General features: G+C 39.8%; 2 protein-coding genes and 1 non-coding gene across 4 annotated transcripts; 2 read left to right on the plus strand and 1 right to left on the minus strand.

Moving 5' to 3' along the window:
- Positions 1 to 5,817: 5,817 nt before the first annotated feature.
- Positions 5,818 to 13,679, minus strand: pex2 (peroxisomal biogenesis factor 2). Of its 2 annotated transcripts, none has more exons than XM_056364490.1 (2): positions 13,604 to 13,679; positions 5,818 to 7,533 (listed from the first exon to the last, which is right to left on the minus strand). In XM_056364490.1, the coding sequence occupies exons 1-2, from the start codon at positions 13,605 to 13,607 to the stop codon at positions 6,542 to 6,544; spliced, it is 996 nt and encodes a 331-aa protein (XP_056220465.1). In that variant the 5' UTR covers positions 13,608 to 13,679; the 3' UTR covers positions 5,818 to 6,541. The 2 variants fall into 2 exon arrangements, with proteins under 2 accessions (XP_056220465.1, XP_056220466.1); XM_056364491.1 differs by having other exon boundaries at positions 5,818 to 7,530; positions 13,604 to 13,650.
- A 182-nt stretch (positions 13,680 to 13,861) lies between these two features.
- Positions 13,862 to 113,205, plus strand: LOC130160935 (myosin-11-like). Its single transcript, XM_056363742.1, has 24 exons — positions 13,862 to 14,362; positions 18,478 to 18,618; positions 23,134 to 23,250; positions 56,187 to 56,306; positions 63,939 to 64,106; positions 65,710 to 65,889; positions 70,605 to 70,688; positions 71,056 to 71,223; positions 71,411 to 71,494; positions 72,293 to 72,460; positions 74,293 to 74,523; positions 74,712 to 74,942; positions 77,516 to 77,617; positions 77,852 to 77,928; positions 78,232 to 78,376; positions 79,634 to 79,871; positions 85,310 to 85,394; positions 87,912 to 88,023; positions 100,362 to 100,471; positions 100,893 to 100,967; positions 102,077 to 102,170; positions 102,273 to 102,313; positions 107,011 to 107,113; positions 110,385 to 113,205. The coding sequence occupies exons 1-24, from the start codon at positions 14,102 to 14,104 to the stop codon at positions 110,766 to 110,768; spliced, it is 3,519 nt and encodes a 1,172-aa protein (XP_056219717.1). The 5' UTR covers positions 13,862 to 14,101; the 3' UTR covers positions 110,769 to 113,205.
- On the plus strand, positions 14,397 to 14,478 carry trnal-uag (transfer RNA leucine (anticodon UAG)). The gene has a single exon. It is a non-coding gene; the product is annotated as a tRNA-Leu (tRNA).
- Positions 113,206 to 144,179: the final 30,974 nt, after the last annotated feature.

Genomic DNA, 144,179 nt, shown 5'->3' on the forward strand with positions numbered 1-144,179 from the left:
GCCGGATATGAAAAATATGTGGAATTTGCCAACATCTGACAATACTTAGTCGGCAATATATCTCCTGTCTGATAGAAAAATGTGTTCTGAATTGCAGATACAGTCTCTTTTCTGGCATACCTTTTTAATTTGACTTTGAGAGAAAACACGCTGGGCTCCTAGATAGACAATCAGAGATATGACTGCTGAATGTTGTGTAAGCCTTTGTGGATGGGGCAGAGAGGACTCCAGCAGCTTGGCGCAGAAGACAAGCACAAACACTTGAGAACATAATATTTGACAGCGAGCCCAGAGTGTCAGTTAGGGGCCCTACAGAGAAAAGTCTGGCATGTTTGTGAAGAGGATGGAAACAAAGACACTGAAAATGCCAGAGAGCTGATTCTAAATTGGAATTTCAGAAAATCTGGGGCCCCAATTTATGTCCTTTTTTCTTAAATTTCTCCAGTTATTAAACAGTCTACCATTACTTCCCAGAGGAGGGCGTTGCACTGTGGCCAAACCACAAAAATTTTAATCTTGGAAAACTGATCTTTACAAAAATTGGTTTTATTTCTAGGATTTGGTTGAAGTTATGTAAAGAAAAAAAAAAACTATACCCTATAATAATGTGAGACAGGCACAGGCTGTATTTTCTATATTATGCCACACTATACTTGACCCTGCTCTAACAGGGTCAGTTATAGTATGCATATATATTAATTTGGTGGGTGCTGCAGGAATATAAATGCATAATGTAGTTGACATGGTCCCAGATGGAACAATCCTATAACCCTGGCTGAATGCTTTACATGTTAAGCTAAAGCACCACACATGAATTGTCTGAGAGTAAGTAAGAACAAAAAAAAAAAATAGAGCTAAGGGGAAAATTAGGGAACTTGAGCCACCACACCAGAAAAAACAAACTACAACATTTAGAGTAAATATACAGTGTTGTACGGTATAGTATAAGAGGGAGGACTAAACCTCATGAACAAGAACAACATCATAATCAAAGTTTTTTCTCAGGTTACAGCTCCACGTTTACTCAAGAGTATATCAGCTCTGACAATGCGTAGCTCTATTCACAACTATGCATTTGTGTGTTTAGAAGCTGCAGTTCAGTTTGCACTGTACTCTATGTTGACACGAGGAGGTTAATGTGTATGTTTGTGTGTGTTTATTATTCTTTCTTGTGCATGTGTGTCTCAGCGCATCTGTTGGACTGAGCAGGTTAATGTTGGTTGACACATGCGGTTCACTGATCTCCTGGAGGAGTCGAGACTCACAGCAAAACCTTCACAGACAGGTATCCATGGCAACCACAAAAAATATGTTTATTCCTTCCCCGGCAAGCCGTAGATTCCAAGATGCTGAAATGCACAAATACATTGTCATTACCCGGCAGCCTCATACTTAACAGGGTTAGGCTTTTTCCGCCTGCTGTTCTCATTGTTCAGTGTGTTGCCTACACATGTAATTTAGAAATTCCTCTTGTTACATTTTCCAGACAGAAACTATATTATCCTTACATACAGGCTTGATGCTTCTGTCTATACCCATGAGAGGCTGCTTTATTGAAAATTCCATCCATGGCCATTATTACATTTCTGTTTTACATTCTTACATATTTTTGTTCTCAACTTGGCTCTGAGATTTGTAATATTAGATTTTGTCAATGGATGGAAGTAATGGCGGTCAGATTGGCAGGACGTTATCAAATATTCATGACACTTTACATGTGCTCCTGCTTGTATTTGGTTGCTTGTGTGGATTGAGGGCCTTGTAGTAGCACTGATTGACAGATGATGAGGAATAAAGCTCTATTCCACTGTCTTCCTCTGTTGTTGCTGACAACTTTTGCTTGATTGCACAATGATCAGAACCATATTTATAGAAACGAGTCTGTGGCCTCAACTGCAACAATGCACTTGATGATACAAAAAGAGTTAACCAAATAGAGATAGATTTTCAATTTTTTTGAATGGCACATCTAATTTGTGTTATATAAAACTGGATAGAAACCACATTGGAACATTCATCTTTTAGTAACCTTGAATACACAATGACCAAAGTAGAATATGGTCGTGCAACTTTAAAAAAAAAAGTCTATCAGAATAATGTTATTTAAATTTTAATTTCTCAGCTTTTAAACCACATATCAAACATATTTCTCTCACAATCGTCTTAAAAAGTGAATATGACTGTATTGTGCCAATAGGTGCACAAGTACCAGAGAAAGCGCATGCCTCCTTTTTCATCTCTTTGAGGGGAAATAGGAATAAGCGCATTGTGTCCTGCACGACATTCCTGAACAAGCAGAGGTTCAATCACATTTGCAGAAGTTATCAAAACTTTCAAAGAGCTCAGCTGGTGCCTTAAGCCACAGGAAATTCACTGGGACATCTGGAGGGATGTGTGCAGATTATTGCTCATTTAGTCTGTTCTAGACATCGGTACGAAGAGGACTGAGATTGCTAAACACACGCACAGACTGGAAGATGCGCACACACAAACAGGCTTGGCTTTGGTAGATCTTACCCCAGGCACACCAAACACACCTGTCTATAATCCCCTATCATGCCCTCGCTACTCCTGTCCTGGCTCATCCAATCAGAGGACAGGTCAGGTAAAGTTTGCTTCCAACTCTTTAGCCCTGTGTTAGAGTGAGAGAATGTGAAATACAAAATATGCCGAAAAAACACAAAATCAAAAACAACACCACAATTTATTGCTCAGTCAGGGTACATTTTTGGGGATTTTAGAATCTAGAAAAACTGTGTTCCATGGGGCTTCAAGGGAAAAAAACTGTTCAGACCAGATGGATTTATATGTATGCTACAGAAAAATCTGTATGTGAAATATTGAAAAACTGGATTAACTACAGTATGTCCACCACTTCATGAAAAAAAAAAATCCAGCAAATTTTGAAACTGGCTTAAAGGTGAAATATTAAATAGATATGTAGTATAACAAGGTATCTAATATTGAGTGTTGTGAATCTAACCTCCACATTTCTGGTTTTATACAAGGGTTTATCAGGGGTATCTTTGTTTTTGATGTGGTTGAGGAGGATATAGCCTACACTGAAATGTTTTTAGGTTATACAGTACAATAACCTTTATCTACATTAATTATAGGATATAGAACTTTTTAGTGCATTGCCTTGATCTTTGTCTTTGCTCTTCCAAACTACACATATTGAGATACACATATAGATCACATAGATCTCAAATTATTCCGGGTCTTGAGAACAAAAAGGAAAAGGCCAAATATTCCCAAACCAGTGTCGCTTCATCTTTCTCAAATTGTGAAATGCAACCAGACAAAACCTCAACACCATGATAAAATCTCAGGAAATTACTTCCTTATTTTAGGTGTGATTGATTGTCCCCCTGACCTGTTAGACTGAAGAGGTGGTTAAAAAGAGGAGGCAGACTAAGATAATTGGGCCCGGTGGTATCCAAAGCCCGGCAGGTGTTGAAAGAACTCTCATAACGGAGATACCTGCAGAGGCTGCAGCCCTGAACTTGAGCACACCTAGGATTTCACTACCTTGGAGGAATTTTGGTGTTTTGTGTTTGGCACATCTTTTATTGAATAGATGAAATATGAGAGATACTTGTAACTCCTATTGACATATTGGACATGCCACAAGAAAAACATGTACAGGTGTCAAAAATCCTCTGAGGTGTCAACAAATAACTGGTGCATTTTTTGTTTCATGTTTTCTTGGCATGAAAATAATGTCATTCACTCTTTGAAAGTGATGTCAGTTGTTGGAAATATCTCCCATTACAAGAGGGATGCAATTCCCTTACCTGTTGAAAAGTAGGTAAAAGCTGACACCAACAGCAGAAGTACCAGAGATGGAATTTTGTTGAAGTGAAAAAGGGTGTTTTTACTCTTTAATTTCATTAGAGATGCACAGGGCTTCCTGTGTCCTTCTAGCCATTTCAAATGAAGAGGTAAAAGCCAGGCATAAGCTTAAATGATAACATTCTTTCTCAGAGAAAAATATGCATATACGAATCAAAGCTATTGTACTATCCTTATTAGTATCTGCAAGCCAAGGGCTCTGTTCCAATTAAAGAATACTACAGATGGACTATTCAACAAGCATGCACACAAACGAACCTACATAGGTACAGTAAAGTACCCAGTATTACAGAGCCCAGAGAAGAGCTTTTTACTTTAAAAACTATTTAATCAGGAAAATCAATGCCTCACATCAAAGAAATGGAGATGAGGGACAGGCGGATAAAGAGGCTCATCAAAGAAGGAGATCTAGTTAGGGATTCAACGCCCTAATTCCCTTTCTCTTAAAACCTTCGTCAGAGGGGGCACAGGGCCAATTTGCTCCCTAAATGGCTGCGTGTGAATGTGCAGATTGCTTTGCATAGCCGCTGGGAATCTGGGCTTCTTCCTCTTTTTCTTCTCCACACGGAGCCAGTGAATTAGAAAAGATCCAAAGACAGATAGGCTTAACGGAGCCCTAGCTACCTTCCTTAAGTCCAGAGCCCTGTTCCAACTACCAACTAATTCAATCCATGGCCTAACTCAATTAATAGACTTTAATGCACTGTTTCTTCTTTATCTATTCTCTTTCCTGGGGATTTGGGACGGGAGTTGTCGAGTAATATCTGCAAAAAGGTTTGGATTGTAAGTCGTGCTGAATGTTAAGACAATGACATGTCCCAGTGGCATTAGGGTTCATCATGTATGCATCCTTAATCTCAAACATCTCCTTAATCTCGCTTTATGAGACTCACTGTACATTAATGTAATGTAGTGCATAAAATATTGACAACCAGTCTTTCCAGTATCCACGTGATGAGCTGTGTTTTTTACATAATGTCAAACCAATCATCATCTTGAAAACTCCACCTCAAGGTGCGCATTTTGTTTAAATCCAAAGAGGGGTTGTTTCAATATTTCTATATGTGCTTTAAACCATACAATTCATCAATCTTGGACTTGCATTACCTCCAAGGACATATATTCTATCACATATACTCTGCAGAACTGCGGAAGTTGTAAAAGAAATAAAGATAGCAACGGTCAGCCCTGCCACTCCAACTGCACAGTATTCTTCAGGGCATTCATGCACCTAATGAGGACAAATATTTCATGCTTTATCCTCTCTGCTCAACGGAAACATTAACCCCGTCTGAGTGAAAACGTGTGTATGTCTTCCTGAGCCAGTAGATCTGAGACCAGCTCTCCGCAATAGGCTTTCTATCACGCCTGCAGTTCCGATTGATCGTCTCAGCAATCAGCAATTAAACCCTAGTGATGAGAGCGGGAGAGGGGAGGAAGGGGGAGGGAAGGAGAGGTGGGAGGTAGCCCACCCCCCCACCCTACCCCACTCCTCTCATCAGCCCAGGAAAGGCTTCACTCAGCTGGGGTGTGTTTGGCCTGGGGCTGGGCTCACTGGTGGAGGTTAACTCCAGCATAAATAAGCATCTTTGGACTCATTACAGGGATTAGAGAGTAATTCGCCTGCGAGGAAGGAGACGACTGCCAGGGTTTTGGTACAGTTTACTACAGTCTTATAGGGGCGAGGGCCCTAGAGATTACAGAGGGAGAGAGATGGAAAGGCAGCAAAAGAGAGAAAGGCCAAGGGAAAAGAGAGGCTGGCTGTCAAGTCTGTGCGTGTGTGTGTGAGTCAATCCAAGCCCCCGGCTGCCCCCTTGATCTTGAGCATGTTGGGGTGCTGTGAAAATGGATAATGGGAGTTAGAACGACCAGGCCTGTCTAGAGAGAAGTGTGCTGATTGTTATAACTTTCCCTCATCTCTCTCTCCTCCACTTAACTAAATAAACACCCAAGAGGTAGCACTCTATCAATTTTAATGATGTTGAAATACAATTTAGGCACAAAATACACAACAAATGCTAATTTGGCAATGATGAGAGGCATCAGAAATTCCTCCCATTATTTATTCAGCTGACTTTCTGCATTTTTCATCAGAACAAATATTCCCATTTCAACAAACACACACACACACACACACACACACACACACACACACACACACACACACACACACACACACACACACACACACACACACACACACACACACACACAATTTGGAGCATAAATCAACACGTTCACTCATCAAATATATGCTCTGTGTGGTTCTCGGTAGTCTGTCCAGTGCACCAAAGACAAATAGTTCTGTCCAAAGTCCAGCTGGAGAAACAGAAGGGGCAGAGGATTGTCAATATATGCACACATACATTAAACATAGCAGGTCGATGTGTGTTCAGAAAAGACAGACATCATAAAGACTGAAGTCCAGTCATAAACTCACACACACGACTACCCTCAAAAAGGAGGGCTGTTGACAACACAGGGACTGTTAAACCCTTTTCTTCATGTTTTCATATCAAAATATGGTAAACTTTATGATAAATTAGCATAATAACATGAGTGGTTAGTCATGAGCCTGTTCACTCTATGTGTATTCAATCTGTACAGCTATAAAATTATAACACATTTTAATTTCAAAAAGTCCATGTAATTTCAAAATAAATACAGTCATAGCTGCTTCTTCATATCATTGCCTGCCAGTCATCTCCACCTCGATCTTGACTGGCTCAGGCTGTCCTGCTTCTGCACCACATTTGGGACAGGTGAGGCAAGCGTCTGCAATGATGTGGCTTTTGATGCAGTAGTAGCAGAAAACATGTTGGCAACCCACTGTATGAGGCATGGTCGGCCACTCTCCGCATAGCCCGCACTCTTTCCACACCCCGTGCACGTCTCTACCTCCCTCTCCATCAGCACTTCCTCCCCCAAAAACAATCGAATACACTGTCGCCTTCAGTTTCCTTGTATTGATCAGTGGTAACAGGAAGATGAGGAACTCAGCAAAGCCGTGCCACAGCAGCTCCCGGTTCATGTACTGGTAGGTTATGTCCCGGACAACATTTGGCTTGGTGAAAACTGCCTGAGCTCCCACAATCCTTTCAGCCAGGACAGGATGGCAACCTTTCCTTAGGAACACAAGGAAGTTGATGAGACTTGCGAGCTGGGCAATACAAGAAATAAGGTTCAGGCAACTACGGAGACCCTTTTGGAGCAAACCACTGTCTCTTTCAGACACGGGTCCTCCTGTATTCAAACCCAAGCACAGCAGCAGGCTATGGGAACGCTCTTTGAGCCAGCGGGGGCCTGCGGTGAGCAGGGCCAGACCTAACTTCTGCCTGCGGGACAGAGGTCTGTAACGGGGAGAGGAGGAAAAAGTGTTGTGGTAGTGCAGGCTCAGTAAAGACTGGCCCACTGTGGCGCTGCTAGAAAACAGTGTGAACCTCCACAGGAGCAGCTGGAGCAAAGCCCTCAGCTCAGGCTCCAGAGGAGTGAGAAGGCCGGGGCGGCAGTTCTGGAAGCACTGGGAGAACTGGGTCCATACCAGCTGCTCAAGGGCTGAGTCTAGCTCGAGGGCATCCAGCTGGCTGATGCGCAACACCGGGGTCTGCAGCTCATCGCCACTTTCTGGACCAGAGCGTCCGGCTGTCCCTTTTTGGTTTTCCTCGCTTACCAAACCTGCTGGAAAAATACATAGGGATATATGAATTAATCATATTTTTCAAGTGACTCAAATTTTGCAGTTTGTATATCATGCACAAAAACATTCAACAACATTGAGATTATTAGTTTGTTACAGGCTGAATTTTTTTTGAATTTTTCTAGATGCTGATAAAATAAGAAAAAAAAACTCTTTCTGCTGAAGTGTATAAGTGTGCAAAAGAGACAAATGAATACTAGGAATGTTAAATTAAAATATGGGCAACACCATACTTGATCTATAGGAGTTATGAACATGAACAAAATGTAGACAGAGGCCCATATATTTAAAGGACAGCTCGGTTCCTGGAGGAATGAGGCCCCGGAGGTGAAGCCCATCCTGTTAGGAAGGTTATTTTTTCTTTATACATAGGAACGGAAATCACTTTTCACATGTAAAACCCGTCCTTAATGCAACCTTTGAGCTGCGCAATGCAGAGGAGCAGGGGGTCTTAGTCTGCTCTCTCCAGTGTATAAACACACACAACCCAACACACACACACACACACACACACACACACACACACACACACACACACACACACACACACACACACAGAGGAGGCAAAGCCCAGGGGCTCTTGGTGCCTGCTCCCTCTGGAGATAGGGGTGTGTGTACAAATCACATCACTAGGGATTAGGCTAACGGCACAGTCTCTGGTACACCGTAAACATCTGCCAAATGTGGAACAATTTTCTTCCCCCTAGAGTTGACTCCATATGGGATCTCACCATTGCGACGCCTGGACTATTTTGTGCTGCATACGTTTCCAAACTGCTCACAGTTCCCCCAGTTTTATCTGCCCTTTCCTCAAATGAAACGCTTAAGAAGTGGAAGACTAACTAACGCAAGGAGAGACAGAGCAAGAGGGCCACAGAGAGGCCCTATTTTGACAGTGGCTTGAGTGTCTCGCTGAACAGGATTTGTCACAAGGCTTTAAAAGAGATTTCAGCTTGGTAAATATGGCAGTTTTGACATAAAGAGAGAAAGATGATGGTCACTTTAGACGTTTCTCAAGGAGGTAAAAAAAACATTCTAATATATGATGGCAGTGCTTGGGCTTATTGTGGTGCACAGGACCATCTGTGTATTCATGATGTTTCAATAGAGCCAGGGTACACCGTCCAACTAAGTTAGAATTAGCAAATGAATGAAAAAAGAGTGAATTCACGCTGAAGTAAGCAGGTGTGACAAATTCATTGAGCTGCATTTGAAATGCTGCCATGTTTAGTGACTAGAACCTCGCCTGTGATGGAAGTAGAGTTTGGATTAATAAAAAAAAAAAAGAGAGGTAGTCTGAATGTGTATGCTAACCAATAAACAGGCTCCGTTTGTTTAGCTTAATCTGAAAGTTTTTCCTTGATGGGAGAAAATGTGCAGATTATGTGCCTTTGTGTGTGTATGTGCCTGTGTGTGTATGTGTTTATGGGTGCATGTGTGTGTGACTATATGTATGTCAAGGGTAGCCTTGATCTATGCAGAGCTCTAATACAGAGCTAAATTAATCTATCAGTCCATAGTTACACACATACTCTCACACACACACACACAGCCAGGTGGTGGAAATCCCTGTCACAGCAGCAGCCCTCTCGGGAAAGTAAACCCGGCCGGGTCCAATATTCTTTTCAAAGCCTTTTATCGAGCAGTTTACAAGTTATGAATGAATATGTTTTATTTGGGCAAACACGGTATTGACAGCCACCTATCAATAGTAATGTGACTATTGTCAAGGGTCTGTCAATATTAATGTAATTATGATGTAGAGGGATCAGAGGGATGCCGGAGTCGGGGGCCAAGTAACATCTCCTGCCCACTGCCATATCAATAGCTGGGATTGCTATTGACAGCTTCCCTTCAGACTTGCAGCACTTGGCAAATATATAACAAGCAGACACTTCAGTCAATGCTGGGCTGCCTATAAAAATTAAGCATTTGAATTTACAGGGCTTTTACCGTGGACAGCTGGAAATCCATGTTTCTTATGTAATAGTCAAAAGTCACAGTCAGTGCAAGTGTTTACAGAGTACTGACATGGTGTGTGTTAGAGGACAGACAGTACAGCATTTGCACACAAAACGTATACAGATACAGAGATACAAACTGACAGACGCTTTCTGTGATGTATTCTCTCTCTCTCACACACACACACACACACACACACACACACACACACACACACACACACACACACACACACACACACACACACACACACACACACACACACACACACACACACACACACACACACACGATATATTGATAATTCTCTCGTGGGTCAGACAACAAACTGACCCACAGACAAAATGTCCTCTCTTGCCGAATTGGCAACTGACAACTAAAAGCAGGTTAGAGGAGTTCACTGAAAATCAACAGAAAAATCACCTGAAAAGTCTGGGGTCTTGCATTTCTATCAGAGCTGTATAAAATAGTTTAAAAACATTTTCCTTGGAATATTAAAGGGTATTTTGATTCAGGTCAGATGAGAGTTTTTTTCCTCCCCTTGTTCCTTTAGCCTGTGCATCTTGTTCAGACAAAGATAATACTCTGACTCAAGGCTGACTGCCATAGCTTACAGACTACTACAACAACAACAACAACAACAACAACAACAACAACATCCATTCTAACTGGAAACACACCGTTACATCGCTTCAAGGCAAATGGGTGCCTTGACCAGTGTGAGGAAGGAGAGAAGAGGCAACAAAAGTCTACAGAGCATCAGACTGAAGTCTTGCAGCTGTACCGGGTCCTCTAAAAACTAGAAAACGGGCTGTAATGACAACTACTCAACAGAAAGACAGATCGAAAAAGAGACGGAAAAAGAAGACCGACACGTCAGACAACACGTCATGAAACCCCCAGCTGGGAGCTCTGAGCTACTGTCTACTGATACAGTGAAGAAAAGAAACTGGGGGCAAAGATAGCTGAGGAGAAAAAATGCGGGAAGGGAAAAAACAGATAAGCACAAACCTCTCCCTAGGAGCTGACCTTCATACTGATGGTCACAATAAAGGAGGAGGGAACATTCCCGAAGCATACATGTCTCAGCTATACTGAGGTGCGGGCATCCAGGGAATAGCCTATAGACAGAGGAAGGCTGCACTTTCTTCTTGACCTTGGCTTTGGTATCTAGGGATGGTATGAGGGTGTTTAGGGCAGGGGACTAAAGACTGGGGGATTCTAGGAAGGTGGAGTGTCTCCAGGGGATTGCATTTTGCTTTTTCTGCAACAGACAAATGCTCTGAAGCCACTCACAAAGCTACTGAAAGTTGGCAGTTGGAAACTGTGTGGCCAAAAGTCTCGATTTAGCTCCTGGCATGGCGTAGTGCTCAAATTCCTAAGCACTTATCTATGGTTGTTAGCATGATATATTTGCTGAAATAATGCATAAACGTTCACTTGGGTTTCTATGATGCTTGTAGTGAGAAATAGGCGATGTACTGGCAAAGCATGCTGGATTACAACTTTACATTTTCTTCTCTTGCTCATGTAAATTAATTTGTGTAAAAGCTGTGGTGGATAAAACCTATTTCTCAGAGCAGTCCAGTCTCATTTTTTTCTCTCTCCCGCCCCCTCACTTTATTGCCCTTCTTTCGCCTGGAACGAGCGCGAGCCTATTAGCCAAGGCCTGCTAATGTCCTCACCATGAAAACGGATGAGAATGTCAGATTTAGAACTTTTAAGACAGTGATGTCATACAGCAGACCACAGGCATTACAGGGACGCTAAGATTACCCAGGCGGTAACCAGACTAATTGTTATGAGTCTGTTTCATGAAAAATGAATGTGTGCAAATGCACAGAGGGGTCTTCAGGCTGTGTGTGTGTATGTGTGTCACACACTAATGCTTTATCAAGGCTCTCTTCTCTCTCTAATCACCCAAGACTCCTCCGAGCCATGGGGTAAGGGCCAAGTTAATGCCTGAACAAAAAAAAAAAAAAAAAAAAAAAATACACATCAGTTAGAACACCACATCTGACACACAAAAATCTGCTCTGCTTAATCTGGTTTGCTCAGAAGGTAAATTATTTAAGAGAATTAATTGATTTCGTGAGTACGAAGGTTGAGTATGCTAAGGCTGTATGAGTAATAAGTACAGGGGTTTGCAAAAAACAACTTAAAAAGTCATGAAACATTTAGAGCCCAGAGAGGCACAATGAACGTGGAAGAAAAAGCGGAACTAATAAATGAGAGAACTGAAGTTGTGTCTTTCTTAGGAGTCAATGAGAAAGTACCGGGGCCTCACCTCATGCAAATAAAATGTGTTATCCTGAGGAATATTTGATCATCACATTTCTTCGCTTCTCTTTATGCATGAATAACATAGTGTTAATAAAAGAGGAAACATTTTGCCTGCTTTTTTAATCTGTGTAGCAATTAAATTGTGTGTAGAAGTGGAAAATTCTAAACTGAGTGGGAGCTGTTTCTTTGTCTCCTATAAAATCTATGAAAATATGCAGGATGAGAGATTCAAGCAGCTGCTAGAACAGATAAAACCTACTGATACTAGTTTTAGGAATTCTTCTTCGATATGTATCTGTGAATCAATTTGGAGAACTGGACTGCTGCAAAATTATAGCCCTAATGACATTTTGACATGTTATACTTTCATCTCAATTTGGAAGTTTAATGCATTGATTTCCTGCAAAAATAAGAAAATAATGTGCCTTCTGGCAATGTACAGCTAGTGCAATGCAAATATGGAAAAAATACTGTGATACTTAAGAGATAACTGAATATGATGTAGACTTTATCAAAATTAATTTTGCATACTGGATGCTCAGAAAATATCATGCATTGCCTCTTCGTAATAACAGTTTTATATCTGCCAGTTCCTATCAGTATATTACCATATGTAAAGCTGGCAAGTAAAAAACAAAACAATAAAAAAGAAAACAACAACAAAGAAAACAACAAACCAGACAAAACGAAGGGAAAAATTACGATTTGATAACACATTATCCATTAAAATGCATTATAATTGCTGATTACAGCTTCTAAAATGTGAAGATTAGATTGCTTTTCTGTTTCTTATCATTTTAAATTGAATACCTTTGGCATTATTGGTATGAAAATAGAACCCTTAATTGTACCCTGGGGCGAAATTCTTTCCAAGTTTGCAGATAACCCCACTGCCTTTATCACTTGCCTTCATCTGGAAACTGTATTAAATGACCTTATGACCCCAGAGTGACATCACAGCCCAATCTAACTTCAGTGACTCCCTTAAAAACACACTCATTACACTAAGTGTTTCGTTCCAGAGACACATGACTACACTTCACTCTCATGCAATCAGATGGTCTACATTCTCTTCATAATGCATTGTCTCTTAATTTTTTAGCTTGTGCCCATCAGTCTTTAACAAAAACAAAACCCAAATCTGCTCCATTTTGATAATAAGGCAGGAGCATTATGAGATAATCATAGTGGGGATTAGGTTTTGGCAGAGTGTGTGAAAGCAGTGAAGTCAAAGCCACTGGAAAAGAGAGATATAACCAAGAGGCAGATAAGAGTACAGGAGTGATGATTGGGATGAGAGAAATGAAGTGAGTACTCACTTGAAAATCAATAAGATCAACTTTGCCTTGAATCTCAGTGTGGAAAGTTTTGATCTCTGGCACTGATTATTTAGGGGAATAATGGAATTATGTGCAGAGCAGTGGAACATACTCTTGAAGGAATACACAGCCACAAGGTTACCATCCAAAGTTGCAGTTGGTAAATATATCTGGACAAACTCACATTGAATACTAATTCACAGTTGTTGGTCGTTTGAACCATATGCACAATACACATCGATATACATCAGTAATGGAGTTGATTTTAAATGCAAACACAAGGGAAAAAAGGAGCATATAGCGCTTTAAAAACACAACACTGACAGTACACAGAAACACGGAGGTGATAACGAAGGACCACAAGACTTTACACCGTTTAAACGAAGCAGACATGCCGCATTTGAGCTTCCAGTGGAAACACGAGGGTATTGAAGAAAATAGTGTAGACATTAATGTTTTTTAAGCAACATAACGAATATATATTTACCCATTTCTTTTCAGGTGAGGGGTGAAGTCAATGTAACCCAGTCTTCCCTGATACAACGAAAACAAACAGTATTTCCGGGTTGCAAAAATTCATCCCGCCTCTTAAAGAAAACTCACCAATGGTGTGCAGATACGTCACGGTTGCGAATCCCGTGGTCAAAATTAGCCAATCAGATCTTCCAGCGCCAAAGCAGCGGCAAACTGCAGGGGTAAGCGTCTGGAAGTAATGCATTCACAACCTCCGTTGTAGTAACAACACATAGCGACCGAGTTATCGGTGAAGCCACGGTAATTCACATGAAGTAACACAGATAACGTCTTACATGCACTCAAAATGCCAGGCATTGACTTTCTGCGGGTTGGTCTTCAGTGGTCTAATCATGTAAACTACAGGGCTGTTCAAAAGTTTAACCACAGTGAAGAGTCGTGATAATGAGTGTTACTTAACGTTTGTTAGCTTTCTCAAATTCAGCGGTTTGTTTCATAAACAACACGGGTAATGGTGAAAACTTGTTTAAGAATGAGCCAAAAGACAACAACACAAGAGCCAGGGAAAAACTCGAAGCTGTCGGGACAGGGAAGGGATACTTTGAACCTACCATCTCCCTCAGGAGAAGTACAGCTGAAAGTTGCCATCCAAAGTCCTGAGACTGAGACAACCAACGTGAAACAGCTTCTAAACGAGTTCATAGGACTTTACGAACAGAGGTTGAGATGGCTGGAACTAGACCCCACTGTGACCCGGGAGGAGCTGCTTCAGGTGAGTAAATATCCTTTACACAATGCTTTCTCACGGTAGCGTGGCCGAGCGGTCTATGGCGCTGGATTTAGGCTCCAGTCTCTCTGGAGGCGTGGGTTCGAATCCCACCGCTGCCATTATAGCTAATTATGACTTAAAAGTGTGAAAATTTACGTCAGGCAGGGTGACATATCTGCTTGACCCTCTGTCACATGTTTGTTAGTTAGTTCATTGTAACCATGAAGCATCCCGGGACGCTTCTCCTGATTACATCAGTGTTTCCCTTACATATGCTTTGCTTGGGCCAGGGTAGGTAAAATCACTTGCTTTCACCATAGGTAAGTTTTAGATTAGAGCGCCTTATTTTACTCTTTTCAAAGGAACTAATTTTTGGCCACACACCTGTTTGACTTTGGACAAGAGGCTTCTCTTCATGCAGCCATGTGAGGCGTTCAGATAACAGAATAAATAGCCTGTGTTGTACTCCCTCCCCTCCCCCTGCAACTTCCAGGGCTGAAAAATTAAGCCAACATGGAAGTGCAAAAAACAGTTCCTCGAATGGCCACTTGAGGCGGCCCCAAAAGTGAGTAAATCCCCATACACTCACATTAAAATGTCCAACTTTACAGCTTGTTTACAGCCTAGAACAAAGAACGGTTTGGGTCTCCATAGCTAATTTCCCCCTTCATGACCAAGGCACATGGGGTGAATTTTTATACAAGTCACCTGTTTAAATTTTGTTAAGGCTTAAAGTTAAGCATAATTGAGGATGTGGTTGCTTGGGTGACAGGTGAATGCTGACACATTTGGCTTGTTACTCTGTGTCTAGCCACCAGCTGTCTGCTCAGTGTTACCTCAGCTAATTCAAGTCACTTAACGTGACATCTAGGCTATGTATGAAACAGACCCAACAAAAGAGGTGTTGGAGCCTTTTGGAGGATTTTTCATGCAAACATCGGACAAATAATATGGCTTATTGTGTGGTTAATTGACTAGCTAATGTGAGGATGTCTGTGCTCCTGTTTTTTGAGGTGAGTGAAATTCTAGTGATATTGGACTTATATGTTAGCTCTAATTAGCATGTGTTGGTGTCTACGCTCACCATGCTTGGCTCGTTACTGTAGCTTGTTAAGTAGCTAATTAGCAAGCAAATTAATTAGCCTTGGGTTAGCCTTTGAGCCAAAACGCCCAGCTGTGCTAATGATGCTAATGGGAGCATATGCTTACCACAGTTATTAAACTAGCATGAACCGAAGTCTCAGAGTCAGGCACTGCTAAGATGGTGACAGGGGAGCAGCTCAATCTAAGCTTCAAAACTGCTCTTCAGAAACCTATAGGTGATGTCACAGAAGCTACTCCCATCTTTGCATACAGTCTATGGTCTCTGAATCCATATTGGCCATATGCTGCGCTACCCACCAGGACCAGAAAATTCTCACCCTGTCAGAAACATTGCACTTTTGTTGGGTCTGTTTCAGCTAATTCAGGTCACTGAAAGGACAGTGTCTGATCAGACATGATCAAATAAAGATACTGTATCTTGTAAATCACACCGTTGCTCATTTTACTGGGGAAACTTCAGCCTACTCAGGAGGACCCTGGACCCTGGATTGTATTCATGGGCCCAGTCGGGTTTTTTAAAAAAAGCGTTATTGAGCACGGCATTTAGAACCAAAGTCTTTACAGGATGTGTAGTCTTCTGCCGACATCTATTGTCATTAGGTTAACATCCATCCAATACAAATCAAAGAGCATCCTGTCCACTGTGACTCCGGCATCAGAAGATGACCTCTGTCCTGTCAGACAAATGACAGCAGGAAGCACAGGGGTGCTTTCATAAAGCCGCAGCACTTGTAACAGGTGGCAAATTGCATTATGTTTCCATCTGAGCGGCAGAGATCAGGAACATAGATCCACACTCATATTTAAAAAAGAGAGGTTTCTAATCATCAGGATTGTGATGTGACATCATTTAGGTACAGAATGTAGCCTGTGTGAGCTGAGCTTTGCATCAAAGCAAGTGTAACAAGGTTTCAGAGATGGGTTTCAGTTAGCCGGCCCCAGTTGAGGGCCTGCTTAACAAGGTTATGTGTTTAGAACCCAGGAGCTCCCAAGTCCGAAGGTTGATGTGGGCAGTTAATCATAAAGCTTGTCCATTGAAAACACAATGCCCATTCATCCATGAACCCACTCTACGTTTATGATGTTTCCATGTTAAAACACTTGAACAACCTCCCAATTAAAGAATCCATATAAACATTTTTTTTCTTCTGCCTGGGTGCAGTCACCATTAATACGAATTCCTCCTTGTTCCAAAGCTGCAAAACATGAAACCAACATGCCATTGAGTTTTATATAATGGCAACATTTTCAGTTTCACATTTTAAAATATGTTAAAAAAAAATGTTAACTTGGAAATGTTATCTTAGATACTGTCACATCTACCATCTTTGTAAAGTTACTCTCCCTGAAGCTATACAACCCTGTTATATTTTGTGTCAGGGGATGGTATAAACTGCTTGTAGACTTTTTTTGGCTGTAGGGGACAACTGTTTATGCAAACAGATGTACAGGTGCTCCTCCAGGACAAAATGATTCTGAATTTCAATGGCTCTGCAATCATTGTATGTGTTGGGTATCTGGCTAACTGTACAATCCCTTTAAGGGATAGGTGCACATGCAAGTCTTCTAATTGAGATAAAAGAATGACCGGAGAGGCTGTACTGAAGAATTGCGCAGATGTAATATATATATATATATATATATATATATATATATATGTAAACAACACACTTGAACTTAGAAATATGTGCATTCTTTCAGTCACAAAGCAGCAACAGTGAATAGCATATTTCTGAGCCTGACCTAATGCCTGTCAAACTACCTCTTCTTGCCTGCTCATGAAGTGTTCCTTTCTAATAATACAGTTCAGAGGTCATTTGTTGTAAATCCCATGTGCATTGCTACGTGAAAGCCAAGAGTATCTGATCTCCTTGTCTGGCAGGACTAGTCTTGTATAGTGGTTTTCGGAAGTAAAACAATGTTTTCAATATCAAAACCGTTTCATTACTCCTCAATGATTAACACAAGAAATTGAAGTCAAGAATAAACCCATGGTTATAATTCGATATGTAATTAACTAAATGGTGGTAGAGTGAGTGACAGACGGCTGTTAGATGGTATCTTTATAGATCAACAGTGGATTTCAGGATTTCACTACCACCACCACAGTCACAGGTCAGTTGGCTTCAGATGTGTATTTTTGACCCAAAATAAAAGAATCACAACCTGCCCTATGAGACTATTGACTCTCCAACCAGTGTAGCTTCCTTTTAGATAAAACATAAACTATCATATTGTGTTGTCCTGGTTATCTGGGGATCTGTCATGTTTCTCTTGTGAGGCTATCATTGGAAGCATTTAGTTCCCTGTTTTTTCTGTTTATTAATTCACAGATTTTGCCAGTAGGAGAACTACATTAAGTTAATTTGCAATTTGCAATCGTGACTTGTTATCCCTAGCAACCTTTTGTCCTGATACAGGAAAGTGTGTGATATTGTTATTGCATTGTAAAAAGTTGCAAGGAGGAAGTTAGGGGGCAATGGGAGGGTGTATTGCTGTAGACTGTAGGTTGGTGTCCCTACCCATGCTGTAATTCAGCTTTTTGACTATTTAATATTACACCATGACCATATATTTTAGTTGCCTAAACATAACTATAAATTGGTGATCATGATCTAGTTGCCATGAAAAACAAATGGAAAAACTTTGTCAGCGAGCATTTTGCAGATATGTTTCCTATTAATATTCTGTTGATACGTTAATAGAGAATGCAATTATGTTTCCCCCAAAGCATATCAAACTAATGCAAAACAGTTGTATATAAATGTAATCATTAAGGAAAACAACTGTTTTTTGTCAGTCAGTGGCCCATATGATTGAACATAATTTGTGGTGCACAAATTATGTTTTTACTGCTCTTTTGCTTTAAACATGGATTTTGTTTTTCATTTATTTGACTGATTTAACAAAGTAAAACAATTTGTATCGTAGAAAAACACTGCATGGTTCTACTGTCGTCTTGTTACACAACAAATAAACCACAGTTTGATCCTGCTGTGCTATTATTCTTTCAGAAGAAAGAGGATTTCCTGCGATCTTATGTGAATGACCTCACAGACCAGACCCATGTGCTGGTTCAGACCATTGAGGATCTTCAGATGGAAGCTTCCAATAAGCTGGGAATGAAGCTACACACCTCTGATTGTATCTTGGATGTAAGGTTTTCTAAATGCTTTTATACCATTTTGTTGTAATGACCTAGTCAGTAAATAGTAACGCGACAAAGGGTTTCAATACATGTAGAATAAATACATTTCTAAAAGAAATGTAGAATATTTTTAGAGACATATTTCCCAGTATACCCACATCAACTTGAAATACATGAGAACATCTGACTGGTGTATAAAAGACAAGTTTGGAAATTTAGATTTTATACCTACAGAATATTTTGGAGCTCACCCCATGGCCCGTTGTGTGTGCACAACATAAAGAACATAAGAAAAAGTAAAAGAAAAACCAAGCTATACTATACAGGTGACGCTTTTCAAAGATTTGCAACATAAATGTTGGTTGCAAACCCAACTTATTTCCTTTTGAATACATACAAATAAATGTACATACCTTCATATAACCTTGCTGTATAACCAGGGTTAGGGTTAGTTAACCATGAACACAAGTGGTAATCAGTTTTTCAAAAGTGAGAACAGGCGAGAGAGAAAAAGACAGAGAATAACAGCTCCTGGCTTTTTCTATTCTGCAGTACCATTGTCTCCAGGAACCCTTATTTGCGAACATTACTCGAGTCCAAGGTCTTGTCAACTTTATAAAATCCAATCAGTTGAGATCACACTGAATGCAGTTAACAGTTATGCAATGAAAAACAATTCTTTGTTTAGACAGAATAATATCACTTTATTGAATAGTTTCTTTCGTGAGACGTGGTGTTAAAGATACAGTGAACTCTTCAGGATAGTAAACTGAAAAGAAGTAGGGCAGGGAAGGTCCTCTATAATTATCTTTTAAGTTTGTGGCACCAACCATTTTCTAGAGGAAACTACAAATTAGGATTCATTCATAGTGGACTGGAGGTGGAAAGCTGTGTGCAAAAAAAGTTTTTTTTTCCTTTTTTTCCCCAAGTTTGTCAGTGCAAGGCAGGGTAATAAAGACATCATCACCACTTGATGCAGTGACCTTAAGGTATTGTTCAATTTCAGTTCCAGCCAGGCTTCTATCAATATGCTCTCTTCTGAGTAGATTTTTAACACAGAAAAGTAATTATGGCAAATTATACATCAAAGTATCTGCTGTTATGGAGAAGGTCAGAGGGCTAGTTTTGTGTGCGCTCTACACTGGTCAATACAATACTTTGCACGGGAGTGGACCGTCACCTCACCACATGGATCCTTGACTACTTCACCAACCAACCGCAGAATGTGAGGATCCAGGACTGGGTGTCTGACGGAGTCATCTGCAGTACAGGAGTCCCACAGCGAACAGTTCTGGCTCCGTTCCTTTTCACCCTCTATACTTCAGACTTCTCCTACAACTCCACTCACTGCCACCTGCAAAAGTTCTCTGATGACTCCTCCATTTTCAGCCTCATACCTGATGGGGATGACAGGGAGCACAGAGAACTGACCCAGGACTTTGTGGACTTGTGCCAGCAGAACCCCCTCCAGAACAACGCTGGGAAGACCAAAGAGCTGGTGGTGGACTTCCGCAGACAGAAACACGCTCCTCCCACACTGGTGAACATCCAGGGAATGGACATTGAGATAGTGGACTCTTACCTGGGTGTTCATCTGAACAATAAACTGGACTGGACTGAAAAAAGAACAGAGCAGGCTGTATCTGCTACAGAGACCCTGGTCTGTTGGAGTGCAGGGGGCACTCCTGAGGACCTTCTATGACTCCGTGGTGGCATCAGCCATCTTCTAATGTGTGATCTGCTGGGGCAGCAGCATCTCCCCTGCTGACAGGAAAAGGCTCACCAGACTGATCGAGAAGGCCAGCTCTGTTCTGGGATGCCCCCTCTACCCAGTGAAGGTAGTGGGTGACAGGAGGATGATGGCTTAGCTATCATCCCTGTTGGACAACATCTCCCACCCCATGCAAGACACTCTGACAGCACTGAGCAGCTCCTTCAGTGACACGCTGCTGCACCCATGGTGTGTGAAGGAGAGATACCGCAGGTCTTTCCTTCCTGCTGCTGTCAGACTTTACAACAAACACTGCACTCAGTGACCTCACACACCAAAGACTGACAATCCACCATGCGCAATACAAGTTACCTGCTGCTACGTTTTGTATTTTGTATCTTGTATATTTAGTATTTAATGTCAATATTATATTATATTTTATTATATTATTTATCATCTCTTAAGTGTTTGGTTCTTATCATTTGACAATCTTTTTTTCTTTGTGTACACTTTGCTGCTGTGATGCTGCAAATTTCCCCACTGTGAGACTAATAAAGGAATATCTTATCTTATCTTATCTTATCTTATCTTATCTTATCATCCTATCTTATCTTATCTCATATTGTGGCATTGCTTAGGAACAAAAAAATACCAGCATCTCTGTAGCTTCTCTTCCACAGGGCTTTCTCAGATTCCTTTATTGACTAGGCTGTGCATTATGTTTTTTTGCAAACTATAGCATAATATATGTTCACAGAATGGTGAAAATGGCTAAGACCTGTATTAGTTTTCAGATGTATTATTATAAGTAGAGGATTTTAGACTCTGGATCAATTTATTTTGCTCTTTCTTGTAGACTAAAAAAATGACTACTTAAGGGAAATAGGTGAAGAAGAATTTGTTGAGGAACAATTTGAACTGATTGTTCCTGACAGTAACAGCTTCTCTTGGCAGCCAAAGAGACACAACTTGAGGGAACATAATAGTTTGTTGCTGTGCTATTGACCCATCTACCAAGCTTTTGAATCTCCATTTTCACCCTTCTTGAATGATGCTCTCAATATCTGTTTATGTTACTTTGTATGTTTTCAAGGTCTAGATTGGTAAACAAATACAAACAAATGGACTGCCTCACTCAACAGTCTATTAGGGTAGTCAGGGGACAATAGTGTGTTTCTGCTCTGATGTCCATAATGTGAAATCCAATCAAATGAAGAGCATTTAGAGCTACTTATGGACCGTTCCACCATGTAAACGATGCAGTGAGCTCTGTAATGGGAGCTTGGCTAACGTCTGATTGAATCGTAGTGTATGGCCTTGTTGATGCACAATAGGGTTGAACTGTAATGGACACTAAACAGAGTTAGTTTTGTGGTCATAATGTCATGAAATCCAAGGCTTGTTTTCTCTGTTGTAGACTGCTGCAATTAGTCTGTTGTCTATTTGTCATCCAGATGTCATATCATCAAACAGTACTCTGTGAATAAGACTGAACATCTGTCTTAACCTGTAGTACCCTATAAGTCAGTTATAGGACAAGTCCTTTAGCATGTGAAGGTTTAGACACATATATGAGAAAAATGTATAAATCCATTTACCTTCTGCACTATTAATAACCCATGTGACATCATTGTCCTTACTTGGTCAACCTTAGTGAATTGATGCTCCAGCCACTCCAGCCAGGTTAAAACTTACACAAATAATTCTGTGTACCTTCTTCATGACCAAAGTCTTTATATTGACCTTCAATAAGGTGCAGCATCAAGCTCTATTTCTTCCTCTCTAATAGTGTAGTGTCCACTGACACAGATTATTATGGATATTGAAGTACATAGATGTATATTTAGTTGTCGCAGTGGAAGCTGGCAGTATTGAGAATCTGTATTTACATGTAGACTCCCAGTCCTTGTGATGCTATTGCCAGTATGAGTTTCTATGGTTAGCTAGATTTCCAGTGAGGGAAAAAAATGTACGGAAAATGCTGAACTTTCTTTGTGTCATTCAGTTATAATAAAAAGCATTATTATTAGGGCTGAGGAGTGTTTGGAAAACTTATGGGGAAACTTCCTATTTAGTCATTTCCTTCAATCATCTGGGTGATACGCTTGTTGGACAGTCGTTTTGGCAGCTTTTGGCAGCATAAGGATTAGTAATCATATAATGCAATAAAACTGGCACTTTATTGATCCCTGTAGAAATGTTTTTTCCTCTAGCTTTATTCCAGGCAGGTCAAAGGCACAAGGGCAGCCATAGAGCAACTTCTCCAGCTGGCAGGAATTCAGTATCTTGCTTAAAAACGCTTTTATTAGGTAGATGGTTGCCAATTTTAGGTTTCAATGACAGTTGGAGGATGGATATAGGACTCACCCTTAATTTTAGATATGTAATTAGGACAACTTAGATGACCAGGGTCAAACCATTGTCAGTTTATCTCACCATATTTTGCCCCACTTATAGGTCTCTCCATGATTTCTCAACTAGAGAATTTTCTGCGCATTATTTTGGCCCCCTGGTGTAAATTCCTATTTTGGTCACTATCTGATCTTTTGTCTATCAGATCAAAAGATCACAGATCAAGATTTCTTTAATCCGACATGGTTGGAAAACACATCTGACAGTGCTGGAAAACATGTTCTGAAAATATGTCATATGAATCAGTTCTTTTCTAGCATAAACCAGCCTTAAGTCTTTTAGCATTATGAAGGCCGAGTGGAGGGTCAAAAGGTTTCATGGATTTTATCTTTTTTTCTCATTGTCTCCTCATTGTCAGTCCTGTGGCTCTAATTTATTATCTCTCAATGACTTCTTCAGGACCTGAATCAACAGAGGACAACCCTAGAGCTTAGACATCATCTTCAACATCTGAGATCAGACATGAGCTCCATTACACAATTCATCCAGAAAACTGGACACACACACAGCCTTGAAGTGAGTCTTATTCCATTTTTTCTGCTGTCTCGACTTTTTCTTTCTTCGGTTGATCTGTCTTAAATTAGCAATTTGGTACACTTTGTTCATACATTATGTGTATACTGTGTAAATCGCAGTGAATGTTTGTCTTTGTGGTACATGGTTTAATTCCCAGAGTTTAGCCCCTGGCCTGCAGGGCAGTACAGGGGACTGTGAAGGCCTGAGGGGGATCAGTGTAGATCAGAACAGATCAGTAGGGATCATTTGGGATCACTGACCCTCTCTTTGATCCACTCAACCTGTCATCTCACCATTCCCACACAGTTTTCAAATTATTACCCTAACAGTCATAGTCAAAGCACCCGCACATTTGTAAACATATTTTTGAGATTCTTTGTCTGCACTGGAGATGTGTTATTCTGTTCTGCTGCACCTTTGAGTGGAAGTTTCCCATTTGCCATGCTTGTTAGCTGTCCTTGTTTAGAAACGACTGGGTTAATGAATAAGACCTAATTTATTTTTGTCTTATTCATATCTGAGAAAAGAACAAATAGCTTAAAACAAGTGTCAACTACAAATTTGCTAACTGAATGCTGGGAGGACTCCAGCTGTGATGAGTGTCTCCATTTCTGTGTGTGATTCCAGTGACTATTTATGACATTCCCCATAAACCACAGAGCAGGGGCTATTAAAATCTCAGAACCAAATGAGAAAATTGGTCTCATGACTTAATTCATGCTAATAAGAACATAATTTCTTTCTGTCATGTGGAGCACCCTCTGTAGTAGCACTCTTAAGACCCATTTTGCTTCCCTGACTGTAGCAAAACAGTACATAAAAGAGGCAGTCTGTAAGTCATGCTGTAGCTGTTGGATAGAAACCTTTCCATCGCTGAAAGACTAAATTTTCTGGAATTGATAAAATATCCCCTTTCAGAATGACTGCAATTTTTTTTATTCATACAGCTAATTAGTTTCACAGCCACACTTACATGAGCATTAAGAGCAGATTTGATTTGTTTCCATGTGACAATAGTGACACAAATCATTGCTGTCAAAATAAGCCAAAAATGATTCCTTCTAAAAAAACACAGGTTTCGAACAATTCAAATATCTATTTATGCGCATTATGTCCATAAGAGTTCAACAAATACAACGAGAGATGTAACTATTTGTTCCCTCACAAGTCCAAATCACTCTCTCTGTGGCCGAGTTGGGTTGTGAACTCTCTGTCATTATTACCACACAGTTGTAGTTGAATTATTTGCCTGTTCTACCTTGATCTACATTTCATTTTCAATCAATGAAAGTGACATTGACTGTCAAGCAGTGTATTCAGTTTAGTGTGCCAGGCTGCAGTTATTATGCTATTTTTTTTCACAATTGAATATTCATTTTCAGAATCAAATGTCAAATTTATTTATTTTTTTGTACAATTTGATTTATTGACAGCCCTAAAATATATGTGTATCAGTTTTGGCAGGAATTCAGTGAAATTAGTTTTAACGCAATATTGATATATTTTGTTTGCTATAACTGATTAAGCCTATACTGTATACAATTCATGTTTTGGACATAGAAAAGTAGTTGCTGTAAACCTCGCTGACCCTCTGTAGTGACTACTCTGTTTGAGTCAGCGAGAGAATGTGTAAACTCACTTCAGGTCTGCATTAAAAACCATCTCTGAACTTTATGACCTTTCTCTCTCTCTCTCTCTCTCTCTCCTTCTCTTGCTCACACTCACATTTGCTTATGTAGCAGCTGCTTTGAGGGAGAGCGGGAGTGTGAGAAAGAGAGAGCAGGGAGGTCAGAGGGTTGCGATGGTTGACTATGCTAATGCTGTTGTTAATGACTTTGCTGTGAGTGATAATTGATCGTCTTCATTACCATATTAACTCCACTGCCCCCACCCTTCCCATATCCCCACCAACCCCCAGTCTCCTTCTATGCAGTAATGGATGCCCCCGTTTGATCCTTGGAATAATGAACTAATTAGCTTAATTAAAATCAATAGAGGTGCCAATACCAGGTTAGACATTTCAGGGACACGTCTCTATCTGCAGGGAAGGGAATTTTCAGGAGAGGGTAAGAGAGGATGGATGGCAGGGGGTTAGAGGAGAGATACATAAACAACAGGAAGGGTGGAAAAAAAAGAGTGAAGAGTAAACAAGGAAAGAAAATAGAGACAGAAAAAGAGGATACTTAAAAAAAAAAAACAGATCAACGGAAATAGAGTGAGATACGTTCGTACAAACAGACAAAGAGGGAGAAAGTTGGGATGCGAAGAGTTGTAGGTTTAAAGATTGTAAAATGTCAGAGGTAAAATATAAAAATGGGTGGACAAGGGCAAAGACAAGAAGGCATGAGACAAAGAGAGAAAAAATATAAGGAAAGGAGGGAGCCAAAGAAACTAAACGAGAGAGAGAGGGCCAAAGAGGTTCCTAATGCTGATTTATGAGTGCTTGACGGTCGTTAGCTGGAATAAATGGCTTGTAGGAGTGGCTGCAGCATTACTCCCTGTGCAGGATACTAAGTGCATTGTAAGGTCAGCCATAAGGCCAAACTTACATATGTAGTGCTCTGCCCTTGTAAACCTTTGTTAATATATCAGCCACAGGATAGAACTGTAACCAGTCCATCTGATATGCTGGGATTACCGGGGCTCACAAACCTGTATGCTAATTAGTTTGTTTCAGTTTTATTTTAAGAACACAAAGGTGAAGTGGACAGAACTTTTACAGGAAAAATCAAATGCACAAACTGTGTTTGCTTTGAATATGATTTGCTACAGTGTAGTGTTGAAACAATAAGTCGATTAAGCAATTAATAGTTTAGCAAAATGACTGAAAATTAATCTACAATTAACCATTTATTCTTTACAGTCACTTATTTTAATCCGGTTCGAGGTTCTCTTGAGGATTTTCAGCATTTTTATGTTTTATATTAGTGTAAAGTGAATATTGGATGTAGACTGTTGATTAGACAAAACAAGATATCACCTTGGGAGCTGTGAAATTGTGATGAGTATTTTCAGTATTTTCTGATGTAAAATGAAACAATCACTCAATAATCAACAATGGAAATTATAAAGTTGTTTGCTAGTCCATGCGAGTGTGATCTTGTGGACTGGACCTGGTAGCTGTGGGGCAATATAAAAACAGTGTAACACACCATTTGCCAATAGACATAGAGCTCATATAAAGTTAATTAAAAAACAGATCATTGTGCAAATGTTTTGCATAATCTCTAAAGCAAGCAACATATGCAACTGTGGGTATGGTATCTCCCCACTGGGTTATAAGTATGGTTTATATACATCCTCACAATCATTCTATGATGAATTGGAGTAGTAGTAAATTTTATATTTTAGAAGTTGCTGCCAATAGAATTTGAAACACATGACCACTTATGTCCCTGTATAATCAAGTCTTGCATTACTGTTGTAAATATGACACTCGTTTTGTAGACTGCTCAGACAGGAAAAATGTATTCTCAGAAGATGTCAAAAGAAACTATTAGATTGCAAAATTAAAAATGGAATGAACTTGTGTGAGTATCTACTGTATATTTGTATATAGGTTAATCCTGAGCATTTGATGCCATATAGTATTCTTTCAATGAGGCGCAGAAAAAAGCCCTGAACGTATGGCAGCAGTTTGTTTTTTTCCTGTAGGCTATCATCATAGTTGCATCACTTTACACTTGCATCAAGCTCACTCTGGACAAAATTAAAGCCCACTTTTTAGAACACATTCACTCTAAACATGTAGGCCTTGACATAGTAGAACAAGACACTGTCATGTCCCTTCCAGTCACCATCTCCATGAGTTGCATTATCCTATTTTTTTTCATCCCTCGCTTACTGTTGTGATCTGGTGACTCACGCACACACATTCCGGCTTTTGTTTTTTCTCCTCTGTTGCTTTCAGTTGACCTAGCTCCAGACAAAAGGAATGGAGGGTAGTGGAAAAATGTAATGATTGCGTAAATGGATGGCTATTTTCAGATAGAAAAGAAACAAGAAAAGGGAAAGTGAGTGGGAAAGAAAAAAAGAGCAGGGAAGAGGGGACGTGGGTGAGGGGCAAATGAATGAGACAGAAGGAGACAAGAGAATGTGATGAGGTTGGAGGCTGGAAACAAAGGAAAAGAAATAGAGGGGAAAGCAAAGAGAGAGAGAGGAGAAGGGACATAGGAGGGGGGAAAGTGAACCAATTCTGTGAATGACTTTTGCTTTAATAAGTTTTTTTTCTTTCTTACAGTGGAGGTTCTTATACTTTTTCTACTTTTAATATTACCAGTCCTGCTATGTCTACAAGTACATCTACTGATATGGCTGCCGCTACAGTATATGTCCTATTACTTCTGTCTTCTCTCCAGTGTCTAATAGTGAACAGAGCCCTAGTGACAGGATTTGTTTGACTGTTTTCCACATCCTTGCCATCTCCACTGGAGATTGAGATTTGATCACTTTGGAAGTATCAGTACTGCTTGTTATAGACAGAGCACCTTCTATAAGAGTGTTCTGCATATGCCTGTTCTGTTTGTCCTAAAACTGTGTGAGAAAACTCATGTGATGCAATATCCATGTAATGTGCTCTCTGTTTTCTCTCACTCTCTTGCTTCTTTTTCTCTCACTCGTGCACTCTGCTGATTTTGACCATTACTTACTTAATACTATATTTCTTCACCACACTTTAATGGTATAATTGTATTACACATAACACACATACAGACAGACAGACACATACACACGTAAGCCCTCCTTCTAACAAATGAGTTTACTGTGGTCATAACCTTCACAGGGCTCATTATCATAGATTGCAGGTCTTTTCATAAAGCTGAGACCACTGGTGACGAATTACTAACAGGTCGGACACATGCACATATCCACATACGTACACACACATTGTGGTCCGTAATGAGACCTTATTCCGGACACCCAACCTAGCTGCCTGTAAATTACAACTGCCACTCTGCCATACATACTTAATCAGCTAATGTTGTTTTATTCCTTATTATTAATTTGCTCCTGTTTCTGATTTATCTAAAGCGCTCTGCAGCACACCAGTATTTTCTCTCCTTTACAGTTCAGAGAGGCAGAGAATGAGAGGAAGCCGTGTGCTTATTCATGTACTTAGGGGATTGCATCTGTAATGAATTGACTGGCTGTTTAGGCATACATAACACGGCCTACTACTCACCTTAATAATGTAAGCAGGTCGTAGCTCCTGCTAACCCAAGGGTATATAAGGCAGGCATACACAGAAACACACACACACACACACACACAGACACTCATACGCTCAAACACACACAGCCTACCTATATTAGCTACTGACCTCTACGTGTGCCAGGTCTTCTCATTGTCACATTGCAGTTGCATTGTTAGACGAATGCTTTATGATTGGGGGAAAAAGCTTTGTTTGTCTTTTGTGTATGTCATTGTGTGTCTTTTGCCTGGTGACCAGAATGATATGTACAGGACACACGACTAGTCCATGCCCACTCTTTGGCTTTTTATATTTTTTTCATATAGACCAGTAATGGTCCACTGAAAGTATACAATACAGTATACTGTACAAATTATTGTTTAAAAAAAGATCTTCATGCTGAAATCAGTTTATTTAATTGAGTTAGTAAATAACTCAATTTGTGAATTACTGATAAAACAAATGATTAAACACTTTTCTCTTATTATTAAAGCTATAAGGTGCTTAAATATAAAGTAGATTAGTTTTCATCAAGTTAATTGTACAGTCACAAGTTAGGTAGTAAGTCTGTCTGTGTTTATTATTTGTTGTTAACTGTATTTTAAAGTATTGTCTTAAAAAGGCAACATGTTCATTTAGCAGACATAAACGTAGCTGCTCCGCCTGTGCATCAAATATTAACTTCACATTTAATGGTTTGAACTTCATCTTTCCATCCACACCATTCCCTCTTTTGGATGCTTTCAAGTGTCCGTGTGAGTATATTTTGGTTCGTATATTTTGGTTCGTATTTCACTATCCTATCCTGCATAGGCACAAACAACCAGTTGCATACATATGCATACATGAGCATATGCATAATTGAAACACACACACACACACAAGCTCATACTTAAAGCACACGCACATAAACTGATGCACATACGGTCACACACAGGGCTATGTGTTGACCTGTGAGTCATTGCTGTCATCATTGATTTCCTTTTCCCAGAGTGACCCCTGTCACCACAGCGATAGAGTGGCCGATATTTCACCAGTACTGCTGGGTCTCCAGCCAGCCCCCTGTCCTTCTCTCCTTCTCTTTCTGTAAATCTTGTCCTTTCTCTCTCTCTCTCTTTAATACATCTCTTTCTGTTTTCAGCTCCTACATCCCTTTTTTCCTTTGTCCCAGTCTGTTAATTTTCTCTTTCTAATAGTCATGTGTAAGAAAAAAGCTGGGCCACTGTTAGTTAAGTGTTACCTCGCTTTTGAGCTCAGTTCATTTGTATTTTTCTTTATGTTCTCTTTTTGTGCATGCAGTGTGAATTGACCTCACAATAACAATGCTGACCCTTATTTCCCACCCGTCCTCACATAGACCAGTGTTCAGTTAGAAAAGGAGACAGGCAGAGGCAGGCAGACAGACCCCCCTAATGGTTGGGGTTATTTGAGTCCAAGGAGTTGTACTGTATCTAAGAATGAACAGAGGACTGTGTCTGTTTGTGTCTTTGTGCACACTTTTATCTATGAATGTACTGTTTCTTCATCTCAATGTCCTCTTTTTAGAGCAAGTGACTTCCTGTGCTACTATTGCGTCAAACACATTTTTTTTTCTTAAACTCCCAAAGAGGAAAGCCAAATTATGAAGGTATTAGAGTAATCATATTTCACATTTCAGCTTCAATTCTTCCCTCTACATTTGATTTTGTCAGCTTTTGTGATTTAATTTGGGTGATTTGTGTGTAGTTGGCCTTGTTTTGAAATGAGCAAATCAGAAAAGAAGAGATTTCTTTTCTTGAATCGCTTATACAGTTACAATTCATTTAATTTTTTCTCCCTTTTTCCCATGACACTATCGTCATGCTGCAATGGTCATCAAGATGCAAATTCTGAGGTGACAGACTTCACATGTCTCTTCCTGTGTTCTGTCAAACTGCATCACAGTTTACAGCATCAGAACTTTCATCAAATTTTTCTTTTTCCATTTTTGAGCTGTGTTTCATTAATAAATAGAAGTCAAAGTTGAATTACATGAAAATGTAACTCTCTTTGAATATGTCAGTCGGTTATTTATGATTATTTGTTGTTTAAGAAAAGCAAGTATAGTAATATTTTTATCCCTTTAAACACCATATAATTATGCAATGTACAATGTAGATTAATATTCATTCACTAGCTGTACATTACACAATCTCCTAATGTCGATAACAAATTATTAATCACTGCTAAATTGTACTTCTCATTGTGACAAAGTAATCAAGATGTCATTTAGTGTCTGAGCTTGTTGGCCACACAGGTATATGTATGCATACATGCTGTATGGCTAATGTATATTGATTATTAGTTACTCAGCTTTCATCTTTATAAACAAGGCAATTTTATCTCAAGAAAAGTTTACTCTTGACTGAGATACCTAATAATTTCTTTGTGATAACAATGAATCGACCACACTCACTCACAGGTCCTCCAGTGTAGGGAAAGGTAACAGAGTTGGCCTCAGGGACTCTGTCTCTCCTTAGGGAGGTTGCACTCCTTAGGGAGTCGTTGCAACACCATTGTCCCCATGGCAATATGTAAATGCCTATATGATATTTCCCACCATGCAGTGCTCCAAGGCCCCTAAAGACTTGTTCTGTTTCTACTGAAGCCCGTTCTGTAAAGACAGGTTTTTTTTATTTCAAGTTTCACACTTTTTGACAAAAACTAATGAAAGTATCATTTTAACATAACATCTTCATGCTCATACATATGCGCCTATTCCAGATTTTTCTATTGCTAGCAAGACACCTGGACTCATCAGGAGAGAGATTTTTACATCAAAGTGAGTTGAGTTTCAGTAATATCCAGCACGTGCTGAAGCCAAAGTCACCTAGTGACAGTTTCCAATATATTTAGCTTTGGCTGTATAGTCAGTGCGTTTAGTAGCTCAGGCAAAGGATCAGGCACATCCTGTATGTTTTTCAGTAAAAAATGTCTTGCAAATAAATGTTTAAAATAAATTGGCCTATTTAAACTACCATGCAGTGTAATACTGCTCCTTCACATCACTTTTCAAATGTCTACTTGTGCTGACAAGAGACACAAATCTGTCAAATACTTTATAGAACTTGACATTGTAATGTTTACTGTGATTTCATTAAACAAACTGATTTCCAAACACAGGGATAATATTCAGTCAATATTTGTTTTTTCCAGAAGTTGTCACATGAAAACTAAGAACACATCCAAATATGGTTGGAAGTAAACAGTCAGTAGTTTGACAGCCTGCAGTGCAGCCAATTAAAGTAGCCAGCCAAGCAGGAATCGGTGGTCTGGCACATTGTGGCACAATTGAGTTTGTGGCTATACAGGGTTTCTTTGCCATTCCTGCGAAACACACAGAGGGGTGTGATGGATCCTCAGTCACAGCGATCTACTGGCTGTCAGAGATGCGGGGATTTGCATCACACCTTGAGCATTTTAAATGGCTGCACATATGATAATAAAAAAATGAAATAAATGAAATGAGTAAATCAGGTCTCATGAAATGAAATGACAGGCAGGTTGAAACAGCGGGTGAGTGTGTGTGTTTCTTGCCACCAGCGTCAACATTAAACACATCAGATTGAAGCCACCCTCCAGGGTAGCATCACTCAGCCAGGTGTGTGTGTGTGTATGTGTGTGTGTGTGTGTGTGTGTGTGTGTGCATGTGCATGGTGAAACCTAAGTCTTTTATCTACTTTTCCATTTCCTCTGGTTTTTTGTTTATCTACAGATTTATTTATATATTTCTGCTGAAATGGTGTACAGAACACACACACACATTGATCTATCGATGTATTGATGTGTGAGAGGGTGTCAGTTTTTTCTATTTTCCATCTCCTTCCAATTTTTTAATTATTTTCCCATGGTATAATCTCCTGCAGAGTTTTTTTACACTTGAGTTACAGTAAGTTTGAGTGCTGTTTTTCTTTGCCAAAAGCAGTCAAATGCTGAAAGTTAGTTAGGTAAAAAAAAGCTTTGACAGAATATCCTGATTCTCATTTGGGAAAGGTAGGAACTTAACTTATTTCACACTGCCACTACCCCTCAGTGTAAGTGTTCTAATTCAAAACTCCAAACTTTTCTTTGTTAACAGAAGTGATAAGACATTTAGGCTTAGGAAACTGGAGCTTCATTATTCTTACATTATTATTTTCCTCATGGCTTTGCTTGTTTTTCTATTGTCCAGCTGTTTTCCTGACAGTCTCCTGACTTTTCCCTTACCATTTCCTTCTGTGCAAGGACAGTAGTAGATGCACATTACTTTCTATCTCTCTCTCTCTATCCCTCCCCTCTCTCCCTCTTTTTCTCCCTCCCTCTCTCTCCCACCTCTCTCTCAGGACCGGAGGAGGATATGTCTCTTTTTCTCCATATTGACTTTCCAGGTCAGGCTCCTCTTCTCCTATTAGGCCAAGCTAACTGATCAATACACAGGTCTGGTGGGCTGCTGTGTGAACATGCAGACAGGCACACGCAGCGGGCCATGCCATGGCCAAGTGCCACACACACACACACACACACACACACACACACACACACACACACACAAAGAGCAGTAAATATACAGTACGCCTATCTACCCAATCACACATGCTCATAAATGTATACTGTATATATAAAATATATGCAACTGACTGTAGAAACAATTTATAACGTTCCTACAATATGTAATAAACAGTCACAAATCATAAACAACTAATCTAATATGTCAATTGTTAATCAATTAGTCAATCAATCAATCATGCATGGATCTATAAATCTTCATCCACTTGGCTGCTTTGCTGTCAAATACAGAGATGCAACAAACTCCACCTCTCCTCTCCAGTCTTCTCCAATCTTCTCCTCCCCTGCTGTTTTCCCAGCTGGTGAGTTGTGACATCTGCAGTACTGCGACATGGATAAGCAGCTGCCAGAGATGGAGGGAGGGAGGGAGGGAAGAGAGAAAGGATAGAGAGCCATAGAGGACAATACAGGAGAGTATTGACAAGGGAGGGGGGTGTCCAAGGGAGGGGTGAGGGGCGCTGTCAACCAGCAACAGTTAGGTGTACAGCATGAGTGCGTGCGTGTACATAAATGTGTATTTGTGCGTGTTTAGGTGTGAGTGTGTGTATCTATGAATGTACTACATATGTGCATACATGCATGTGTGTGTGAATGGCATCATGCCAGGCGGTGCCATCTGGCTGCTTGACAGAGCTCTTCTCATTAACAGGGAGGTTAATTGCTGTGGCAGCACCCAGGCTGTGTCAAACATCACCCTGGGGACACGGAGGCAACAGACGATCTACATGTTTGTGTATGCACATGCACAAATGTGTATGTTTGTGTGTTTAAGCATAAAATGTGGCGGTGCAAACAAGAAAACTTTTTTAGCCATAAAAATGCCTAAAAATTGTCCCTGGTATGTAAAGAGGGCAGAGTAGGGGGCCTGTGTCTTGTGTTTGCATGCATGTGTGTGTGCTTGTGCATGTATGCCACACTACATGCATGTTTATATTATTCTTATGAGTTATGCCTTGTTTCTGTAATGATGTAGAAAGAATTAGGTTTACAGAACCAATGTCTATAGTCCTGAGGGCAAACACACACACACACACACACACACACACACACACGTGCACGCACACAGGGACATGCACACGGGGCAGGGGGAAGGGGTGGCAATTTGCATGTTATTACTGCATATTCATGACTAATTTTGTTAGCCTTGCCTAATAGGCCTGAGTGACAGCTTGAGAAATCGAGAGCCTGTGTTCACGGTGATACACACACACACACACACACACACACACACACACACACACACCAACTTCAGTCAAATTCATTCACCCTGCTCTCTCTGTCCAGACATAATCATAACAACACTTAGGGCTCTAAATAGGAATTCCTTGTTCATCTGTTGGTTTGACATTCTATCATTTGTTTAGCACAATTATTTTATTGTATACAACAGTATAGTAAATCATATAGCCTCATTTGTTATATGCATAATCATGGCCTATAATAACACACCTACACCTACATGTGCACATGTACACACACAATGAATGACATGAATACATCTGCTCGACTTGTTGCAGATCAGAACGTGTTGAATGTTTTCATATTTATCATAATAAAAAGAAGAAAAAAAGTACTAATATCTACTGTATTAAATTTTGTTTCATCCATTAATAGTGCAGAAAATAAAACCTTATGTACCATTAATACAAACTATGCTTATTTTATTTTGTGGTCTTTGTTGAGTACACAGCTTAGTGTGTGTGTGTGTGTGTGTGTGTGTGTGTGTGTGTGTGTGTGTGTGTGTGTGTGCATTTGTGTGATTTTAAAAGGAATCCTTGGCTAAGACAAAATGATATTCCTGGTCAAAGCTAGTGAATGTTTTCTATTGTACACAGATACATGTACACACACACGTGAACACAGAGAGCACTCTAAGCCCACCACCCCACTGTGCAGGTGAAAATAGGGATGAAATTGGCTGCAGTTACTTTTCATTCAAAACCCTCTTTCGATTTTCAACTTGTTCCCATTTCAGGCCATTTGTCTCTAAAGTGTCTCTCCTAAATTTGGGGTTATTTAAGTATTTTTCCACCAAACTGATAGGGAAATAAGTTTTGAAATTGCTAATATTTAGACCAAGCTTTTGCCCTCCATCTAAAAGGTCCTAAAATAAATGGAAAAATCATGTTATAATGCAGCTGTAGAAGGTTTTGTCCTTTGTAAAAGTTGAGGATTGAAATGTGTGCATATCTTTGGGGAAAGACTTTGACTTTGTCCATACATATATACACATAGCCATCAGTGTATGGTTAGGAGTACACACAGTTTTTGTAAGTTATTTTTTTAAACAAATATTAGTTGGGAAATGCTCAGCAAAGTGATAATTCACACCAAAGGAACACTGTGGTTAGGGTGGAATAAAAGAATCAAGTGAATTAATAGAACAGCAGCTCACACATTTTCCCATTTTCTTCTAGAGACAGAAACAGACTGTAATTTAACGTCAGTTTTTCCTCACTCCTCTGTGGCTTTTACTCCACTTGACTGAAAAGTTGTTGTTTTTTTTGTTTTTTTGTGAAGCGAAAGATTTAACTCTGAGCATTCTCTATCCACTCACATGTCACTTTTGTCAAATCTTGCCTTTCCTCCCCTGCTTGGTGTGAATGTGTAGACATGCTTGATCAAATGTGAGTTTAACATTTTTAATCTGCGCAAAGTTTCATCAGAATAACTCATCTCATGAGGATGGTAAATATGAAATTGTGTGTGTGTGTGTGTGTGTGTGTGTGTTAGAATGTACCTATGTGTTTGTGAACAGTACCGCACAATACCGTGTGATCTAATTTTTTTTTCTCTCTCCTTCCATCTTGGGTGTGTGACAGCTGTCACTGGTGACTCAGAAAGGTGTCTGGGCAGAGTTAACGTATTTTCACCGCTGGGAAACAAACACACACACAGACACATATCAGCTCCAGTTGCTGTCACCTAACTCAAATTTCACTAGGCTCAGCAACTCTTTGCTGCTTTTTATGAATCACGTATTACACTTTATACACACATAATGTTCACTTATTGCTTATTTATCCATTTCATATTTTACATTAAAAAGTATTATATAAGTTAATTAACCATTTTAATTAACCATCAAGGTTAATGATTCATTTTTAATACAGTAACCAGTGTAAACCCTTCCTTTAAAAAAAGTGATATACAGTGTTTAGGGGTTTCATGTTATTTGTCCATGCGCATTTGCTGTGTTTAGATCATATGATGATCATCTGTGATTCAGATCACATTTTAACATATTCAACACTCTACTACATACTAGAATTTATACAAGTGAATATATAAACAACTTCTGTAGTATCATATTACAACACCTGAAACAACAGGACATACAACATTAAACCTGACCTGTTGTACACTTTCATTCAACAAGCTTGTTTTACTCTCAGCAGTTTTCACTTGCCAGTCATCTGGCTCCTTTTTCGTTGCTCACTGTCATTCCGTTGTAGCTCTGGTTCCCTGGTCCAGATTACAGCTGAGTTAGAAGGCCTGAAAATCCAGTTGCAAGCCAAAGACGTGTTCATCTGATCATTCATGTTGTCTTGATTTGACAGTATTACAAAAGGATAAAATACAGTAACATGCCAAATGTCTAGATATTATACCCAGTCAAAACTTATTTGTGAGCACATCTGCAATAGTTTAATCTAATTCTGTTTCCCACATTTAATTGAATGCAGTATATTGAATACAATCAACATATATTTAGATTGACATGTATTATTTTTAAGGTGTTGTCAACGTAATTCCTAAAATAAATGAACCTGCAATGTGAAAAAAAAAAAACTGAATGTTATGTTTTCACAACAGCTCTAAGACTACCTACATAATTAAATGTCTTGTTAAGGTGATTTTTTGCAGCGTGCTTGTTATTGTTTAGAAGCCTGTCTGAGAGGTGGAGAAATCTTTTTTTTTTTTTTACGATATTGCTTTGGCAGCTGTGCTAGAAGCTCTCCATGTGCAGCCAGGTTTAACAGGAAGCCGAGGCGTGTGTGATGAATTACCAGCATATCTCAGAGCCCTGGGTAACAAACATGGCGATGCCGGCCGGGATTAAAAGGGAGAGTTTTTTACGGTCTTCCCACACCTCCTTACAGGGTGTCACTAAATTATACCCACTGCTGTTTTACTGTCTTCTGTGGCTTATGGTTAAGAGACACGTAAACACACACAGGCTAGCAGAAAATCACACACACACACACACACACACACACACATATGCACACGCATGCACATACACACACACACACCCAGGCACACACACTCACACACACACACATACATTTGTGCTTGTGGTAAACCCAGGCTTGTTGGTTGTTTATGTGTGTGTTGGCTGGTTACTGTTTGTTTATGCTGCCTGTGAGTTGACTCATTTGCACTGCCACTAATTAGTGGTTTGTGTGATTACAGAGCCTTAGAGAAACAAGTAGAGTAACAGAGCTTGTTCTGTTAATCATATTTTGAACAAATGTTGATATATTTTTTCATTCTTCTTGTGTTCCTGTCGAGCTGGTATGTCTACAATGCAGATGCAGGGATAGATCTGATGACACAAACTCATATACACATGTAGAAAGGTGATTGCCTTACGATTGTTTGGTAGCAATAAGCCAGTTTCTGTACAAACTGAACAAGTTCCCAGAATATGACCATTAAAACAACTGTATATCCTTAACAATGAAATACTCATGTATACATTTAATTCATTTTGAATTTGTTAGTGTAGAAGGTTTCATCTGTAATAGTATGTGAATTACTAACATGGTTGCAGTGTTACATTTACATAATCCATATATCACAGATTCATTTGTCGTGGTTTATGCTTCGCATTCTTCTGCTTGACCCTCCTCTGTACAGTTTGACATCAATTATAAAACATTCAAATATAAGACATAAACTGGTGTTTTACTTGAGAGGGACCAAATATAAATAATATAATATAAATATTTATATAAATATAAAATATTTAATGAATTATACTTATGATAGATGGCAGTCTTCCATAATTACAGAGTTTAATTTTATTAAAATGAGGTATTAACAATCAACATAAAAATTGATATGAAATGCTTAAAATAGCTTAAGATTATTGCATATTTGTGAAGAAGTAATCAGCAACATTTCTGAAACACAGCGTATATACTGTATAACATATAATTAATAATTAATCACATTCACTGAAAATAACTTTTTTTCTTTAATAGAATGTTTCACATTTCATCTCCTCCATGGCCCAGACTGTAACACAGTCGCTGTGAAATAGTGAGAGGCTGTTGCACCTGCAGAGTGAGCTGACTTGTCTACAGCAGATCCACAAAGACAACATGATATGATATGAAACATGGTAATGCTGAGAAAGACATCTGCAAGCTGATGTTCAGCTGGTGCAACAAGAGGGGAAAGACACAAACGCTCAGGTGTGCAGAGACCTGAATTCACACATAGATACAGTAGATATGGCACATGCGAAATAACTGATAATGTAGGCATGAATTTATTCACTTACTGTCAGTCGCTTCAAACATCTTTTCCATAACCTATTTTCTCCTCAGCTGTCTTACAGGATGCAATGGGCCTCTTGCTGTTTCACATTCGCTTTTAGATTAGATGACTGTTATGTCATTTGTTTCATAGAGTGCAGAGATGTCGCCACTTTCACGTGTCTCCTTTCTTCTGTCTGACTTAAGCCCTCCAAGTTGAATGTGAGAGTGAGGGAGTACAGGAGGAGTTGAAGAGAAAGGAGAAGGAATTTGGGCAAAGAAGAGAAACGGAAACTGAAATATGAAAAGGCGCATCAAAAAGCAGAGGAGAGGAGAGGGCAGGTGCAACAGGAGAGAGAGGAGGAGTGAGTGAAGAAAGTGGAAGAGGAGAAGAGGAAGGATGAAGAGTGGAAGAGGGGGATTGAGGAGGAGAGAAAGGACCATGGTCAAGCTATTAAAAAGTGGGTGAATTCTGAGGTTAGTGTATTAATGTACTAAGGAGGTCTATTGTATCTAACCAGATGACTCAACAATGGGTGATTGTGTGTAAACTAGGCTGCTAATAAGAAAATTCATTATCTTCATTATATTCCCTCATTTTAATTATCTTGTATGAAATTATGCTTCTTTTGAAAATTGTAAAAATAAGTAACTGCAATAGAAACTGAAGGAGACATAGCTAATTTCATCCAATTAAAAAACAAACAGAAAAGATTTGTAAAAACCAAGGGAACTCATCATCAAATATCACACACCTTCATTAATTATTCATACAGGTGACATGTTCATTCATTCATCCATTCATTTCATTTATTTCACACACATCAGAAATAAGGAATAGAATACAAGTATACAAACATAATAATAGTAATGGGTGAAAATGGGACACCAATGAAATAATCATTCTTCTTTTCTACTTTATTCTTTGAATACCTTTTTTTCTTTAGGCCCCAACTCAACTTTCAGTCATATTTTTTTTAATTTATAAAGTTTCGAACGGTTTTAGTATGTTTACTTCCAGCAGTGCAGAGTACGACATATTTACATGCATGCATGTACATGCACTTACACAGACTTGTAAAAAAAAACCAACAAAACACTTCACCTTAATTCAGACCTCAGATATCCCCCCCCCCCCCTTCCTTCCATCCTGTCATCTCACCACAACCGCTCCAAATTAATCTGCAAAATATTGATTTGAGGAGCAGGGGGGTGGGGGGTGGGGGCACACGATTGCGGCCGCATATTAATACGAACGGGCCGCTCTTCGTCTCTCCTCTATACTTTAAGATCCTCATATCTTCATAATTGATTAATGTTCCTTTGTGAAGTGGGGATGAATAATACATTAGTGGGCCTGCTGCACCCTCAGGCTGATGAGAAAATGTTTAATTTCAGTAAATGTAGCGCTCCCTCTCTCTTTCTCTCTCTTTCATTTTCCCTCTCTGGTTATTTGTGAGTGTTGGAGTGTGTTTGTGAGTTTTCACTTGTGAGTTGAAGACCAGAGGAGTTTTGTTGATTTGCTTTTTTCGTGTTTACTGTCAGCTTGAAGCGCATGTTAAGCATCACAAACAAAAGGCAGCGATCTGCATTTGCAAACATGAAAGAATAAATTGGTGAAATGAGCTCAGTATTGTTCTATTAACTGATATAACTGCAGGAGCTGTGTCACTTTACAAACTGTCTGCCTTCAAAAAAAAGAAAATCACCTTTTGGACATTTTTGCACATAATGCATCAGAATGCACTGTGAACATCAGCTACTACATTATCAGTCAGCAATCAGTGAAAACATGCAAATGTGCCATAAACCCACCTGATGGGAACAAGTGTCCTCTTCAACAGCTTGGAAAGGTGCCGGGAGGGTGACATATGTCAGCTGTTGTGACTGGCACAGGCTGGCTCGGCTTAGCTCATCTGGTTAACAATGCTAATTATGCTAATGAGAAGCCTAATGATGATGGTGAGGGATTTAAGAGCTACAGCATAGCAAGCTTGTGACTATGTGTGTGTGCGTGTTTGTGCGCGTGTGGATCTCTGTGTGTGTGTGTGTGTGTGTGTGTGTGTGTGTGTTGATGAGGGGTTGGGTGTCTGGTGTGTGTAGAACAGATAAATGATGAAGTGAACACACACACAGACCCCCACAGGTCTCACTTCATGCCTACTTAGCTTTGCTACATTTTCATTTGAACTTGTGCCAATGATGAAGGGGATCTATACACATGCACAGCTTCATATGTACACACGGAGTGCTAATTGCATAAATAATACTTATCCGTTAACAAGCATCCTAATTAGTTATGCTAATCAGCCTAGATAACCCAATTAACCTCGTCGAGAGAGGCGGGGGGGGGGGGGGCTTCCTCTGTGTGTTTATATGTGGGTGTGGATTTTTATGCCTGAGAGCATATCAGAGACACTTAAGAAAACACATTTGCCTAATTAGTTTCCAATGACATAGACAAGCATTTATTTTTTTTCATGTCCTTTTTGTTCTACTTTTGAATGCAAGGTAATAGGCTTTCACAGCAAAGGGAATAAGGGGTATTGAATTCATGTAAACAGTGTTACTTATATGTGAGGATACATACATTTACACGTATTTCTGTCTGCCTTCATCTAGTCTGTGTCTCAGTTAGATCCACATGGACATGTATATTTTTACAACTATTATAGTAGTTTAAACAGAGTGTGTATTTGTTCAGAGAATGTCTGCCTGTTCCATTAGTTTATGTCCTTGGAAATACAATTTGGCCTAAAGTTCTCTCTGTTTATTTAAAGCCTTCAGTCAGCGTTCCCCTCCTAATAGTGAGCCGTGTTTCCTCTCATTTAGCTTCACCACTCATTATCCGGGCCATGTGGAAGAGACAGTGTTTAGAGAAGAGAGAGAAAGAGAGAGACTTTGAGGGACACGGGAGGGTGGGGGAGTAAAAGTGAGAGCAAACCAGAAAGTAAAAGACAGTGGGAATGAATGAGTGACTGAAAGAGAGAGAATGTAGATTGTCTTTGAACCTGACCACAGCTGCTTGTGCTTCTAATGAATGGTGAGGAGAGGAGGGAGGGAGACATCCAGACAAGACTGTCTTTGTTGAGCCTTTGCAACAGAGAGAGCGAGAGAGAGAGAGAGAGAACACAACAGATTTATGTCTTACAGGAAGTCTTCCAGAGTTGTGGTGTTGCTGCATGCTCTGGCTTTTAATTAACAGCCTGTTTAAGTTTCTGTGTGCGTGCTTGAGTGTATATTTGTATGTATTGAGTATTCATTCATTTGTGTATCTGTTTGCCTCTGTGGCATGATCCTGTGTCCCTGTGTTTGCAACATTTAGACATGCAGTTTATCATGCGGAGTTTGTAGATGAGAATTAGTTTTGACATAGAGTACTCATCTGCTCCTCTGGATTGGTCTGCCTGGCTGACAGTGGCTGAGCTTCAGTTAAAACACAATGTTACAATGATTTGACATGATGATAAGAGTTACACTGTATGTTAGAGCTCAGTCACGAGTCCTTAAAAAGCGGCAACTCAGATGTTTTTCTCATCTCAAGGTAAACCATCACCTGCCATTTATCTTCTTTGTTTTTTTTTTAATTTAGAACAATTTAAAGGTCTACCCCTCAAATTGACAAAAAAATTAATAAGGTATAAAATGCTGCACCCAACATTAGCATTAGGTCATGACACCTTTGCTAATGTGCTAATGAAATTCACTGTGTTGAGCTAATCTGTGGGGCTTAACGTCCAAAGCTTGCACTTTTGTAATGGGAAGACTGGATGCTTCTCTATGCAGTGCAGGTCTTGAATGAGTGAGATGCTAATATTAGCTCATGCTCACATCAGCTGAGTCATCTCCTCTGTGTCCTTGGCTTATTAACTGATTTAAGACTGATTAGATCAGTCTTGCACGATCGTGCACTGGCATGCATACACACATACACACCAAATTTGAATATCAAAATGGAATTGCTTGACCAGTGAAAACTGGATTAATTCAAAATGTTTGCATCAAGGTGTAGGTAAAAGAGATGACTGGGCATATTTTTAATGCACCTTACAGCATTTAAAGCCATTTATGACATTAACTAAAGCTCATGTTATTCAAACACATTTTGCAAGTCATAGCCACTTATGTTGAGAATACTTGATGCTCCTTTTTTCTCCTTTGCCTTGTTGACTTCATGAGATCATCAGCATAGGTATTGATTTTGCACTCCATTTGATGGGGTTTTAGTGAGATAAAATGTGTACACCTCGTTCATAATGTAACTTTCTATTACCGCACTACTGTAAGGTGCATGTTGTGTACTTTTCTTCCTAACTTACAGATACACATATGTCATTGATACGTAGGTAAGAGATTAAAAGAATATGAGCATTTTTATGTGAACACACTGTTTATCCATTTACCACATCACTGTTATGCCAGCCTCATACCTGTTAAAGTGTCTCTTCAACTTGCTTTGTCAAGGTTATGTAAACAGATTGGCCATTGCTCTGCTCCCAACAAATGCCACAAATAGCTCCTCTTTTCTCTAGTCTCCAGAAACTGTAACTGTCAAGAGATTACACTGTTGCTACCAGGTCAAATCTCCTGGCAACCTAACAGCATGGTGGGTGATATACATTTGTCCTAAAAACCTCCTACATCCTTATTCTTCCTTTGAAAAATCATTTTTATTATGTCATTGTTGTGGTTGATGTGAGAACCCATTGCACTCTTGTTTCTTCCTCTTTGAATGCGTTGCTCAGTTCTGCTCTGAGATATTTGATCAGCTCAGAACATGATGTTACACTTTCAGATAGTTTTTCTGGTAAACAAGAGAAAGTTGTTTTGCTGTCTGTTGGAGTTTGAAAGTAAAGTGTCAATTTCACTTAGCACTTTTCATGTTAGATGTGAGGTACTGAAGAGTACCCAGCCCATGTAAAATGTGTACATTTGTGTGTGCTCATGCAAAGGATTGAGTGTTTGTACCTATCTCCGTGTGTATCTGTGACAGTTTCCTCTCGAGATGTTAATTCCTCTCCTCCCTGTTGTTGTCATGCTTCCACCAGTAGTGTCTGCACCGGGGAGACGAAGACAGATTGGTGTTAATGAAAAGCCCTCCTAAACTCTCCTCCCCACATGAATGTTTAAACATGCTTGTCATAACATTCATTCGCTCACACATGACAGCTAGCATCTGCAGCTGCCTTGCTCGCCCTCAATATTTTATCATACCATCTCCCCTAACCCCACACTCACACAATGGCTGTGTGTTAGCAAACTGAATTATAATGACTCAAAACAGGCTGTGTTCAGACTCACTGCCAGAACAGACCTACATAATGGATTCAGCAACACCACAGGCCTCATAATGGTACAATTAGTCATCTTAAATATGAAAGAAAGAGTGAAAGGCCAAATGAAGGAAATGTGGTTATACATATTGAGGGAAAGAAAATCAGAAAAAGAAAGAAATAAACAAACATAATAAGAGTAAAATACAAAGAGAGGACAAAAGCAAAACAGAGAGCAAAGGGTAAAGATGTGCAAAGAAAAAAAGAAACAGAAAGAAAAAGGAATAGGACAAAGGAGCAAAAAAGAAAGAGAGAAATCCTCATGTCCATATACAGTTCGTTATTCAGAAGTCTGATAACACTGCAGGTCAGCTGTTGTGACCTTGGTGGTTTTGACAGAAGTGGTTCACCATGGTAACGGTTAGTCGGCAACCCTCAGAACACCCCCACTCCCCTCATCACTCCCCAGCCTTCCTTACTGCCTCTCTGCCAATTTGATTGGACGCACAATTGAAATGTCATGCCTCAGCAACACACATGCACACGCACCAGGTCAACCAGGCTGAAGCTGCAGTGGGATGAAAGAGCAGGGCACATTGTACAAGAATGGGTTTTGATTGACTTTATTTATTTTTTTTATCACTGTACTTTCACTTAAAGAAAGAAAGCAAGAAAATGTTGTTTCAATAAGTATGTGTGTGTTTATCTGAAGTCAAAGTTACAGGGTTATTATTATGTGGTGGACAGTGGGACCTAAGCGCAGAGCATCAAAGCAGAGTGGCTTGTCGTAGCCGTGGAATACAGAATTAGGTGAATATTAATGCAGAACCACTTACCTCAGGGAAATGTTGTGTGTAGGTTAGCTTTCCTAATGCACGTCTCACCTTTGCCAAAGTGGAAGCAGTAGGTCAGTAGGTGGGGGGTCCTGGAGAGTGGATGGCACTGATGTATTCATTTTTGGCGTGACAAGCTTGTCTACCACTGTGGAAATAGAAATGTCCAGTATGCAGCTCCTCCCCTCCCCCACTCCCCTCATTTTACCTAAATGCAATTCTTTAACAATACCTATGGCTAAGTGGGAGTTATTATCATCACCATGCTCGACAATGTTGTGTTTTCTTTTTTTTTTCGGATTTGATGAGCAGCAAAAACATCATTTATAAATGTATTGCTAGAATATTGGCGTAAGGTTTTTTTTTCTATATCAAGCTTGGTTAAATAATAGAACGTTTGAACATAACATAAACAAAAATTGGCTGTTAAAGTCCTTTAGAAACAATTTTTTCATTTCACTTGTCACTCAGCAGTGCCATCAATCATGAGAGTCCCCCATCTTCCGTATATGCAGCAGTTTTCAGGCTATGAAGTGGCGACATGTATACTATCTTGTTGTGTGAGCAGCATTGCAGAGTGTAGCACTGATCTGTTCTGGTCTCCAGCTGCTGCTGATCTGCATAAGTGACTGTGCCACACTTAAAGCCGTTGCCTCCTTAAAGCCCCTTCTAAATCAGTGTTAAAGCCTTGATAATAGACCTCACTGACCAATTGATTGGCCTTCATATGTTTACAGCTCACTTTAATTGCCTCAAAAATACCATTTATCAGCCACGTGTGTCCATGTATGCATGTGTGTGTGTGTGTGTGTGTGCAAGCATGCCTGTCCATCGACAAAAAGGCCTATTGATTTATCAGCATCGGGATTTGTCCCGTTCACTGTACATAAAACCCCTGCATATGTGCTGTTCAAAATGGGAAATGGCCCCATCGATTCCCTTAAGTTGGAGCCCAAATGCTAAAGATTTTTGGATAAGCTTTCTCATTACTTAAGCTGAAATCAATAGGGGAGAGCATGGGTCTAATGAATGAACGGGCCACAGATCAGATGGGGTGTGCTCATCCCTGGCCTGTCCTGGTCGATCTGTGTGGATGCGTGAGTGAGTGAGTGAGTGTGTGTGTGTGTGTGTGTGTGTGTTTCAGAGAGAGAGCGAGAAGACAGAGAAAGAGAAAGAACCTGTCTATTCATAGAAACCTTTTTTTGGCCCAAAAATTCATGCTGCTGTTTAATTAACTACCATTTGTTCTTGCTCTGCACTGTGCCACAGAATATACTTTTTCTAAACCTCAAGTGCCTACAATGTGTGAAAAACATACAGGATATCAAATGTAGAATTGGTAGATGGGGGGCGGGGTAACCTTTCTGCATCTAATTAAGGTTTAAAGTATGTTATATAGAAAATTTTTAAATCTATTATTATTGTTATTATCATTATTACTATAATTGAGCTGTTTCCCTTCACACTCTCTCTGTCTCTGTAGTGGGAGACAGAGCAGGGAGCCGTCAGAGTTTCACCCAAAAGAGGAGATGCTTCTCTCTGAGGTACAGAAAACACAAGAAAAAAGCATTGACTGCATTCCCACCAGACCACATCCAAGGGGGAAATAAATTACAAAATAGAACATATGCACCAGAAATACTAACTGCAAGTGATCATGGAAGTAACCCAAGAGTGGAGATTTAAAAAACAAAATTACCCTCGATACCCAGCACCTACAAATAACATCTACATTAAACATAAATCTGCACGGGAATGTTATATGCAGTGTATGTGTCTGTGTGTCAGCCCGTCAGCTAGTACACACACACACACACACACACACAGACACAGCCAACTACCCTGCCCAACCGCAACCCCTTTGGCTGACTTTTTGGTTTTTCCACTTTCCATTCTTTCCACTCTTTTGAAACATCAAAACGATACAGCGTGGTGTATCTCTAGGAAATTGTCTTTGGCCGAGTGTGCAGCCACTGCCTTTGAGCGTACATTTACCAGACTACTCCTAAGAGTTTCACTTTGTGGTCTGGCCAACTCATGGAATTAACTACATTAATTAGCTACATCTGATATTGCAGACAGTTGTCATTGCAGCTGCGGTAACCAACAGTCGCCAGCTAAAAATGAGAAGCCTGCATTCATTTGAAGTAGATAATAAATTGATGATATCATAGTCAATAAATACCACATTAGAAGAGGTCTAACTATTTGGTGGATTTCTGCCATGTGGCTTCAAATAAGAGGAACAATCAGCAATTTGTGAATATCAACAATATCAACAAAGAATGAGTGCAAATATCAGCCCAATTTTCAAATAGTAAACTCCCTGTCCCTTTCCCTCACACCCCTCTAAGGTGTCCCCCCTTTTCAACTCATAAATATGGAGGGCGACGAATGATGAGATTCATGGACAAGAAAGGAATCAAAATCTATTGTTGCGTGTCCTTTTCCCCGTGTAAAGTTTGGATTAAATGTCACACATTAGCATATGAACTTTTAAATGAGCTTGTTTGCTCTCTGCGGTGTGGGGCATGTAAATACCCATCTTGAGTATGGAATGAGGATTGCTTGGTGGGGGGGGGTTGAGCTTCACAAGAATTGGGAAGTGCAGGACATATTTGAGTGTTGCACCGGCAATTAGATCGCAGCAAGGGACTGGAGCACCAAACAGCTCTATTGACTGGTTGCGTCTGGCCGGTGTTCCACACCTGAAGTGGCAGATAGTGGCAGATGGAAATGCTCCCTGATGGCTGGGGCTTCTGGTGATTTGAGGGAAGGAGGTGACTGACAGGCACCCCCAAAATGAGATGATTGACAGCACAGTCGGAGTGAAATCTACTCATGAGCAAATGCAGGTGTGAGTGGAAAGAAATGTGTGTGCACAAATACGCAGGGATTTGGGTAAAAATTGTGGCCTTGGTTGAACGCAATGCTGAGATACTGACCAGCAAAGATTTCACACCTGCCTAAAGTATTACATACTTTAAATGTTTGTAATATTTCATATACTTAACAATGAGAGGTTAATCTGTAAAAAATACACACATAAAACAAATAATATTTAAATATAAACATTTGTTCAAAGAGAAGCCGGGAAAAACCTAGAGGTATGTTTATTAACTCACAAAATGCAATGGTTGTGCAAGATATTTGATAGTTACCAAACACCATTCTGTATTTGCACGTTTTTTTCATTGACTATGATTCTCTTTGTTTTAAAATGTGAGGCTGCTTATTTATTGACATAATTTCCTTTCAGTGAAGGGCTTGTGTCTGTAAAGCACATTAAAATCATAATGCAATCTTTGCTAACCCAGGAGCAACGTTATTGTTCTATTATACTCACCGAACAACAGCATCCCAGCCTGTTTATCAATCCAATATCTCATAATGTGCACTCTGCCTGGTCATTTTGAATATAAAAAGATCTCACACTGTTATTGTACCATATTTTCTATATTTAGTATTAATCTCTTGTTCTGACATGAATCTGACACTTCCAATATGATATTTGATTAGTTGTTGTTTTTTTCCATAGTCTCCAGGTGATATTGGATACATGTGCAGAGCTGGTATTATGTTGGCTGTTTCATCTGGGTATAAAAATGATTTAGTGTGTGCTCAGCACGCAGTGTCATTGACTAGCTTTAATTTCACTGCAAGGGTGGGCTTTATTACTCTGCTACTCTCTGAATGTGTGTGTGTGTTGTGTGTGAGTGTGTATGTGTGTGGATGAGAGAGGGAGAGAGAGAATTAATGTTTCTGTGCATATATATTTGAGGGTTTTCGTGCTCGCTGGTGTAGCAGCATGCCTCACCTGTGCACACACATGCACTTATGCATATCTCTGTATATCTTTCCATGGCTGCTGTATATCCAAACTCTTCAGCATGTAATTGCCATTCAATGGAAGAATCAACTAAACCAACACGTGGAACACCTCACATCACACTCAGGCCAAACTGGTGGTCCCAGTGCAAGAAACAGAGGGGCTCCACTTTGCCGTGACAAACCTTACTTCTGATCAAATGCTACAGAGCCATAATCATGTTTGTGCCACTGAATTCTTTAACCTTTCCATGACCCCGGTGAATGCCAGCGGCCCAATCACAGAACTTAATTGAATCTGCTCGGCGGCGCCCCCCCGACTGATGAAAAAATAAAATTGGAGGTGAAAAATGAATACAGCAGCAGAGAGAGAGACGGAGGGAGGTAATGCCAGTGATGGTGGAGGGAGGGGGGGTCGCACTGCAGTTTTATAAATACACAGATGTGCTCACAAACACACACCCAGACACGTACACATAGTCACACCTTTTTCAATCCTGCAGTAGAATGGGGAGTGTGAAATGACAGAGAGGGAGAAAAAGAGGAGCAGCGAGAGAGAGAGAGAGGTTGGGCCCAGGTTTCTCATTACCCCCTCAGCCCATTCAGAGGATATTCCTATAAGATAATCTGATTTATTTGCAATTTTCCTTTAAGCGGCTTAGTGTTTACCTCCAAGATTAATATTTTTCTCTGTTATTAATATCAGACTGTAATTAGGAGTGATGTGTCTCGCTCTGCACTGTTCCGTGGCCGCCAGGCAGCTAGCTGGATGAAACTGTTGTTGTGACTCTGGTGTGATCCTGTTTCACAAGAAGAAAAAAAAGGGAAAAGAGAAGGAAGTTTTAAAAAGAGGAAAGAGGCTGCAGGGAATATAGAATTATAATTGCGGCATACCTGCCTCTGTAACTAAGGGTGTGTGCATGTAGGTGTGGGTGCAGGACCGTACAAATATGTGAGTGTGTATTTCTTAAGATTATGTGTATATGTGTGTGTGACAGTGTGATGGTCCCCTCTGATTGATAGGGTGTCTGTGCCGACTGCAGATTGCTCTTGCTGATTGCTTCTGAGAGCTCCAGCTGATTTATAATCAGAGCAGGATGAAGGATTGAGCTGTGGATTGCTTATCTGTTTATCTGTTTAGCCCCCTCACAACATAAACTGACAAATTATCATGTTGAACACACACACATAGACACACAAAAGCACATGTGAACGAATAAAAAAAAGTAATAACATGGTAGTTTTATTAAATACACACAGACACACTGTCATATAAATGTAATTTTACAGACACACACTAGCCACAAAGAACTTAGAGCTTTCCTCATCAGCACAGTCATATTTTCATGATTGCCCAGAAGAGTGCAATCAGTCTCATTTGTTTACATGTTCAATATCAGATATAAGTCAAGTTGCAATTAACTTGCTTTATGAGTTTAGAGTTTTCAATTGCTCCTTGCAGAAAGATAATTTAAAAGTGTACCAGTGATCAGGGATATGGATGATTTTATGTTTGTTTTATTTTTGGACACACACCTGCTTGCTGTTTACTGTGCCTGATATTTTACTATTTTACTGCTTCTATCTACACATAATCACATCCATAATATCTGCACCATGGGAAGAGTGACAGAATAACAACAAACTTTCATTGTACCATGCGACAAGATTGTGATATGTATTGCGATTGAAAATTTTACATTAATACAGTACAACACAATAACCAAAGTAGGTGTTTGTTGTTTTCAATAAAGAGTCTGGCATATTACGTGAGACTAATTCCACTTGGCAAGCCAGAGTACAAGCCAGCAGGTTTAAATGCTGACAGGTTTAGTATGCCCTATGGCACTGTGACACATCTGTGAGTGAGAGTGTGTCTGTGTGTATGTGTGTGCGAGTGTGTGTGTCTGTGTGTATGTGTTTGCGTCTGTCTCTGCATCTTTCTGTCCTTCTGTCTCATACTCTTCCCACTCTTACCTGTCTATCTGATTATTTGTTACTTTCTCTCTCATTTCACCACAGTTGTTTGTAAATGCACAGTGACAGAATCACGAAAGAGGGACAAAAATACAAAGTACAGGAGTGCTTGGCATACAGACACATACACCACGCAGACACACACACACACGCAGACACACACACTGACGAATGGCAGCAATTAGATGGGGAAACCAAGCATGTGAGGACAGAGGAGCGCTGAGGGGCTGCAACCGCTGTATGGAACGTGTGTGTGCGCATGTCGTACGTGTTTGTGTGTAACTGGAAGATTTTTGTCCTTCTAATGCACCATCCATCTGTCTAAATATCAACACTTTTTCATATGTCACTGGACAGTGGCTGTGATGGGGTGCAGTTGGTGGTGGGGCGTTAACATTTAACAATCAAGGACCAAATAAGGAAAGGACTCGATTACAACATTATCACTCCACAAAATTAATTGCTCATTGGACTAAAGCTGGAACATAAATATTTGTGAGTTTGGCAGGAGCCACACTTTTGTAGAAAAACATTAGGAAACTGCACACAACAGAAAAAGAGCAGAAATGCATATGATTTCTGTTCTTTCATGCTTTTTTTCCATATCAGCCTACTGAGTTGTTTAACCCATTGACACTGAGACCTTGACCTTTCTCAGCTCTTCTACTTGCTTCCTATTGGAAGAAATTCAGAGCAGCAGTCACTTTTCATCTTCCCTCTTAATATGAGAATTCATTTTTTCACAGCAGCTTCTTCTATCCAAATCAATCATATCTCTATCTACTCATGTTGCTATGTAATAAACAAAGTTCTCTCCTTACCTGGTTCCGTGACTTTCTTGGGATTTCCCTGCTTTTGTTGAACATTTTACTGGCTTTATGGTTTATGTGCCATCACAGACATAATGTACTATGGTTTTGTCTCTTGATAATTTTCAGGCCATGAGATATACCTTTCTTTTCTTCTTCTTTTATCTACTATTTCATATTTTTTCCAACCCTGCTTTTGTACTCGATGAGATAGCACTCCTGAATTTCCTATTTGGAAGTCACTATTCATAATATACAGTGGTCAAGTAATAAAACAAAGTCAAGTTAAGCCAAATTTATTTATATAAAAAGATATAAAACACATTTTAAAATCACTATAACTTAATCAAGGTGCACCAACAGTTGTGTGACAACATTTAAAACAAATTCATATTGGCAACCATGATTCATTTCCCAGACAGAGCTGAAGTGGGCTACACAGACTCCAACTTTCCAAAAACATTTATCATATATCTATCAGTTTTTTTATTCCAAGTTTTTTTGCAGGATGTGATGTGTGTGGGAGCACATTTGTGTGCGTTTGTGTTATTAACGGTTTTGCCTTCATGCCAACTTTTTGTGCTTCTGATTTATTCTCTCCTCTGTGGGATTGCACAGATTTTACAAGCAGGTGTATGCGTGCGTGTGTGTGTCTGTGTGTGTGTGGATTTGTATTTATGACCAGTGGAGATGTGTGTTAGACACAGCTACTGATGAATTACTTCACTTCTGATTGCTTACATCACAAATCATCCCTATATTATAACCCTTCTCATGCAAATAAGTGGCACCCTGTGTGTGTGTCCTTGTGTGTGAGAAAGAGTGAGAGAGAAAGAGAGAAAGGGCATGAATACATGTGTCTACAAAATAATGCAAGCTGTTATTTACATATAAGCTAAATGTACTCCTTGAGTTCATATATGTAGCCCATGTATAGTACCTATGTGTGTTACGAATGAGTCAGTAAGTATGCGTGTGTGTGTGTGTGTGTGTGTGTGTGTGTGTGTGTGTGTGTGTGGTAACCCTGTATCGCTGGCAAGCTCATTTCTCTCAGAAATCAAAGTTAAATGGGTCATCTATCATGAGAATATGTGACTGGGACGCTTGTCTCTGCCATGCTCAGTGTTAGGTGTGTGTGTGTGTGTGTCTGTGTGTGTGTGTGTGTGTGTGTGTGTGTGTGTGTGTGTGTGTGTGTGTGTGCGCAAATATGCACACAAATGCAAGGTGTGTGGTGCAAGGGCAGCATGTGTGTGGTTCTGCAGCTGTGTGCACACTCTTGCGTGTGTGCCTGTGTGTATGTGGCAGCCACTTGTCTTTGCCTGTGCTATGATTAATGGTTTACATTGGGCTGTTCAGCCATGCATGTTTCTTGGTTTATCGTTTTATGCTGTCTCCAATTAAAGCTCCATAACTTGAGTGATGGCTTCACGCCAGTGTCCATCAACAGAGGCCATCAACAGCCTTATGCATCCAGGATATGGAAGCCACACACTAACTAATATCCTCTTGTGTCAGAGCCATTGGGCCATCTGTGTTTGTGAATATGCAGATGTCTGTGTGTGTGCACGTGTGCAGAGAAGTGAAAAATATCAATTTTAAATGATGTAACCAATAACCCTTTGAAGTAAATCTAGTTTTACTTCTTATCTTAAATCAAATATAAAAAATTGTCAGTGGGGTAAAATAATATCACTTTTTTGTCCAATCAATATCAATCATCAAATAATCAATTGATTAATCCTCTGAAGCAAGTTAAATCTTCCTGTCTTAATGGAATTTTTTTTTTATTTCTTTCTTATTTTATTATAAATGTAGCAAAACTGAAAGTCTTTATACAGGATAAGTAGTGTAATTTTTTGCACTGGTTGCATCTGTGCAGTATTTTGAATCTTTGTCCCATCTTGTGTGTGTGCAGGTCTGCCTGTGCCAGGAAAGTGGTAGGGAATACATACATTTGGACGTATGAGCTTGCTCATGTGTGCACCACACAGGCATGCACGCGCTGCACAATATCATTTCACGCAATATTATTTCTCATATAGCAGTAATGACATTAGGCCGATATGTTGATTATACTGTCGGCAAACAGCAGCCTGCTGATTGGGTTAGCATATTACCTTATATCACATTTCTCCATTCATCCCTGTATTTTTTTTATTGCCCTCATTTTTCCAAATCACTTCCCACTTCCCCAGTTTCCTGGGCGAGGTTCCAGGCTATGCAAGCAGGTGATGTGGAGTAATATGATGATAGGAAGACAACAATGCAAGAGAGGAAAAGCTAAAACCTGAGAGCAGCTGTTGTTGTTACATGTCTGGATACAGGACAAAGCTCAGTGATAGGATAGTGAAGTGTTATCCTGTGTGCAAATGAAGGGACAAATAAATATTTGATCACACTGACAAAAACACAAATGAGTGCACATAGGTCATGTGCATGATGGTTTCTGCTCAGCATGTGTTTTCCATAAATATATTTAACAGTCGTGCAGATTGGTAAAGAAAAAATAGGTGTGATTTAGTGAAGACTAAGAAGAAGGGGGTAGGGAGACAGGAGGGAGAGAGATGTTTTAGAGTGGGCCTCTCAGATTGTTAGAGAGAATGAGATTTCATTTGCAGCTGGGACAGTGAGTGATGACGCCCCTGATGTGTGTCTGTCTGTGTGCTTGTTTCCACGTGTGCACACGTTAATGTTAATAAATATATGTATATAAACAAATACTCTCAACAAAGCTTGCTAGTGCATTTCTTCTGTGTGTCAGTTACCTCTTTAATATTAGTCTCTAAGTGGTATAGAGCTCAGTAAAAAAAATCCAAATCACTAGAAAACAGAACAGAAACAACAATATACCTCTCTTACCGCTTTACACACAAGCATACATATGAACTTAGACACATCCTTCATTATTAACTAGTGGGACACAAACACAGCAGTCAATATTATGCTATGGTGAAAAGACTTTTGGTGTTGGTGTGGTTTTGATTTCACTGCAAATTACTAATGTTGTTATTGGATATTTGTACCACGTGCAGGTAATGATTTAGCCATGCATAGTGTACAGTAGGACACATAGGCAGTAAATGGAAAAACGATAACAATAACAATAACTCACATCAACCATCCCTAATATATAGCTGCTACACCATGTCATGGCTAAATGACACTTGGAGAAAAATGAACTGTGGTTATCTGGAAATTAAAAAAAGGAACTGATTTAATATTCAGCAGTAGTTGAACGGGCTGGGGGAAGGGAAAGAAGGCAGACCTATGGATGGGGAAGGGGTGGGGGCAATAGAGATGGAGGAAATTAATCAGTGGTATCAGCTCCATGGGAGTTTAGCTAACCACCGACCTCAGTGCTTTAGTGGGCTTATGAGGGAGCTGCCACTGTAGCTGCTACCATAACAAACCAAACCCACACTCACACCATGATAACACATGAGACTTACAAGCCCATCATCATTAGAAGTCCCACTCTGCTATGTTTGTGTGTTTGTGTATTAGTGTGCATAATAGTGAAGCATAATTTATGCATGAAGGGTTACGGTTAGGGTTAGAGTTAGGGTTATAATCTGAGCGCATGCTGACCTTCCTTATGTGAATGGGAAGTATCTGTATTATCTATACATCATGAGAAAATCAAATCATGGGAACAATCTTGTGATGTGTTTGTATTTTTTGCCATTTTTGTCATAACCTGCCCCTCTGAGTGACTTTTATTTATTTATTTTATTTTGAAACCATTTTCCTTAGGTCACCATTCATTTTACTTCCTGCCCGTGTTTCCCACCTTTTGCTGATTACCTGCCTCAACCCAATTAGTTGCACCTGTGTCTCGTTATCTGCTCCCCTTGTGTGTATTAGTCTCTGTATTCCTCTCACTCTTTGTCAGATCATCTCTGCAAGTTCCTGGTTATGTTTCCCTCGTGTTACTCGTGTAGAAAATCCTGTTTGTTGTTCCTGCCTGATTCCTGTTCATGTCTCCTAAGTGCCTCTGCCTTCCTGTAAGTTCTGGAGTTTCTTTCTGATTATTTAACTACCTTCACTGCAGAGGTGAACAACAATTCAGGCCGGGAATTTGAGGCCGTTGTCACGTAAACCATCAGAATGCTAATTTTGTTGGCTAACCCTATTTGTTGATGTAATGGGTACCAGATTAGTTATAAATTGGCCACTATGTTCATCTGGGAGGAAAGTTATGCATATTACAAAATACCAAAAATGCGTCCAACCAATATAAAAAAGTATGTCCAATTATAAATATTATGTTTATTAACCATTTTAGCAATTGTAATTAAAGTGGAGGCTGCATGTTTATTATGTAGTCATAGTAGAAACTGGATGCTATAATTATATTATTTCAAAAAGTTAATAAAGGTGAAAGACATTAGTTTTCTACTGTGCTCTCTCTCTGCTTCTCTCTGTCTCTGTCTCTCTATCTTTCTCTCTTGCTCTGAATAAGGGTAAACAAAAATCACATGACTGCTTTCTGGTTACAGCTTTTCTGACCACTCATCAGCGATGGATAATTATTATTATTCATGGCCATTATCAAAGGCAAACTCAATGTAGAAAGATAGGGCTGGCAGCGCTGCAGTGGCAACAGTGTGGACACACACTGCGAGTCACAGCAGTTTGACAGGTAGCCGTCATGTACAGGTGAGGTGATGCAGTCTGTTAACTCATTCCTGCTTTTTATATTATGGCTGGCCAAACTGACTGTTCATGGTGCAAGCCGAAAGGACCCTCAGGCTACCGGGACATGTCCCAGTGCTCCCAATGGCCTGTCCACCACTGATTCACTGCACCAATCAGCCTTTGAGTGTGTTTGCGTTTGGGTCCTGAAAATATTAAAATGTGACAATTTTATTGATATTTTGTAATCCTATGAGGATAATTCCACGCAATATCGTATAATAATATCTTCATCAGTTTTCACGACAATGGATGAATATGAACTGCTGACTGTGTTCCAGACCGAGGCCAAAATGATGACTTTGAGGAGCGAGCTCAGCGCCTTATTTGAGAGAAGGATGGAAGAGAAAGAGGCGAGGATTAACCAACTCACCAAAGAGCTGAATGGCATGAAACAGAAGGTGAGACACAACCAAACGTGTGAACGTAGACTGCCAAGTATTGGGGCCAGAAACTTCAAGACGACCTTTTCACATGCAGCTCAAAGCATTTTGTTGTCAAACACACAAGTACATGAATATATAATATTGAAAAGCTATGGTGCAAATTGAAAATTGCATTGCGCAGCTTTGGCTAACATTATTGGTTGACCCCTGGGATTCTGTTAGTTAATTTAACTATGCTTTCATAGGGCTTCAATCAGTTTTCCATCCACTTATTTTATACCCTTTCAATTATACAGATTACCATTGCTGTTATAGCTTATTGAGCTCTACTTTTGATTCAAAGGCACACCGGCTCATTGAGGCACAAGCACTGACAGAAATACACTCACATACACAGATGGTACACACCACTTGATCTGCATATCATTATGCTTTTGATCGAATGCCAAGGTTTCGCTGAGAAAGACATCAGAGTCAAATGGAGCAAACAAGTACACAACACCTGTAGGATTTTGTGTGTGTGTGTGTGTGTGTGTGTGTGTGTGTGTGTGTGTGTGTGTGTGTGTGTGTGTGTGTGTGTGTGTGTGTGTGTGTGTGTGTGTGTGAGAGAGAGAGAGGCAGCTGTGAAATCTGCACCTGTTTAATTGAATTAGCCTTGTTAATGTATTCATACTCGCTGCCAAAAAAGCGTGGCATTAATGAGCTTGTTAGACCAATTAGTTAATTAATTGCCTGTATAGCAGCAGCTTCCCAAAGAGCTGCGTCTTCATTATCTGATGGCTGCCGCTTGTTGGATCATTGAATGAGAGCTGATAATGCATTGCATTACACACTGCTCTCATGAGTGTGAGTGCTTGTGTGGCTCCTCAAATGTCACTTATTTCTGCATATGTATGTGTGTATACATACTGTATGGGTAATTTTTGGGGATGCAAACCTGCAGAGACGCACGTACATGTATGAATGCTTGTGTATGAGTATTTGTCTGTCTGTGTGGGGCACGCTCAGAATATGGTGGCCAATATCAGTGTGCATATTGCAGTGAAAGGTTATGTGGGGGCTGTCACTCCCACAGGTAAAGACATAGCAGTCCTCCTAGCCACTTTCTAATCTCTCTTTTATTAGAAGTTAATATCTCGCCTGCTCCTTCTCACTCCACACTCCCACCTGCTAGAAATGGCCCCGCTCCATCTTTTTAATTCAATTATATTAGCCACCCTCTCTCTCTGTGCCCATAACTCTGCAACTCACATCTCTCGCTCACACTCAGTCTCTCTCTTTTTTTTTCTCTGTCTCTTCCCCTCCTCACCCCTCCTTACTTTGTCCTCAAATGTTCCACTTCTATTCGTAATCCTAGATGGAGGATAGACTTTGGCCAATCAAGGATTTGTGCAAGCCGCTCTCCCTTTCTCCTCTCCTCAGCCTTCGTAGCAAAAACATATGATGGCTAGGAGAGGAGAAAAGAGGAAAGATGAGGGAAGGAGGAGAAGAAGTAGGCGGAGGGCAGGAGTTGAGAGGAGGACCCCAGGGGCGAAACTTTGATTGCTAAAGTAATGAGACTTGATCAGATTGAGGTTTCTCTCTCAAAAGGGGCTTTACTAATATGAAAGTCCAAGGCTTAAGCACTCATTTGAAATAAAATCGCAAATCTGATATTCTTTCTTCCGGACTTCCAGCTAAGGTCCTATACTCCCCCACTGGAAAATTAAGACTTCCCACAGACCACATGGGAACTTTTAATCATCTCTGATGGTGGCAGATTTGGGGATGAAAAAAATCACTGTAATGTATTAATTATGTAACAATATTATAGAGTTCTGAAAGTCAGTGGCATAAAGACCTTGGGCTATAGGAGAGATTTTGACAGACATTGCGATCTTTAACTAGCTGCCTGGTGCTTAGATATATGGGCCACTGCATGGTTAATTTTGTTTTTAATTTTGTTCATGTTTTGTTGTGGTTGTTTGATGTAGTTTTTCCGTGATTGTCTGGCAAAGACAATGTTAAACTAGCTCACCATATAGGTGTCAGATGTGGGATTTGGGCACTTGGACTGAAAAATGGATAGAGAGAGAGATCCAACAAGTAGAGTAAGCCACTGAGCAGACCCATTGGCACTTGGAAAACCTGGCATGGTCTGGCAGGTATGGTTAGTTTTCGAGCCCACTCTGATGGCTCCAGCACACCATGGACCCACCATCATAAAGAGGCCAATAGTGCCACTACAGAGGAACACTTTTCTTCCTGCTGCCACTGACCACCCCACAGTGACCAGGGGGACTACTGCCTGTGAAACCCTGCTGCATGTTAGATAAATCGAGTCACTGCTATACATTGCTGCCACTGGTGCCAGCGACCACCACCAAGGGCTCCCACTCCCAGACTGTCATGCCACACAACTGCCAGCCAACCTACCGAAGTACTACAGATGATAAAGCTAGAGCTGTACATCTCACAAGTCCAACTAACAGCATGTAGTGTCTGGAGTGACAAAAAAGCTACCACTCACCTGGCCCTGGCATTGGAGGGAAAGGTGTTCCTGGTGCTCCCACCAGAGCAGTGGGACCACCAGGCCCTGACCGTGGCACGGAAGCGACGATTTCGGTTCTCGCTGACCAAAGCAGGGAGCAGCTACGTAACTAAGCAGCCGCACCTTTGCTGCAGATGTCTAAGTGCATGCCTGACATGGTTACCTGCAGTTCCCCACAGCCTCCCAAAAGGAGCTGGGCCTCCAAGCTTTCCTGCAGTGGCTCACAGCTGCATGGTCGTCTTGCTATGCCCCAATTCCTCAGCGAGGCTCTCCGCAAAGTTGCCTTCCTGGGAGAAGGCTAGGAAGGCCACACATCAGGATGACTGACTATAAAGAGTGAGAGGATGCAGAAGTAATCTGCTAAGGTCAGCCTCAATCGAAGAAATCTCAGTGATGGCCTTCATACAGGTGACATCCATCTCGGCTTACCGGTTGCTCTTACAAACTGGAAAAGCCTGGTCACATAGCCCACGATTGCCCAGCACCAGTGCCAAAAGCTGGAGCCATCAAGCTGGAATAAAAGAGCAGTGGAGTGGTCCAGTGAGGGAACCATCATTCTCTACCAGTCCCCAGTCTCCTTTGAAGGTCGATGCAGGCTGGTTGGCTGTCTAGGTCACAGGTTTTTTGTTTTTGATGACGAGACAGTTGCCCAGGAGGTACTGAGCCCCTCTGTCTCACTATCTGAGCCACCACCACCAGTAACCCTGCATCCCCACAGCTTGCCTCAGCCACAACTGCTGAGTCTGCCATCCTTCCCTCTGCTGGGACAACCATCCTTCCCTACCGCCAAGATAACTTATGGCAATGTTCTGATAGCCTCGACCTGTAGCAGTGCCACCAGTTGAAACGCCTCCTCAATAACTATGCAGACAGCAGTGCTGCTAGAGACAAAGACAAAGGCAGAATGGGCTGGCCCAGAATGCCATGAAGACCGGCTCAGCTGGGGTGATCAAGCCCTCCAACAGTCTGTTGGCAGCTACAGTCATCTTGGTGAGGAAGAAAGATGGTTGTCCTGGCAGTTCTGCGTGGACTACTGACCCGAAAAAGGACTCTTTCCTTCTCTCTTTAATCTCCAATGCCCTCAACTGGATTGAAGGATCCAGCTGATTCACCTCCCTCAACCTACGTAGCAGATACTGGAAGGTGGAACTGGCCCTTGATTGAAGAAAAAAGACCACCTTCACCATTGTACGGTGGCTGTGGCAGCTCCATGTCATGGTGTTCAAGCTCTTCAACACACTAGCAACATTCAAGCAGCTGATGGAGAAGGTGCTTTTGGCCAGACAGTTAAACTCAGGTGGTAGGTCTTTGGGACTGGCTAAACCCTGCCAATGTCAGTGAGGTGTGGAAGGCCCTGTGCCTGGCGTCATACTTCTGGCACTTTATCCAGAACTTTGCCACTATCGCCAACCGACTCCATGGCCTAACCCACAAAGGTCGACCATTCAACTGCAACAACACATGTGCTGTTGCCTTTACCTGAATCAAGGCGACTCTCACAAAAGCCCCAGTCTTGGCCTAGTCTTGGAGAGCAGGCTGTGGCCTACTACAGTCACACCCTGAGCCGGGTGGAAAAGAACTACTGCATTACCTGCCGTGAGCTGCTGGCAGTGGTCCTGTAGGTATTGCACTTCCGACCATACTTGCATGGTAGCCACTTCCTCGTCATCACAGACAACGACTCACTTACTAGGCTCCTGAGTTTTAAGCATCCTGAAGATAAGGTGATCTGATGGCTAGAGGCACTTCAAGGATATGACTTTGAAATCCAACATCGAGCAGGGCATCAACATCATGACAATGCTGATGTGCTCTCCCAGCCCGCTGTATAGCACTGGTGGCAGCCACCCAAACCACCAGCAATGAGGATGGTGGCTGCCATTGACCACACTACAACTGAGGCAACAGCAAGAGGCACGTGTGACTCTAGCACTGATAAAAGGCTGGCTGGAGTCAGGGTGGTGCCCTGAGTGGGCAGATGTGTCAGCGTAAGGGCCCGCTGCTCCCATGCACCACTGCAGCAGTACGTGGTGGGGGCCCTGATGGAGCAAATAGGGAAAGATATCCTTGGGCCTTGTTTTGTGTTCTGTTCCAATGCTAAACAAACAGTTGGACCATTCTGAAAATGGTTATGATATTGCACGCATTATACACATGTGCAGATGTGTGTGGAAACTAAATTTTATTATGCATTAGAAAATTCCTAGCTGTTAAGAGGCAGCAGTAGCAAGTGAATGAGCAAATTACTATGTGATTTATCATATCTGTGCAAGATCTGCAGTAAAGTTGAGAAGTTTTAGACAGCATATTGTTACACAGGTAGCCTAGCTCCTTTCAGGAAAAGCTCAGTACATAGCTTTTGTGCATAGCAGGAGAAAGAGGGAGAGAGTGCAGTGAGGCTGGTGACCGGAGCAGAGAGTTAGAAGTTAGTAGTATAGCTGTGAACGTAGCAATGGAATAGCCTATATGTGCACTTTAAGCTATTTGTCAGTAAATAAATGCCAACCCTTCAAGACCTTAGCCAAGTTCCCACGTCTCCCCTATGTTTGCCAGCTACAGTCTGGACGATGAGCCAGAAAAGGTTAACAATATTGAGGCAGGAAAATTAAGGACTCTGCATTGTCACTAGAGTGTTTCATTGTCAGTTAATCGTAAATATATTGAAGATTACTGTGGAAGTGATTTTTTAAATATTTTTCCTCTATACTGCACATTTGATATGTTTGGTCAGTTCAAAAGAATAATACTTTTTCAGTCAGGACGGAGTGCAGAAAGGCAAAGATGTACAGGCAGAGACTCTCAGCACAGGCAGTATAGGCAGCACAAAATCATGAGGCATCATAACAGGCCCTTTAACAAAGATTGAAGATTGAGAACTGATATGAAAAGGTATGTTTTTGTCTGGTCCATATATTTTACTCATTGGTGTTGTAAAGCTACATACAACACAGCTAAATCGCATAATGAGATAGTGGTTTTTGGAATGGGGTTGTAGTTGATTGTTTGGCTCTGCTTGCCTATCTATAAAAGTCATCACACCCCACTGGGTTTCAGTTTAGCAAAATACTATTAATACTTCTATTACAAACCATATTCACATAAAAATGGATTGTGATAGTAGATATAAATCACTCAAACTAAACAAAATTGTATATGGGGCTTTATATTTTATTGTAGTAAATGTTAGTATATGAGTAGTTTAAGAAAGGCTGGGTTTTATCTTAGTTAATTTAATATAATTATTAACAATTAAACATATTCTTTCTAAAAAGGGCTTGGTTATGACAGACTTACCCTTTCTTGTGTCATATTTACACTGAGCTCAGAACTAGCTTTACCTTAGATCCTCCTAGAGCCTTAGACCTTAGACTTAGATAAATAAATAATTTATCTATCTATCTATTAAGCTTATTTTTTAAATGTACTTTCTCAAATATATGCTTTGCACATTTGTTAAGAACATATGGATTGATGGGTAAAAAGTGTTCATGTATTAATTGGATATTCAGTACACAATGTTTATTGCATATGAAATTGTTTCTGTCCAATAGCAGGACTTGTAATCTTAAGTACAGGAAAACAGCTGAAGGAGATCTAGGAGATCTCATTGCTTTAACTTCGTTTAACATTGATGGTAATAATATTTAAAATGTGTAGAAAATGTGCTCTTTTGCTCCATAATCGTTTTTCATCTGAAATCCCTCTTGCACTATAGATGGGTTAACATAAAGAAGATGAACTTTTTCCCACTTACTTAATGTGTTGAACTGTGCTTTTGCAATCCACTTGGCTGGAGCACTGAAATTCACACATTATTGTCTCAGTTTTGTAAAACTTATTTTATTTCCCAATAGTCACACTAATATTGCTGAAGTATCCAGATAAAAGAGTAATTTTAATTCAGTGTTGCAATACTGGCTGCCCCATTGCTTATAATTGTTACCATCCATTAGCCATGCTGTAGATGAGTTAACTGCATAAAAGACCACTTTTAGCTTACCGTCACGATACACTGAATGATATATATGTATATATATTATGATATGATATATATATTTCCCCAGTGGGAAAGTGGTCTCAGACTTTTGGACCTCAGTGTATACTGGATAGTTAGGGAACTCTCTGAAAGGAGCTAGAGGTGGGTTGTGTCAGTGTTAAGACACAAGTACAGAACACAGTCTGCTTTTAGAGGAGATGAGAGAGCTTGAGAAAGTTCTGTAGTTAAGAAAGATGCACAATAGGTAACCACTATGAGTGCATGTTTAAGTGTATATTGTATGTGGTTATATCGGCATGTGGTCTTTCTTTCTCTCAAATCATTCCGACTGACAAAAATGTGTACTTGTGTGTGTATGTGCATATAAAAGTCTACGTGTGTGTATATATAAATGTGTTTGTGAGGGTGCGTTTGGATTTGTGTTGACTGTCTGTGGAGCCTCCTTACTAATCTAACACAGGGCTCATTTAACACAGTGCTAATGAATAGGGGCTTTGATTTGGCAAGGGGTTCTGAACCACAGGCCCACACACACTCATAGTCATGCATGGGGTGAGGAGTTCAACCACTGTCTGCTTCCTTAGAAATAATCAGTCTATTTCCCCCAATAATTACTCAAGCACTAATTTATGTGTAGTAACACAGCAACAGTTATTTTGTTTCAGCTTTGATATACATAGAGCATGTTCTATAGTGTTTCCTGCTTAGTGCATAGATGGTGAGTTTAATTTTTAAAGTTACAGTTTTAAACATATACCATGAGGATTAGACTTTTTTAAACAAAATGCTAATACACTAATAAACATTGACCATGTTGCTCTGCTCAATTGAACTTATCTTTAGTACATCTGCCGACATTATTGCACAGACAATAAAGATGTGGTGTACACAAGAGACTGTCTTTCACAAGATCTTTGGCACACCATATGCTATTGTGTACACCCAGTAGTTTCAGATGCATACGAGGAAAATAAAAATTAAATTTGAAAAACAACTATTGGCTGTACAGTATAAAGACCAAAACCTGAGAAAAGTAAATGTCAGTGGTGTTGGTTTGTACATGTATGGTATATGTGTACATACAGTGCAGACTGTTCTGTTGTCCATGTGTGTGTGTTAGATGAAAGCGAGAGAGGAACATGTGAGGCACCTGAACCAGGATGTGGTTGGTTTGCGAGCCACACAGGACTCTCTGAAGAGAACCTTGGCAGTGAAGGAGAAACACACACAACAGCTGGTCCAAGACAACTCACAACTCAAAGAAAGTCTGACCTCGCTGCAGAGCAAAGTAGGTAACACAAACACACACACGCACACACACACACACACACACACACGAAGGGAGTTTTTCTTAAATAAGGAACAGAATTGGGCAACCTTCTCTATCAAATCCACTCAGGTACATCAGGGAATTCTCCTCACTTTTTACTTCCTTCACAGTTAATCATCCCCCTCCGCCTTTCCTCTCTCACCCTCTCTCCATATTTAATAACTCATCGCCACCATCTTAGCTCCGCAGAGGTTTGGCTCATTGTACAATAAAGAACCATGTTCGTATTAATATCACTTAGCCAAGAGAGAGACCAAGAGTGGAGGAGGGGTTAAATATTATTTTGTTTTTTTTCCCATTCATAATTCTTTCTTTAGATCATTTTTTTTCTTTTACTTTCTTTCTTTCTTATTCTTCTTTCTTTTTCTCTCTCATCTCTCTTGTCCAGTCTTGCCTTCACCCCAAAGAGAACCAATGGTAATGAATGGGAACATTAAAGAGTCATACACATGATGAATGGAATGGCCTTTAGGTTTCTCTTATTGTCCTTTTTCTGCTTTCCTTAAAATTCTCTCTCTCTCTCTCTCTGTCTCTCCCTCTCTCTGTCTCTCCTACTGTATTTCTTTCACTCTCCTTCTGTCCGTCCTCCTCTCGCCCCTTTAGGTATATTAGAGTGGTGCATGGCAGTGATGTGTTTTAGACTTAAATTAACCCATTTACTGTGTCCTTGACCAAACCAAGTCATTCATCTGCTACTAGTGTTTTTTCAGTGCGGGTGCCTGCCAGCCAACTAAATGAAGTACATTCAACATAAAAAAATGTTAGTTACTTGACTTAGCGAATACTCGAAACACCCTCTTATGCCGACATTATGCCCTTAGTTTTCCAACACTAACTTAATTTTCTTACCTTTTTGACATCGACGGCAGCAGTTCAGATGTGATTATTTGAAAATTGTATTTGCATTTCCACGTATAACTGATATTCTGGGGCTCACTTCACATACTTGCAGTGTTACAGGTTTTAGTAACAATTTAATTTTAGCGAATGTTAGCCATTCCAGGACTGTGTGTACATGGAAGTACACAGAATGATTTTCAACATTAGAAAGGTGGGGTGGGTTCAAGCTTATCATCTAGAGTGAGGATTAAAGAAATGCACAGTTTTACAAGGATCCATGTTAATAAAAGCATCTTGTTTCTCATGTCTGATGGGCAGCAGATAGAAAAAGGATCACAACTCTCTGTGAGTGCTGCCCCGAGGTTTAAGAAGCACTAGTCTAAAGCAAGTGTCCTATGACTTTATGATGAGTATAGTCAAGCAATTTTATTGGTCCTGAATCTAAGCAGTAACTGCAGGGTTCCCCAACCTGGCACAATGCCTTTATGATGTTCCCTTTCACTGCTATGGAGACAGAGCAGAGGCAAACATCCTTAAATTCTACTTTCATCTCCTCTTTCTGCTAGACCCCATTCTTCTCCATCTGCTCCTTTCCTCCTCAGCTGTCTCTAAAACTGTCCCCCTCGCAGCCTTTGGAGAAGGTTCAAACCATACAGAACCAGACACGCTGCAATTATTATTCATTTCTCTCCCCTTCTTTTTTTCTCTGCTCACTTCTCAGTTACAAATAAGTGATTGCATGTTGACTGACATCACTGAGACCCCGGATCAGACCAAAAGCAGTTTGAACATGGAAAGACAGCAGAAACAGCAGATCCAGGACCAGTTGCACCATGGCAACAAAGAGGTAGAGCGTCTTCAGCAGGTACTGACGCACGTGCATCGTACCACTGGAAAAAAGGTAATTGGTTCCTCAAGGTCTTCATTCAAATATTTAATTATGAATTCTTGTAAAACCTTGCTTGTCCAGTTTTGCCCTTTTACTGTAACAATTCAAGTGAGACAAGCGCATTTGACTTTCCTGTTGTTGGCCATGTATTGTTGACATTGATACATTATCAGCGACTTTGTTTGCTCACAAGGTCAGAAATGTTTTCCACATAAAGTGGACAGTATCAGGGAAAAAATGGTTAAACTGAAAATATGCAGGTTCTACAGAATGGAGATGAAATATAATATTCACTTTAATGTAATGCATTGTCTTTTCCCACAATGGGGCTGATAAGAGGGGTCATACAGGTGAGGGATTCATTTAAATATTCAATTTTCAAATGTAATATTCACTGTGACAGGCATTGTCTATTTCTACAATGGTGCTGATAATACAGTTTTAGATAATGGGTAATGGGATGTTCTGATATTTAGAGCCTTATTAAAAACACACACTTTTGACAAAGACAGACGACAAAAATTTGGATTATTCTGTTAAAATAGGATTTTTCTTTTCTATTAAGATGGCAGTAAAACTCAAAACTCACATGTTCAAATGCTACATTGCCTTTTAGACCTTTTTATGCTCTGCCCTTTTTTCTGATATACCAAAAGCATACAGTATGTTAATTCTTGCTGGTTTGTGTTTAACCTTCAATTAACCATGTTGGAAAGATACTTTTCACTAAGCCATTGGTGAATTTCAAAGGCTTGGATTTTTTAAAAAGGGAAGCAGCACACGAGGTTCAGTCCTTTTCACTAGCAAGCCTCTTCAGTAACAATACTCATTTTCAGAATATTTTTAGGGTTAGGGTTCGGGTCAGGATTTTGTTGGCTATAACTGAGGCTATTGTTGCACCTGTCACACAATTTATAGAGGGCACATTTAAAAGACTACTTGCTCGATAGCTGTTGTTATTTTATGGCAAATGGGCTTTGTATAATAACATATTTCAATCAAAAATTTTAGAGCATATTTTTGACCTCTTGTAATTCACTCTGGAGGAGTGAAAATAACTCCAGTGTTCATGCTGAAGGATGGAAGCAAACTGTATCGAGACTTCACTCCTTGTCGGATAACTCATTTTCAAAAATCTGAGAACTGTGTAAGATGCATGTGAGTTTTGTATGCATGAATAGTGTATTCAGTAAGCTATACTGTACATCTGCATGCATGTGTGGGAGTGTGTGAGGTTGTGTCTTTCATGTTAAGATTCGTTGAGTCAAGTATTGGACCATTACACTCTGTCCAGGGATCTGGTTTCTGGTCCACATCTGGCCCTGCTTTATGCACCAAAACTGCTTTTTCTCTGATCTATTACAAGCCCTCTCTCACACACCCACACATGGACACACACACACGCGTGCTTCATGCATTCACTCATCCACACTTCATTCCATTGTATGGACAATGGTAGAGGTAGGTGTGTGGAAAAGAGAGTGAGTGTGCCTGCTTCCACTTGAATGTAAGTGAAACCGAGAGAACTTTGTATTAAGTATTTTCCTTTGCAGCTCTAAATGTCCTAACATTAGCACAGCTGAACAAATACTGTCAACACTCTCTCCTTCATCTGAAATGTACTCTGCTGATTCACTCTCCCTCTTACTCTCTCCCCCTCTCACTTTGGCTTCTTTGCTTAGAAGAATAGGGAAGTAGTTTGCCTTTTCTGTAAAGAATAAGTAGTTCTCACTTTTTTCTTTTTCTTAGATCTTATTCACATGAAGTAGACGGGTACATAGGGGACAGCAGATAAAGAGAGGAACTACTGGTCTGTCTTGAGTCCTAGGAGTTATGGAGGGTTGACTTGATCTACTGTATGTGTGGGGTTCAGTCGATATTTCTTTACTCATCAGGTTAATTTTAACAGCAGGGAGAAAAAGGGGGGGTGAGGAGGGATTTGGTGTGAGAAATGTAGAAAATGGAGAGAGGTTGTGGGATGTGGGGAGGAAGGATAGCTGAGAAAAGGAGAGATACATTGTGATCCAATGGGTAGAGTATTCCTTTTAAAACTCTGGGCTTTGGAGGTTCAGTATACTTTGGTACAAAATTCCGTCTTTCCATCTTTGTTTTTTGTGGGGAGGTCACACTGTTTTTTTTATACTAAAAAAGTATTTTGATGTGAAGGTTAGGCCATTTATATCTTGTATCTCCGCACCATCACAATCACGTTTTTACATGTTTGATTCTGAATATACTAGTGGGATCTGGATGATTGACTCACATCTGCATGGAGACTAATCAAAGTAAATAAAATTGTGCCTGAGAAATTGCTGGAAGTATTCAGCAGTTTTGTTCAATTTAGTCGTAGCATGAGAGCTTTTTTTGTTACTCATTTTCATTTCTGTGTGCTTATAGGATGCGACATGAAAACATAAATCTGTGACTGTTAGTTCAATGTGTGATCTTTTTGTTTATTGTTAACACTCCAGCATATTCTGGCTGGAGCCCCCCACTGGGACTTCAGTTTAAAATGTATGTACGCATAGTTATTCTTTCAAGCACATTGGATAACAGATTTGAAATTGCATATTATTTGAAATGGACAAGAGGGACTGGGTGGAGTGAGAAAGCAAACAAGAATAAAAGGAGACAGAGAGCGGTAGAGTGGAAGCAGAATTGTGAAAAGTTGTTCAAGCCTTCAAGGTTGGACTTGGACAAACATTGGTCCTGCTCACAATGCTTTACAACTATCAGAATAGCTTACTGATTTTCTCTCTCCTGCTTTCTCTCTTGATCTCGCTTATTGCTCATTTCTTTTCTTGCCTTGCCACTTCTCCCTTTCATCCCCACCCCCATCACCACCCCCACCCCCAACTGTTCAAATATTATTTCTCCCCCTCCTGTCGCCCCCCCCCCTTTTCTCCCTCTCTTTATCTTGTCATTGCCTGTCAGTAGGGATTCTATCTGCAGTGAGTGTTGTGTGTGTGCGTATGTGTGAACACATAAGACTGAGATACACTTAAGAGCTCATTGATTTAAAAATACCTTCGATATTGGAGGTCCCCTCCTGCAGATTCGTTCAGGAGCTTATCACACACACATAGACGTATCCACGTAGAGATATGCATAAACCAAAGCTCCACTCCAAAGTTTCGTCTTAAACTTTGTGATTGACCTAGTTAGCGTGTCGTTTTGACAAGTTGTCTGTTTTGACACGACATCCTCCGGTGTTTATCAGCATCCATTCTGCCTATCACACGCTCACATTGGGAATTTACACACATGCGCATGCACACACACACTCAAAGATAAATCAAGCTAAGTTTTAAAATTGGCAGGAAGTGAGTGTTGTATTTTCTGTTGGTAAGTTTTTGTAACAAGCATAAATGCTTTGGTCATTTTTTTGTGTGCGCAAATACAAATCTGAGGTCTCAGAGTTTTGGACCCCACTGTACTTTTGCACTATTTTATCTGATGTCTATGGAAGGGAAAATACAACAAACCTGTATTTTTCCTGTCCAGCGTACCTGATATCTGTATGACTTTGTGTGTTTACATGAATGCTCATTTGTGATTTAGCTGCTATGTGCATTGCAGTGCGTACGCAGTTTTTTTATTTCTCTCTCCCCTTGCCGTAGCTCAGGTTTAGTGTGCCTGCAAGCTTGGCCGCTGACAGGAAAAGGTGAGAGGTCAAAGAGCCAAGTTAACTCCATCAATCCCCCTGGACAGTTACAAACGAGCCCTCAACTCTGGTCAAAACAATCCCTGGATCATGCAGGACGGACAGGAGGTAGAGAGGGATAGAGAAAGAGAGAGCGAGTATTTGACTCATTTCACCATGAAGGACTGTTGTGTGTATAAATCAAAAGTGGAAACTATGTCAGCATCAGATGTGTACAGTAATACGTATGCAGTGCAAATTACACTGAAAAGTCAAATTTTTTCATTCTTATTTTTATGTTGTGGAGTAAGACAAGGCTGTTATTCAGTATCTATATACAGTAAATTAACTGACCTAAAGTGGGATCCAAAAGTGTGAGTCTGGGTCCCCAACTCCCAGACATAAATAAAATTCTTATTTTTCAAAGTTGATCTGTTTCTCATTTCAAACTCTAAAAGCTTAAAGGAAAGGCTAAACATCTTAAAAAATTTAGTCAGACATAAGCAGTGACGAAAATATCCCAAAACACATTGGAAATCTATTCGGCTCAAAATGCACAGCACATAACAGCAGATACTTGGCCATCTTGACTGACCTCAAGAAAAGAAAAACCTTGACAAAATTTAGACTCAGTGAACAAAGATAGAAGAAAAAAAAAAAAAAACATTTAAAAACATTTTCCAAAAATCACACTCACTTGAAAGCAAGTGCAGACGTGCACACACACATTTGGCATAGAACTGAAGTTGGTAATTAGGGAGGGTCACCAAGGAAACGGACAAACGCAAGCAATTGTCAGGCATACTGTATACTCAAGAGATGTATTAACAACCATTTCTCTGCATGTAGCGTCATCCACCTACCACCACCAATACCTATTAATATAACACATATTATAACAAGACTAGAAAATTGTATTACTAGTTTTGTAAACAGTGACCTAAGTATTCCTGTTTCCTTAGATACAGTTTGTGTTGCCAGTGAGGAAAGGAGATATGACTTATCATAATGTTACTTTGTAAAAAATAACATCAAAACAAACATCTGTGTTTTGCAGTGTCCGTAAATCATGTTCATCTTCCAGATGCAGAAGAGGGAGATGAAGATATGTGTGCTGCTGAAAGAGCTCACAGAGAGTAAGAAACAGCACTCTGATTGTCAGAAAGAGGTAAAAACAAGAGCTTCATTATTCACCAACCAGATATTTTTTAATGCTCATGATTCCTATTAATGCTAATAGTCTTAAAAGGCAGTCATAAAATTTGATTGTTCATTCCATTATCAAATAAATATAGTTATATTATATTTTTTGATATTTATGTTTATTTGATAATTGAATCAAAAACAGAATCAGTGTAATTACACATTTTGTTTACTGCGCATTACATAATGTTGAGTGATCTGAGAAATTACTATTATTTTATTACTTTTACATCTGAGGGTGTTATTTAAAGACATTTTGTTATGTTGTCATACAGTGGGTGTTCTGGTTTATGGTTAAATTGTAGCACTCAATTTCACTGCATGTTTCCTAGTTGCTCCAAAGAGAAAAGGATTTAGAGACACTTTACCAGGAGAGGGATGAACTGAGAGCCAAGATGGAGGACCAGAGCAAAAAGTGTGTCCATCTAACCCTGACCAAAGAGAGACTGGAGGCTGACTTGGCTCTGAGCTATGAAAAACTCTACAACTCGCACCTGGAGGTCCATCCTTCTCTGTGTCTGTCTGCATGTGTTCATGCATCTGTGTGTGTGCATGTTTAGGTCAAAGATATGCTGCAAAATCTAATAATGTTAACTGAGTCTTTAACTAAAGGAACATAATGGGCTAAAATTTGAACATTTGCATTTTATTGGAATGTAGTTTTAAGTGTATTATCTGTGTGTTTAGGTCAGAAGCAGAGATCAGTTAATTCTGCAGTTAAGAAATGAAATGAAGACAGCTGAACAAAAGTATCAAGGGACACAGGAGCAGGTGAGAAATTCACCTATTTGCTTGTTTTTGTCTGTAATGTGTGTTGATTTGCACTTTTCCTGTAATTTATATCTTTTATGTCCTTTCTGAGTTTATTTTTGATTATCTGTGTAATTCCATCATATTTTCATATTGTTGCAACTTTAATAGATTTTGCTGAACAAATTACAAATGATAAAGAATCATATCCCTTTTAATATGACCAATTTAGCACCTTCCAGCTATGTTGCATGCTGTGTTGGGTTATCTGGATTTGTTTCTGTTTTTTGGGTTTTGTCTCAGGGCTTAAATTCCATTGTAGGTAGTACTACAAGGGTCTTAAACCTGTCTCACTATTTTTTTTCTTCTTTCTTTTTTCATATGCTGAGGCTAGGTTGAGTGAGTGCCCTTGTGTTTTTTTTGCCAACAATGCCCAGCTTTACACCCACAGAGTTGCACACATCCACTCGAGGGAAGTGCCCAAACCAGCTACAGTCTTCTACTGTTGGCTACTGAGCAGCTCCATTAGAACAGTGGGAGGTGTAGCAGCTTGCTCAAAGGCTCCTCGAAAGTTTGAGCTAAGGAAAGGGGAATCGTTACTCATTCATGTCTGCTGTGCCCACATTTTCCCAGCTGGTCCTGAGACTAAACTGGGAAACTCTCTGACTCAAGCCTTATTTGCTCACTTTTAGGCAACTGCCGCCCCCTCGCCGTCTTTTCTGTCTGTGTGTGCTTTGTGTGCCTACATAAAGTTGTTCCATTTCCATCCTTTTCAGTTTTCCTCCCTTTCCTTTTCCCTTTCCCTTTCTTCTTGTTTAGGTCGCTGCACTGGAGGGTGAGGTAAGAAGCCTGAACCACAAAGTCAGAGGACACCAGGAAGAGGCCTGTCAGTTAAGCAAAAAATGTAGAGATACAGAGCACCATAAAGATCAGAAGGAGAAAGAACAGCAGCAGCTACACAATCAGCTCCATATTAGTCAGCAACAGGTAAGGAATTCTCTCCTCTTCACCTTTGCTCATCTCCACCTCCCCCTTCAGGTGAAATCTATAGATCAGTTGAACTCTGACCTGAAAGCTGTGGAACAAGCTCACAAGATTGATGCAGAATGCTGGAGCCAGAGGAGCATCCCGGCTTCACAGCCAATTGAAGCAGAACAAATCTGAGCTCGGCCAAATGCAGAGCAGGCTGAAGGATTGAGAGTCGGAGGTCACAAAGCTCAAGGACAGTTTAAATCAGCAGCACATAGCCACAGAGGAAGCAAGTCTTTTGTGCATTCAGTTGTCAATCAGTTGAGCCACAATCCTGCAGCAAAACAATCTACTGTGTTAATCCAGTGAACAACATAGAAAGAAAAATCAGACGCACTTATGCCTCTGAGTCCGAGTGATCTAAATCACAGTAGACAATCAAATAGTCAGAGTCTTCTGCCAGGAAAGACAAAGTGACCCGTTTACAGCAGACAAGCTTTATTTGGCAGTCAACTTACATATATCCCCATCTACATCATCTGACTTACTAAACAAGACAAGATGACCCCTTTGTTTGTCAACCTCTCACATCCAATTGGACCCACATATGAATGGAGAGAGGGAAAGAGACCAAGAGATTAAAAAAAAAAATAAGTGGAGAATAAAGTTATTATCAACTGAGGGTCGACTTGGGTATTCATGTGACAACCATGAATGCTCAGAAGCCAGGCCAAATGAGGTTCATCAGGTCATGCGGGTCAAAACTATGTGTTTTCCATCATGTTTAATGAGGGCTATTTGTTTCCCCAAAGCACAAGTTCCTGATTATGGAAACAAAAAAGCCATAGTGTTCCTATTTAGCCTTGTTATGAGGCCTTTCATCCTGAGACAGAAAAAAAATGCTAACTCCACTATCAGTGTTTGGACTGTTAAAGGGAAAGACAGAGAGGGAAAAAGTAACATAGAGTGCTATAATAGGTGTAATTGGCATATGACACCTGAATTTATATTACATCCTTCTCTCCTCTCCTCTCCTCTCTTCTGGTTTGTGTCTCTTTCTTCCTTTGCATGAGCAAGTTTTCTACTCAGTCATGCTCCCTTCTACCGAGCGTTAGTCCTAGATGGGCCAATTTAATCCCTGGTTAAACCAAGCCGCAGTGAACCACTGAAATCTAACTAGTTGGCTGTCATTAGTTGTAAACCCACATGTTCAGATCCAGATTACAGCGGGATTAACGTGGATGAACTCAAGCTGAGTGTTGGAGTGGGTTTAACTTTCTCAACCTCTCCCCTTGAAAGGTGAGATACGGTAGGATTCCTAGTGTAACACCTGGATTAAGCTTGGTTTCACTTCCTGGGTTCCCCTTTCATTATGACAGAGGTTACTGTAGAGCAGCGCAGTATATTGCGCCATGTTAGGAAAACTATCATATATCTATTTTTCTATTTTTTCAGGCACATTTAGTCATGATGAAGCATCAAGTATTCTGTTTCACTGATTTTGTAGCATTATGATAATGATGATGGTGGTTCTTGCTGTAATCATTGCAACATTTTTCGATAGGCTTATTTATTCTTATTCTTTTGTACATGCATTGATGCTTCCTACTGATTTAATCATCCATTATTTTCAACACATTCAATCACTCCACACTCTCACAATTTTCAGCTGTTCAGTAAACTTTCTCAAGGGCATCAAAGTCAAATCGCTACTCTCCTTTAAAATGTAACAGTCTTTTGGTCTTTCTACTTAACTTTTAGGCTGTTAAATAAATAAATAAACAGCTGTTAAATAAAGAGAAAGGGTTTATTCTTGTCAACATACATTCTACATTTGTGTTTGCTTTCAGATTGAGACATTTGAGGGGAAGCTAAAGAAACAAGAGGATGAGATGGAACTTCTTCATCAGCAGCTGAAAGGAGCCAATGAGCTGCTAAAAGATGCCAATTTGCAAGCCCAGGAGCAGAGAGAAACAGTTGCAATTTTAAAACAGAAGTACACTGCAGCAATAGAGAAGGTGCATAGGGTGCAAGGTCAGGTGGAACTTTTAGAAGAGGAACTACAATATTCACAGCAACAGGTAGATGGTGCTAACAATACTTGTGTATTGAAGTTTATAGTCGTATCTTAAAATTGCATTCTTGCATGCTTAATGAATTCCATTAGCTCAACACTTATTCTACAAGTTTACTGTGTTTAATGTGTCTTAAGTACTAAGTGAAGCCACAATCGTCTTTCTTTGCCTTCTTCACTGTGATAAACTGGCAGCTGGGAGAGTCTCAGTTAGCAACTCATTCAGTGAAGAGAGAGCAAGCAGAGCTGGAGCAGCGGTACCAGGAAAAGGTTGGCCAATGGGAGAGCTTGCAGGAGGCTCTTGATCAGTTGGCAGATGAGCTCCAGGCCAATCAGAACCTACTCAGGAAGAGTCAGCGAAAACTGGACCACTTCAAAAGCCTGACAGGATCCCTGCAGGAGCATGTGGACACACTTAAGCAACAGGTCAGGACACACATGTACACGTTAGCATAACATAACCACTGTTCCTACGGTGGCAAGTTTACATACATAAGTCAACTATAACTGACCACAGGACCAAATGTTACACAACTGACGTTATGAACGGTTTTATGATGTTTAGAATATTTGGCAGTAACCATGCACAAGACCATTGATGTAGTAGGTTCTAATTAATTAAAATTTTGCAGCATAAGTGCTGAACACAAGTAATTTGTTTTTTGAATGATTTCATTCACTAACCTGTGCCAAGCAAATTAAGTCACATCCAAAACATCAATTCTGAGGAAAAACTGCAGGAGGTCAAGCTCATCTGTGGAAATGTAGTAGCAAGTTTTCATCTTCATCAGGTATTGTGGATGCAGCTCAAGCTGTCCAAGTTTAGTAGGCTGGCCTTGTAATATTTCTTTGCAGATGCATCACAAATAAAGAAACTATCAGAACAGTGATTAATGGATGAAAGGATGTTTTGCTGCCTTTTCATGTTTATTAATTAACAATAGCTAGGTAGAAAAAATAATTCAATTCACTGTGCTGCTCAAAGGCTACCGGCAGCTACTTTTAGGGTGGAATGTTTTCTTGCGTGTTACTCAATGCATGAGTTGTGAATCAATCAATACAACTTAAATGTCAATATAACAACTTTGACCATTTCATTTGTTTTATTGGTTTTCTTGCATGATATATGCTGTAGTGATGATTGGATTTTCAATCACGAAAAAAATGTAGATGAAGTTCATGCCAGCTTTGAATATTCTGTTCCCTCACTTGCTGAAAAAAGTGGTGCAACACCACACCTGAGTCTGTGAAGTGAGCCCAGTCCTGGTGCACTCACGCTGCATACTCTTATGTGTACCCAGAATGACAGACACACTGAGAGAGTCGGTAGAGAGACTTACACAGCGGGGGCAGTGAAAACTTTATGTATGTTTTTGACAGTCCACCGGCCCAGATTTGTCCTGGTATGCCCAATGGCCAGTCCAACTATGAAGGTTTTTGTTGTACCTGGGTGGTGCGCAGTCAGAGTGTATATCAGTTTGTAATAAAAATCAATCTAACTTAATGTTAGCTAGAGAAATCTACCCTTCTCTTTCTTCCTGTACTCTGCTTACTTTCTCTCACCCTCTTGCATCGACCAGGTGTTGCCATGTGTCTCCTTTGTATCTGTTGTTTCAAATTAAAAGCCCTATAAGGGAAACATTACATAAATTGAGATGCAAACATACATACAGTGAAGTGGTTGTCATTTATCCCTCTGGGCAGAGGTGCACCCAGGTGCTTGCCTGCTCCATTAATGTTGTGTGAGTGCATCCATGGGTGCATCCATCCCTTTGTGTGTGCGTGTGTCATTGTGCACATGCATAAGTGTATGTACAAGTGTGCTTTTGTGCATGTGTGCAGTTGTGTGTGTCACTTAATCTTTCTCCCTTTTCTTTCTGTTTTATATTTACTACGTCAGGCAACAAATGAATCATCTTTATTACGGAGAAATTTAATTTGGATGAACTTAACTGCTGCCACCAAGGTCAGACGGGCAGAATGTCATTTTAATCCAATCAACTTTAATCTGTTGGTTATAAAAGAGTTAGGCTGTTGAAGAATGGCTGTATCTCAGGCCCTTTATTACACTGGCTAATGACTTTGATTGTGAGGCGCCTATCAAGAGGTTAGGAGCTCTTATGGAGCTTCACGTCCTGCTAATTCTCTACCTCATGCCAGTGCTGGGCTCAACTAACCCTAAAGTCACTAATGCCTTAATTCCCTGTTTACAAGAAGATATAAATCGAAGAAAAAGTACAATACATTTAAAAAAAAAAGAAAAATAAATAACATAAAAATTAGTGTTATAGCTTTTCATGTTGAGCACAAATGGAAAAATAAGCTGAATTTTCTACAGTAGCTTAAGTATTGTATCTTAATGGTATCTCTGTTCTCGTCCATTTGTATTCTGACTGGAATATTTCACTATAATGTTAAAATGAATTCTGGAAGACAAGCAAAATTTTCTTCCTTTCATACAAAGATGTCTACTTTAGAATTAGTTGCTTAAATTTACCTATATAAAGGGCAGCAGCTAATAGACTAGGACTGAGGGTAGTAATACATTAAGCAATTTATTGCATAATGAACATAGGCAATGTTCTCAGTTTTTTGCATGGAGATATTGCTAAGATTCTTTTTTATTATTAGGTATTATTAGTGTTGAGCTTGTTTTGTTGGGGTCTGGAACACCAAGGCCATGTGTCTCTCTGCTCTGTGATGCAACAAATCAATACACAAATGAGTGTCATACATAATGATGTGTTTCCTTAATGGCACATCAGTGTCATTTGTTATTTATTAGTAAACCAAACTGCATATAATCTGTTGAAATGCCATTCATTACAAATCCACTCATTTGTGACTTTGGTTTGTTAAGAGTCATTTTGGTTTCAGTCAGTGTGTGATTGACTAAAATCAGCCTACCAAAAAACAAGAATTTTTGAATATGTTTTTTGAAATATTAACAGTTTTTCTTCTTTCGTTTTACCTGTTTCACTTGCTCTCTGTACTCATAGGAACTGATGTTGGAATGTGACCTACGGCTTTATCAACAGAGTCATTCTCATTCTGATGAGGAGTACCTTAGCCTGTTAAGAGACAGACAGCAGCTACAGAAGGTAAGGCCATATTTGTAGTTCCTACACATTAAGATTATCATTACAGATTACACCTTGTGCATAATTTCATCACACTAAACCATTAGAATATACAGTATATTTACAGTTATATTCAGAGATAAGAGAGAGATGAAATTTTGTTACATTCTAGTTTAATTCAAAAATAGCACAGATATAACTGAATTCAGTTAGATATGTTTCTGGGTGTTTTGTATCTGCGTGTGTGTGTTTCAGTGCCGTGCTGAGCAGGATGAGCGCATTGTAGAGTTTGAGAAGGCTATTCTTCAGATGAAGTCAGACCTGGAGAGACAGTAATAACGGAGTCTATAAAACTCTCATTCTCCTCTGCTGATCTTGGTTCCTGTCCTTGTCTCTCCTCTCATGCCCTTCCCTTCTGCATCCACCCGCCACTCTTTCATTCTCTTTACAGTCTGCCTACGAAATGACACATACTAGCATACATGTTCCATGGAAAATGTATCATAATCTGTTCAAGTGTCTCTTTTGATTTGGCTAATCTATTGTCTGATTTTTTTCTCTCATTTTGTTTATTGGTACTATGAATTCCACAGCAGTTCAGACGTACTAGTCACTCTTTGCTGTTCTCCCTACAGAACCCAGGAAAAAGCAAACTTGAAGCAAAGTCTTGCTGTATCCCACCATACACACCTGAGCAATCGCAGCCAGCTGGAACAGGAAGTGACACAGCTGAAAAACAAAGTAACACATTTAGAGCTTGAGCTGGCAGACACCCAAAAGGTATTAAAGTAATGCGTATCTCCTTACCTGTCCTTTAATTTAGAGAGAGCCATGTCAGTTTGACCTTTCCCCCTTTGCTTTTGAATTCAGAGGCCTCATCCATTGTCCTTAAATGTTGCCTATGCATGCATCTTGGGCTAAAAACATGAGCTGGAGATTCAGTTCAAGTTTTCTAAAGAGGAGTGCTCAACACACCTTCGCCGGCACCACACACCCACCACTCTTGATTTTCCTGTGATTGCCTGGCAGAAACAAATTGCCTCACCATTAATTAAAGCACCAAACGGTGCCAAGGCTGGTGAAATTGACTCCAATTAAGAGCTCAATGGGACACTAAATATTCAAATTACTCAAAGTGGTGACTGTAACCTGGCAGTGTGCCAACATTGCTGGCAGTGAAAGACACATCATTCGCGCGTCTGTGTGTGTGTGTGTGTGTGTGTGTGCGCGTGCGTGCGCATAGATGTAGGTGCGTAGGAGGAAGTGCGAACATTTGATTTTACACATTCATTTGTTGGTCTTCTGGCACATGCAAGTTATACACATGTCATGCTTACCAAGATCATACGCATGCACACACGTTTTTTTTCTCACAGGCACAGAAACAAATACATTAGGAAAACTGTAGTAGATTCTCCTCTTGTTGTCAGGTCTCAGCCATTCTTTCAGTCTGCTTCCCTGTGGAATATCACATAATGAGTATGTGTCATGTAAGGACACATGTATTGAAGGCTACATCTACATTTTTCACATGCATTATACATACACACATTATTAATCTTTATTATGCATATATACATGATTTTACAAGAATTTAATGCTTTACATTGATGCTTTGTCATATTCTGGCAGAATTCAGAGCTATTGACAGTGAAAGATTCTGAATGAAAATGAATATAAAATATATATAATTTAATAATTAATTTGTTCTGTTAATATGTACACATTAAGGCCACAGCAAATACAACTGTTCATGCCACATTCACAAGTTGTCAGGAACATGTGTCTACATGGTGTACAGTTTGTGAGCATAAAAAAGTGTCATTCAAGGTTTCGCATGGATAAAAGCAAATGCAAGTGGGGCAGCAAAATCAAATGATAAGTAGTCACTCAAGACACATTTAGGGCTCCTTTTGATGCCAAGTGTGAAGTGCATCCTAGATAGTCCAACAATATAACAGATCAACAAGTACCACACATGCATGCACATGAATGCACTCATTCACTGTTCGTCTTTGGCCTTTACTTATGCTACAGGTACATGTGGCGCTTCTCAGGCAGTCAGAGGAGGAGCTGAAGGAGGCCCGGCGGGAGGCTACAGGAAGGAGCAGGGAGGTGGATGTACAGAGAGGAGAGGTGCAGAGGCTTCAGGAGGAGTTACAGAGGGAGGAGGAAAAGATGAGGGGTGCCATCAGAGAGAAACAGAGCCTGAGCACTTACATCAGGCAGCTGAGCCAAGAGCTGGAGGAGTTACGGAGCAAACATCAAGTGACAGGTAACAATCAGTCAATAAATCTATCAGTTACTCATTTTATCCATCCATCTGTCCATTTATCCATCAACACACAACTTTTAAGTCAGCCCACATATACATACACAAACAGTGTATATACATATACACTTTTTTATTGAACTGATAAATCATTTATTATTAAATTAACTGGATTTTGACTGATGGCTCGTGCAGCTTTGGCACCTGCACAGTCAAACAAGTCATGTACATGCATAAAGTCAACATCAGCATTTTTTTATATAAAGAAGTGAGATTTTATCTGAGTTCACTGTGATCCACTAGTTGGCCTGCTCTTCAAACACCGATCACATTCTAGGGGAGCTGTACAGTGTGTCCTGCCTTTCGTTAGAGAACCAGCCACACTGCTGTTAGCTCAATCAGTTAGCGCAAATTAGCCAGCAGTGGTACAGCAATGTGGTGATTCGGTTGCTAGCTGTCTGCACACAAAGTTAACTCAGACACATACACACACACTCACACTGTAGATTGAGGTTTGATTTAATGGTGCACTGCTTTAGCTGTATGGTAATGATCTGGTTTATCTGTGTGTGTGTGTGTGTGTGTGTGTGTGTGTGTGTGTGTGTGTGTGTGTGTGTGTGTGTGTGTGCATACATGTGCGTATGCATGCACATGCCCGGTGGTGGCCTTTGTAGTAGTGTGTCAGTGCAGGAATGGTGATGGCTGGGTCTCTCTGGGCACAGAAATGTCTCATTAAGAATTAACGTACACATCTACGGTCACGCCAGGCAAACACCTCACATACACACACACACAGCCATTTTTCCCAACTCCCACTGCTTTAATTAGCACATACACACTTGCTCTTCAAAGTACAAACACACATACACACACACACACACACACACACACACACACACACACACAATCACCTATTGTCCGCAGAGAGATGAATCTGAGGTCTCTCTCTGTGGCAGACAGTGGCAGGCTTGCTCGGTGAATACTGCTCATTAACAAGATAGAGACAGAAGGACAACGCTGTGTAGCTTGGCCTTTGTCTGTGATCAAAACGCATTCCCTCAACTCTATGCTTTACACAAAACCACATATTATTCAGCTTTTACCTTCAGCAAATACAATCCAGTGACGTAGAGCCTATTGTAATGACTTAAGAAGAATAAAGATGCATTATTATAACAAAGGGAGCATTGTTTACCTGGATATAGCAGTGGCCTGAATAGACTGGGTGAGGAGTCAGTTTGAGAAATTACTGTCATGAACAAAAGGCCTTTTTATTAACATGAAGCCCTTGTCAAGGTTCTTTCTGTGTTTTCAAAACATTGCCATGAGTGGTGATGATTCTTTTTGTTGCTTGATAACAGTAGATCTGCTCTAGATTGGAGTGGATTGTGAAAATAAACAGGTTAGAATGCAGGTATTTAGAATAGTTCTCTACACAAAGAGCTATAAAATGATGTGGAAAAGAAAAATGTCTGAAAGGTAGACGCTCATCATCACCACACAGACAGACAGACAATCATATATTTAAGATATTTTTATTTTAGTTTACATATTTTATTAGCCTGCCATATTGTTTTATAATCATTATCCAGTAATTTATCTCTGCTTTTGGCATCCTGTAAAACTAGAGAATTAGAACTATTACAAAGGAGAATTACTCATCTAGTAAATAAAAATGCACTGAAATATCAGCATGGTAGCAGGCAGCAACAGCTTTAAAAAGCAATAATCGTACTAGTCCCATATAATTTTTACTGCTGATGTGTGAATTATTTTGGAATTTAAATTTTTGTAGTCTCTATCAAAGCATTTTTATTTGTTTGGTGATGTGAGACTGGTAACATGTTACCTGAATGGTGCAGTTAACTGAGCATATAACTGTAGTTGGGATATGATGGATATTATATTAAAAGTGGCCAGATAGAGGAAATGTCAAAGGAGGAAAGAAACAGAAAAAAAACAGAGGATAGGAGGATGAGTTGGGAACCAGAGTGTCACACGGATGAGATTGAAGTGTCGGAAGGCAGCTGGATTCAATCAGACTGTGTCAGGAGAGGATGCAGAGATGAGAAAGAAGGGGTGATTAAAAATGAGAGAAAAAAAGTTCTTAAACTTGGCATATGACTGTATTTGTCAAATTTAGTCACTATTTGACAGCATGCATTTTCTGTATGATTCTCAGCTCAGTAGCTATCTTGTTTCTTAGTCCTGAGAGTAAATCACACAACACTTAATAAACTACATACGGTGCTAAGAGAATGCCAGTGTGTGCACAGTACACACATTGGGAAATTCAAGCAAAGGCTGATGTTCAAAATATTCAAATGTGACTGATAGTGTTATCTTACATGTTAAATAAGATGTGTTGTAAGGTTGGCCATAATGTGAAATAAATGTGATACTGTGTGACAACAAATGAAATAACAGCATAAACAAAAACACAATATCCATATTTCCACACTGAAATGTGATATTACCACTCCTCTGTGCTGCTGATGTGCATCTGCCTAAAGATGATGAAATCATTATTGTGTGCATGGGTGTGTGCGCACAAATGTTTGCGTATATATGTGTGTGTGTGTGTGTGTGTGTGCTGCTTTCCAATCTGGATCCCTGGACGCACACGTGCACAGGCCTCTCTCCTCCAATTCACCTCTATTACTAGCTATAATCCCATTTCACACTCTATCGATCCCCAAAACTGTTGTTCACCGGAACCAGCAGCAAACACTGGCATTTCTCCCCATCATTTCACCACCATTGTTCTTTATTACACAAAGAAGCCCCCCTTTGTCTCAGAGCAAACTCAGCCCACTGAAATATGAATTATAAATGTATGGCTAATAAAAGAGGGGGGGGGTGAGAGAGAGAAGGGGAGAGAGCTGGAGATAGAGAGAAGTGGTTGGTAGAAACATCAGAGAAAATGACTCCTTTACAAGAGTCTATTGATCAGTTTCTATCAAAGGGGGATGTCAGACATGAGATTACCTGGCAGTTTGAGCATTAGGTGCCGTGTGTTATAGCCCCAGGCCCTTGTACCGCTGCCAGAGGATTGTAAATAAAGCGAAGAGGAGAGAGCAAGAGGGGAGTGTGTTGGGGTGTATGTGTGTGTGAGTTTTAGATTCTATGTGTGTATGTAAGTCTTTGTCTTTGTGAGTTTTCACTGTTGTGTGCATACAATTTTTTTTGTTGTGGTGTATTTGTGTTCATGAGGGTGTGCAGCTGTGTGCCTGCACCTTGTGGCTTATACCCAAAAGCAGTGTTGCAAGCCCATGAAACTTCATAAAGAGAGAGAAAGAGTCTTGGGAGGCTTTGGGACGCCTCTCGGGAGCACCTTAGCCCGCTACGAATCCCCCAACAAAGCCAAAGGAAGCCCCTATGAAGCCTTATGAAGCTTTTATGAGGGCCAGGCAGGGCCATGCCTAGCCCCAACCACTGATTCAGGGTTAGCTGGGTTTTCATCCTTCTCATGTTATAGGTTAGCTGTGAGAGCAGGGTAATCTGACTGCAGATCTGTGATTATAGGCTGATGCTGTATGATGGGCTTTGAAGCTCATATGAAGGTGTTGAGAGGGAGAGATTGAGAGAGAGTTAGATTATGGACTAATGTCATACCTTAAGTTGTGAAGCCAGTATAAAAGGGTCAAGAAAGTGAGAGAGTGAGGTACCCAAGATCTTAGATTGTCATAACTTAACTTAACTTAAGAGCACAAACCTCACAGTATGGAATCCTCTGTGGATCCTCGTTTACTGTGGAAAATTTTGTTAGTATTTGGTCATCAATCCCTACCAAGCTAAACACCTGGTGTATGTGTTTTGTTTTCTATGTCTTTGTGTCTGTTTTTACATTTTTAGAATTTTTTATATTTGTGTGTGTTTCAAGTATGTGTGTTTGTACGTGTGCATATACCTCGGCCTATGTGTTTTTAGGTGCACATAGGACAGTTTGTATAAATAGTCAGTCTATGCAGCTGCTCTCTCTGTGGCCTCCTCTGGCTGCAGGTGTCACTGAGGTCACCTCGAACCTAATGCCGTGAAAGCAAACTTGATTCCCTCTTTCAAGTTTTCGCATCTCTGCTTTATTGATTATTGAGAGTCATATCAAACTTTCACCTTGAGATTCATAAAAAAGCCAGGGTTGGGCGCATACATGCACATACACACACGAATAAAAGTGTTTGTGCATCGTTGAATATTTAGCAATTCCAGTTGCAGCTTCAATTTTCCTAGGGCTTCAGTTTAAACAGTTTGGATGCTGCAAAACCATGAATTAATCATGGTTTTATTAAATGTAGATTTTCTTCTCTGTATTTCTTCCTTTCTGGTGTTGGTTTTAGCTTCCTCCTATTCAATCTGTCCCACTACTACCATCACAGCATGGTGCGTGGCCCTAAAAGCATTACAGCAATACACTAAACATTTCTCTATTTCTATTTCACACACTCAAATACACATGCACACCCACAAAGCCAAGGTCCATCCTGTAAATATTCAATACACACACACACACATACTCAGGAGCGCACACACCTCTACATATTCAGTGCACACACCTTCTCAATATTCACAAGCCTTGGCCACCGATGGCTGACAGTTTATGTTATATTCAATGAATACTGAATTTAGTGAAAAGGTTTTAAGAGCTATGAAGAAACATTGACTCACAAAACAGCATACAGAACAAAAAAAGGGGGAAAGGAAGCAAATCCTAAATTTTAAATTCAAACTGAAAAGGGCCTGCAAAAGCAAACCTTACCAAGGAGCCTGACTAGTGGTTTATTTTGCATCCGCTCGATGTGCTAAACTACTAAGTGTAGGACAATGGGGTTTTATTGCATGTAGTCGGAAAGACAGCTGAAAAGGGAATGTGATTGAAGGGCTACAGAGTATGAGCTTAAGTGGCCTGCTCAAGGTAAAGAGTGCCATCTATTGACGAGGTCGGGGAGCACTTCTTTTGTGTCTCAACAAAAGAGCTGTTGCCCCATGTAAGTGTAAGCAGTGCAATACGTTCACTCCTTCCTTTTCTGCCTCTGAAAGGCATTTTGTGCCTCTTCTTTGGTGGAGTTCTTCATTTTGCTTTGAAGGTGACACGCAGTTCATATTTTTCCACTCATGCTGAACTTGACAAGAATCAATAATCACCCCTGTGTATGCATGTATTGTAAATCATTCCACTAACCTCGGTCTGCTGGAAGATGTGAAGGACTGTGGAAATCTTTACTCATGTTCCATACTTCTTTCTTTAAATACAATGACAACAAAATAAACTCAGCCTGAAGAACTATCTGAGACAATTTTATATTTCGATTTGTAAAATGTATTTTTTTCTGTTGCATGGCAATTTGAATTAGGTCTACTCTCTAATGGATCTTAACCAAGAGAATCTGAAGTGAACTGTTGCTCTTTATCTCACACTTTCTTTCTCTGTCTCTCCTGCTCAGTGGAGGATTTGGCAGCCCATGCAGAGGAAGCGAGGCGGATGGAGGGGTGTCTGAATGAGGGAAAGCTAGCAGAGGAGAAAATAAGGTAAGAAGGGAGAGAGGGAAAGAAGCTTCCTCTGTTATCCCATTTCCCATCGTCCCCTGTGTAAGCTCAGTAATCAAAAACATGTAGCTTTTTTATGTGCGGCGTACAGTAGGCTGTTTAACTGAACATGTGTTGAACAGAACACCCCTAAACTCTAAATGTGTACATTGCTGAGAGTGTACAAAGCAAAATGACTGACGGTGAGGTTTATCAGACATTAAATGTTAATTTCTAAGGATTTTAAGACCACAGCATGTCAACTGAAAATGACGGATGATTTCTGCTCTTTCGAAATATCAAAATGTGTATTGATGGGACACAGTAGATAAGCAGATGCTAGGTCATGGAGTTCAGAGTTCAGAGGTGAAACCCCTGGTTGACCCCTGTGTGTCACCAGAGCTGCGGTGATGACATCAGCAAGCATGTATCACCCAGTGGAGAGTGTGTTTGTGTGTTTCTGTTTGTGCGCACATAGTTGTGGTTGTGGCTTTGGCTTCGACATGACCTCACTGCAACGGTCTCCGTCTCAGGGAGTTTCTTGGTTAAGTTGAGCCATGGAACATTTTCCTTGTCAACCGACAATTTAAAACTCGGCAAGGAGACTTTATAGGTTACATTCTGAATTATTGCATTTTATTACATTTAAACCAATTTTAGGTACTGGATGGTAAAACAATCGCTGTGTCTGCATATTATATCCATTTGCAGAATCATGCTGTTTACTGTTAACCCAGTATTATCTAATAACTGCAAAGACATGAAAGGTTTTTAAGCAACAACACCCTACTAATGGCTTCCATCTGTGCTGTGGGAAATCCCCTCCTTTCTCCACAGGATGCCTCGTCTTTCTTTTCTTTCTTTCTCTCGCTCTGTTCATCCTATCATGTGTTCTCTCCGTGGACCAATCTATCAGGCATTGTCTTTCCTTTTTGTTTTGGCTGTTCTGATTCTGCCTCAGCTTTTAATACCACTGAATCACTCTTGTAGTATCAATTTTAACTTCACTTTTCACTTAATATGTGTGTTAAGAAAAAGGCACATAGTCAACTATAATTTATTTTTGATAATATACTGTAGAATTTATGGAGATTTTTATGAATCATTTAATAGTCATTTGAAAAGATGTTTAAAATTGTCAAGTTGTTGCTGGTTGTACCTTCTTATACCATTTTATGATGAATACTTTCACTTTGACTTCTTTATTAAAACAAAAAAATATAGTGAGTCCAGCTGGGAATCTATGTTGCATGTCAGTATCCATCTCTCACACGCAGAAATACCTCATCTGAGTTGAAACTATTTATCAATTGGTCAAAAATTTTTAATATTTGAAGTTAAACATTACGGACAATTTTTTAAGTATTAATCTGCGGTCCCAGCTTCTCAGACGTGAATATCTGGTGGTTGCCTCTGTCTTCTAAATATAGTAAATCTGAGTACCTTTGGTTTTTGGACTGTTGGTTCGACGAAACCTGAAATTTGAAAAAAATTACTTTTGGTTTTGGAAAACTGCAATTCACTGTTTTCTGACTTATAAACAAAGTGATGAGATTAATCGAAAATAAAAATAAGTCACAGTAGCAACCACAAAATAAGTAGTATCTACTGTAACTTGTGGCCATTGTTCTGATCATTTAATGATAACTGTAATAATAACAAATGATGTATAGAGTGAGAGTGGTAAATATTGAACTGTATATTTGGTGTAGTTTGTTGGTATTTTTGGATGTGTCAATTTAATACAAGTAAAAACCTATAATCAAATGCTGACTTAGTGGTGTTTCCCTGTGTAGTCATTCTTTTTTGAAACTGTAAAATCTATAATATTCTAAATTCAGATCACCCAAAACGTTTGCCTGTAAAGGTACTATTCATACACTTTTAATTTCTCATTTTCATATTTGTTAATTGATGTGTGGGTCAAGAGTGGGGCTGGTTTGTTTTGGTCTGTGTATGAGTGTGAACGGGGTTGATAGGAGTGTTGAGGCTCAGTGAGCGGCCGAAGCGCGGCTGTGGAGGGAGGTTTGTGGAAATGGTAATCATTTGTCGTATTGATCCTGCTGTAGCCAGGGCAGCTGGCACACACAAACTCACTCACACGCATGTACACAGACACTAACTGACTCACATACACACAGACGCACAGTTGCGTGGCAGGAATAGACCCTTTCATATTGATCCCCTTCACATTCCCTTAGCTCGGCTGCCACACACACTCACATATACATACACATACACACACATACTCACACACTCACACATAATCTACATTAAACACTCCTACAAATCTGGATTTTCAAGAAATTTGATATTGGAATAAAATACTTTATATGTGTTTTGTTTTCAGGAACATTTATGGTAATAATGAATGTGAAACTCATCTTAAGATTGAAATAATATTTTAAAATGCATCTAAAATGTTTGGTTGACAATTAATGAGTGACAGAGTTTTATTAAATCCTAACCTTATATTAGTATATTGTATAAGAAGTTCTAATGTTTTGTTTGTGCGTGCAGGTCAATGGCTATGAAGCTGGAGACAGAAGTGGCAGAGCTCAGGAAGAACCTTCAACAGGCTGTCAATCAGAAACTCAAGGCAGAGAGAGTGAAACAAGATGCACAGGACCAGGTAAATAAATACACAGCAGACCTGAGTGACACAGCCTTGGCAAATAATTTGGAGTGTTTGTTTAAAGTAGCTCGGAGCACTGCAAGGATGAGGTGTTTGTCATCTGAACTATTGAGACGCTCTCTGTACTCACAGAAAGCTATACCAGTTTTACAACTTCATATCATTTAAATGTTATTATCTACTCCTGCCAGTTAGCATATTGATTTTAGTTGCTGACCCTACCCATGTCAGATGGTTAAATATTGTGAGCCAGGTCTACTGTACTATATAAACAAGAATATTAATACACATAAGTTGAGGTTTCCTCTCCTCTCCTCTCCTCTCCTCTCCTCTCCTCCAATGCCCTCCAAGGTCTTCCTCTCCTCTCCTTCCTTCCTCTTCTCTCTCCTGCCCCGCTCACACCCACCCTACCTTTTTGATGATTAGTGGCATATATCCGGTGCTACAGCCTGGATTATCTTGTCCAAGAGAGGGAGGGGTGTATGCGGGACCTAAACCTGGCAAGGTGATTTGGAGCGTTAATTCCTGGGAGTAATATTCCCTGATATTCCCTAATGTTCTGGCTGGAAGCGTGGGGGAATCTCTGGGGAGAGCGGTTGTCAGAGCTGAGCCGCCGCTGTACAAAGGCAGAATGGATAATTAAGGGTAAAGCCAGGATGGGGAAGTGATGTTCATTTAGATTCGACAAACTTTGAATTCAGTCGAAAGCTTCCATGCACCATGGTGCTCTCTTGGATCTTGATTTTGCATTTTGTTCAATGTCCTCTTAAAGTTACTCCTTTTCTTTCTTCCTGTCCGCCTTTGTTTCTTTCTCTCTCTTTCTGATCTCCTGCTGACTTTCTGCCTTTCCCTCTCTTTCTTACCCATGTGTTTCTCTCTCCATGTCTTTCTCTTTCAGACGCTCCCCCTCACCTTACTCTCTTTTTCCTTCTGTCGTTGTGAATAATGCAGCTCACATAGCACGGCTCTCCTTTTTTCTCTTAACATTAGTACACCAGGGTTTAACAATAGTGATTGCCCAGGGCCAGTAAGACACTGACTTAGGCCAGTTGATTGGTCAGTCAGTAGCCAAGCCAGAGCTCGCAGAGAGTTCATCTCTTTCTGAACTGCTGAAAATCCTTTCATCTCTGCCTTTGCTGTGCGACTGGCCATCTTTTCTGTTGTACAATTTCTGATCAAACATATTGCATGATATGTCAGTTAGTCAGGGGTCTGTCAAATCAGAGTCTTGCATGAAGTAGACATGGCAACGGCTACCAGTGTATGAATTATGAAACATAAAGTAAAGGTCTGTTTCTTTGGTATTTGAAGTAACAATTTGCCTGAACTGAAATGGGGTGATTACATTGATGTTATGGGTGCTATGAATGTCAGAATATTAATGAGCGCATATATATATATATATATATATACACATACACATACACATACATATATCTTATAAAACATAAGATTACACCACTGGTCAGCCGGCTAAGTCTTGGCGTTCCTCACTGGCTGTTGCACTTTCAAATTGATTTTGCACAACACTTTCTATCAGGGGGGCGTTTACAGCCTCCAGTGTCACCAACTTAGCTCATTTGTCGCTAGAGACTTTTCAAAAAAGCACAAAGTGACAAATCTTGACTTTTTAGACAAACCTTGGCTACTTTCCATGGAATAGAGTCGCTAGCAGCAGTTAAGTGGGCCGGAAATATCCGGAACAGACACCTTTGATTAATAAGTACACAAATCTGAGTGTCTTACCAGAAAGCAAGACAGATGATCAAACGCGCGCGCACACACACACACACACACACACACACACACACACACACACACAAACACAGCCAGGAGAGAAGCCCCTCTGGCAGATCATCACACAAGGTGATGGTCTTTTTAACATTGTTACAGAGGAAGTGCTCTTCCAGGAAAACATAAAAAGCGCTACATTATAAATTCATATTATTATAAAGATCAGCTCTACCTGTGAGAAAAAAGAACAGAGGAGCAGACCGGCAGAGAAATGCGCTTCTGCTGTGAATAGCCAGGCTACTGGTTGCACAACACAGAGTCGGACTGGTCACTATTTCAAACTTGTTCCATTGCCTGTAAGAAACAGAGAAAGATATAAATGAGATCAGCTTTATTGGAAATTTGGCTGTAATAAAATGCTGTGTATGTGAGCACACAGAGTAGCAGAGAAGCAAACAGATCAAGGGCTGAAACCAGCTGACACTAGGTAGAATGCAAATAAGACACAATGATGTCAGTCGTTTACAGTGGCTCCACAACAGTTTTTAACTATGTCTTCAATTTTGCACATTGACCGTACTCAGTCCAGCCACATACTTGGTTTTGACCAAGTCTTGTTTGATGTAATCATATCCTCAATGAGTTTTACTGAAAGTCAGTAAACAGCCCTTTGTTGGAAACAATTAATTATTTTTGATTCTTGAACCATCTTCACTATTTGAAGGCAATCTCCGGATCCTGTTTTCTCGTTGTTAAAGACATAGTTTAATATTTTGGGGAATCTGCATATTCTCTTTCTTGCATACCACTCTCATATCTGTAAATATGAAGCTTGAGCAAGCATCAGTTTTTTTTAGCATAAAAACTGCAAGCTGTGGGAGACCACAAACCTGGCTCTGGTCAAAAGTAATAAAATGCACCTACCGTCACCTTTAAAGCTCACTAATTAACATTTTCTTATCTTGTTTGTTTAATCTGTGCAAAAACCATTTCAAATGTCCATATAAGTCAATTTCCAGTAACTTCTTTCACCACTATGAGGATCCCAGGCATCTGGCAGAGACTTCAGGAATTCACTGCTCCCAGCAGAGAAGTATAGGTTTTGACAGAACCAAGCTATTTGTTTCCCCCTGCTTACAGTCTTTATGCTAAGCTAACTGGCTTCAGGCTACATAGCCTTATATTTAACTGGCAAATATGAGAGTGGTATAGATTTTCTCATCTAACTCTCGGTAAGAAAATTAGGAGTCATATTTCCCAAAATGTGAAAGCACCTAGTCATCATGATACTAAATCACACACAAAACCTCCTATCAGGTTAATCGATTGACCATCTGCTGTAGATGAATTTAGAAACTTATCAGTGTCAGTCAAGGACTTCCAATCTCACATTTCTTTGGCTGATTTATGAAAAGCTTTAATTCATTATTGCATTCTGAAGACAGTAGGAATACAAGTTTTCATGTACAACATTTGATACTTGTTATTTTTAAAGCTTTTAAAATCCTTGCGTTACTATTTTTAAATGATTCAATCAATTTCATACTTTTTGTTTATTCGTCTCTTATTCGTTGTTTATTATGTCTGTAATTGTAGGAAACTGTTTCGGATAGTGTGTGTGTGTGTGTGTGTGTGTGTGTGTGTGTGTGTGTGTGTGTGTGTGTGTGTTTGCGCGCGCATATGTACTTATCTGTATGTCTGTGTGTGCAGTCGCTGGCTGGATCCTTTGCTATACACAATCCCTCACATTTCCCCTTTGCATACTTGCTGTCTTCCATCATCTCAACAACAGATGAGTTTTTCAATGAATTTGCCTCCAAACAGTGTTTAAACACCTGTGTGATGGCCGTTCTGACTATGAGTCCTTCATTAGGTCCCAATCTCTGTTATTGACTAGCAGAAGATGAATTATCCGCTGGTGAAAAAAATCAAAGGGTTTGAAATGGTAAATGGTACACTACAGTGGCCTATAGAGGAAATCTATATTACAAATTGCCTCAGTGCACAGTAGCTGAACCTCAGATAGCTCTGTCTTTTTCTGTGTGTATGTCTTTGTATGCAGGGTGTATGTGTGTGTTTGTAGTGTGTGTTTTATGCTGAATATTGTTTGTGTTTTCTGGGCCTTTTAAGTGTTTGATATGAGGAAAAGGATTTGCATGTTATCTGCTGGTCAACTTTATGCTTGCATGTATGCTTCTCAACACACACACACACACACACAAAACTTCACTCGATCCTGTCCCTCTGCATGAGTCCAGTTCAAATACAAGTAATGGTAAACATGAGGAATGTTTTTGTGACTGATCAGGATCAGATCATCGTTCTCTTCCTTTAACTCTCCCTCACTCTCTCTCTGCCACAGACGCACACACAATCATAGTCATTAGTTTGTTTACCTCAGCCTCTTTTAGCATGGAGTAAAAGGTTTTAAACAAATTTAATGAGAATTGCAGCAGAGTTTTCAGATAGCAAAAGTTTATGAGTGTGTTTGCCCATAAACTTTCTTTAGTTGCCCAAAATCTCTCAAACTATTGATGACATCCTATAGAAATACAATTAGACAGTAGCTTTTAATCACTGACTAAGACTGGTCCTCCCTTAAGTATCCTTGATCAAGACACTGAATCACAAACAGTTCCAAGACACTGGTTTATTCTGCACAATGGTTGGACATGTAGGTGGACAAAGTTACTTCAGTTTCACCTATTTTCTTCACCACTTCAGCAGTGATAGATGGCAATGTACTGTAGCTGTCTAACGTTGCTGTTATCTAATCATTTTGCGTAAGATGCACAAATGTACATCTTCACCTATAAGTGGCTGTGTGGGTGAACTTTTCAAACATGATGGAGTACTATTTTCATTTTGTTGATGCTAGAGAGAGTTGGTCTCTGGAACGCTCTTATCTGTTCATTGATCTCACTCATTATACCTGATTGAGGCCCGAAGCCTGGCCTAATTAGCTTAGAATGACCCGCACTAGATCACAGTTCTTACACATATACACACTCGCACAGGTTTGATGTTGGAGAAATGAGGACAGATAAATGAAGCTCATTTGTTTAGTTGATGAATCAAGAGACATGGACCAATTGTCTGACTGTTTAACCATAGAATGGACTTCGTATTTGTTCAATGTGTGTGTGCATGTGTGTCCTTGTGTCCCATCATTCTCCAACACAGCTCATTAAGCTACAGAGCTGTAATTCATTTGAGAGAAGAGATGAACAATCAAACAGACAAACTAACCACGTTTTCTTTTCTTTTTTTTTCTTCCTCTTCCTCTTCTTCCTCATGTTTTCTCTATAACTTTCTGTGTCCCTCTTAGCCACAATACACTGTCTTCCTTCACCAAAGAGGTTTTTATTGTTTCTGTATGTGGATACAGAATTATATTACTGTATTTTATGTTTCAGGTGGGTTTTTTTATGATATATAATTATATCGTTGTATTTTATGTTTCAGGGATAATTGATGCTGCCACTAAACAGCATTTCAAAGTTTGATTTGTCACATGCAAAGGCACAATGTACAGTAAGCAAAGCAGTGAAATGAGGGTTGGACTGAGCAGTGGAGCAGACTGTTTTTCAATATTATGAAAAATATTGCTTAGGCCCATGGCAGGAAATATTGAAATATTCAATGTTATTATATATCGGCCCAAGCCTGGTAGGAACTCAGTACAAAACCATGAAAAGTTGGTGTGAAAGGTTTGTGGCAGGGGCATATAAGGCATGATGAATCAAAGAATTGAAGTTCTTGTTTGCAAATTGTGTGCTCAAAATGTGTGTTTACTTTGTTAGTTCATTTCAGTTCACTTACCTGTGTTCTTGTGACCCTGGCCAAGGTTTGCGACACTTGAATGAAAATTAGTGAAAATTAGCTTTTGCAAATCACAAATGACACTGTTAACAGTATCAAATTCATAAAAGTAAGTAAGAATGCTATTATTATAATTATTCAAGGTTAACCTTCAATCATCTCACGCATGTTCACAGATTCAAGAGCTATGTAATGTCACCTTATTCAAAATCATTCTCTTTTCTCAGAACCAAAGAATAAAAACTAGTTAGCTTAAAGTGAAATGATTAATAACATAAAAAGGAAGCCTGAAAGTACAATTCTTTTCCATTTCAACATTTTGCCAAAAAAGCATGTTTTTTTTTTTCTTTTCTTATTTTGTGAGATTTTATTTTTAGTACATAGCTACATCATATCCTGATAACCCAACATCAATGAGGTTAACGCTGCTTTACTGTATTATAAAGTGTGTGTGTGTGGGGGGGGGGGGGGGTTTGTCCTACAAATCAATCATGCGTGGGGAAAATAATTAATTATATATAAACACCTTCCATACATATTCTTTTATTTTCCAACATTTTATTAAGGTATTGAAAAAGCAACTTGGAGAATGCAATGTGCAACCTGTATGTTAGAGCTATTCACAACAGGACTGGCTGTGTTTTCAAACTTGCTGCATCAGCTCATCACTAAACAAAACTGCAACAATAAAAACTTAAAATTGTTCTTTTGTGTTGCTGCTGTCAGCTAAGCACTGATGCAGGCTGGTCACCTGAACAACTAAATGCCTGCCAGTCAGCCAAATGGGAATCCCTCACATCCAGGATACATTTATAGCTTTCTATTGTTGGAGGTTTCCAATAAATACAGCATTCTTACAAGTTCCACGACATTGTCTGTGTCTTTTCTTCAGTAATCCTGCTGGACTAACACTTTGAAATTGAGTTACATCTAAGGCTGGGTATTCTCTGAAACGATATTAGTGTTGAATTTGGAGCAGTACCAAAATAGCACCGATGCACCGATGTTTTAATTAACAAAAGAAAGCAAACTTCTCAAAATTTAAATATCTAAAAACAATAATCCTTACAAGATATTTACCTTTTATAAAATACAGTCTGAAATTGTCAATATTATGATTTCATTTAGGAACTGTCTGATCAAAGCTACACTGTAAAGAAGATTATAAGGCTAAGTAAGCATTCAGTGTAGCTTTCTATGTTTGACAGTTTCTGATATTCGGTGCTCTGGACACATTTCGGTCCGCACCAAAACAAAACAAAAAAACAAACAAAAAAAAGTAGTTACAACTACAAGTTTTCTGTATAGAGTATATACTTACCACTCTAGATGGGGGAACTTCATCTAACTAAGAAGTGGCTGAAACTTACACGAAAGCTTCTAATGTAGTTGTGCTCATGCAGGCTAGATGCAAGATAGGGGACTTCAATAATGGCAGCCACTGATAAACAACCCAGCAGCATGCGTAGGAGAGTGTGTGATGAAAGGGCTCAGGGAAAAGGAGTCAGGCCATGCAGCAGCAGATGAAGGTAATTAAAGAAGCCATCATCAGCATCATTAATATGCTAGATCTGCTGTGGCCCACTGACTAGTCTAATGGAGAACATGTCATCATCGTCACCATTAGGGAGAGTGGGACACACACAAACACACGCACACATGGTCTTAATGTTGGGTCACGCCATGATTATCACCATTAAGCCTAGAGTGAGAAGACCTGCTTAGGAAACCTCATTCTCTCCTGCAATCGCACATGCACACATACAGTACACACACACAGACACACGCCTGTAGATCTTTAATTCAAACCCTGTGAGTGATAAGTATGCATATTTAAGTGATGTCAGGCCTGTTGGGTCTTTTAATTAGACAGAATGAATGAATGTTTTATAAAAACGTGTTTAACAATAAATGTGTTCATTAATTTGATGAGAGGATGTGCTCTGATGAGCTGAGTGGAACAGAGTAATGGCTCATATTCAGCTCCGCTGGTTTGATGGTGATGGTAGCAACAACCAGGCTGTTTTGCTCATCTTCATGTTACTCTCTTTACTCAGAAAAGTTAACTTTGACTTATGTTTATCCCATGAAGTTGGACGGTTTTGTCTCTTTTAGTGAAAATGCACCTTTGTCCTGTACAGCTAGTGTGCAATATGACACCAGTCCACAACTCCATGGAGAACAGAAAAGATGGAAAATCCATTAACTGTTAAAGTCACCCATCTTTTTTTACTCTTGTCTGCAGGTGCACTTTGTGGTTGCCGTGAAGGTAAATTCAGATGTAAAAGTTCAGAAAAAAAGATTGTGTAAGTTCACGAAGTCCATCTTGTATCTATTGTCAACGAAAAGTGTGGGCTGTGGACTGGACAACTCTGCCTTAGTTCGATAAAATATCAGAAAAAAAACATCAACATGATAACTACCGTTGAAGCAGCTGTACAGATTCCAAATGCTTCACCAGCTGTGCAGTGGTAAACTCATATTTTCTGGCATAGACCTGAAAGGACCAGCGGTATCACCAAACTTGATTATAAGTGTGTCCCAAATGCATTTTGTTGCCCCTTTTAGCCCCCATCATCTGGTAAAATATTTGTGCAACAAAACCAATCTAAATGTTAAGCAGGTATGCTACTTTACTCCTCCCCCCTCTTGCAATCGCACCTCCTTGTCCTCTTTCCTTTCTCTCTAAATGTCCCCCTCTCTCTCACACTCACACTCTCCCCCTCTTTCTCACACACCCTTTCACTGCCTCCCTTGACACTGTTGGAAACAGAATGACGGTGTGTAATTTAGTCCTAATCACAACATCAGACTTGCGCTGTGATTTACATCCCTCCACCAGCCGAGCCAGTCAGACAGTCAGGAGGGAGATGTTAATGTGAGACCACAGGTAATTACTGTCATTACAGCACGCCACAGATCCTGCCACTGTGTGCATGTGTGTGTGTGATTGTACAGTTGTGCATGTGGAGGTGTGTGCACATATATTGTGAGTATGGGGTTTTTGGGGGGTTTTTTGAAAGGTACAAATGAATATATATATATATATAGATAGATAATTAATATCGGTGTAGTAACCTGTGGTTTTGGCCATTAAGTTCTTATGCGTCAACGCATGAAACAAAACTTGTATGAAAGCAGAAACAGCAGGGGATTCACAATATTTATTCCATTGTTGATAAATGTAATTACAATTGATGCCCTGACTCAGTGTACTAAATAAAATGAATTTGCTTGATATGATTTCATTGTTCCTATAGTTTTTCTTCTTTTTTTATTTGTTGAAATGCAGCTATTCCTTAATCCAATTGTATTTAATAGTGAAATTCTTCATGTCATAAAATTTTAATCACTGATTATGTGTCACTGTGATCCTTACAACTTCCCTTCACATAGAAGAGCAAGAAGATCATTCTCTTCTTGAACTGCACCTTCTTTATTTCACATTATTTTGGCAAAAAACAAAAGTCACATGTCACATATTTGTTAGTATTAGACAAAGTGATGACCTTTTTGTTTTTTTATTGGACTAAAACTTTTTTGTTATCAAATCTTGTTTAACAAAAATAACAGACACCATGATGTACAGCATAAAACATACCATAACATAATAAGTACCTTACCCACAAAAATAAACCAAACTCAATTGAATTAAAAATTACACACACACACACACACACACACACAAATAGCAAACCCTCCACAGGACCTGTGGAACAGTTAGTGCAGACCTATTAGATGGATTTGATGTAGGTCAAATATGCAGCAGACAACAAGAGATCATGAAAAACAGAGAAATCACAATAGACCTTTCATTGCTTCGCCACTGACAGCCACATTTTCACATTCACCTCTTTAGCCCCATTTATATGAGCAGTTGATAACTCATGTAAATAATGTCAAGAAAGTTACAACCAATTGTCAGATGGTCAGAGTGTGTGAGGGCCTCCAATGTACCGCAATCATTTTCTGAGCAGCTTATTAAACCTGCAAGCACTATATGCTTCTAATATTCAGGGACCTGTAGTGAAGAAATATTGTTCAACAACTAAACTGGTATGGTTACAGGCACATTCTCTGATAAAAGTGCCGTCAGTTTAGAGACAACACTGGGGGGGGGGGGGGGGGGGCACACTCTCATGCCATGTGAAGAAATATGCCGGGACTCTTGAATGTACACAAGGTTCACGAAGCGTGATTTGTTGATCTGTGTCGGGGGTAGTAGTTGTCTGTGATTTGATTGAAGAAATGTTCATTCAATCTAATTTTCATGGCCAATAACTGTCTGGGCTTTGAACTGTGGAAATAATACCATTGGCTGGTCCTGTGAAATAAGAACTCAGAGTACTCAAATAGTTAAGGAGAGGACACTTTGGTCCATCTTTGATTTTCAGGTGGCTGTGTAGAGCAAGAAAAATTCAACTCCTATTTCTTGTGCGGTCTCCATCGCCTGAGTGAAGGCTTGTCGGTTGTTGACTGTATGGTTATTATAGCATGCACTGAATCTCACTCTCTTGCTGTCGATGACTGGTTCTTTCTTAGCGGCCCAAAGAATAGCTTGGCAGGTCGAATAACCTGGACATTGAAAAGAATAGTGTAGGTCCCGTCCCCGGTGATGCGACCCTTGTAGATCCTGTGGGCCCGCATGACCTCCAGCTGCTCAGCCTCGAGGGATGGGAACCGTTTTGTCAGTGAGCGAGTGAGATATTGCTAGGCATTAGACCCCTCAGCCCCCTCTTTGAAACCGATGACACAAATGTTGTAACTTTGAGTTGTCCTTCACAGAACTCTTTAGAGCCGAAATATAAGCTTTAATTAAGCCAATACTCCCTGAGAGCAAGGCCATTTCAGTCTGGATGGCGTTTAATTTGCTGTCAGTGCATTTACCCATTTCGTGAATCTGAGTGAGCCCGGGCTTTAGGTATTCACGTTGTTTCTCCATTAGCATGTCTACGGTGGTGTCAAGTAGCATGAGTTCCTTTGTTTGACTCCGTGGAGGTGCCACTTGCGCTGTTTTTCTACCTTGATCAAGTCCATTTCTGCCCTGAGCACCTGAAAATACTTTGACTGTCAGAAAAAAATCCAACTTAGTGGGCTAAACTAGTTGAAAACGGGGAAGTTAGGGCAAGCGCAAAGTGTGTAAGCTGCCATGGTCATGTAACTCTTGTTGACTGTCAGTTGATGTGATGCATCTAACACATGCGTCAGTATGTATTTGAAAACTGGTTTAGCATTTAGCAATATTTTTCATTTGGTATCCACATCTGATACCGTGGCAGATTTTATTAATACATTGCACATTTTCGTGCAAAAGCTTTTATTATATGCTGTTCTGTGAGTTGTTGGATGCATTCTGCTCATAGTGAATGTAACAAAATTGATCAACTGCTTAAACTGGTTAACCTTCGGCTCAGGGCTGATGTGGTGCAGACATTCAAGACTGGCTTCTGTTAGAAAAAATTGGAAGTAAAAGTTTTTGACCTCAGGCAACTAAAAGCATTCTATTTTCATTTAAACCATGTGGATGCACAAGCAGCAGCCCTCTAACGCATTTCTGTTTAATATATTGACACTATTCAATCATCAACAGTCACTACATCAACAGACAGACAGATACAAACAATTGATCTGTTTTATTTCTCATCTCGAATCCTCACTCCACTCTTTGCTCCTATTAGCTTCTTTTCTGTATTGTCTTGTTCCACTGAAGCCATTTGATGAGGAAATGAAGGGTAATTGTTTTCCATAATCACTTTTTTAATTAGTCAAGCATAGTGTTTTAGTTTTTTCATTGAGCTCTGCCTCAGCAGAATCCACTTTCATATTATCTTTGTGTTACATTTAACACTGCGGTGTTTTCCAGATCATCAACAGGAAAATAATTTGGTATTCATATTGTATTCAAAATACACATACAGGCATACACACATATGTACAAACTACATGATTCATTTCACACAGCAGTTGATATTTTGACATTTTAGGTTAATCATGTGATATTTTCGGATACTCAAATCATGGCCCACATATTGGAAACTTTCTTACATGTTTGCCCGAGTCTTTGTGCAATGATGGTATGGTATATCAAGGTGTTTCCATGGCGATAAGGGTAATGTGTCAGGGTCCCCAGAGTTTAGGTCTGGAAAGGTCCTGACTGATAAGCAGAATGAAAAAGTCAGCAGTTTGACAAGTGCTACCCCATTCCTGTTTTCACCCCAAACCAGTCTCCTCTCTCCAGTCTTGTCTTCAGGCTGATTCTGCTCTACCCCATCCTCCATTTTCCCTCTTTTGCACCTGCTTAATACCTCACCCTGCTATTTATACCTGCATCTGCAAATGCCACCTCTTTCATCTCCCATTATTCTCCATTTACTTAATTTTTCTCCTATTTTGCTGTTATACTCTTATTTATGACATTTATTGTCCCATCTTGAGCCATAGTTTTAATTTACGTTTCTATAATTCCTTTGGCTCCCCTCACCCCACATTTATGTCTGAGTGTGTGTGAATTTGTGTGTATAAACTTAAAAGTTACCTTAATGTGGAAAGGGAATTTGGTAGATGTTAATATTTTCCTTGAAAGAAAGCAATATTTTTAAGCTGTAAACCTCTGTCTTAAGTAAATTAAAACAATGATGGGGTGAATGTTCTTCATGCGCATTTTTAAAGATATGATTAACTAAGAGGAGCCTTCAAAAAATGTCATGCATAACCATTTAAACTGCAGTATAACTACTTATGTTACGGTAGATAATAGACTACTTGACTTTGTCCTGTAGGCAGAGACTCTCCGGTCAGAGTTGGAGGGGACACGGCCTGACAATGCAAAACTTCGCCATGAGAGCCAGCTACTCATGACCAATGTGAACCAATGGATTGCTGAACAAAAGTATGATCATACAATATGACATGTATCTATTTTCTTTTATTCATTTATTACATAGGTATATAATGAAATCATAAATAAGGAAATTAAATGCAAGTGTTTTTTTGTGTAACTTTGGGTTGATCGTGTGTGTAATGTTATTGTGAATATTATTTGCTCCAGTTTTGTTGTTTATTTTTCCAGAGATTTTATGTTTCATATTTTACATCCGTCACCCATAACCCCCCCATACATAAACACAATAAACACTCCAACATTTATTTTACAAAAAAATATTTCTTAGTTGCATTTATCATCTATTTTTTATTGTGGCAAAATATACTGTTCAACTTTCAGGTGTATATACAGTATCTCCTTAAAACTCTTATGGGGTGTAGTTTTAAAATTCACTGTTAGATTTTAGAAGTCTGTCTTTCTCTTACAGGGCTTACAACGAGAGCCTCACCGCCCAGATGAAGGCCCAAAACAAGTTGCTGCTCATTGTCACTGAGGAGAAACAGTGAGTATTTGTTTCAGAGTGAGATTTTTAGCTACACTAGTATATCAATTTTTGTTTGTGTGTGTCTCAGCACTGTGCAGTATATTTGTTTGCTAAAGATGACTAAAGATGGGGAAAAAAACACAGCTCAGCTAACTGCTACATCTGCAAACAAGGTCACCTTTCTCACCCGGAGAGAGCTGGTTATTATTGTGCATGTGTGTCTATGTATGAAATATGTGCATGTGTTGGTGTGTTCAGGTGGACTCTCTATACTCACACCTGACCTGTCTTTCTGCATGTCTGCATCATCATGACTCCCACAAACGCACACACACACGCACACACATGCACACACACGCACACACACGCACACATACAGTGCACACGCAGACTTGGGCGTGACATATTCTGCTTTCCAGAGATCAAAGTGGTCTAGCCGTCTTCTGTCATCCCGCCCTCCTGCGGTGCAATACCTCCCTCAGCCCCTCCCAGCAGCACCACAACTGTCTGTGTCTGACCCACCCCCCAACCCACCCCCTGTCTCTCTCTCTCTCCCTCTCTCTCTCTCTCTCTCTTTCAGCTTACATTGTGTGTGTGTGTGTGTGTGTGTGTGTGTGTGTGGGTGTTTAGTTCATATGATTTTGTTATGGTAACCTACAGCAATGGTAACAGTCTTTTTACATTTATACATAAGATACAAAAATACAGCAATTTCATGTTGTATAGTATTAAAAGATCTAAATAATCATCATCTAAATAATCATTTTTCATAGTTCTGGAGTTTGAGAATTGGTGGCATTACAAAATACTGAAAAAAATAGCCACAAGAATAAGTGAAAATTGGCAGCAGAAATATAGGATTTCATTATAATGGACCGCACTGTGTGTGTGTGTGTGTGTGTGTGTGTGTTTGTGTTTGTGTGTCAGAGATAATGTCGGAACTGCTAGTTAAAGGCTGTTCTGAAAAGAGAGACACACAGACACCACTGCAGTTGCATTGCAGAATATTTTGTCTGCCATGTTAACAAGAGTCTCTTGATGATAATAGGTGTCTGTCTTTTTCTGTGTGCCTCTCTATGTATATTTTTCTGCTTAACTCTGCCTCTGTATCTCCCTCGCTTTGTCAGACATCTTCAGGAGGCTAATGACACATTGAAGGTGGAGGTAAAAAGACTGAAAGAAGTGGAGGAGAAGAAGGAGAGAGACATGGAACGCTTCAAGGTGAACAAGTGCAGACTGGAAAAGCAATGAACTACAAATAGGAAGAGACAAAAGAGACTCGATCACAAACAGGTTTGTTTTTCATTTTATAATTGTTTGCAGGCCCAAATTCGAGACCGGGGCGTCTGGCAAGATGAGAGATCGTGAGTCATCTACATGCTTGTGTGTGTGTGTGTGTGTGTGTGTGTGTGTGTGTGTGTGTGTGTGTGTGTGTGTGTGTGTGTGTGTGTGTGTGTGTGTGTGTGTGTGTGAGTGTGTGTGAGCATGTGTGACCATACACACAGTGTAAGTGCATACATTTGTGTGCATCCACCAGCTGATCAGAGTTAAGCGTTCACATACAACAAAAGCGTTGCCCACCATGTTTCACTCTTTCACACACAATCTAGCCCGAACAAAGCTGATGATGATAATAACAGCAGGAGTGCCAAGTTGTGAATGAAACACCCCGTGGGCCCAGACACCTGTGTGTGTCTGTGTGTGCGTTTATGCGTGTGTGTGTGTTATGTCTCTCCTTGAATCTGAATACGTTATTCATGCTGGGCCTTTAACAATGATTACACTCCAATCAAGGGCCCATCCTCTCCTGCTTGCCACCCCCATGGCTGTCAAATAGCATTCATCAATAGAGGGGAGATATATTTATTATGTTCATTAAGGCAATGAAAATGAATGTGGCACAGATGGGATTGGGTGTAGGATGGAAGTGAGAAAGGAGGGAGTATTTGTGTGGGAGAGGGTGCTTGCGGGGGCACCTGCCTGCAACAGTGCTCCCCGTACCCCCAGTGTGACCCCCTAAGGTCTGCCTCATTAACAACCCCCCACCACCACCAACACCCACCCCCCACCCCCACCTCACCCTGTTTTACACACATGCACATAGTCATGTTGCACCCCTCCCCTAACGAACCACCAGGCATAGTTTCCAAAACGGATCAGATTTGTTTTGACTGGGGTAGGTTTCCAATGCTATTCAAAGCTGTCAGTCATTTTAATGATATCATTAAGGGGCCACGACAGAAAGATGAATCGCTTTTCTTTGTCTTTCCCTCATAATTGCGAACGAACGAGAGAGAGGGATAGAGCGAGAGAGGCAGTTCATATAGATGTATGCATAAGAGGGGTTTTGATTGAACGAATATAATAACATGGAATGAGATAAAAACAGTGAATGAAAGCCTCTTCCATAGTGTCTCCCCGTCCATTCTCTTTTACACTCTCCTATTTTCTTTATTATGAGGATTCCTAATTTATTTCATTTCATTATTGAACAATCCCCCCCCCAAACACACCTACCCAAAATGCCATATGTATGAAAATCATACATCTATAAGGCAACAGATGTGTCATGATATTTGCATGGCAGGCATATACATTCAGTGTATAAATCTCATTACTGGTGGCAAAGGGGATATCTTCGCAGTGTCTCTCCACTGTCACTATCACTGACAGCAATCAACACAGCATGAAGGTTTTGTCATTAGATATGCCTTTATTAAAGAAATTTATTATGATTATATGGCCTGCTGTTCCATAGCAGCTGGATTGTCACGGCTTCACATTGAGGTTGGCAGTTTGTACTAATATAAAGCCAGAAAGGTGATGAAAGGAGAAAGGAGAGGATGGAAATTTAGATAAACGAAAGAGACCTCTGTTATATTTAAGATGGAAAAGTGGTATGTTTAGGAACAAAATAAAGTGTGTGTCTGTTCATGTGACCGTTGTATGACCCTAACGGCCAAATAGACTCACTGCAAAAACGTTGCTGAGATTTAGTTGTTTAGCTGAAAAATAGTAGTAATAATAATTATAGTAGTGACATTTGAGAAAACAGTGTCACCACAGAGTCTAGTAGCTGCTCTCAATCTTTCAGTCATGTTACACATTTTCATTGACCATGAACAATACTTTTTATCATTAACAACTAAAACTGGTTGCAAATCCTAATCGCATGCTGAAGTAAATAAAGGTCTTTGTATCAACCAAAAACCCTATCAAAAGCCCACATATCACGGGCACATGGTTCAATGGTCCTATAGAAACCTTCTCCAAGGTGCGATGTGTGGCATTTTCCAAACCTTTCCTGTTGCCTTGTTATTTTCATTCCTGTTTTCTGCTTCATTTTTATTCACTCATTTATTTATTTATTTATTTATTTATTTTCACCCACTGACCACCCACATTTAGTTCATTTTTACGAATGCACATACCTGTGAATTTATATAAATATATTTCTTAAACATTACACACAATTTATACACCTGCAGCTACCCAACCTGGTGCAGACAGCAATGCACTACTGCAGGTTTTGTCTGAAATCCAAATATAAATATCTTAGTTTGTTTCTTAACAGCAATTATTCTCCAGTCTCAAATTCATAAAATGACTTGTTATCAAAGTCATTATCATTTCACCTCAAAATATCTCAAATAATATCTGAAAACATTAACATACCAGTGCACAATGGAATGCACTGAGTAATGAAAGCAGAGATTGATGCTGTTTGTTGCCGTCAGCATTGACTGTCTGACACAAACGCATGTGGGGGAAGTGCTCATAAAACATCAGGCTTCATCAGTCGCACCACTAACTAACCCAAAGATCACAGCAGAGAATTTGTACAAACAGAGTGAACTAAAGTGACAGAGAAACAGAAAGAGGAGATAAGAGGGAGTCTGTGAGAGGAGAGTCAAGTCTTGCATAAAATTTACAGCAATATGAAAGCAGTAAATAAGAAAGATGAGAGTGATATTGGAGCAAGAATGGAAGCGTGTAGTTTATTGCCTAGTTTAGAGAGCATGGCAGCTTGGCTTTGACACTAATGACCGTAATTATACACACACTGATTGGGTTAAGCTGCTAATTACACACAACCATGTTTGCGTGTAAACACAGGAACACATGTTTACACAGGCGTCATGCCAAGCACTCAGCGCATCGCTGCCTTCTCACATCGGGCGCATAAATCTCACACAGTTGTCTCAGCAGCAGTGATGTTTCATGATCTGCTGAAGACCACATTACCATTGAGGAAGGAGTTTAAATCATGTGAAGAATCTGTGGAGATGTGGCGCTTTGGATTTTATGGAGTTGGATTGTGCTTAAAGTTTATGCCTCCTGTTTTTCCTTCACTGTAGCAATGGAAACTCATGGAACTCATCTTTTTGAAAGGCATTTACAATTTAAAAGATCAAAGGAAATTTCAGCATTTCTCCTGATTAATGTTCTTTGTATCATCATTATGGTGTGAAATTAAAAGATCTGTAAGGGTCAGTTGCAATTATGTTCAGTCTATGAATTTCCTCTGAAGGAAATGAGGTTTCTTTAAAAATGTTTACATTGGCCAAGCTAAATGATTCAGTTGGTGATTCGTGCTATGGAATTTTTTTCATGTGAATTTTCTAGTTCATTTTCTCTTTGTGCATATAAATCAAATATAGTAGATATACAGTATCTTACTATATCTATATATTTTGTTGTCTTTATCATTTAGATATCTAAAAAAAAAGTGATTGTTTGGTGATGGATTTGACTAATCAGTCACTGGAATTTATCTCACGGCACATGAACAGAATTTCATTTTATTATAGAAAAACCATATTCTTCAAAAAAGTATCAATATACTGTAATGTGTATACTGATCCACTGCAAAACCAAAAGAGAAATCCTGGTCAAGACATTGTTAGGATAGTAGAGTGGAGAGCATTTTTAGGCAGTGGTGTTATCACAATTGTTTATGTTGTTTTTATTGTCTCTCGGTTGAGGTTTACCATAGATGGTAACAAATACATGGGGCCTGAATTGTTTAACTAATGATTCTCGTAAACTTTTCAGACAAAAATGTCAGTTCACATATTAGCATCTCCCTTAAGTGTCTCCTCAGATCTTAAATTCTTTAAGTTGTGGCTAATAGGGGCAAAAGTGTGTGTGAGTGTGTGTGTGTGTCTGTGCTCACCCACATTTATGATGCATTTATTAGCGTTTCGATGAGCGCATGCGTCTGCTCAACTGAAGCAAAACGGGACCATCTTTCCATCCATTGTTCTGATAGAAAATCCCAGCTTGCTCTTTTATAAGAAAATTAACATTGGAGAGGTACAGTGGTACTTTAATGAAGTCTTCAATAAAGTATTTAGAAGGTTTTTTCCGAATGCTAACTGGACAGGTTCAGTGGGGCATGAAAGAAAGAGCGTAAAGCGGGGGCAGCAAGCTCTTCAGCCCGTACAGAGCACCATTATCCACCGTCGTTAATTTAATAGACATTCCTTAGTCAGCCCAGGGTCTGAAGATAGCAGACCCTAACATTTGTTTGTCATTTCCCAAACATTTTTAATAAACAGTTAAAATCTTAAATGGCTTCTTGTACTCTTAATGTTCCCTGGCTGCGGTGGCGTTCATGTTGTTTTTTTGTTTTTTTTTGTTTTTTTTCTACTTTTATATGCGCTTTCATATATAATTTAATGATTCCTGGAACCCATTTGCTCACCCATCTCCTTGTTTAGTAATAAGTTAAAATGAAGATGGTTATAATGAAGATGATGTATGCCAACTTCTTTATGCCCCAGATTTCAAAGAACATTTGATTGAAACTGTTTTGCAAGGCAAATACAAATCACTGTACAAAAATACTGGAGTTTAAAAGTTTACAATGGTAGAAGCAAGTGGATACTTAATATGCAATTTATGGTAAACGACAAATGAGCCTGTTTTAAGTAATATCAGGAAAGTAAAGTTTTTATCATTCTATTTTCTTACAGTGCTACAGGTACTAGGATTTAAAATGGTCAAAGTTAGTTTCTGATATATGTTTGTTTGTATGCATATGGATATTGTGTTACAGCATGGAAAATCAGAGTTGTGTGGCTCTAAACCTCAGCAAAATCGAGGAAATGCAGACCAGACTGCGAAGCAACCTGGAGGCCATCGGAATGCTAAATCAACAAGTAAGCGCGCACACACACATGCACACACACACACACACACACACACACACACACACGTATATACAGTCCTGACAGTCCTTTTACCCGATAGATAGAAACACACACCCACACACAGGCCCACCTGCTGTTGAGCTCACACAGAAGAGGAAGCTTTCATGCGTCCAACTTCAAACGCACACATGCACTTACACACAGGCACACAGAGGCATCCATTTCCTCTTCCTACGATAAAAGTGAAAAGTCGGCAGCAGGGTGGGGGGTGTGGGGAAGGGGGGACAAATTGTATCGGGAAAAAGCAGTGACGTTTCTTTCCACTGGTAAATGATTTCCCTTTCATGAAACTGAGAGAGGGATGTATATCAATACAGCCGCGCTGATCTCTCCATGACAGCATAGGGAAATGGCCCGCTGTGATAAAACAATGTGGGGGAAAAAACACAGAGGAATATTCTGAGGAAAAGCTGACATTTTTTACTGTGTTGAACTTCACAAGAGTCAACAAATCACCAAAGGAGAGACGAATCAAAAGTACTCCTCAGCCCCCTCAGTTCTCCAAAACTCCAGGGCCTGGGGAACTGCTCACCTGACTTTTGTTAGTTTGTGGAATGGCCCGCTGATTGACGGGGTACGACGAAAGCTGGCACTTGTTGAAGTTTTAATGTAGTGTTGTGTCAGTGAAAAGGAAATGGCGTTAGCTGCATGTTTGAGACAGAGGAAAGTGGAGAAGAGGAAGAGACAGACACAGAGAAAGAGAGAGGTGTTGTTTAACAGGTCAGGTGTGTAATAGCACCTCTTAATCTCTAGTGTGAATCATTACACACATCGATCCAACATGGACAGTCTACACACACACAAACATACAAACAGAATTGGAAAGAAGGATATAGACAGTTCATTTACACAGGGCTATTCCCTTCACTGTCCACTGGACACACAGTCACATACACAGTTGCACACACTTACGGATATCAGTAAAGAGACTGACTGGAATGTCTCAGTTTATCTGTGTGAAAGGCGTTGGGTTATAAATCAGGTCTGTGTCCCTGCTTTGGATTAGTCTCATTCACTCATAGTCACAAACTAGTTCTGTACTGTTTCTTTCTCATTCACCCACAGGCGCATATTAACACTCGCTATACATCACACGCACAAGCTTGATTTCCCTCCGACTGTCAAGCAAATTTCATGCAAACTTTTGAAATGTCACACAAAATTAAATGTGAATTAAATGAATTTACATCAACTAGGAAAAAGATGAAGATCAGAGGGGGAAAATTGAGATTCCTTCAAGACTTGATTAGCATTAGGCAAGCTGTTATTTTTTTTTGTCAACTAATGTCCAGTGTGTTTCATGATGCCATGCGAAGATAAAAAAAAAAGAGAGATACATGAGGCAATTTTCCACCTCCACAAGCAGCTGCAGGTATAACATGGAGGTCAAGATGGACAGGTTTCCTACAGTATTTTCACATTTCAAAAACTCCTTTTCTACTGACAGATCAGCACACTCAAACTCAGCTAAAACATCATTAAAAAAATACATTTAAAAACTTCTTTTCCAATACGAGAAAATTTGCTCAGAGTTTGCTGTTTCTATTCATCTTTTCTAGCTCAGTAATTTTCATAATTTGAATTAAAGTACTTGGATGGAAACTGAGCTATACAAAGTGCAAACACACTCATGCAGCAGCATTAAAACACCCCCTCTGTGTCTTTCTGTCTGTCTCTTTCTTTCATTCTCCCCAACTTAAACACATTCTTTTCATCCAAACATATGCACACCAGTTCACCCGTACCATGTGAAGGTTGAGGAGACAAGCTGTGATTTTTAATTTCATCCCCCCTCCCTTGCAATTAGGGAAGCATCCAGAGCCACCAAAGACCAGGAAAATTAAACAGGTCCTTTTGAATATACAGTTAATTATAAATGTCAGCCTCAGTGTTTTTTATCTAGAAATTATATTGCTTTTGGCATAACATAAAATGAAGGCATTGTCGGATGTTTGCCTGTTGTAGATAGTAAATACTCTTTAAGCATCTTAGGATAGTTTTGACACATCGACATGTCATTGGCTCTTCGAGGGTTAAGCCTCAGACCCAGCTATTTCTCGTCATCACATGTAATACATTTGCCCAGATTTATTGAGAGTGTGTGTGTGTGTGTGTGTGTGTGTGTGTGTGTGTGTGTGTGTGTGTGTGTGTGTGTGTGTGTGTGTGTGTGTGTGGTGTCTGGAAGGGTAATGTTAGCGGAACCATCCGGAAATGTGTCTGTCTCATCTCCGTTTGTGTTTTTCTCTCTCCCACTCTCTCTTTCTCTCACACACACTCGCACACACGCACAAAGATATACACGCACACATGGCCAGACATGTCGATGTGACATCATTCTTTAACCGCAGCTTTCACACAGATATACACACACACTAAAAAACAGATGTGGAGAGTGCAACTGTCATTACCCGACGTGTCTCTTTGTCTCTCTGTTCTTTAAGTTCTTATTTTACTCCTCCACATGGCTAAAAATACATTATTTTAAATCTTTTATTCTCTTTTATCTATCTTATTACAATTTTTAGACTGGCACATTTTGCATATAATTACTATGGTTAACAGCAAATACATATGCTTTTATTTTATTTATTTATTATTTTTTTGCTTTTAAAGGCACTTTTTAACTCACACTCCTCCCTGCCTTTACCCAAATGTCCTTGTCAAAAAATAAAACACCCTCAATTTAGCTAGTCTGTAATTGCGTTTCAGGGAGCCCAATCATGTTCTGACGATGTGCGATTTGTTTTGTGTCACGGATGATTTTGTGTCAAATCGACCTCTAATGATCGCTCAAATTGGTTGTTTTCATGTAGAAATTTACACCGTTGCATGACTCCCACTTGCAAGCATTTCAAACTGTGAACACAATACTCTCCTGAAAACCCCCTTGCAATTTTCCATTTGCATTTCTGTTTCAACAGGCATGAAAGCAAGTATGAAAGATGAATTAAGCATATAATGGGATGTCAGCTACTTCATCAACATGATAGCTGTTGACTTTCGATGGTTGATATTTATTGGTAACATGAAATTAAGTTTTGCAATTTCCTTGATTTAACCAAATGAGTGTGATGTTTTAACTTCCTTGGAACTTCCCCCAAAAATTGTCCCTCTTCCTTACTCCCGCCGTCTGTTTTACAGTCACACATGAAGGATTTTTTTCAAAATTCTTCTTCCTCTGTGCATATGCCTCTCTCAGTGTCTTTCTTTCTCTCTCAAGTTAAACGCCCTCAGCGGGGAGAATAAGCGGTTGCGCAGGCAGCTAGAGCAGGAGAGGTCCATGCGTAGACAAGTGGAGCAACTGCTCCCTCCTCCTCCCACCTCCCAGCACTGCTCCACCATCCACCTACCCGTCCCCTTCAGTGCCCGCCCACCTCCTCCCTCCACCTCCCTTCCCTCATCTCTCCGCCTCCCTCACCCAGCCTCACGGGACACTGACGGGACTCTAACCCAAACCAAGATGAGTGAAGCTGGGCTAGAGAAACCAGGTGAGTCCCAGGCTTTGTCTGAAGCGTTCTGGATGAGGCCAGCTGCAGAGCGCTCTGTCTCCACCTCTCTGGAAGATGCTTGGTCCGGGAGGACAAGCAGGGATCTGACCAAATGAAACTCCCTGAAGACTCCACCCTGTCATGACTTCTTGACCTCCAGCTCTTCACCAGGGAGCGTATTCAGTATGAGGTTAATGTCCTGCAGGTCAAAGTCAAGTCCCTGGGTGCTTTTTGCCTGAGGGGGGCTCCAGAACCAGCAGATGATGGAATTCACTCAAATCGTCAAAAGTCAACTAAAAAATATCTTTACTACTATGCGATGAAAAAATTCATACTGAGAAAATGATCACAGTTTTTGTAGCTCTAAAATCTGACACCTTTTACTACTGCTGCAAGCAGTGCTATCTTAGAACATCACCAGTTAATTCTCCAAATAATGATCTTGTTTTGAGACAAAACTGAAAATCTAAGCCCTAAAATGTTTTTTGAAATCTCAAGCAGTACTGATGAACTATAATGAATTCAATTCAACCTAAATCAGCAAGTGAGCATAACAGAACAAGTGATAACTGCAAATGCTTAGTGTTGATGAATGTGTTTTACACTGGAGATGAGTCTTGCTTTGGATAAATGTGGGATGGTACATCATGAGTATCCACAGACATGCCTCAGATGTTGATGTGAATGGCTGTAACACAGTCTGATTGCGCTGCAGCTGTGCGCCATGTGTCCTGCATCTACTGTGGTGAATGTGGCCGTGTGTCTTTATATGCAAGTACATTATGTGTCTGCGTGCTTCTGTCTCTCTGTAAGTGCCTGTGGGTGAGCATGTGCTTATGTGTGATTGAGTAGATAGGATGTTTATATTGTAGATGTTTTATGTTTTGTTTTATAGTTTAAAAACTATTTGTTGATTTTTCCATGTTGCTGAGAACCAATGTGGTGATGACAGAAAAAAGAAAAAAAAAGAAATAAAATGATAATATTTTATTTCTGACAGTTGGAAGCTTGTATCAACAGACTAGCAAAGCTACCTGTTAGTATTGCATAATTCTCACAATTGACTGGTGAGAAACACAAAGATGTTGACACAGGTGACATTGCTATGCAGCAAAACTGTTATCTAAAATAATCTAAAATGGGTTTGAAGCAATGGTGCACTCACACACGCACACAACACACACACACACACACGCGTTGTGTTGAACTGCCGTCTTTCCATATACATCTACAGGTGACTCGTGTCTCTTTTAAAACGCTTATAGTGGTTGCACAAGAGCACTGCTCATTCGCGCAAACAAAAGCAAGGAAAAGAAGCATGCAAATATCTGCACTTCAAAACAAGAGCACTGTTATTCTGTGATAATTAAAATTGTGAAGAGAGGTCTCAGACCACAGTTGGCTTCCTCATCTTGCCATTCTCTCTCACTGTCCCACCTGTCTCCCACACTCCCCCACCTGTCTTCTAAACCCTTTTCATCATTCATTGGTTCTGTACATACATAGCTGTTGTATAGCTGGTCAGGATGTTGTACATTTTAATGATTTTCCGCAGCACTGCATGTCCTTGTTAGCTTGGTTTTCCTCATCTGCCATGTCACACTCAAAAATACCTTTCTTTTATGTGCAAACACACATGCATGCACCCACTCACACATCCACACGCATTTATATTCTTTCACAAAAACACACACACTTGCACAAACGGCACAGTCATTAAAAATGAAACCACAGGCTTTTTGAAAACTCCCAGGACTGAGGGAAAAGTCAGCAGCGCAGCGGTGAAAAAAGTCCCCCTGGAAACAATGAGGAGAATGATCATTTGTTGTTCTTGAAAACCCGGTGAGGTTTCACAGAGGTTAAGCTTCCCTTTGATGTGTTTTTAACTCGTTTCAGCTCTGTGGAGGGATTAGTCAGCCCCTCACACACACAAACACAAATGCACACATTCGCGCACACAAGCACATACAGGCTCTTAATTTCCACACCACTTTCTCTCACAAAGACGGAAAGCGCAGAACAGGCTCCTTCCTAACCTAATTTCATCAAATGAGCGTGTGTGGTACTTCACTGCTGTATGTGTGGTCCCCTGGAAATCTGTGGTAAACCAGCAAAATATTGCAAGTCAGTATTTTCTTTTTATCCCAAATTAGCGTCAGGCTGTTTTTGAACAGTGTGGGCCCTCAACCACGAGAGACATGGAGTAAGAGAGGCAGAGTAGCTGTTGATCATCATGGCACTCATTACAGTGTTTACAAGGCATTATTTGATCCTTATTTCAAGATACAAATGGCTGGGGTGCTTGTGCCCATGTGTTTGTGTGTGTGTATGTGTGTGTGTGTGTTATCAGCTCCAGTCTGGGCTTCCCTGTAGGTCTCTGTGTGGTTGCCCATGCTAATAATCACACAAAAAGCTTGCGTTCATAGTCCATGTTGTAAGCAGCTCTGCAACAAATACAGTTTGCAAATGATTTGTGTTTGTTTTAACCATCTTGGAGTGGAGAGTGACCACACCAGGGTAATTCACAAAGATTTTTTGCAAAGATAGTAAACACACCAAGCAAAGTTATTTACAGAAGTCATTTTATGTTATTTGTTATATCATTTATAATCATAATTTGCTCTAAGGTTCTTGCAGGAACTCATTTAGGTGATTAGGTGAGTTTCATGCTTAATTAGATTTTATTTGTTTTGCTCAAAGTATGAATGATATTCCATAAAATTGTTGTTTTTTGTGATTTTGGGAAAACCAAAATGGTGATGAGTGATAAATGCTTTGGTATTTTCACTCTCACTTTGTGTCAGCACTGAACATCAGCACAGTAAAAATAATCACCACAGCTTTGGGCTTTTTCTTTTACATTTGTTCTACCTTCTTAACTGTAACCCGTACTGGTGTAATCCACCAGTGCATATGCAGCAGAGATTAATTTCTAGGAAGAACATTACTAGAAATGCTCCCTCTTTAGAAATCTGATGAATATTTTCAATATAAATTCCCTTTTTTAAAATGGTCATATATGGCAACCTATGGATCTGACACCTGGAGAAGCTCTTTTGTCATATGAAAAACGCTGTAGCTGGGACCAGCCCAGTATTGTGCCACTGTTAAAATAAAATAACTTTTAGTGGGAGAGGCAGTTCTGTCATACCATGAGCAAAAAATGACAGAACAGCAAGATAGGGTGAGAAAGAAATAAAACTGACAGGAGTGCTGGCAACATGTCTCCTCTAAAAGTTAGGTCATTCAAAAAAAGAAAAGAAAGGGGAAAGAGAAACAGTTACTCTCACACTGATTCACTTTTTAAAAGGTGGGTTTTTGTTATGTGGTTGCTTTTTATAGACTATACAGCTACAGTATAGCAAAATGCTGACATTGTGATGGTGCAGTTGAATTTAAGCTGTAGACAGAGAATGACAAAATATCCCAGTACAAGCTTTCAATTATCCACACCGACCCACACACACACACTTATTAGCTGCATTTTGTGTTTAATTTTGTCAAGTATTAAGGAGTGAATTGCCATGAAATCACTTTTTTTCACCTGTAAACATATTTGTAAGGTCTTTACAGCCTACAATGAGTAATGTGTGTGTGTGTGTGTGTGTGTGTGTGTGTGTGTGTGTGTGTTTTTTTTTTTTCTTCAACATTTTCTAAATTAACTTTTTACTTTAAGGACAGGAAAATAATTTTTGCTCTGCTCACTGTGGTCTACAACTTCTAAGCATTTTGCACTACTGACTCTGCCTCAGTCTTCCTCTCAGGTCTTTCACCTTCAGAAACTGTTGCACATTCAAAACACTGTTTCTGTTTTCATGTCGTGATTACGTTCATATACATAATATCCATCTATTATATTGGTTGCACTTTATTTGGACAGCCTGCGTAGAGGGTTTACAGAGTATTTGTATGTAATCCTTATTGAGCACTCTAGTGTTCAAATAATGTTCAGCGATATATGTGCAAATATTCAACAAACCATTTATAAACCATTTCAGGGTTAGGGTTGGGATGTGCAAAACAGTTGAATTGTTAAATCTAATCTTTTGAAATGTAACAAATACTCTGTAAACTCTTGATGAACTATCCAAATAAAGTGTTACCATTATTTTCTATGAAAGCGTATATTAAGATCTGACAAATACAGGATGCAGCTAAATTTGAAGAAAAAATATCTACAAAAAATAAAAACTTGCATGTGCAAGATTTGTATTCAGCAGCTACAATAATATATACCTCTCTATATATTATTAAACAACCATATTTTACATTGTTATATAATGATTTCATTTGTATTATGCATGGCCTTAATGGAAACTGAACTCCTTGCATTGCCATGGTCATGCTTATGTATATTCCATTAAACAACCAACAAACATAATCCCATACAACCAGCTGTGAATTCAAATACCCCAGAGGACTTGAAGCAGCCATAACCAGTAATACTTATTTCACTCTTGTGTCCATTGCTGAATTGTAATTAAGATAAAAATAAAAGTAAAGAGACATTTTCTGATTGGTAGAACTAAAACTATTTTACAGTAGGTATTAGTCAGTCTTGAGAGCTACTGTGGAGTAATGGTCAGTGCTTTTGTCATAAAATTGGATGTGGGTATACCCCGGACTGGAGTCCAAGTACAACTCTGATTGGCTGCAAAATGAGAACACCGTGCCTCTACGTGAGGCTGTCTGGCTGACTGATCTTCGTCTTTATGGGCAAGATAATGATTTTCTCTGTACCCAGTTATCAATTTAGTGGCTTTTTTTTTTTTTATATAGTTGTAATGTCCAGCACTGTATTTTGCCAACCAACATTGCAGACAGTGCATCTTTTTGACATTTTGCTGGGTCTAGCTTTGTAGATCAGACACATATGAAACATGAAACAACGTGGATAAAGGCAAAGACTGGAAAAGTATGGAAAAGTTACAGAGCTGGGCGGACATGGGGAAAGACGAGGGGAATTTATGGTAAGAGGGACAGTCAGAAAGGTTAGCAGGCAGGTTAGCCTGCGGGGTTGGACCAATAGCACTAGGGAGCAGGAAGGGATTCACTACCGATAAAGGAGCATGAACCCACATTCTTTTGCTGATATTTTAAACAATACATATTTGGGGGGAGACTGGTCAGCTGGTTAACAAACTTGTTAAGTAATAAGAACATAGAATAGATACAGAAATGTTAATCAAACTTTTGCTTGCAGAGCACAGTTCCAAACAAAGACAAATCTACTTACATTTGAGTTAATGGGCCACATAACATCACCAATAATGACAAGTAGCAGCACCAAAGCTACAGTGGATATGTATATATACATAGCCCAGTTTAGAGATGTAGAGAAAGATTTTTGCCTCTCTGAATGTAATGTTAAAGCTTGCCTATAACCTTGAGTTATACAGCTTATTGACCAGAATTTAAGTCCAAACGATGTTGACAAGTTAATAACGGCAGAAGCAGAGCTGTGCTTTGTAAAGAAAAATGCAAAAAACAAACATCTCTCTCATAATATGAACATTTGTGGTTGTCACTATTAGATGTGAGTGGAAATTAAAACTTTGTTGTCTTTTTTTTTATTCTCTGTCTTCCTCTCACTCTCTCTTCAATTTCATTGCCTGAAGAAATGGGTCTTAAAATCACACATTTAGCTCATAAATGGACAGGATTATAAATATATTGCCATGCAATCAAAATGAAAGGAAAGGAGAACAACCATGTCTGATAAAGATAACCAGCAATATTAAGACTACAATATATTTAGATATTTATATTGTATTTAGATACTGTGAAAGCTGTGACACTTTCCTATTGAAATAGCTCTGAAAATAAACCATGACTATATCATCTACCTTTATTTAAGCATATACACTCCTAGCAACTTTTCTTTAGTAAATGTCGGTTGTCTCAGGATAAAGGCACCACCTTCCATCATAAATATAGTGTAATATAGTGCTTGAGTGGGGTATGGGAGAAAACAGGGGACATGTGACAGATGTCAGTGTTCTCATCCCTTAATGGGTAAGTTGACCATCAGGCCAATTTCTCAAAAACGTTGGTGTGTTCCCTCAAGGAGTAAAAAGGAAGTGGGAAAAATGGTACAGTTTAAGAATGAAGGTAACCTAGAGGGAAGAAGTGATTACGAGACAATTTGAGGGAGAGGAAAAGAAAAGTTGTAAAGGAAGAGTTGAGGACTACAGGGAAAGAGGAGAGGAAGTAGAAGGGATGCAAGGGGAAGAGACTGAAAGAACGTTGGGGATTTAGGGAATAAGTTTGGAAATGAAGGGGGTAAAAAAAGCAGAGTGAAAGACGGATGCATCGTGAGACCGACAAAGGAATGAAGGGAAGGGAGGCAGGTGTAGTGTGTGATTTAGAGAGTAGAGAGGTTAAATATGGAAAAAGATGAGGAAGAGAGTAATGGGACATTTAGGGAAAGGTGGAGAGATGGAAAGAAAAGTGAAAGGTGAGAGAGAGCCTGCGATGGGGAGAATGAGAGTTTGAGGAATGAGGGAGACACTGGAGATTTAGCAAGGGTAGAGATGGGAGAAGAGCAGAATGAGAGAAAGAAAGAATCAGAGAGTAGTGGGAGATTTAGGGTATATATGGAAGAGAGATTGCCAAAGAAGAGCATATTGTCCTTATCGGCCTGCTCCAGAAAGCCTGCTCCCTAATGGGGCCGGTGTGAAGGGGAAATGAGGACTAGGCCTGATGCTACCTGATTAGCCATTGACTCAAACACACATCAAAGGTATGAAGGGAGGGGAAGGAGTGCAAGGTGTGTGTTATGTGTGTGTGCTTGTGGGCTGAAGATGAGTCACCTTCACCTCCTTCAGTGGGACCCACGAATGAAAATCACTCTCACTTTCCCCACACACACATACACAGACCCATGGCCATTTTCTTCAACCTTGAAAGGGAAAGCTGCTCTGAATAAGGTGATCCTCTGAATGGGGGTATGGGGGAGGAGGGGGTGGGGGTGGGGTAAATAGTCAAAAAGGCGGCGGGAGGCGTGGATACAGTGGGAAAGGGAGGGAGCAGGGAGGAAGAAGAGAAAGGGAGGGGGACATCAAAAAGAGTCATCATGTTCCATATTAGCGAAATAATGAAATTTGCCTTTTAGCTAATGACATCTCGGGACAGCTCTGTTAGTTTTCACATAAATTACAGCAGGCCGCCTCTGTGTTTTTTACTCAATACCTCAGGACAAAGCCACCCACACGGGAACACACACACACACACAAACACACACACACAACACACACACACACACACACACATCCGGAGCGATCAGTGGCCCAGCAGTGACCAGTCGGTGTTTGAAATTCAGCACTCTCGGAGACCTATATCCCTTTTCTATTCCACACCCTGAATTTATTACTGTCACACACACTCACACACCTATAATCATTCATCATACTCGCTGGAGCCTCCCCTACCTCTCTCCCTAAATTTCTATCCAAGGTAGCCCCAATACGGCTGCTGATGACCTTCATTAGTCTCCCCCTTTCTTTCTCTTCCACATCCTGCCTACTGTATTCGTTTTTCATCTCTCTCACACTGTGTATGTTCACAGATGTGCCCTGTTTTTGTTTTTTTGTTCTCTCTTATTTTCCTCTCTGTCACACACATTCAAACACTGTTTCATCTCTTTCTCTCACATATTTTTTCATACGCTGTTTCCTATGCCTTTCCCTCTGTTTCTCTTTTCTCCTTCTTTTTTATCCGTCACTCTTTTCTCATTACTCCCTCTCTCTGTTTCATTAGCATACAGAGTAAGAAGATGGTGCTGGGGGTAATCTGCGTGAGTCGCCGGTGACAAAATGGAGGGCGTCATCAGGGGTCGCGGTGCTGTCATCAACCGCCAAACCTCCGCTGATGTCTGCCTGTCACACACTCACACTCATGCATGCATCACACATATTTGCAGAGCACGGGGGAGAAAGGAGGAAACATGTATCCATAATCAGGTGTGACACATCACAGTGTAAATGCTCCAATCTCACCTGACAGCCACGTACACACACGCAATGTTTGCGTTGTGGACCACCGCAACAGAAACAGACATTGACAGGTATCTGAGTATATTCAGAGATACACACAACAGTGGCTTTAATGAATACAGCCAGTTTGCCTTATTTTGTTTTCTAGATGTTGAATTTATAAGGGTTTCACGGATATGGCAGCTGCGCAGGGGGAGATGGACTGTGATTCCTTTGTGCCTGTCAGAAAGTATTTTTGCCATCTTCAAGTATCACTGATAATCAATTCAGAAGACTTACAGTCAAAACTGTAGCTGCTAATCATCATTTACAGAACATGCTTGCAGGTACATAGTAATGTGTACTGCAGATAAAACAATACATACAGTATGTTTACAATATTTATATACCTATTCTCTTGATGATACATATTTTTGTAGACAGAATACTTATATTTCATGGATTTTTAAACTGTCAAATTACTTCTTAGAGTCACATTAGAGTGAAATTGTATTAAACGGCAGACAGAAAATACATTTAGATAACTTGAGAAACGATAGCAGAACAATGTAACTTGCAGAATAAATGCTCATAGCCACTGTAGCTACAAGAATTGCAGAATAATGGTAGTAAATAATAAAATGTCAGTCACACCATGTCAGTGCTGCAAGATATTTCAGATAATTGACATGAAAATGGGATTTGTACCATTGGTTGCAACTGTAATTGACCAGTGTTTGAGGCTCAGCACAGCTGTAGTTAAACAAAGCATTTATTCCACAATGCACCACATTGAGTTTCAACCCTTAAAAGTGGCATACGATTTGAAGCAGATTAATACACAAATGACACATCCCCAGTTTTACTCTAAACAGATATCTTCACTATACATACTTTAAAATGATCAAAGCCACAAGAACATTAGAGTAAGTCAAGAAATCCATCCTCTGACCTTCACAGAAACTGCGATTTTCATCTACTAATTCTGTCATGTTTTTTTTTTCTTCTTCTTCTTCACCAAGGGAGAAGCTGCAATGTTCCATGACAGTACAGCAGAACTTAAGTCATGGTAGTGTGTTGATCAGTTGATGGTCTCCTTCTCTGTTCTTGATTAGAAAATGTACACTTACTGCTTGCTTGACAAGCCAGCTGTGTCTCAACACAGTACTTGGACTAGAGAACTAGAGAATGAAAGGGAGGGTGTTAGTATGTAAAGAAGATGGAGGAGAAGAGAGGAAAGAGACTGCAAAAAAAAAAAAAAGGTAGCCATGTAAAGAGAGAGAAATAGCAAACGAGAGGGGAGAGAAATGGAAAGGACAAACAGCGAGTGAAGGATGAATTCCCAGGAGGCAGTGTTAAGTTGTATTGGTGTGTGAGCTTGTCACTAATAGCGTCCCTGTCATGGTTATGAGAGCTGGAAATACTTTGGTGCTAATAGACAGATTATGGAAAGAAACGAAGCATGTCCTGAAATCCTCTTAGCAAGACTTCACCTTTTTATTTATTTATTTCCTACCATATTCTTTTCTTTCTTTCTCTCTCCCCCTCTCTACCTCGGTGGCCTTGGCATTGTCTCGTTGAACGTGTTTCATGTTTTGTCTGACATTTGGCGGGTAACGTTGTCTCTCTCTCTTTCTCTCTCTCCCTCTCCCTGTCTCACTCTCTATCCTTTTCTGTCTCACACGTTTTCAAAAGGCACTTTATTTATTGTCCCGGGGGAGTACTACATTATGCATTAACCTGTTCAATTATGCATTCATTTATGCAGCCGTTGCCTTATGTAAATGCACTTTATGATTAAACAAATTGTTTCGCTGTTTGGCCGTGTGTTCCCCACATTGAGTGTTTGCCAGTGACATCATGCAGCAGTAGCAAGAGACTCCATGCCTGTGGTGTGTATGTAAGAGACCCATTTTTGCCCTATTAAATTGGTGAAGGGGCCTTGGGGATTGCAAGAACACTGTGGGCTTCACAAACTGATACTGAGCGGGGAAAAGCAATGGTTTCCTTTGCCGCTTTCTTTAGTGCCCCCTAATCTAGAAGGCCACGAAAGAGGCCAGCTGATGAAAAAGGCATTAGTTGGTTCTTTTGGATACCGCCCAATCATAGTGTATGAGCTGATTTTGGGTTTTCCACACTGTACACTATTAAAACCAAAGAGATAAAGTGTCAAAATCCATGGAGAAGTTGTGTGCATTCAAAAACTTATTACAAGCCCTTGTCAAAAAAAACCTGTAAAATCATTTCCATTAAACTGCATTTGAATTAGTGAATGTTTAATATTTTCAGATCTAAGCAAAGACCAGTTTCACCTTAAAGTGTACATTTTGCTAGTGTTACAAAGCCACCGTTACCATTAACAGCTGTTTACTTGCCAGCCTGGGAGAAATGTTGCAAGCTCGGAATCAAACTTAATTCCTTGCCTCCAGTGGTGGAAAGCAACCCTCTTCTTTAGCTTCTATTTCTATCACTTTTTTCTTCTCCTGAAGTTAGCATGCTAACCAGCTAGCTCTGGCCTGGTCAGCTCTTCTCATCGCTTTTCAATACCAAGTCTCTGTAGCATCCAGTCCGTCCTGAGGAAGTAGCGCTTCTCAGAGGACATATTATAACCTCTCTTCTTGTAAACACAATGATGGCTGGAGCTCTTGGGAAGGCTGGTGACTAAACAGCTGTTGATGACAATATTCACTATGTAGCAAAAGCAAAAATTACAAATAGCTCGTATAAACTCCATGTTTTCTTGCCTTTATTAAAGAGCTAGATACGGATGGTAAATGAGGGGTAAGAGAGGGGTATGACATGCAACAAATATTCCCAGGGGGAATTGAACCATTCCAGTTATAAGGCATCTGAACCATTCATCTACCAGGATGCCAAAATCTCCACAGTTTTAATCAGACCTTTTACTTGCATTGGGAGGTCCACTTCGGTTTTCTTTTCTGTCCGATGGCTCTCTTGTGAAATCCCACTTTTATTCAACAAAAGCCATGATCTGTAAGAAAGAGGTTGTAAATATAACTTGCTAGGTAAGCACAGTGCAGTCTTTGAAATGTAGGTGCACAAATTAAGCAGGTGATACCAAAAAATAGGTTTCTTATCGGAAATCCCTCCTACTGTATAAATCACAGCAAATAAACCATAACAGTTTAAGAACAGACATCAGTGAAATAAATATACAACATTTTCATAGTTGTCATTTAGAGTGATACTTTAAGTCACAAGAGTATGTTCATTTTTCAAATCTTGGTCCCATGTCATGTGAGTCAAAGTCAACATTTAGTTAGGATCATTTATGACTCTTGTTTTCTATAATTGCAAGCACACCTTAAACTTTGATCTCTATACCTTTGAAAACAAATCATCTGAGCTGCTTTGCAACTTTGCAAACATTTCAGAAGTTTTACTTTTCTTGGCTACATTTTTGGTAGAACGCAAACAGTGAAATCAGTATGGGTACCTCAGCCAGCCATTATTTGGACTTTCATGAGATCATCTAAGTGGATGTGTGCCAAATAATGAAGTTGTTAGACCACAGTGATATCACTGTGTCAACAACATGCACTTTTATAAGTGTGTAGAGCCCAGAAACAACAGCTAATTTAAAACAAATATCCCTAATAGGCAGTGTAACAATGTCAGCAGAGGCCGTGGAAGTCTCGTATTGACTAAAGACTGAGAGAGTTGCTCCAGACATCTTAATCACAGCTATATATAGCCTTTCCCCTATCTGACAAGAGAAATGAGCAGCCATTTAAGACAGATGAACTGTGTCTAGATGGCGGGTAGACTTATCTAAACCGCAGCCACACCTTTGATCTACTTCAGAATCTCCCATTGGTTTCCATCTGATACAGGCTATCTGATTTGCCCATGCCACTGACGAATGAGAAATTTTAGAGGAGAAAGACGAATGGAATATGCATTAAGACACTTTAACTACACAGTCACTCTATTTTTCTGCCTTGCCTTCCCCTTTTTTCTCATATGCAGCCATTTGTCAATCATGCGGTTGTAACGCTGTGACTGTACCCCCCCCACCTCTTATTTCCCCTTTCTCTCTCTTCACCTCTATCCCCCCCCTCCTCCCTTGGTGAGCCTCGCTCTCACTCCATCTCTTCGTCTCTGCCGGGGTGTGAGTGAGTGATGGAGTTTTAGTGGACCCTGCGAGCGGTCCTGTGGTTTTTCAGTGCCACACATCAGAGGCAAAGCATTAGCCCTCTGCATGCTTCAGGAGTTTGGCTTGGCAGAGCACCAGGCCCTAACTACCTCCTCTCCAGCACTCGCTGCTGCCAGAGCAGGCCAGACAAACTACCTGAGCCCCATTTGCAATATACATAAAATTATGCCGATGTCCCACTGTTTATATTTATATTCATTAACCTTTATAAGGACATATGTGTGTTTTTATTACATTAATTTTCTGAGTGTATCCTGACACAGAGTGAGTTAAAGCAAGTTTATATTGGCTGTTTTGAAGGAAAGTGGGTCCCTATCTGCATAATATACAGTAAATCTTCATTATCCAAACCTCAGGAAGCCTGTACAGACTGAATGGTTGAAAGAACAAGCTTAATGAAGAGAATATGCACAGCAATGCAAAGTTATAGTCTGGTAATTTTGTACATTAATAATAAAGCTACCTGGGACTTGCATCTTGGAGCAATAAAATGATGTGAGTAAGAAACTCGGTCCTGGTGGAGATACTGGACCAAAGGAAGTATGAGAAGTATAAAGAAAGGATAACACCTGTGTTGGTGTGTGATTCATGTAGTTTTACATATTACTGGTGTGTCGTATATTACGGTGTGTGTGTGTGTGTGTGTGTGTGTGTAAGCGTGTGTGTGTGTGTGAGAGAGAGAGAGAGAGAGAGAGAGAAACAGAAACCTTTTCCAAACGCCTGCAGCCTCTTGTGCAGTACTTGCAATTTCATGTACAGGAACTGTAATTAAAGACAGATGAACATTGGTTCTGGTTTTAAAACAATGCAGGTCATGATACATACATGAGTTTTGTATAGAATCAAACATAAACATTAATTTATTATTTACCACATATTAGTGAGTATGCCGTATGTGGTCAAAACTGCAGCAGTTCTGACATTCCCTCCGATTGCAGATATTTCTAAAGCCACTGTTATCATATGGGTTTTATACAACAGGGTTTTTGGCTGTGAACAAGAGGATATTTATTCTCGCCCTTGGACCCTCGGTCACAAAAACAAACCAGAAGTCTTTTCAGCTGGGGACCCACATGAAATGAGTCCCTGACTTTTTTTTTTGTCCCGAGACATATTAAAAAAAGAAAACAAAAAAAAAAAAAACAGCTTCATTGTGAGTGACGGTCTGACGGAAGTGGGAGGGCAGCAAGAGTCACTACGGTCGGCAGATAGCCTCAGGCTGTGCCACACACTGCCTGCACTGCCTCTGTGTGTGTCTCTGTAAGTGTGTGCATGACATTTGTGTATGATTCTGCAGTTGTACATTATATACACATATCAACACAAAACACATCATAAAAAGCTTGGATTTTAATTATGCTGCTTTATTAAATAGTAATCACTGACATGCTACACTGGCATAATTTATTGCATTTCTAATGAAGGACAGGGAAATATTCACATTCCACTCATCATGTTCCAGCTAATTCCTGGACATTACATCTAGCTAATACACATTTGAAACAGCTCTGGTGGTGTAGCAACAGAATAATTTATCAAAACAAATGTTCCATTTTATGCTGTCCTACAATTGAATGTGACCAGCACTAAAAGATGCAATATTTAGGCATGCAATATGCATGAAATTATGCTAATGCACAGCACTTGCATTCATATACGTATATCTTTATATGGATGTATGTGTAATTTTATTACTTAAATCTGACAAGTGTAGACTGACATTGAATGATTCATAAAATATGGATACATAAAAGCAGTCTTAGCACCAGTCTTTTCCTGAGTACACTTCATTCACAAGTAAGACTGAAACCATATTAAAATGGACGACTACTATAAAAGTAACATATATAGCCAAATTAGAACTTCGTCTATCCAAATTTGCTGAAATGTGCACGAGTTGCGTGTTTTAAGATGGAAGCATAATCATTAAAACACACAGCAATGCAAAAACATGCTTGCTGATGCACGATATCAGGTTTTGAATTTGAAATTTAACTTGATAGAGAGATTTTGAATATTTGTGCACAATTCTTTCATTCAATATATCTTTTTTTTTTTTTGATCTTAAGGTTTTATGGCCTCCGTCACCTCCAGCAAGATTTTTGGCAATGAACCACAAGGTAATTTAAATATTTATATTCCTTTATTTGAATCATTTACACTAATACATCACACTTTTTTTTAATAATGACAGAAATCTGTATCTAAATAGCCGGATCAACCATTTGCCATAGGAAAGTTATCACTGTATGCTAATGCTGCTTAAGTAGATGTTTAGTGGTACACGCACCCACACCCCACACACACATATGGATATTAAAAACATTCAGTATGCTGGTGACACCTCAGTAGTCACATGCTTGGCTATATATCTATGATAATGGTTACTACACTGATGATCAGAGCTATTTACTTTAAATGGGTCATTATCAGTGGAAGACTCTACCTTATGATGGTGATGAGGGCTTTGACAGATATATTGCCAGACGGGAATAGGTGGTGATGATGAGCCACAGAAGTGTGCTACTACTGCGTTTTCATTCTCTCCTCGTGTCTCCACCTCATCGTCGCTTCACCTCTTTGTCCTTTGATTCAATTTTGGAATCACAAGTCAGGAGCAGTCAAGTACTGCCTTTCCGCTGCACAACGGCGAGTCCCGGAATACTAAAAGAAGAGAGTGAAAATGTATTAGTTACACAAAGACTGTGCTGTGTTTTTATTGAATTATGAAGAATTTATGATAGCAATTTGATCTGGTGTATCACTTTCAGCTAGGCCCTTGTTCTGCATGTTTAAGATATAGTGCAGCACTTGAGTATCTTTCTCTTTGGGGAGTTGGCAGGGAGCAAAGCATGCTGTGTGATGCTCCACTCATCCCAATCACAGCTTTAAGTCTTCAAAGAAAATGACTCAAATTCATATTTGACACGGTAATAATAAAACTACTTAAAACTATAAAGTCTCTCCCTATTCCCCCATTTTCGTAAGTCCATGTTTATCTCCCCATTTTAATTAGTAAGTGGCATTAATTTCTGCTTTTGCTTTTATCACCAATCATTTAGAGGCACATGGATGATCATGTTAATATTACCGAATTATGGAATACATTCCCTAGGTTAATTAGGTTGTTCTTTTTAATTAGAATGTAGTTGTGTGAATTGGTGTGTTTTCAAGGGGAAATGCAGGCCATCAGACATTACAGGCGGTTCAGACTTTCAATGTGACTGAGACTGTAGGCAACAGTGCCCTCTATATGTTAAAAACAGAACCACGTCTGCTGAAACGGGCTTTTCTTACTGTTAGTAGGGTGTGTTTTGTGTGAATATTTGGCGTGTCTGTGTGTAATATGTTGCTTTGTGTTATGTTTTGTGTGCGTGTGTGTGTGTGTGTTTGTGTGCGTGTTTGTGTAATAGGCTTTTATGAAAAAAAAGATATCCTCCACTACAGAATGATTCACCAGTGAGTCACAAATATAACACTCATAGAATAATATCTATTTTCAAGGCATTTGCTTGGACATACTTATGACATGAGGTAACAGATTTTTCTTCTCTGCTGCACATTCATGCTTTACACAGACTAAAAAGACACTATTTCCATTTTGTTTTAGGTAATAGTTTGCTTCTTACACTGTGTTAAAGTTGTCTTAAAACATTAAGGTGAGGAAAGTTGTTTATTTAATCCAGAAAGCTTGTTGTGTACAGTATATAACATGTATGCATGTGTGTACGAGTCTGAGAGAAAGCTAGAGAAAGAGAGATGGAAAGAAAGGAGGATGGCAAGATGAGGTAAGTGGCCCAAAGGGAGAAACCTCTCTGAGCTTCAAAGAATGTTTCGTAGTTTAGGCTTAGGTTTAGAGATAAGGGTTTAGCTTTTGGAAGTGTCACAGTTAGTCAAGCATCAGAAGTTGGTTTTAGGGTTAAATTCAAATTTAGTATTAGATTTAGGCTCTGTTTAGTCAGGGCTGTAGCTACAGTACCATTGAGAGCACCAAGGTCATGTCCTTGACAACATTTCTGGGACTTTACAGTCCACAGTAACACTTCTGCCTTTTTAAGCTGATCCTGATATCTTTATACGAAATATCTTCAAAATTTTCAAAATAATTAGAATAATGGTGATTTAGCATTCAACAGAATTACATACATACCTTGTAGTGTACGAAAAAAAAAGATATTATATTGTCGGACAAAACTTGAGCCTCACGGTAGTTCAGACAGACACAGGAGTCATTTTATAGACACATGTTCCATTCATCCTCCAGTCATGTATGCCCACGACCTATCTCTCACAATAGGTGGGCCAGTATTTGGAACTAATTCAGTCTACACACAACTGAGCTCTGCATCCTTGCTGCAACACTGCTGCTTTCTTTCATAAATATAAACTACCCTGGCCTCCTTCTGTATTAGAACTTAGTTGTATGTTAGGTTTATATTTTTCTTCCATATGTATTCATGCACATTATATATTGTGTACTTCAGATTGTACTGGCTACGGCCCTGAGTTTAGGCATGTTGATATGAAAAGGACTGGGGTTTAAGGAATAAATCTGATCAACTGTAGGTCACGAATTTGGTGTCTATGTACAGTATGTGTCAGCGTTGTTCTGTAATTTTGTTTATCTATACACCTGTATGTGTTTACCTACAACACACACACACACACACACACACACACACACACACACCAACTTGTCAATCATTCAGTGCAGTCCCTCTCCCTCCATTACACCCAAGAAACACCAAACATAGCAGGCCACAGGTAAACAGTACTATCTCTAAGTCAATCCTTCACATGGGGTAAGGCAATTACAAACTCTGCATGTCACCCCACTATGCCACCTACATTACACACACACACTTACACACATATAACTATACACACACTTGGAGACACACCCCTCAGTCTTGAATCACCCTGCACACTTTCTCACTATTTCATCTCTCTCATTCCCTCTCCCTCCCTCTCTGCATGTCATTCTGTGTCACTCGCCTTGTGCAAAATTGCACTGAGGCGAGCTGCCACAGTATTGAGGAATAGTGTCATATACTGGCAATTTCCTCCCTAGGTGTCAGGCATACTTTACCTTAATATGTCTGCAGCGACTCTTAATAAAACAGTCTTGTCTATATACATATCTCTACCGCAGCCTGGCCTGTGCCACACTGCACACGGCACTCAATAGCATGCTGTTAAATATTTACCTCCGCTGAATGTCAGTGGAGGAGGAGTAGGTGGAGAAGAGGAGGGGAGACAGAGGAGAGAAATGGAAAAATGTGTCCCTGGTTGGTGTTTTAGCTGTCTGGATCTGTTGCAAGGCAGTCTGGGAGAAATTCCATATCAGCCAGCGGAATGTTTTAGGATATCGTGACGCCATATCAATGTAGTCTGCTTGCTTGAGAGAGGGAAAAAAAAAATGATGAGAATCTGAAATTGAAAAATAGTTAGGTATTTGTGACTCAGACGGGAAAGAGGAAGTATTTGGATGCACAGAAATTTACTGTGCCCCGTGTTCATGGTCTTCAAGCCCTGTGCATTGTGTTTTACCTCAATGTACAGAGAACTGACAAGGTTTTGACTCAGAAATGAACAGTAGGTCCCCTGCAGAGAGCTTGGGGTAAATTTATCAACACTAACCAAGAAAGACAATTTTGGATTAGGATCAAACCATGCATTGCATGATTTCACTTGCTTCCCATGATTCTGAAAACAGATGTTTTGTTTTTATTTTTACATCCCCCATATTCGGAGCCGTATTGTGGTTGTGTGTGTCTTTGCAACTGCTAGGAATAGTCTGAAAAGCAAAATAAATAAAAAAAATCAGTACTGTAGTGATGAGGAACAAAAATAGACATTTGACACTTAACCTTAACATCCAAGGTTCTGGCAGGCATGCTGGATGTCAACGATCTCAGATTTGTCTTGTTTTATAGCTTGTTTTAGCTCGACTCTGGCTTTCTTCAGTGTTGTCACATATAAGGAACTGATAAAAATGCAATATACAGCATGTGTGTTATATCCAGTGAGATTACACAGGAAGTGCTGGGTATGTGTCTTAGCTTTTAGAGCCTACTGTAAACAGAAATGATCCTGTTGTACATATAGTAGTGAATATTTACACTGGGTAGCTACACATGGAAACCGAAAAATCTACTGTCCAACCCCACAAACTTTCTCAGCAGTATTCATTTGAATGGAAGTTAGAAAGTATCTCCTGGATGTTAACTATGTGGCAGGTGATCCTGATAATAATCATGAGCTTGAAGGAAGGAAAGCTAACATCTCCTTTAAGTGCAGATTCTCCAGCTCAGACTTAGAGGCAGAAATATTCGCAGCGAGGGGAAATAGAAAAAAAGGAAGAAAAACGGCAGCTGGGTTTTTAATGACTTTCTGCACATTAGAATAATCTGTCATTTCAATTAGCGGGATTGTCATCTATGAGATGGCTCCTGCTGCACCTACACATAGACACACCCACGCATGCGCACGCACACACACACACACACATACCACACATACCTATACCTTGAGGTTGTCATCTGTACCCCTCATGGGAGAGAAGCAGGGGTGTCAAAGCAACCCCCCACCACCACCTCCACCACCACTATGATACACGCACACACACCACCAACACCACCACCACCACAACTACACACACCATCCCTAAAAAACAAAGCGAGGTTTCAAGGGAAATTGCTTGACAGCAGCTTAAAAGCCAGTCAGGAATAACTTATCAGGCGAGGGCTGCCATCGTGCCTCGCGGGGTCATTTCATTACGATTACCTTACCCTCCTTAACTCAAAGAGAGTGAAGAGAGAGAATGAGTAAGAGAAAGAGGGGGTGCAGGTGGTAGTGGTGGTGGTGATGGCAGGGAGGGGGTAAACTCTTCAAGAAAGATAGATAGAAAGGAAGCCGAAGTTTCAGGAAGTGCTTAACTTTTACTTTTCTTCTCTCTCTCTGGTTTTTTAAACTTGTCTCAGTAATGAGCTTACATCTTTTTTTCTGCTTCCCACTATATACAGTATGTCATCTGCTGTTTCCTCTCTCCTGCAGGTATTATGGGATGTCTCAAGCTACAGAAAAAAAGAAAAGGTGAACAATTTATTTGTTTCTTTATATTGCCTTCGGTTTTTAAGGTCAACATTTATATACAGTTGACCCAAGACCTTATTTCCCCTTGGGGCTTTTGCTGCCATCAGTGCAGCATGTGCACCAACCAGGGTTGCAGGCAAAGGAAAAGAACTTGTCCTCATGTCCATGTCCAGTAGAGTAACTTCATTAAACTTTTTTTGTTTATTGGGGATTACTTGACCCACTTTTAAACTGTTATTACTTCTATCTAATTATGTTTTCTAGGGTAAAGAAGCATTTATTTCTATTTCTTCTCCTGTTTTTTCTTTTTTTTACCTCAAGGCAATTAAGTGGCTTCCAGAAAATAAGGCAGTATGGCATGTAGGGATGATGTTATGATTGCTAATTATGCTCTGATGTGGCCCTGAGAAATGCTCTGCGCTCTGGCTTTTGTCCGGCCGGCTTTGCCAGGCCCAGATAATATTTATGAAATGTAGACATTCTTGGGGCTAAGGCAGAGTCTTTATAATGGGAGACAGATGGGGTCTGCTTCGGATTAAGAACATCGACTCCACTATCTGTGGGAACACCTTCTCTCCCTGTGTGTGTGTGCACTTAAATGTGCGCGCATGTTTGCCTCAACGCATTTGCAGCTGTGCGTATGTGCGCCCTAAGTGCTCGCTCATGTGTGAATGTGTGCGTGTGTGTAAACGCAATTGTCTTTGACAGCCGCAGCATAGTTATTTTTTAATGCATTTCTGAGTTATGATAACCATCGCACAGTCTGCTCCTTCCAATGGCTTATATATCTGACAGTGGAAATGGGAATAATTGTACAAAAACGCTTCTCAGTAACAACAAAAAATCCCTTACAATTACATAGCTGGAGTTCATTTGGGCCAGAATGTTGTTATTGCCAACAACCAAAGCTATGTTTCCGAGTAAATGTTTCTCCAGTACTGATTCAACAGAACCAATGAACCTCCAGTACCTCATTGAGATGAAGAGATATGCAATACAAAGGCAAATTGCAGATAATATTCAGCTGACAAACAACACTATACACTGTTGTGTATTGTTTACACTGCTAACATGCCATCCTGATGACATCAAGCTAACTCACTAATGATAGCATGATAATTCCAGAAGCACAAATGATCTTTAGACTGTTTCAGCAGACAAAGTGTTGCTCTATCTGTCTGTCGTTTGCACTTATTGAGATTTAATTATGTCAATGTGATTCCCAGAAACGGTGAGAGCAAGTAAAGGTACTGCATTATGTTTGGTGCCATGATAGAACTGTATTATGTTCATTAGATTCCAACAGTAACCATAAAATCAGATGAAGCGTCAGGATTCATATAGGTGGTCTCTCTTGGCACTGATGATAATGACACCAGGATATCAGCTACATGACTATCGCTCTTTCTCCTGCTTTATCTCTCTGCTTTCTCTGCCCTCTATCTTTCCCTTTTTTCACCCATTATCTGCATGTTTCCCTCTTTCGCACTTCTCCCTCTTTTCTTTTCTCTCCTTTTTCTCCTTCTTTTACCTGCCTTTCTTCTTCTCTGTTCCCTCTTTCTTTTTCTCCTTCCCCAGTCTTTCTCACCCCTCCCTCTTGAGCTGGGGTTGACATGATAAGAAACATGTTTCAATACGATAGTCAAGGAAAGGAAGGATTGATAGTGAGACAAAGGAAGGCTTTACTGCAGTATAGGGTATATATGAATACACGTGTGTATGTGTCTGTAAGTAGTCTTACATGCATTCGCTCCTGTCTGAGCTGTACACTCAGGTCTTTCAGCTAGAAGAGACAGAAAATGGAGTAAAACTTGGATGATTGCATTACCATTGAACGAGGCTCAGATTTAACCAGCAAAACACTGCTTCCATGAAATACGTTGGCTGAAATTCATAAAGACACTAACACTCCACACCTGAGCAAAGGAAATCAATATTTTTGAAAATATTTTCTCATGTTTAAACTACTTTAGAAGTGCTGGACTTCACTTTTCTTACACTATAAGAGCCTAAAAAATCCAAAACCTCCTCAGTAAATTTAAATAAAAAACACAATCCTTTTGCAGATTTTTCCAGCTTGAAAGACAAGAAGAAGAAGGTTGAATCAAGTCTTTTGCCCCATATTAATACTCATCCTCTGCCAAATTGAGCAGATGGAAATTAAGTGAATCTATTGAGGCCATATTAGTCCCATTTGGGCAAGTGTCATTGAAAAGATAGTGAACGGAGCTAAGTCGAATGACACTTTCAGCTCAATGAATTAGGCACAGTTAAGGATTAGGCCACAATGGAGGTCAATTGATTAACAGTGTTAAATACAGTGTTAAATGCTGAAGTTTGAATAAAGAGAACAGAGAGGGATAGAGAAGAAGGGCATTCACATGAAACTTGGAGGGAACTGTCTTTGTTTCTGTTTTTTTCCTCTATCACAGGTCAGGTTTGCATAATTTTATTTTACCAACTAGTACGTCTTCTCCCCTGTTAAGATTCAGTTTCTGGAATATCAAAGACTTGGATCTTCCTTCTTTCATCCTTCCTTCCCTCTCTCCTTCCAGTCTTTTATTCTTCTCCCCTTCTGCCATAGCTTTCCTGTCATATCCCATCTTTTGTCGTTTGCCTGGTTTCATCCCCCAACAATGGGGGTGAAAATTACATTTTAGCTGGAACGTTTCATGTTGCAAAGCGCCAGCCGGTGTAATCTTTTTTGCAGAGGTGAAAACATCAGCCTGCATTTACTGCACTTCATGTATGTAAATCAGAACAGTGATGCACACCTTCACAGGCCGGCTAGACGATGTGTTTAGACTGCTTAGAGGGACTGATACAATGTAAGCTCTCAGTGTGTGTGTGTTGAGTGTGTGGTTTTCACTGCGCACGAGTGAGTATGCATATGTGTGTGTAGGCCCATGTTTATACCCTTTAGTGACAGCCTCAACATAATCTGAGCTTGCTCTACAGGCATGGTGGGATGATACTTCAAAGTAAGTACCTGCTAACAGACATTAGTCCATGTAAACAGGGCATACTCTACATAAGCTGGGTGTGTAATAGTATGTGTGTGTTTGTGTGCACATATATCTTGTTTGTGTGTGCATATGTACATGGAATGGCATATTAATGTAATTATACACTGTTTTGTGGTTTAGTTTTAGAACTGCATGTACAGTTGTAAAATTATGTCATGCTTTGCTGGACAATTCAGCATGCACTCACAGGTGTGTGTGTGTGAGTGTGTGTGCGAGCATGTGTGTCTGTTTGCATGTCATTTTGCCTCTGCAGTGGCAGGTGAGGGAGTCAAATGTAATGAGGCTGTCTCCCTTATGGTTTAAACATGAGCACGGAAAGATGGCAACACAGTGAGAGAGAATCAGTTTAGTTTCTTGAGAAAGAGAAATAAAGAGGGACTGAGCCTTCAACTGTGTAACAGATTTCCACTTTTTACTGCAAGGATAAAAAAAGACGCGTTTTTTTTATGCATTTGCATGCAATTCATTTTACAGACTTTTATATAGTCTATGTTGAAATCCATTACACATAAAAATATCATAAAAACAGCATCTTAAACTGCATATTGCAAGGGTGATGCAAGGGTGGGATTTTCTTATGACTTGAGACCATTCATGACCCTGACAACCATACCATATTTCACATATCTCGCTGTATCTTGCATTACAACTTCAATCCTGTCTACTTACAGGATACATTTATATACTGCTGATTTGCTTTGCCAAGTACGCTTTTGAGGAAACGCAACTGATTTATGTTCACTGGTATTTTTTTTTTTTCCAATCCAGGAGGTGTGACATCTGTATACTGTACAGAAGTGAAAGGAAAGTCAATAGAAGACTTTCCCACTTAATATGTCCTTATTAGATGATTTGGCACCTCACAAATTATGTCCAATTTTATGCCCAGTGCAAGTAGTGAGGAAAGTGAGATTCTCGAGATTGGCGTTGTGGAGTTTGCTTTCTGTCACAGACCTGCAACTGACTTAACTGTAACCACAATCTTCCCATAACTTTAATCATACTATAGTTACCTTACACAAATACTGTAGAAAGAAACTTTTGATTGAATGTAATCTGGGATTGTGCAACATTGATGTTCTTGACTGGTAACAAAGTTGGACTTAGCGGTGGATTGTGGTCTTGGTTAAATATTGATAAAGTCAGCAGGCGGTTCTGTATGTTTTTTCAATTTATAACCAAAACAATTATCTTTCCCAAACATTAATGAAGTACTTTCAGTTCCCTCAACATAATATTAATCATGCTTTAGTCAAATATTTTGAACATATATAGTGAAGATTTTCCAGGTACATTACATTTTTCCTTAACACTGAATATTATAGAGTTATTATATAAATGACCATGTAAATGTAATATGTGGCATTTTGTTACATACCAAATAACATATAATACATATTTTTTAGGAGACAGGATCTTGATGAGATGAACTCATCCGTCATATAAAGCAACTGCTTCTCTTGAGAATTTTCACGGATCATGTAAAACAAGAAACATCCTGAAACAAGAGAAGAAATCAAGTGAAAGTGGATCAGAGACAAATCAAATGTTCTCAGCCCTTCGTCATTTATTTTCACTTTTCGTAAGAGAAAATTAGATTTAGGGCTCAATGTGATTCACTGACTTTTATAATCTGTTAAGACAGATAACCTCCAGATCCAACACCTTTACCCTATATTTCCCAGTGCTGCTGACAGGATATATATCAAGTGCACTTATCAAACACCATTATCACACCTTTGGATGCAATGATGGTCACCCAACCTGTCCAAACCAGCCAGTTCATCCCTCACCACATCACTGCATGTTTTTTTTCCACTGGTAGAAATGAGAGAACCGATGAGAAGATGTAAAAAAAAATTACTCTTACAGACATCATTCCCACACTGAGACCTTTTTTATGATTTGCCTTTGTGTGTGACTTCCATCCAGCGTACTTTTGCACTTTTCTCCTTTGAATCCCTCCTCTGTTCTTCTTTTCTGTCTCTTCTCACTTCCCTCCATGTCCCAGCTCAGCCCTTATCACTGCATGTTTAACATAGGCTGAGGGACTCCACTCCCTTTCTCTGTCCTCCCTCTCTCTTTTTCCTCCTCTTTCCTGCCAAGACAATAGGCGGGCAGGATAACCCCTTACTCTAGAATTAATTATCTGCCCCTTTAATTCTGGGCCACGCTGATTAGCTCTGAATGTAAAATGGAGTCCATATTAACATAATATTTGGCTATCTCCTCTAAGCTGAGGTCCCTTGACCTTTTTAGCCTCCTAAGTCTCTCTCTCTCTCTCTCTCGCTTTCTCTCTCTCTCTCTCTCTCTCTCTCTCTATCTCTCTCTCTTTCTCTCTCTGTCATCTTTTACTCTCAGGAGGTACCTGACAGTCCCAGCCTATGAATGTGATTTGAAGGGGTAAATTAGATTTTGCCTCTCTCTCTCTTTCTCTCACGTTTCCCATCCCTCCCTCCCTCTGTATGTGTATGAAACTAACGACAGTTCATTCCGAGGCCCAGGTATAATTATGTGTGCTTTTTTTTTCTCTCTATCATTGACTGTTCTGATGGCAGGGCTGATATGCTGTGTTAATATAAACATTTAGCCGGGTTATTATGAGCTCTGAGAGTCGTAAAGGACAGCCTGATTGTCTCCTATACAGAATGTCCACCTTCACTGTCTGCTGCTATTATTCCCTTTATCGCTCTCCTCCGTCTCTCTGTTCTTCTATTTATCTCCATCTTGTGTCTTTTTCTATCTTTGTCTATGCCTGTTGTAATGTCTCCCTAGCAGAATTAAATCAAATCAAATCAACTTTCTCCAATGGTTATGAATGGCTGCCACACCTAAGATGGCCGCTGTAGGACTTGAGATGATTTAATTTGTGGAAATGAACGTTGATGTGGAGCCTGAGATCAGGCGAACTGACACACTACACTATTGTGTCAGTTCGCTCCTGCCACACGTGCACTGTGGAGGAACTGTTTTAAAATAAAATCCAGTCTTAGATATTTAACTCTTAGATGATTTATGTATTACTGTTTCTAACACAAAATGTGTATGTTAAATTTATACATATCATCAAACCAGGAAAAAGAAAATGTTTGTCATTTCTGCTTGATACGTTTCTTAAAGGAAATTGGTATCAAATGAACTGAGTATCTTCTGTAATGTTGGTGAAAGATGTTGTCTAGGAAAATTTCATAGCTGACATCTGTTGTTTTGCTGTGGATTATTGCATGGTGAAAACTGAGAAGCATCTTTTTAAGTGTTTGACAGCCAGCACTTATATATCAAAAGAGCCTCTAATTTTCCATTTTTGTTTTTAAGTCTGTTCGATTTGATTGCAATTACTTCTTTTACCTGCCAGTTTATTGAACTCCACAGTTCACTCTTGACCTTCTTTCTAACTACAGTGCATCCATTCACTGTTGATGCACTCACCTCTAAAAAACCACAGGAATCAGGACCAAATGGATGTTAAAATGCTGAACAGTAGATGTTCACTCACTCACTCACTCAGAATTAGCAAACTGTTACAACATCCACAATATAAGAAAATAGGCCTTCATTTACTGAGTAGTGTGTGGGAGTTTGGTTGTGTGTGCGTGTGTGTTTGTGTGTGTGTGTGTGTGTGTGTGTGTGTGTGTGTGTGTGTGTGTGTTTGTATGTGCGCACTCTCTTCCTCCTACTCCTCAGTCCATTAGATATGGTGTGTGTTGTTTCAGCTCCGGGCAGGTAAACAGTCAGAAGGTCATTAGCTTCCAATCAGCCTCCGCTATATCACCTAGAAGTTTAATTAATTTCAATCCATAGGGCATGCAGTGTATGGAAAGTCTGGATTTCTATGTGTGTTTGTGTGTGTTTGTATGTGTGTCTGTTTCCATTTAGAGTCCCTTATAACCCTTTCACGGTCAGGGTGTCTAAAACTGCTGGAAAGGTCAGCACATAATCACTCTCTTTAGCCTGCCTCACATTTTAATTGACTATCTCTAACACCCCCTCCTCATCCTGCCGCTCCCCCCAACACAACTCACCTACTGTACATACACACACACTCCCCCATCATTACAGCGGGTATGGATCCCAGTATGAATTGATGATCTCCTATCTAAAGCCTAATCACTCTGCAGGACCTTAGGGAGGCTCAGTGATCCGTTTCCCTCTACTACTCCACAGGAAACTCACACTCACACGCTGAGCCTGTTGATGAGTAGAAAATGAGCATTCTACCTGCTTTAATATTGTCGTTCATCACTAAGTCCTGTGAAAAATTGAAACGGACATAAAATGGCACTTGGAGACAGGCATCAAGATTGGAAAGATTGGTGGAAGTGAAGGATTAATGGTGGCACGCAGAGGCAAATTTAGATAAAAAATTTCATGATGATTTTCCTTTTATTGGCAAGTGATCACATGTAATGACTGCATAGATATAAGATCTATGAGGTAAAGTGATAGAAAGACAGGCAGATGCAGAGATATGCAGATGCAGAGATGGCTTTGATCACTGGTATCCGATTTGTGAGCCAACAACTAATAGATTTAATCAAAAATAGTCTATATTTTTCTTAAATATGTAATAAACAGAGTGTATTCGTAGTAGATCAAGATTGGCACTTTTAGTAGGTTTTGAATAAACTATTTTATTGAACACATTGCAGGTCTGGTGATGAAGCTCCTATATTCTCCACAACACCACGATGCTTGCCCCAGAAGAAGAGAAGCTTTGTCCTCATAGACTAACGCTGCTGTTTACTGTCCATTGTATGTTCAGTGCAGTGTTGTGTGGCTAGGAAGTCAAATATGAACCATCATCATTATACCTTACTGGCAGTTGGAACAGGAAAAACAATGAGGCCAAACAAAGGGCAAAAATAGACAAAAGATACACCAGTAAAGACAGAAACAAGAGTGAACATGCGGTACTGTATGTATGTGTGGCCTTTTCAAGTTTGAAAATAGACAAAGGACTCAGTAATGATTCATAATCAGCAAATTAGTCATTTCATTGGTCATTATCATTTGGGTCAGTATAATCTAATAAAATGTGATATTTGTGTTATAATGGAAGCGAGAAACAATATGGAACATTTGAAAATCACATATAAAGCTCTCAGACATGATCATTGTCAGTTTGTTTTGTAAAATCCTTGGTTGTTAAGAGAGAGAGACAGACAGACACAGAGAGAATTCTGCAGACCCAGATATACAGACAGGCCCTGGGTGGCAGCTATTCAGACATCTACATAATGCCCATTGATGCAGTATTTCCTGAAGGAGCAAGACAGGACACATGGACACATACATGCACATGCACACACAAACGCATATACACACAGACACACACACACACACATACACATACACAAACGCACACAAACAAAATGGCAATAACACAGGCCTGCTTTTGTCTCGGGCTTTTGGAAGTGGAGAAAAGGGGAGTGTGAAAATGAGTGAGCGAGAGAAAAGAAGCCCAGGATGAGGTGTGGTATTCAGCCTATCCACAGGGGGTTAGGACAACTAGGAGACCAGGAGAGTCTGCCCATTGTCCACACATGCCACACATAAACACATGCACACACACTGGACGGAAAGCAGGCTCAGCCCCAGCAAAACCCAATATGTTGCAACATTTGCTAAAGAAAAGTGAAAATGAGTGTAAATTGAGGTTATTTTCCCCACCTCTCCCTCACTACCTCACACTTGTTATCCAGTCACCCTCAGCTGTGATGAGGGTTCATTCTACACCCCTCTCTATGTCTGAGGTTCACAGCCACAGCTACCATATGCAGGTGCCACCAGAAATGCAAGTAGAGGACGGGGAGCTGGAATTATCTTTTGCTTCTCACACAGATTTTTAATACAATGATCCATATTTGCATTAGTTTTAATCTGAAGGCCAGTGTCTTGCTATTCTAGACTGCTCTCTGTGATCACTATTGGCAACACGACCGCTGCTAGAATGGATCAGTGATCACGTATCCTTGTCGGATCATGTTAGAATGTTGAGCCACGAGGGCAACAGCACTTAAAAATGAACAGTTTGTCTGTCCTAAAGTTACATTTGCAAGGATGAAACTTTTCATGTCTTAATCTAACCAGGACAATTCAGTGGCATATTGTACAGCCAAATCTGACCTTGGCGATTGACTTTCAGCATGTCTGTATTTAGTAGTCTTTGCTGTAGTCCTACATTAAGGATCACAGGCATCATTGGCCTCCAAATCTCAGTTTTTCCGCTTGAAGTTAGTTAATCTCATGCCTTACAAATAATATTAATAATATAGTTGGAATAGGAAAATGGATTTTTTATATATATATATTTTCTCATTTTATTATTTGACACAAACCTCCTGGAGTGTTCTTGTCTCAGCTGCTTAGGGATAACGGAGTCGCTTGCCAAAGTGGTTGTGGCAGCCTTTTATTCCACTGTTAAGACAGTCAAATAAAGCCCCTCTTGGCAACAACCTCTGCAAAAGAAAATGTCAAGTTTCAGATTTGGTTGTGCACACATTGTTACAAATGTGTAAATTTATGCGTCTGATAATTGATTCAGTAGCGACGAGATAGGTGCAGGACCAATCAGTGTCTTGCTGTACCTATTTGAAATTGGCTCAGTGTGTTCACTTTGCTTCCATTGCTCTCAATTGCTAGCAATGATGACAGCGTTATCTGCCCTCAGTACAACTTCAGATATTTGGCATTATACAGCAGTTCTTGATGATTCATCTCCATGAATAAGAACTGATTTTTCTACCACTGCATTACAAACTTCATATTTTGAATGAAGTTCAGGAGAGGTTTGGTTCATAATAATTAACACATGTTTACACCACCACAAAATGAGCTGCTCTCTTGTGTCTACATACTGTCAGCCACAACCATTTTTAAGACAACAGACAAACCAAAGCAAGACATTTCTGCATATTGTCTCTAATATTATGGAGGATAAACAGGCAGAGGAAAAGAGGACTTTATTCCTCATGGGCAGTACCACCTCATTTCAAAATAGTTGCTTTGAGAAATAACAAGATTAAGGATTCTCATTGTCACATAGAACCTAACATTATCTAATGTAATAAGCACAAGAAAGGATTTTTCTAAGCAAAATGTTCTCACTTAGTTTTCACATCCAGCTACAGTCACTCAATTTCACACATAAAGCAGTTCCTCCTCTCACATAGCTCACCCCCTCCCCCCATGAGAATCAAACATTACAACCACATTACATTACAAGTTTTCTGAAAAACAGGGCGATACTAAATTATGATCTAGTACTTATCAGTTTGAGTCAAATACCATACGTTTAGAAAAATAATCTTTGAACTTAAAATGTGCACATAACACATCTACTGTAAATCCAGTGCTGTTTATTTCTTCATTTTATCAACCTTGTGAATGCATGTCTTCCAGGTTGGACAATAAAAAGAAGATGTTTGATGTGTTGATCCAGTTGATAAAAAAATTAGCTGTCCAGGCTTTTGGTTTCCTGCCTGGATCTGGCTTTACCTGCAAACATAAAATCCTGGTTTTCATCTCCAAACAGTTTTTTAAGTTTATGTGTATTATGTTGTTGTACAGAACCCTGTATAGGTCAAAATTAATGCAGAAGTAGTTGCTACATAGTCACATAAAGTATATCTAAGCCTGAGTATATTAAATAATGTATTAGATGTACTGATTTTTGTGTCATTGATAGTCATCTTTCAAGACAGTCTAAAACATGCCTTACACTCTGCACTGCTAAAATCCAGTCGAAACTAAATGTGCAAAATATTGGGAATGTGTGCTTTCTCACAGAGATGGGCTGATCAAGGGATTCCACATGAAAGCTTCGATCCTTTATCGATTTCACCTTTTTAAACTGCGTCTCTCCTGAGGGCAAGATTCAGATTATGAGTAAGACACGGGTTAAAAAAGGATTTGCAAATTGACACGTGGACTGTGAGAAATGGGATGGAACTCATTATTAAAATGTCATTCCTAATATTTTGTACACTCAGTGTTTATTAGTAAAGCTGAGGTCCTAATTTTAACTGTCTTCACGCATACATCATATGACAAGACACTAGCTCCCTTTTCCGTTTGGTGTAAGGTACCAAGTACAAAGTGGGGACATGTAACACATCTGGTTGCTTTGAAAAAAAAATTGATAAGGGTTGATAATAATATAGAGAACTACAGTCGAAACTGTCATCATTTGTTCTTTGTATAGCACCTTCCAGTCTCACAAATCAAAACTCCAAACCAGAGGCTCTCCATTTGTCTCCAAGCATTTTGATCATTCTGCTTTATCAGTTTCAAAGACAATATTGCAAAAAACGTGTCACCGGAGCTAGGCAATTGTGACACTTGGGAGAGAAAAGATAGAGCTTCGATGAAGGTGTTCATTGTTGTTAAGCACCAAACGTGTCTGTTTGTGTTCTCATTCTGCGCTTTGCTGCTTATTCTAGCTGGTCCAGTGCTTCAAGTAGGTGAATGCAATTTGTAAATGTTGACTTCTGTCAGGTAAGTTTCTGTGTGCTTAGTAAAGAGGAAAATGTCTTTGAGTTACAGCTATGCAAATTCACAACACACAACAACAATTAATTACAGTAATGGATTTTCCATAAATGATCGAAGTAAAGCATAAGAAAGGTTGCAGTTGTTGACTCTGTATATGACTTTCTGAAAATATCATAGTCATTTCACAATTCACATGTACATTAATATTACATAACTACATACTTATGCTCTCTTGTCAGAGGAATGAATTTACCGTTTATTATTGGATTAAAACAAACAGTTTGTAGAAAAGACACAAAATGGTTGCAGAAGATTAGTAGGATTGGTCAGTTTTTTATAGTTACAAAAAAAATGTGACCATGACAACCCCAGTCCTCATCATTTCACATAATCACCATCACTTAAACTGATGCACAACCATTGGCTTGGCAAATGTTCCATAATGTGCCTAACTGTAATGTGTTCATTACAGGCTGATTTGTGAGAGATGGAAACGAGGAAAAAAATCATGTTCAGAGAAAGACCAACCTGAGATGCTCAAGAGGAGAAAAATGGTTATGTCAATCTTTTCTGTAATTGTAAGGAATCAAGAAGTGTGTGTGTGTGTGTGTGTGTGTGTGTGTGTGTGTGTGTGTGTGGTGTGTGTGCGCACCTGCATTTGTTCCGACATACTCCACCACACATGTGCTGTGCGCTGTATGTTTATGAGCGCCATATAATGATAGATTCACAGGCTGCTCCCGTCGGACCACTGCGACTCTGACCTTTGACCTTGAAATCTCCAGTCCGGTTTAATGATCCAATCCTCTCACACCCTGGAATATGTTACCGTGGTAACATAGCCTTTTCCCCCCACTCATAATGCAGGAGAGTTCTCCATCCGTGTCTAATGCAGTCTCAAGCCAAGTCGGTGACCTCTGAAGAGATGTTTGCAGTCTGATCAGTATATCCACAGACGTACTGTTTGTCTCCCTGAAGCTGATGCTAGGATTTCTTCAGGTTAAATAGTGTAGTTAATATAATTGACAGTGACCTCTATAAAGATATCCTTTGCAAAACATTTGCATTACATGATTTAAATAAACCTCCTAAGAGGCACAAAATAAAAGTATTTTGAGTTGATTGAACAGATTACAGTTATTTTGCTGTACTATATTTAAAGCTAAATCATTTTAAGGAATATCTAGTGACTCTGGACAAGATGCAGTTCTTAAAATGAGCATTTTGAATGAATGTGTGTGCCCATAGTCATTTTTTACACATGGTTGTTCTCAAGTTTGACTCATATGTTTGAGAACAAGGCCGGTTTTTATCATAACCATTAATACTAATGTCCTCTTGCACATGTCTGCATGACTTTAAATCTGCATATTAAAGATTCATATTAAATTCTACATTAAAATAGAAGCAATAAAAGTCATGTCAAGCTAAATGTTAGTCAGATAAAGTTAACAGTGCACTGTATGTATTCTGCATGTCCAGCAATAGAGAAGGAGGAAGGAATAGCCCCTTTTAATCAATGTGAGTAATATTTGTGTCTGTGAGCTGGGGACCAACCACATTATCATGTCAAGTTACAAATTAAAATGCCTGACCGCTAACAGACTGGGGATATAAATGGGCCATCATGGCCATCTAAGTGTTCTAATGACATTTTTCGCCTGCCAGACAATTAATTCTATCAATCTGCATAACCTTTCGCAAAGCTCAGAAAACAATGGCATTTTTATGGGTCAAAATGAATGGAGTCCAACTGAAAAGTATGCTTAGGCAATCATTACATTATTTAACAAATGTATTTAATTGGATTTTGATGCCTGTTTCTGGAACGACAGGGCCAGTGCACTGACTCCAGCTCCAGCTAATTCAATAGGCTAAATGGAATCATTGGAAACACTCTGCAATCATCACTGCATTAAGACGCTCATTCCCATCATGTAAACATTGCTTTGAGCTCTTGCCATTTATCTTCTAGTCTCTCTGTCTCTGTTTCCCCTTTATTTCCACCACTTCTCAAGACATTCTTTCATCCTCCGTTTAATGAAAGCTGAGGTTGAGTTCCGTTTTGGACTCAAGTGAATTCACAAAAAGCAATTTACCAAAAAGCTAGCACTTCTAGATGCACAAACTGCTTAGCTCCTCACTTTTCATAAATTAAGGGTGGAAGGCTTCCATCAGACAGGGTCTCAAAGGGATTCGGAAGGTGCTAAGCACGTCTGCCTTTAACGGAGGTGAAAAACAGACTAATTCATTAAGCATTGATCACCCCAAATGACAGCAAAGTGCTTCGACATTTAGCGGGCAAATAACTGACAAATTGGCAGCAAATTTTTGTACATTTCCAACTCTTTAATGGGTAAAGTATGGAGCAAAAAGGCAATAAAAATGTTAGCAGACAACCCAATGAACCCACACCCAGCCCATTATGTTCACCACTCCTTATGGCTAAACGCCCTTAATGTCTTAAACTGTGGGCAAGGGCTGCCCTAATGATGCATTTTGGTGAGTGTTTCTTACTTTTTGATCAAAATTACATGTTTTATTTGATTCTTTTAAATGCAGTTTGTAATAGGAGCCCCATTATGTAGTAGGCGAATGGACCCATTTTGACGGGTTAGGCTTAAAGTACCTGAGTATGTATTTGAGTAAATGTGCTTAATCTTCGATGGCCTAATATCATTTCTATCAACACTCCACCCTGTTCCGGCCTGTGAGATGAATACTGATATGACCTCATTATTGTATTATCATTGGTTGGACTGC

Source organism: Seriola aureovittata, chromosome 20 (genome assembly GCF_021018895.1).
Source record: "Seriola aureovittata isolate HTS-2021-v1 ecotype China chromosome 20, ASM2101889v1, whole genome shotgun sequence".
Classification (NCBI taxonomy): domain Eukaryota; kingdom Metazoa; phylum Chordata; class Actinopteri; order Carangiformes; family Carangidae; genus Seriola; species Seriola aureovittata.

Coding starts and splice junctions, on each gene's coding strand:
- LOC130160935 (XM_056363742.1), top strand. CDS start 14,102: ATGGTGAAAACTTGTTTAAGAATGAGCCAAAAGACAACAACACAAGAG. Junction 65,890..70,604: donor ATCGTACCACTGGAAAAAAG/GTAATTGGTTCC, acceptor TTCATCTTCCAG/ATGCAGAAGAGGGAGATGAA. Junction 85,395..87,911: donor CTAGCAGAGGAGAAAATAAG/GTAAGAAGGGAG, acceptor TTGTGCGTGCAG/GTCAATGGCTATGAAGCTGG.